The sequence below is a fragment of the Chamaea fasciata genome, unplaced genomic scaffold (assembly GCF_029207755.1).
Source record: "Chamaea fasciata isolate MVZ Bird 193981 ecotype frontalis unplaced genomic scaffold, bChaFas1.0.hap1 SCAF_7, whole genome shotgun sequence".
NCBI lineage: Eukaryota > Metazoa > Chordata > Aves > Passeriformes > Sylviidae > Chamaea > Chamaea fasciata.
Window position 1 is genome coordinate 11124158 of NW_027094092.1, and position 142765 is coordinate 11266922.

General features: G+C 42.1%; 3 protein-coding genes and 1 long non-coding RNA gene across 5 annotated transcripts in view; all 4 read left to right on the forward strand.

Moving 5' to 3' along the window:
- Positions 1-13981: 13981 nt before the first annotated feature.
- Positions 13982-25243, forward strand: TMEM41B (transmembrane protein 41B). Its single transcript, XM_066187552.1, has 7 exons — positions 13982-14231; positions 15994-16111; positions 17111-17239; positions 18850-18943; positions 19777-19881; positions 21682-21820; positions 22282-25243. Exons 1-7 carry the CDS (start codon positions 14141-14143, stop codon positions 22449-22451), a joined length of 846 nt encoding a protein of 281 aa, XP_066043649.1. The 5' UTR covers positions 13982-14140; the 3' UTR covers positions 22452-25243.
- A 5696-nt stretch (positions 25244-30939) lies between these two features.
- Positions 30940-92598, forward strand: DENND5A (DENN domain containing 5A). Of its 2 annotated transcripts, XM_066187554.1 has the most exons (24): positions 30960-31149; positions 49388-49459; positions 50062-50171; positions 50661-51321; positions 57896-58083; positions 66271-66588; positions 67918-68133; positions 69041-69275; positions 69708-69858; positions 70455-70548; positions 73556-73687; positions 75211-75363; positions 76174-76278; positions 78517-78601; positions 80007-80091; positions 81071-81199; positions 83279-83400; positions 85222-85367; positions 85922-86040; positions 87194-87375; positions 88179-88261; positions 89465-89588; positions 90419-90587; positions 90808-92598. In XM_066187554.1, the coding sequence occupies exons 1-24, from the start codon at positions 31044-31046 to the stop codon at positions 90989-90991; spliced, it is 3969 nt and encodes a 1322-aa protein (XP_066043651.1). In that variant the 5' UTR covers positions 30960-31043; the 3' UTR covers positions 90992-92598. The 2 variants fall into 2 exon arrangements, with proteins under 2 accessions (XP_066043650.1, XP_066043651.1); XM_066187553.1 differs by lacking the exon at positions 76174-76278 and having other exon boundaries at positions 30940-31149.
- A 7769-nt stretch (positions 92599-100367) lies between these two features.
- On the forward strand, positions 100368-137419 carry SCUBE2 (signal peptide, CUB domain and EGF like domain containing 2). Its single transcript, XM_066186796.1, has 23 exons — positions 100368-100382; positions 100839-100857; positions 101339-101461; positions 101893-102018; positions 104855-104989; positions 110152-110277; positions 110580-110696; positions 111560-111649; positions 112726-112842; positions 113832-113954; positions 115504-115620; positions 117840-117962; positions 118443-118559; positions 119145-119231; positions 119917-120021; positions 120940-121095; positions 121409-121612; positions 129012-129179; positions 130386-130547; positions 131267-131464; positions 132053-132205; positions 133236-133315; positions 133964-137419. Exons 1-23 carry the CDS (start codon positions 100368-100370, stop codon positions 134114-134116), a joined length of 2814 nt encoding a protein of 937 aa, XP_066042893.1. The 3' UTR covers positions 134117-137419.
- Positions 137420-139035: 1616 nt separating this feature from the next.
- Positions 139036-142765, forward strand: part of LOC136292186 (uncharacterized) — a 7216-nt gene continuing 3486 nt past the window's right edge. The window contains exon 1 of the long non-coding RNA XR_010721848.1: positions 139036-139186. This is a non-coding gene — a long non-coding RNA (uncharacterized lncRNA). The remainder of the gene's footprint in view (positions 139187-142765) is intronic.

Consider the following 142765-nt stretch of genomic DNA (forward strand, 5'->3'; position numbering starts at 1 on the left):
ACATTGGAAAGAAGTGTGTCTTTTAGCCAGATAAGCCTCATCAAATTCTTGGACTCAGAAGAGAAAACAAAAAGTGTACGTGCTTCAGGGATTAGCTGCTCAGAACTGTTCTCCGTTGTGCAGGAATTCTTACAGACAACCTCAGGCTGCTATGGGAGAATGGAGCCTCTCGAATTATCTCAGAAAGGGCAATGTGCTATTGCACAGGCCTCAAACATTGGATGCAAATCGGTCTCGATTACTCCTGAAGATAAACATTCTCTCCTAGACTTCTGCCTTGGTGTTTGCAGTCATGTGTACTTTCCCTGGAAAGCTGGAACAATAACAAAGACAATGTTTGTCAGCTTTAATAAAATAATGTGCTCCTTGGAGCTGACTGTGGAGCACTGCTTAGCCTGTGTGCCTTTTTGGGGTACCATTCTCTCTACTGTCAGTTAAAAGCCAGAAATCATATATAAAGACAGCACAGCTATCAAAGATCACCACGTTTGGGTGCATTTACCAGATGTTGCTAAATCTGTGCATAAATTTTTATGTCATCTATGTATTAAAAAAAAAAAAACTAAACCAAACAAAAACCCAAAGACAGTAACTGATAAATGCTGCTATCAGCTGTTCTGTGCTGGAACAGATTTGACAGCAGCCAAATTAACTCCAGCTATGCAGAGCGTATTCCTGCATCAACAGCATTCCAAATGTCAACCCAGGAAATGGAAAAAGAAACCAAAAAACACTTGCCCATGAAGGTACTTAACCAGTCCTACAGATTCAAAGGGACTTTGGACAGGAATGAGTGGATGAATCACCAGCACCCAAAGTTATCATGGAACTACTTTTGCTAAATCAAAGATGGCAATAGGAAGAAAAAGGTATGCACAGAAATGCTGTGATGATACGGAAAGTTTGGAAAGAACTATTTATATTAATCTTAAAAAAAAAAAAAAAGATGAAATGGGATTGAAATATGAAACTACAAATTGAAACATGCTAGTCAACATATTTTGGTGTAAAATCATAAAACAATGGTGATTGTTTGAGGAGTTCTCTGGTTTGGCTGGGGAAATGGTACAAAATAAGTACCTTTCTTTGCTTTAAAATATCATAGCAGGCTATGACCCTGAGCACACACTGAAGGGATTGAGGACTGGCTAAATTATGATTCTCAGTTAAAAGGTGATAAGTGAAGAGTGATTATTTAAGGGGCCAATTTCTACTGGATTTCTACTGGTACCACTAGCAGTCTGTATTTGATACTTTAGGCAGTTTTGAAATAAATGCGAAAACCACTGCAGATCGTTGTGAGAATGACATAAGATTAGCAAAACAATTCTGTGTGGATGGGACAAGAGCATAACTTGAAAAAGAGACAGAAATGGAACTTTAACACAGCCAAACGAGAAGTTACACGTAGAAGAACAGAAAATGAAAGATTGGAAGGATCATCATGGGCATGCAGGTTGGCCTGAGCTCCCAGCAGGATGTTGGGGCAAAACCACAATCTTCTGAGTTGAAAACAGATGTTTGAAGAGGGGGAGTGGGGAAGTGGTTTGTCCCTCCCTCTGGTGGGGAGAGACGGATATTCTGCTGCCCGAGAATAACACCAGCATTTCTGGTTTTTAGGTATTTACAAATTGCAATGCATGAAACAACTCCAAAAGTTGTTTGAGATGAAGAGTTTATTCTCCTCATCTGTATGAGACCCACTTAGAATGTCCAGTTAGGTTTAAGACAAAAGTTGTGAGGAGTCTTGGTTGCTGTTTGTCACTACAATTGTGCTGAGATGAGACAGAAATTTAGCAGGCAGAGTAAGGGTAGTTCCTTGCAGAGTCCCTGATCTGGGGCTGGCTCTAGCCAAGGGAGCAGGATGTCATTGCATGCCCAGCTCGTGGTTTCACAGCTCCCTTTAATCCCCTCTAGTCAGCTGGGAGTTGGCTTTGCCCCTAAGGAGAGCTTTGCTGAAATGTCTGCAGAATTTTGTTCAGTGAGGAATGCACTACGCTCCTTTATGCAGCCATGAGCTCAATAGTTACTTCACCCCACCAAAAACCCCAGGAGCCATCCCCACCCCCTCCAGCCAGATGGCAAGGCTGGAGCAGATGCTAAACCCCATATCCAAACAGGTTTCCCAGGGGACAGATGCTGAAAACAAGATTTAGCCATTATCTGGTTGAAGTCTCTGGAAGCGGAACAGCAGGAGTAGCAACGCTGAGATGGAGCAGCAAAGAAACAGTCACTGTAATAGAGCCAGGGATATTAAGGTCCTGAGTAAATGTCAAGGAGATAGATCTTTCTTAGAGCTTTAGATGATTGGTTTAATAAAAAAAATACAAACACCCCAACAAACAAACAAAACCAGGAAATACAAAAATCCCTGATGTATGATTCTTCTGAGATCAGAAAAACAGGATATCTTGTTAATAAACATCTCTTCAATGGTGCAGGAGTCTCTCATCAATTCTTACTTTTATCAGTTAACTCTGGACAGCAAGGTGAGGAAAAAGAGAAAGATTAGGAAGATAATAGTGAGTACTGAACATCTCTTTAGTGAATAAAGTTATAAGAGAAACAAATGTCTTAACAGGTGAAACTAGAGGGTCACTGAAAAAAATTCCCAGTGGCACTAATTGGTACTTTTTTTCTCCAAGTGAGACTGGGTACAGTTCTGGAAGATATGTTTGAGTGAAAACACAAGCCGTACTGTACTTCAGTCAAACCAACAAGATTAGGGCTTTAATAAGAAACATGTGCATAAAACTTGAACAGGATGTTGGACTAGATAATGTGATGATGAACTGCACAATGCTTTGGGGTTTGCTGTTTGCTGTCAGGTTAGATCTATCTGCTCCTGAAGGTTCGGTTTGCACTGTGTGGAAGTCCAGCTAATCCAGCCCACAACTGCTTCAGGCCCTGAGTGCCAGACAGAGAAGCAAGAATGTCTGTAACCTACGGCAGTTTCACCTCCTCCTCCTCCTCCTCCTCCCCCTCCTCCTTCTCCTCCTCCTCCCTCTTGCTCTGTTTTCCACCCTGTATATTTATATTTCATGGTCCTGAGGGAAAATGCCACTTACAGAGCTGCAGAATTGGTGGCACCCTGGAGAGATAAGAAGCAGACAGCAACTGGTACTCGTGGCATTAAGATGACACTCACAGTTCATGCTTTTTTTCACACTTTTGATACAGTTGCACAGGCACAGAAGTTAAAAAGGCATCAGTGGAACTGGTTATACTATTGTGAAAGGAAGAAAAAATGTGCTGAGGATCACAGAGTTACAGTGTGACCTCAGAATAATGCCTGTGATCATGGTGTCCTCCAAGAATATCTCGTTATATGCTTTATGGGAGTTGATTTAATTTGTTTTTGTAAGGAAAGAAGTATGCTCTTTCCTTACTGTTCCATAAATAGGACCCCAAGCTTATTTATTTTTTATGATTGTTCCTCAGATGGACAGCTGTGAATCTAATGTAATGTTGACTTTACATTTTGAGGAAGCAAATGTAAGGAATATTTTAGTATAAGGGGTGTATATCTATGAATTAGTGTTCAAGCGGATGCTGATTTTTGAAACACAAGCTTTCTAATGCAGTTTTTACAGCCAAGATGCAACAATAAACTGGAATTATTCAGAAAGAATTGTGAAAATACTCAAGCTGTGGAAGAGGCAAAAATTTCCAGAACTTCTGAAGAGTAAAAAAGAATATTGAAGCTATAACTTTAACTGTATAATTAAATATGTGTGCAAGCCTTATGCAAGCTATATGTACATTTATCAAGCTATAATATTTCATTCTATTTAATAAGACAGAGAGTTCTGTTTAGAATAATTCTAGTCTTTATAATCTTATTCTGTTTCCATTTAGATTGATTCAATAATGAGTACAGTAGAACAGGACCAGGATTTTATTATATTAAAAATTCACTCAGAATAAATTGTCAGCACTTAGGGAGAGCTTTTTATATGCAAGGAACTACAAGCACACATTAAGAATTTCAGTAATCTAGTAACACAGCATTCAGTTTGTGAACTCCTGCCAGTCATACAACTCCAGGCAGTCCCCTCCAGGACACACCTGTGTTTCAGAAGTGTGCCAGCGTGGCTCCTCAGGAGCCAGTGAAGCATTTCAGATCAGTAAAAACGATTGCCCTCTCGTGATGACCACAGCCTTAACTGTACATTTGGGATTTATTATAGATTTGTTATAAGAAAGAAAACACATTTTGGTTGTGCTGGTATGCTACGTTATTCTTTCTTCTTACTTTTCCATCTTTTCCCATCTGCCTTTCCCTCTGTCCTTTCTAAACTTGAGGAGACAAAGTAAAGTACTCAGAGAGTATAGTTTCTGGATTTCTGCATAACACAGGGGGAGCAGGTAGATAAAAAGGGAGTCTTTTATGCAAGAAAAATATAAAACCACTTTGGTTGCTTTGCAGAATATACAGCTGAGGTAATCACAACTGTGTTAGCAGAAGAGGTGAAGAATTGGAGCTACAGAGCCAAGTGTGTTTCTTGGGTCTGCAAAGAGAGGAGACTGTCTGAGGCAGGGTGAATTCTCTGTCTGCTCAAGAGGAAGCTCAGTAAAGGCAGGCATCAAAGATAGACCCAGGGGCACACAAGGAAGTGCTCACAGCTCACTGGGAGAAAAGCTGAAATGAGATACAGAGTCTGTGAGCAGCAAATAAGCCAGCAAATTTACATAAAAGTACTAAAAGAAACATGCTTTCCTGTTTGATTCCTGATTCACTGAGTGAATGATGGCTTTTGATACATTTTTTAAAATAAATAACATTTCATAAAACTACCTTAATTTTTCATGAAATTACTTTGCTATTAGAAATATTTCTATAAGTCTTAGCTGGTTGTGTCAAAGGAGTCAAAAATAACAAAATTAGGGCTGACAAACATGGAGATATCCTAGATAAAGCAAAGATAAATAACAGAATTTGAGTGTATTAAATACATTTTTATAAAATGAAATTAACTTAATTTTCTTTTACTTGTATTATCAGATTAGCACTTTTATTGGGACACTCAGTTTTTCTTCCTTGCAAAGCTTTATGATTCAGTATTGCTGTCCAAAAGGGCTTAGTATGTTTTCCATTTGTTATATTGTTTTAAACACCAATATTTCCTAATGTAACAAAAGCAGTCATAACTCTGGAATGTTCAAAGGTAGAATTTTTGCTGACCTGTGTGTAAATTGCTAAAGAAATACAGATATGAAAACAAGTGATGAAATTGATGATACTCCAATTCAGCTGTGCACGTCTGTGTTTCCTGGTGAGAGTGGGTACACCACTAATTGTTTATGTAGAGCAAGGTGCAACAGCAGGAGTAGCTGCTCACAAATCCACACTCCTGTGGCTTCCAGGCTCTTGGTAGCCAACAGCTGGATTAAAATTCCAGTACCTGCAGCAGCACGGCAAGGCAGGAAACACGAGAAACGTATTGCCAGTGCCCATGTCTTTATCCGAACAAGACTCTGTGTCTTTTCCAGGTGTTTTGTGAAGTAACAAGGTGAAAAATACTTGTCCCTCATTTCACCTTTGGAACGCACATGAACAATGCAAGCAGAACAACAGCATGTTCTCAGGACAGCAAGGAGCTGTGTCAGCTTCCTCTGCTCACTCCTCCGTAATCCTTGGCCCCTGCTGGCCAGCATCCTGCTGTTCCACTCCTGGCCTTTCCTGAGCTGAAAGGATTCCTCACTTCAGAATGTGAAATGAATTTTCATTTATGTTTCTACCAGGTTGACAAGGTAAAATAATTAATTGCTGTAGCTAAATCAAGGTTAGAGTTTATTAAAGCATTTGGATGATATTGTAGTGTCAGTACAGGAAGTAATTCCCCACAAAAAAGCAAACATGCTGGTTCAGCTACAGAAAGGATTTCTACAGAATAATGGCACACCAGCTCCTTGTGGTTATTATAACCCCACTTACTAGTCTTCCTGTGGATTCCTTTTATTTTCTCCATGTTAGTCTTGCTCATTCAGAAATGATTATGCCATATTAGTTAATAATGTCTTACTCAAGCATCTGGCACTTCTTTTCTGCAGTCACTGGTTTTAGCCAATTTTGCTGCAGGGAAAAGGCCAAAGATCTGATCCTGTGGTTTATCCATAGGCAAAAGGGACCTGCTATTTCATGCAGTGGAAAAAAAGCACATTTCTTTATTGATATTTGTAGATCTGGATTTCTGCATTCAGCCAAGGTATCCGGCAGGAAACTTGTCTAGGACTGGGTGCATAATGTTCAAAATTGAACTGAAGAAGTTTCCTCCACAGAACTGCCTTTGGTGAAAAGAGTCGATTCTTGTCAGACTGACCCATTTAATCTCTAATCCTGATTAACAACTGACTTTGTGATGCTCATTTATTATGATAGTAAGTGCTATCAGTCATATTATAGCTTTATCATTTAATTTAATAATTTCCCATAGGAATACACATACAGCAAATCATTTCTCAGAACGCTGGCAGCTTTTCTAAAATGCTTCAATTAAATCACGTTTTGACCCTTCTGATACTGCTCTGAATTTTAATTATTTTCCATTGCAGACTACTGGCTTAATGATGACCTGAATATATTTCTTAAAAACTATGGGTGTGGCTGCATAGAGCAAGGGTTTGTTCCTTGTTACCTGGTTATTGGCCCACTCTTTATGGTTGTTTTCTGCAAGCACTTAGCGGCCAGATCAGGACAAACTCTGAGCCCTCTCAGAGCAGACACTTTGTACCTCACAGAAAAAGCAATCCAGATGAAAATAAGGCATGACATTTGCAAATATTATGATTAGACTATGCATTCTTAAGTTGTCAATTGTGAAACACATTGTAACAGGAAAAAAACTTCTTCCCTTCTGGTTTCAAATGCAATTCATGCAATTTATCTGAAAGTTGTGGGGTGTCCTTCAGAAATATGGGAAATATTTAGAATTTCTAAACTTTTTCTCTGGAAGTTTTGCTTTTTTTTTAAAGTAATGCTGAATTTTCCTACTTTTCGTTTTTCCTTATTCTGCTTTCTTCTACAGCCTGTTTCACACTCCCATATTACCTGAACACAGTTCCCCATCTTCCTTTCCCCATCAGAACTGTCGTGCTACATTTTCTTCCTCAATCAAGTGTCTATCATGTCACTTTTTTCCCAAATATTTGTTGATCTGCACTTCCTAAGATCCTAATTTTTTTCCTCTCTTACTTCTTAAAGACAGAACAAATTTTCAGTCAAAAGCAAGGATCCTCTTCAGCAACAAAAACAACTGTGTTTGTGAGCACAAGCAGTGAACGGCTTGGATTAGCCAACTACTATAATTTCGGGTTCATTGATGATAAGAAGAGACTGAGAAGTATCATGAAAAGCAGCAGCACTTCAAACTGTCAGTTTTGGAAGAAGGTTGATTAAACCAGTACCCCTGACATTTTCTCATCCAGCTTCTTTCTTTAACATTAGAGGACAGAGTTAAGGCCTCAAATCAGGGCAAATTAAAATAAAAGGAAGCTTACTTTATCACACTCCAACCTGCTTAGCCTACTTACAAACAAAAATGAAAAAAAACCCCAAAAAAACCAAAACCAAAAACAAACAAAAAAACCCAAACAAAAAGCAGAAAGGAAATGCCAATAGACAGTTGCAATGATATTTTTAAGAACCTCGCAGCAAGGGGAGATCATTCAGGTCCTGATGAGTTCCAGCAGGAGGTTCCACTTGAGCCTTTTTGAGGACAGCAGAAAAAGCAGCTTAAAAAAAAACTTGATAACACTCTGCAGCATTTATTTCTGTCATTACTCCAGCAGACCAGATATTGCCAAACCTACACACCCCAGCATGTGTTCAACACTGGGAGGTGGCCTGAAGCTGATTCTCCAGACCAACAATCTTTACTTTAACTGAGCTGAAACCTCAGCTCCACATTTGTAGAAGGAGAATCTGTAATGGCATCTAAAGAAAAATCAAAATGGGTCTTTGATCAGATTAAAGGCAATGTTTTTATCAGCAGGGAATAACTCATATTTGGAAACCTTTGCCCTCCAGACAGATATGTTCAGCTACATCACTCTTAGAAGGAATCCTTGAAGAAACATATTTCATTTAGCAGGAATATTTAAATTTTCATCTATGTTAGTATAAACTCAGCTTCAGACAGGGTATAAATCTGATCATAACATTTAATCCTACCCTAGCATTATATATGAATCACGACTAATGGGTGTATCTTGGGATGAGGGCCTGTGCATTCTCTACACAGAAATTTATGACTGTGATCATTATCACAAGCAATAAACACCAGCTTATAAATACCTCAGCTGCAGAGCAGAGCTGCATGGCTGAAGACTTGTGCAGCTGCTTTTGAGTCAAGCGAGGATTCTCCCTGCAGCTCCACATCCCACTCTCCTCTGCTGCTGCCTCCCTCTTGGCCTCCCCCGATCACGCTCTGTTCTGCTCTGCTCTGTGTGGGCTCTGCTGTGCTCCACAGGTACCCCCAAGAGCTTTGAAGGAGACTCTGAGCTAGAATAAGGTGCTAGGAATATTTTCTTGCTTTGGAAATATTTTTGCTTCCCTTGCTACCTATCTTAAAGAGTTGACATTGTCTGAGTTCTTCTACGTATTTGCTGCCTGAGCCCGTTCCCAGAACTCAGATGCTGTAGGTTGGACTAAAACCTGGGATGAGGTGATTGACAGGGAGGTGGATCGGTTCATCCCTCCTCCTGTTACAAACACTAAGTTGGTTACTGCTGCCAGGAGGGCACCTGAGGTGCTTTGTACTGTGATGAGAACTGCCTCTTTTATTGGTATTTTTAATAAGAGGTTTGACTTCTTAGACAAAGTGCTTTCCAAGGCTGGGAAAAAAAACCCAGAATTAGAAATAAGGTCTCTGAAGGTTGGAACTACATTTAAGGAACCTTACAGAGCTTTCATATTCCTCAGTTGGGGTGGCATAAGTTTATTATAGGGTATGTTTCACTCTTGATATGCAGGAAGACAAAATAACCTTTAATTCCTGGGTACTGCATTCAAATAGAGGATATGAGCAGACTGACCAGAAAAGTTTCGTTCCCCATTTCATGTACTCCACTGACACATGCAATAGGAAAGGGAAAAAAAAATCTGGCTATTAAAGGGGATTTATTAACTATTAATTAAGAAAAGAGGTGCATCGGAATTGAAAATCTGGCTCTCATTTTTACCACTTGGAATAGAAACATCATAGCTATCTGTTTCACTGTGTTCCTAAGTAATTAAGGAGTAATGAAAATAGGTGCACACCATTAAAAATCTGCACTTTGTACATTAATCTGTGTGCAGTGTATTGTCTGCACATATGTGAAGTATGCAGCCAAAATGTACATAAAATGGACCACAGGAGTTAAGAAACATACCTTCCATTAAAAAAAACAGGAGAGAGGCAAATCTGAATACTTATGATCCCTGAGCTCAGATTCAAGTAATTTTAATTCTTACAAGTTCTGCTCTCACTTGCTGTTTAGTAATCTTTTCAGCTTTTGTCCTTGAGCACTGACTTTTATAAATAAAAGCTTTCATTAACTCTCCTTTGGGCTCCAAGAAATTTTTAATCCTTCATTCACACAAACAGCTACAAATAGGTGCTCATTTCTATTTATCTCACTTGTTGGTGACATTTTTCTGTTAATTTTGATCAGTGCATTCGCATTCTACCCCAAGTTGTCTCCAGTGCAGCTGGTTATTCTCCAGTTACATCCTCAGACTCCTCACCGCAACTGATGAAAGTATGAGTTCAGTAAAACACACAAGCCCCATTCCAAGCACACAGGTTTATTTGGTTTAAATTAGAATTTAGATAGAATGGCATTAAATGTTCGAGGTTTAATTTCCTACCATATTTATACAAAATAAAAATGTTCAAACAATGCAGTTTGCTTTGTGGTGGTCAAAAATAAGACAGTAATACGGGGGAAAAAAAGGGTTCCGAATCTGTACTTCTCAAGAAATTATATGTATGATTTATTTGTTGATTAATGTTTCTGGTTTTTATCATTTCCAGCTAGAAGCTCCCAGGAGCAGGATCACTCTCAGTCTCTCATCCTCCTTCCTCTTGCTGACAATTAGCGTGACTCAGTCCACAAAGCATCAGCAGCGTCAGTGACTCAGCCATGTGACAGCGGCTAGATCAGTCCATCGAGGAGTGATTTAGAAAAGAGGCAAACACAAGTTTCCGTGCTGAGGGAAGACAACCCTTTCAACCTGACAAAAATAAAGCATTTCATTCAGCTACCCACGGAAGGAAGTGACTTCATGGAGCTGATCACTTAGCTGCTGCCCTGATGAATGTCAACCTATTTCATTACTTTCCAGCAGGTCAGAAAATCATTTTTCTTTTCGGTTCACAGATAATTTGAAAGAACTCATACTCTGAGTTTAAGATGTATTTTCCAAAAACCATTTAATATAAAGCTTTTGGCCCATTCTAGTCTCTAAGTACAGAGAGAGAGAGAGAGTGCTGCTCCCACTGGTAAAGTCACTGAGCAAATTCCAGCTGGAGACTGGAGTCCTTCTCTCATTTCTCTGCTGGACAAAGCATTCTGCAGCATGTGTTCCCTGTAAGGCGGGGCTTAGAAAGACACTCCCAAGACAGGGCAGGTTTTGTGTTGTTTCTTAAGTTATGCATTATATATAGGGGATGCTTTACACTTTAAGAGAATAAATCTATTTTCAGTCTGGAGCGATGGTTCCCAGTGTGCTGTGGATTAAAGCTGTTCCTGGCAGTGCTGATCTCAACGATGCGTCAAAAATTTCCTTGATACTCACGGAGTTCCAGCTACCAAAACTCTTCATCCCCTGAACACATACAGGATGTGGCCTACAGCAGTATTTTTAATTCTTTGCCTTCTTTCCAGTAAATAAATCTAAGTTAATCTTCCAAACAGAGTTTCTGAATTATTTTATTTACAGAGTGAGCCCTAAAGGACATTTCCCAGATGTGTCCTTTTTTTTCCCTGAGAGTATGCAGAGGTTCTGCTGTCGTTTGTTAGGTGTGGACATCTTTGCAGGGGACTATTCAAATTACCAGCAGATACTAAACACCACTGACAATTTCAAAATTTAGTGAACAACAGACAACATATTCATACCAGCAGTAGCCCCCCAGCAAGGGGAACCAAGAAGAATGATGGACAGTTTAAAAGTCTGATGATAATCCAGTCTAACGAATATAATTTGTGCAGTACATATCAACTGCAGAGTGATCTATCTAATGAATCCTTAAATTTCACTCTGGCAGCTATTCAGAGAGCTGGAGCTCCTTAACAGGGAGGTGATTAGAGTTATCTTCTCTATTTTTAATGAGACACATACTAACACTTACTGAACTTACTGCAGAATCAGCATCCTGGGAATCATCTGCAGGCCATGTGTTTTCTACTAAATGGAAGGGGAAGCACGGAGCGAATCTGTATTGTTGAAATTGCTTCTTGGGCATTTTACAGTGGTGTCTTGGACAGGGGAACTGCAGAGAATTCAACAAGAATCAGAAGTTGCTTGGCCTGTGTGTTTCACCTGCATTTACACAGAGGGACTACATCATACAGGGCAGGTCGATTAGAAATCGGACATCCCCTGCCCAGCACCTTGGCTCTGAGTAGCTACTGAACAACAGCCACACCAAACTGGGATTCATACCCCACCAAACGAACAATCCACCTCACCAAAATGAGAGATGGCCCTTGCAGCATTTACTACCTACAGTTTAAAATTGTGGTACTTATTTTCTTTACACCTTTCAGTCTGCATCTTTCCTCTTGTGTTTCAGGATGACTTGGTAAAGATTTCTCTGCATAAAGAGAGAATCCATTTGATGCTTTGTCAGAAGTCAGTCAGAGAGGGAAGAAGTCCCAGTGTTTGAATCTTTTTACCCAGAGTTTCAGAAGTAATGACCAAACATGCTGTGCATTTACAATAGGGGGGAAGGTGCCATTTTCTACAATGTCAGCAATTCCCATCTTGCTAGTATGTACAATTCTCTAGTGAAAGGGTTTGAAAAAACAAAGGACTCCCTCATCTGGCATCAATGCCCGGAGCAGCAAGTTCATAGACCTAACTGGCTTCTCAGGGCACTAAATTCCTGAATTATCAATTGCAAATATTAAAAGAGGTAATTACACGATTCAATGAAATAATTTTAAATAATTTGATTCTAAAAGAAATAAATTCTGAGTAAATTATAGGTTCATGTGAAATCTGCTCATGATTTGAAGCTTTATGTGGAATCTGACCACAATTTATAGCTTGTATTATTTCCTGCCACTGGATTTGGCAGGTGCTGTTCTTGTGGAATTGCATATTAGACTATTTAGATCTTAAATGAATCATCAACTTCCTGTAGACACTTGCACTGTAACACCAACGAGTTTTGCACACGTAGCAATAAAGCTACGCTCTTAAGAGCTCTGCTGTGTGCTGACCTACATCTTCCCCATGGCTTTGGAAAGATCTGTGATCTCGGGAAATACAACTTGTATAAATACCACTGCTATGAAACAACTGATCTGCTGCATCCTGTATGAGCAATTTAAGAGCTGTTTAGTCATGATATAAAGGTGGAGTAATCAGACAAACGAGTCTGAAGTTATATCTGAGTATCCAGCTCTCCCAGGAGAGCTTCCTTTCTAGAGGACCCTGAGGAAAGGTTGGAGATGTATAAGCAGACACAGCAGGGAAAGAGACAAGGGGGAACCACGGCAGCTCTATCGGCCAACCCGTCTGCCCGGAGTCTTATGCAATGTGTGCTGTCCGCAGGGTTCCAGTGTTCTCCCTGGAGAACTGTCCCTGTAACACTCTGTGCTGCCCGGGCACTTGGAAGGTTCAGGGACCTCCTGCTGCCAGAAGATTGCAGAGGAAAAGGTGCTTCGAGGTCACGCTCGGCATGAACGCCACGGAACCTGCAAACGCTGGGACATGCCCCTCCGGCTTTTCTGCGGGATTTCAAATGTTCTTACTGACAGGAACCGACGTGAGGAAAATCCCGGGGCTCATAGAGGAGTTCTCCTTCCCGGCAAACAACCTTTCTTTTCGAACGAGAGGAATAAACACAATTAGGTTCCCCTTTTCCTGGAAGCCCGTCACCGTTCCAGCGCCAGAGGCGCCGAGGGGCTCCCGCCTCCCGCTCGCTGAGGGGAGATCCCGCTCCCTTGGCTGATGTAAAGCCATTCCCGACGGGTTTGTCCCGCTGCCCTGTGTGGCACGATCGGCCCTGGAGTGTGTCCAGAGAAGGGAAATGAAGCTGGGGAAGGGTCTGGAGCACAAGTCCTGTGGGGAGCGGCTGAGGGAGCTGGGGGTGTTCAGCCTGGAGAAAAGGAGGCTCAGGAGGGACCTTATCGCTCTGCTATTCCCGGAAAGGAGGCAGTAGGCGGGGAGGGTTGGGTTCTTCTCCCGGGCAACCAGCGACAGGACAAGAGGACACAGACTATAGGACTTCCCCTTGTGTGCCAGGGGAGGTTCAGGTAGGACATAAGGAGGAATTTCTTCACAGAAAAGGTGATTAGACACTGGAACGGACTGCGCACGGACGTGGTGGAGTAACCGTCCCTGGAGGTGTTCGAACGATTGGACGTGGCATTCAGGGCCATGGTCTAGTTGACACGGCGGTGTCCGCTCATAGGTTGGACTCGATGATCTCAGAGGCCTTTCCCAACTTAACTGATCCTGTGATTTAGGTGATTTATGTGATTCGGGTGATTTCTCCGCAGCAGGGGCCGAGGAGTCGGGCTGGGACACTGCCGCCCCGCACCGTATTTACCCCTAGTGAGCGCATCCCCGTTACCGTATATACCCACACGGGCACACCCAAAAGCCTGCGTTACCGTATTTACCGCCACTAACCCGCCGTCCCATTTCAAGGACGTGGAGCCCAACACGTGCTCCCGCACACCACAGCAAAGCCATAATGGCCCGAGAAAAGCGCATGCGCCGTGCGGCGCCGGGGGCGGGAGCGCGGCCGCGACCCGGTGGGGTGAGGAGAGGAGGAGCGGCCGGTCCCGCCTCCTCCTTCTCCTCCTCCTGCCCGCGGCTCCCGGTGCTGCTGGTCCCGCCTCCTGCTCCCCGCGCCTCCCGGTGCCAACGAGGCCTGCCCCGGCCCTGACTCGCCGGGCCCCGGGGCGTCGCGGAGCCATGGCGCAGCGAAGGGTGGCGGAGCGCGGGCCTTGCCAAACGGCGGCGGCGGCGGCGGAGAGCGCCAGGCACCAGCGGCAGCTTCTGGAAGGTGCCGGGGGCTCGGGGCGGCGGGAGCGGGGGTGACCTCGCCATGGCATCGGACGGTGCCCGAGCGGCTGTCGGTGGCTCTCGTTGCCTCGGGCACCGGCCCCGTCCCCGTCCCGCGCGGGCTCTGGGGCGGCCGGGCCGGGCCCCTCACGGTGCGTGTGGGGTGAGGCGGCTCCCGGCCCGCGGGGGCCGAAATGGGGCACCGACCCCTTTCTCTTTTCCACTGCATGAGGGAACACGCGCGGTTTCGTGTCTGTGTGCGTGTTATTCCACTACTGGCACGCCTGAAGTATAGAAAGTGGAAGTGGCAGGAAGCGCAGTGGGCTGTGGGTTTTTTTGGCCCTGTAAGTTGCTTATTCGTTTATTTATCCGTGGTTTATTTTGCTCCTTGGAGAAGGTGTTGTCAGAATAACCACGGTTACAGCGCAGTGGAACAGACTGCCGAGAGAGGGTGCGGAGGGTCCTTCCCTGGCGATACTCCGGAGCCGTGTGGATGCAGTCCTGTTCCATGAGCTCTGGGATGACCCTGCCTGAGTTGGGAGGTTGGACCGCATGACCACTGTGGTCCCTTCCAGCCTCACCGTCCTGTGATTCTGTGGCTGTAACTGCTTTGTGGATGCTGCCTTTGGCCTCGGCTGACCCAGTGCACACCTGTGGGGTCGCGCTGACCTTAAGCCTAAAAAACCTTAAAGCCGATAAAATTGCCAGCTGGCCCGGCCGGCTCCGTGGGTTTCGTCATCCGGTCGCTGCATTTCACAATAGTGAGGTGTCAGCGTGACCGATTGAGTGCTGTGTGTTGGCACTGTAGTTGTGCCAGCGGCATCTGCGAGAGGGAAAACACAGCCTGGGCTCTTGGTGTGTTCTTCAGGTGACCCTGGGTGTGAAGGTGGGTGAGCCTCAAGTGCCTGAGAGAGTGGTTTAGTACATGCACACACACACACACCCCGGCGTGGATGCAGAGAGTACTTAGTGTTCATTTCAGTTTTAAACTCTTAATGTGTGCAGCTGCGTTTGCGTTAATCAGTGTATTGCACGGATGTGGTAATTTTGATAAAACTCTAAAATACAGAAAAGGCCTAAAAGGTCATTTTGTCACTTACTGTGCTCCCGTTGCTTCCACTACACAAGGATTTAAAGGCTAATAAACACTTACATATATATCCACAGGAGTGTAAAATATGTATAATTCTCAAGGCTAGAGGCTGGGATCTTTATATCACAGGCTAGTGTGTGTGTGTTTATGTTGGTGTCCTCCTAACGAGCATGTCTCACCTAACTGGCTGTGTCTGGTTGTCTTTCATTAGAGAGGGAAAAAACCCCAAAATGTGTTAATGAGCAGGTTTTAAAGTCATGTTGTACATCCTGGATATTTAACTTCAAGTTTAATCTCTAGTTAATTAGACTGGCAGAAGATTTCTGGCAAAAAGGAAAACATATGTATGGCTTACGTTGTTTAGCTTTGTACTTTCTCTTTAAAAATGTGTTTATTAATGGAGGCTTAAATTATCATGGATTATAGAAGGTGGCTTCTGTGGGATGTTTGCCACCGTAAAAACTTCAAAGCTGTTTGAAAGCTCTCAGGGAATGTGAGCAATGTGTGGTATTGAAAGCATTGGTAGGAAGATGTCCACAGAGAGTTTACTTTAATATTCCCTTAAAGGATAAGTTTGAAATCTGTTGTTAGTTGTGAGAGATTGTTTATTCTTGTTTTGTCTTGCTGGTGCTGGGATTTTTTTCTGACTTTGTTTCATGTTTAATTTCAGGGAAAGCTCTTGCAGAAGGTGGATCGGCTCGGACATCACTTCTTATTTTAGTGTCCATCTTCTTATCAGCTGCTTTCCTTATGTTCCTGGTATATAAAAATTTCCCACAACTTAGTGAGTAAGTATGTTATGAAAGCTTAATTTATCAATTTATTTGCTTTTCAGTATCAGATTGTAGAGGAGCCTGCATGGGGATATGACATAAACTTAGAGAATTGTTCTTGATCTAAGGTTTCTGTTGCCCAGTGGAGATCTCGTGTTTTGAGGTGTTACCCCTGGGCACATCATCAGTGGTAACTCTGTTCTTAACCACCTTCAGCTGAGAGCCAGAGTGTGTTTGCTTCAGGCTGAGTTCACTTGAAACTTCCTTGTGCCTTGGTAAAACTGGAGGCTGTCAACAGAAGGGGAAATCCTTCTTCCTTCCTAGCTAAACTTTGCCTTCTCTTTTTCTCCTTCTTGTTGCACCCAGTACTTGTGTTGGGATGGCAGGCAGGCTGGCAGGTGGGACCTTGCTTGTCTGGCAGCTTTCTTTTTCACTTTTAGTAGTTAATTTTCTTAATTTTCTGTCTGATGAACTTGCTCGACAAGGTCGGTTTGCAATGGGCTGATACAGCGGAAGCAAAGACACTCCAGTGTGCTGCCCAGGGCTGCACCAGAGTAAGGTGTGACATGAGATTTTGCCCTTGGAGCTTTATTTGTTTGTGAGGTGAAGTTCTGTCACTCCTGCTGCACTTCAGCTGTTGTGACCCCAGCACTGAGGCAGCTGAAGTTGGTTTTGGCTGCTCTCACTTGCCAAGGTTTGGTTTGCGCAATATTTCTTTTTGATCAGTACTTGGTATGAAAAAAAAAAGAAAAAAACTAGAAAAGAAGCACATCGTTGTGCTAAAAAAAAAAAGCTTGCAAATATCTAAAATTGGGGATTTTCTAATATAAACCACACTGTAAATACTAGGTGTTCATCTGAGAGCATTATTACAACAATAATCATGGTTTGTTTGCTGAAGCTATAATTTGATGATGTAGTGTATCTAATTATCTCTGTATTCAGTAAGTAATTGTACTATACTGTTTGATTATATTTCCATCATTCTTGCTTTTTTTTTTTTTCCCTCTCTAGAGAAGAACGAGAATGTATAAAGGTTCCTAGAGATATGGATGATGCAAAGGCCTTGGGAAAAGTCTTGTCCAAATACAAGGACACATTTTACGTTCAAGTGTTAGTGGCTTATTTTGCCACATATGTTTTGTATCCTTTTTCTGATATAAAGGGCAGTTTGGATGTAGTCATGCTTCTCTGAGAAGATGAATGAAAAACACAGATTTGTAAGTTCTTGGTCATGGGTGAAGTTTAACATACCTAGGAGTGTCTACAAAGAGACAAAAATATTTTAAAATCTTGGAGATTTAAAAACATTTCTCTGTATATTAGGCTTGGTGTCATTTTAGTGTTATGATAACTTTTAAAATAAAGAAAATTTTGAGGTAGAAATTACTGTTCTAAAGAAAACTGAGACTACTGCACTGCTCTTCCTTAAAGGCATTCAAAGTTTCACATAAGGGTAATTTATAGAATATTTAGCAGTATTTCTCAAGGAAAGTATTTTGAGCCATCTTTCATCTCTGCTCTACCCAAATTCACAAAACCAAATCTCTGTTTTCTTTTAGAGGAACAAATTTCTGAAGTACTTTCTGTCCAGGGAGACGCAAAGGCTACTTATGTTCTGTGTTGACTTCTTTTTCCTGAGTGCTGAATATTTTAATTAATCATTAAACACACTCTTTAACTGGAACACTTAACTAAAGGTTAATAACTTTAAAGCTGTAGAAGAGGTTGGTTTCACAGTTTTCATGCAGGAGGCTTTTGTAACTCAGGAGAGTCAGCACTGAACATACCATTGGAATTTATCCTTCAGCTCATTCTTTCAAAGTATTCCACAAAAGGGATTTCGTATTTCCCAAATTATAGATCCAGGAAGAGAATTAAAATGTTATTTTATATATTAACAAGAAGTAGAATAAAATGGTTCTTTATTGAGCTGCTCTAGCAGTTCTAGCTGTGATGACCTTTACTGTCTCAGCAGCAGACTGTGATCAGTTTCCAGGCATGGTACAGTTACCTCTGAACCTTGACATCACTTAGCAAAAGCTCTACTGGCTGTAATGCACTCAGGAAGATTAGTGGGGTTTTCTAATATTGCAGTCAATTCAGTCAGTTCAACTTGAATAAAATAGTGTGCAGGGTTTTTTTACTTGGTAACTTTTCTTTCCAAAGTGGGCAATGCGTCATAGTCTCAAAGTATACCTAGCAAGCCTTAAGTCCAACAACCTGCTTGATTATGCTGCAGAAACCTAATTTTTGCCTTTTAAAAAAATTCTGACTGAAGTTAGCGATCAGCTATTGTACAAGCCTATTTGTAGGGAAGTAGTAGCTGCCTTCATACATTTCAGTCTTCCATGAAACTTGTGCTTAGGGGCTCAGACAGGCCTGTGAACATTCCAGAGAGAATATCTGAAATTGCACATCACTGGTCAACAGTGTCAAATCACAGGTGTGTGTTTCCTGGAAGTCACAATAAATCCTCTGTGGCATTTGTAGCATGGATAAAGAGAAAAACGTTGTCAGCTTTTATTACTGAGTGACTTATTGCTTGCATGTGTAGTGGTGGATCCACATCTCGTTGCTCTGTGCTTGAGCTTCTTGTGCTACTCCACAAATAGTTTTTTTGAAGTAAGGATCTTGAGAGGCCCTGCCTACTTATGCTTTTTCAAATTGTAAAATGTATCTTGACTCCTTATAAAATTAAGAAGAGTGTAGCTTTTTAGAAATGTGTTTTTCCTTAACTAAGATGCATCCAGCTTGCAAACATTTGCTATTCCTGGGTCTATATTTCTCAGTATCCTGTCAGGGTTTCTTTATCCCTTTCCACTGGCCTTATTTCTTGTTTGTTTGGTAAGTATGGGAAGTAGTGAGGGCAGATATTTCTTTCTGTCCATCTGGAATACAACCAAGCATCTGAACAGCTTCCTGTTGGAAACGATCAGTCTGAAACTAACATACACTTCAGTTTCTGATGAACTGTTGAGTTCTTACTCAGCTCTGCTGAAAGAATGGCATTACCCACAAAATTCACTGTAGCATTGGGTGATGATCCAAAACACTGAGCTGTTTTTCCAGGTTTTCTTAGTAATGAAGATATTAGACTGTGAATCAGCCAGAGTTTCCTTTACTCTAAAATTGTTTAGCCTCTGCCAGAACCCAGTTGTAATTTCACAACACAATTACTGTGGTTTTATTATCACTCTGCAAAATATATCTGTTTTTTTAACTGGCTTAAATATGCAGGAAGCTTAGCTTAAGATTTGAAGTGTATGTTATCAACAAGCTTTAAAATATGTCATGGGCACAAGATGCCATCATAATGAGCCTTAGTATTGAGAAGATGGTTCAGTTTTCATGTTTGAATTTCTTAAATGGCATTGTGCCTCTTATTTGCAAAGCTTTCACTGTTCAAAGTCTTAAGACTGCAGAAGCACTCAATATTAACTGATAAGTAATCAATGTTGTCTGCCTTTGAGTGTTGAGATTGATCTAAATGCCTTGGAAGTAAGCTGTCTTGGGTCAACAGCATTCTTAGGGAGTGTGTACATACTGCTGGAGGAGAGCCCTATTGGAGGGCTGCATAGAAACCTGCTCTAGCCAGGCAGTGTAGTTAATAAGGACACAAGGCTGACATTAATTAGAGTTCCTGCTCATTTGTTGTCTGTTTGTTTTTTTTTTTTCAGTGCTCAGGACTTGGAGCTTCATTTTGCTACATGCTGTCATACCTAGTGGGACGTCCCGTTGTGTACAGATATTTAACAGAAAAAGCAGTGAAATGGTCAGAACAGGTAAGGTTTCTAGAGGTGCTGGAACTTATGGTACAAAATGTGTCATGGAATAGCATGGAAAAGTAGGAGGTCTTGTGCTCATGTATCCAGTTACACAGGAGGGATTCTGGAAGTATTCCTGATTTTATGGTGTTTCCCGTGAGAAAGTTGTTCTTATCTAGGAAGTGTTTGCAACTGATCACTCGCCTGGTTTATTTAGTGTCAATAGGAAACCTCTGCAGCTTCAGGTAATTTCAAGTAATTTCTCTCTAAGCATTAGCACTAACGAAAGCTGGGTTTGTATTTTTGTGTTGGAGGAACCTGTAGCTGTCTGTCTGATTGAAAAACCTTATTTTGAACATATTATTGTAGTTGGAGCATTTAGAAACATTTTCTTACAGTATCTGGTAACACCGGTTTCAGCAAGTCTTGATTGTGAGACAAACATAAAGGTTTTGCAGCACAGAAATACAGTGTGAGTTGTACTTGACCTTATGTGTCTTTCTTTGATACTCTGAAACATTTGAAAAAGTATTTATTTTTTGCAAGTATGAAGCACATGTACTCTGTTCAAGTTTTTTTGTATCACGTAAAAATGCTTTAAACTTGCTCCTCATTAGATTAGATATGGAGCTGTGTCTGGCACAATTGACCTTGTTAGATTATAGAATACCATTTTGACTCTTGACCCAAGTAAATCTTAGTGTTGCAGTATAATCTTGAGGCTACTCTGAGTAGCAAATGGTTGTTATTGCCATTAGTAGAACTGAACATGTGATTTAAAATTGCATGTGCAGCTCTTATCTCACTGTTTCCAGGTTAATTGGACTCTATCGTGCTTATCATGCTTGCATATTGAGGTTAAGGCATTTTATATGCAGCATTAATCAATATTTAAATATTGTCCTTCACTAAGGTTTAAAAAACCCATGGTGCCCCTGATTTTGATGTTACAATAAAATCTAAATTTGGCTAAAGATGAAAACCAGGGTTGTGACTGGGGTGAGCTGCCATGTGAGATTTCAGGGGGAATTGCAATAAGACCAAGTTTGCTTTCAGCTGTTGGAGACTTAAGCTTAGTGCAGGTCTGCCAGGAGAGGCCAGAATTGTGGATGCTTGGCTGTCCTTGCAGCTTGGCTGGAGGTTACCCTTGTGTGAAAGGGCTGCTGTGCTACAGACAGGCTGGAAGGAGAAGAGGCTTTGTTGTGGCATTGGTGTGAGGAGCTGGGCTAGAGCTGAGAACATAATTAAGGTGTGAGTGAAGTTGGAGCAGTTGTTGCTGCTGGGTGAATGTTAATACTCGGCACTGTAACCGCCGGGGACACAGGCTTCGGAACTGTGCTGGGAGCAGCCACCTCATGAAGTTCAGAGCCCTGAGCTGGCTGAGTTCCCAAGTGAGGAATGTAGCTGTTTCAAGCTTGATCACAAGTTAGGTCAGAATGGGTTGAAGAACAAACTTCATTGCCAGTTGCTGTAAAAGCTTTGGGGATGGGATGACAGGCTGGCTGTGGTGACTGGGCTGTGGCTCTGCCTGTGACTGCTTTGCTGCTTGAGCTGGCTGAGTCAGTCAGACACATCACCACTGCTCTGCCACACTGAATCAGCTATTCCCAGGCTGATCTCAGTGCTAGTTAACAGGTGATTGACTGGGCCACTCTTCCCCACGTCACACATTTTTAACTGATTTTTATGTTTGTAACAGGTAAGTGTCTATAAAAGATAGGGGAAAAAATCTCTTTAAAACTTTATGGTTGTGTTTTTTCAAGGCAGGGATTTTTTTTTTTAACCAAATTTTTGTTTGTTTTGTTTTTGTTTTGGCAGGTTGAACGCCATAGAGAACATCTCATTAACTACATAATATTTTTGAGAATAACACCTTTCCTCCCCAACTGGTTTATCAATATCACATCTCCTGTAATCAATGTGCCATTGAAAGTGTTCTTCATTGGCACTTTCCTAGGTAAGAATTGTGGCTGGTGAGCCCCAGTTTGGGGTGGCCAGAAGAAGGGGTATACACTACAGCTTTTTTAATTGGCTTATTTTTGCACAATACTTTTTAATCTGATTAGGAAACAATCCAGTATTTTTCCTTTAGGAACTTTATGAAAAAGTTCATTATATTTCCTTGATGAAAAAAGAATTTGTAAAGAGAGATCTTGAAATCTGCAGAGTCTAAAGAGCAGAGATTATTTGCTTAGTCTCCTGTATTTGAATTTGCATTAAAAACATAAAGAATGGCTTAAACCCAGATCTTTGGATAAAAGACTTTTTATCTTTGAATTCTGTATTTACGCCTTTTTTTAAAAAAAAGTACAAGACAACAAAATCTCAACATTCTGGTATTAAAATTTGGATGACTAATTTTTAAGGTTTTTTTTTTTTACCCTAACAAGTTACTTTTTCATCCTTTCCTTGCTCCAGGTGTAGCACCACCGTCTTTTGTAGCCATTAAGGCAGGAACAACGCTGTACCAGCTTACAACAGCAGGGGAAGCTGTTTCCTGGAACTCTGTTTTTGTTCTCATGATTCTAGCCATCCTCTCCATCCTACCAGCTCTCTTCCAGAAGAAACTGAAGCAGAAGTTTGAATAAGGATCAAACTGGACCAGAATTTCCCATACTTCATCTCAGGATCAGCACTTCTGATATTTGTATATTTGCTTTTCTATTGGATCTTAAGCAGTTAAAGGGGAGGCTTGTGATTGATAAGAATGTCTTTAAATGAACACATGGCCTTAAACGGAAGGAAATGTGTTCAGAAATGTACTGCATATAGTTTTGTAACCAAACTCCAGTGTTTTACTTTGGGAGGGGGTGTGTGTGTGGCCCTCAGGATGAGGGAAGTGAGAGCACAGATGTAACATTTTGCTCTAGTTACATGTAGAGCAAAAACTGTGATGTAGACACAAACTACAGGTGATGCTTTCTAACACTTGCAGGAGAAACCCCTGAATTATTCAGTCCAACTTTGTAACATTCTCTGTAGGCTTGCATGTGATCTGGGTCTGAGTGCATTTCTCACTAACAATATTTCCCTTCTTTTTTGCCTTGGGAAGTTTCAAAATAATATAACGGTGCTCACTCGGAAACAAAGGTTCTTTGCAGTACTTCAACTACAATGTTATTCTCATCCTTGTTTACTTCTATTTATTAGTGCTGTATTTATGGAATTAAATACTTGAACCTACATCTGCTTTACTTACTGGATTAACAAAGGCAAAGTGTCGCATCATTCCTTCTTGGTCCCTGTAAAGTTTTATTCTGGGAGTGGAAATAGGAAGGGAGGGAGCAGCTTAGAATTCTTATCTTGGCTAGCTGATGATTTTTAAGTTCTAATTTTCATTTATTTAAATGTTAATTATTTTGCCAATATTTCACTTGCACAGATTTATCCTGCCAACTTAAGAAAGTGATGGTATGATTATATAAAACTTGCAGTTCTCAAGTGATTTAAAAATGCTTAAGCAGTGTAATATTACCATTTCTCAAGCAATATGTAAAGAGTGTAAAATTTCTCCTTGCGGCTTGATTAGCTAAAAGAAATGTCAGGTACACAAACTGGTGCAGTTCCTATCAAACAGCTGATCCCAAATAATGTTCAGAGCACCACGGACCAGCAGGCTCTTGTGTGGGTGTGTATAAAAATGGGGGCTCCATTGTCTGCCAGGGCAGTGATTGGCAATGGGCAACCAGCCATGGCTCACCTTCAGTAGCAGTCTATGTCTGTTCTCAGTAAGGTACAAGACACCTCCCCCTGTGCTTCCAGCTGTGCCGTTTGTTGTGTTGTCAGTGGAACCCCCTCAAACAAAACCCTGCTCAGTGAGGAACTGGGGAGCACGTTGGTGTTTTATCCAATGAAACCAGTGCTGCTCACGTGGTTTAAGCTGATGCCCCTGCAGTGTCTGGCTGAACAGGGACTCGGCACTTGTGCTCCAGTTTTCCAGGGTTTATTAGTCTGTGTCCTCGTGTTAACTCAGGATCATATCACAGACCTTTGAGAGATAAGAGAACAGTCCATGAATGTGATAATGTAAAAGGTACTGACCGGTACCTTTAAAGGGTTTATTCATTTTTGTAACATAATGTTAATTGACTGCTTTGTTTCATCACAGTATTACTTGTAAATATATAGTAAATATTATTGATACACCATTTGTCTTTTATTTAAATCCAGGCTGCACAGTAAATGATATTTTTTACATAAGTATATAAAGGAATTTATATCAGTTCTGTTTGCAAGTTTATTTTAAGATCATTCAGCTTCAGCAATTCTTCCGTTATTTCGAATTTACTCTAAAAGTGTACTTTGGCATTTAAAACTAAACAGTGATTACTTTTATTGCTGCCATTCTAATCTCCTGGGCTCCTCCATCCAGGGGATTTATTCCATAGTAAACTTGGATGTGAGTTGAGCTATGTGAGCAAGTGTCCCCCAGACTACTCAGTGTGAAGTTGCTGTAGATTTACAGCCTACTTTTCTGCAGAGTTAACTTTTCATGCAGATAAACTCTCAGAATAAATTACCTACTACTTACTTTCCAAAGGCTTTTCTCAAAATTTGTCTCAATTCCTGGTCAGTAACAGAAGCTGTTGTACAATCCCTCCCATGCTGTGTGAAGCCAATGTTTTGGTGGAATCTTGTCACTAAAGAAGGAGCTGAACTCTTTCAATCTAAGGTGACTCGTGCTATCGCTTGACATTTCACTGAGTTCTGTTTCACTATGGAGACGGGATCAGGCTTTGTTACTGAAAACCTGTTGTGTTTCAGCCACATCACAGCAACTAAAAGCCTTAAGACCTTAAAAAGTTTCAAAATAGGGTTCTTTACTTTTTCAAAACCTTAGCATTTTTTTTCTAACCCATCCCTTCTGTGTTTATCTTCAGCTGCCAGCAGCCTGAGGTGCTTTCCCATCCTGTGAGAACTTCTGAGTGTTGTGCAGGGTAAGGCAGGCCTTGTGGAAAGCAAAAAAAGCACTGTGCTGTGGGGTACTGTATTAGCCTACCCTTTCCTTTAGGGAATCCAGCAGGTGATCCAAGAGATAGCCATAACATTCTGACAGAAAAACAGTGGCTACCTTGAAACAAACCAGGACATCTGAAAGATGTAGCTTTGTTTTTTTAATTGCAAGGGATTTTGAGCTGTTGGGTGACCTGTTATCTTTTGGAATTTTTTTTGTGATACCTGCATGACATCATTACTAAGTGTCTCTTGCCATTTGATAATAAAGCTGTTATATAAAATCTGAAACACTGTATTTTTTGAGTATAATGAAGCATTCTAAACTTCCCATTAAGCCTAATTTTTTATTAACCTGTTTAAAAGGGGTGAGTTCTTAAATGGTATTTTTAGTCATTGATTAAAAATTAAAACTGAGCTGATTACATCTGTAGATGAGATTAATTCTGTTTCTACCTTTATTTCTAAATAAGTAGGTAAATTTGATTCCTTTTCTCTCTGAAATTAATTTTTTACATACAGCAGTAATTTTGAAAAGCTTGTTTGGTTTGCACTGGAAGGCAGCTGGGCCTAACTTCTGTCTCTTCAAATACATCTGTTTGCATAAAGTGCCTCTTTTTGCATTAACCCCTTATGGAAGATCCCTGTGCCAAAGTTATTTCAGCTTCATTCACCTTCCGTTAATATTCTATCAAGGCCAGTTTATGAAATGCTTTTTTTGCCTTGTATAGCAAACTTGCTGAAAGAGTAAGACAGAGGAAGTAAAAGTCAAAAATGAGAAGCTTTTGTCACTGAATGATGCTGTTTTGCAAAGTCCAAACATGTTCTTTGTTTTTAGGCTGCTGAAGACTTCTGTGTGTTTCTCAGAATTTCTGTCATATGTAGTTTCCTTCTGTCACAGTGTGGGGTTTGGGAAGCCTATAGTTTAGTATGGCAGTGCTAAGAGGGAAATGGAAAAGGGTTTTGACAGGAAACCAGAGCAACTTTTAGAAATTTCCATCAAAGAGAAGTAAACACTCCAGCTATTTTTATAACCAATTGATGTCTTGCAATGACAGACATTTATAACTCTCAGCTGGTGGCTTTATAGCTCCAAAAGCTTCAGCTTTTGTCACCCAAACTGAAAGAAGTTACAGCCTTTTAGTACTGGCAATTAATATAAATAATGGTATAATGTATTTACTACCATACCATGACTCCCAGTTCTTACAAATGCTCCACCTAGTGTGATAATTCCCATTTCCTTGTTTTATAGTACACAAGGAAGAATCTGGGTGCGGATTACAAGAGCTCAGTTCGTGACTGGTGTATATGTGAGCAGCCTCATAAAGGCTCCTTTCTGTAGATAGTCTTCCAAACACAGAGGATTCTGCTCCTGTGCAGCTGGGGGACTTCAGGGGTCTCCTCATAGTCTTAAAAGGTTTGTAGGCCCTCAAGAGGGCTGGGAATGCTTCAGTGGGAAATGGCTTTTAAAATTCTCCCTCAGACTTGAGATCTAGTGTTACACTCGTAACTCCTGGTTTTTCTTTTACAACCTAGACTTGAGGAGTTGTATCTAAAACCTGGAATTTGCAGTGTTTACTGTACTTGGAAGAATTCCATGTCATGGAGAAGTATTCTGAGCAGATCACTAAATCATTCTATGTTTGACTCTTTGCTGTGTTAAACTGATTTCTCATGACTGTGAGAATGATAAACTCCAAGTCAACCCTGAACTTGTGCAGGATTTGCTTCTCCAGCTGAATCCCTCTAAGTCTATGGGGCCTGATGGGATTCATCCAAGAGTACTCAGAATTGGCTGGTGTCAGCATGAGACCTTTCTCAATGATTTTTGAATCTTGGGAATCTGGAGAAGTCCCAGTCTACTGGAAGCTGGCAAATATCGTCCCAGTTTTCAAGAAGGGCAGGAAGGATGACCATTCAAGCTACAGGCCTGTGAGTCTGTTCAATGCCTGATAAAATAATGGAGAGGATTCAGTAAAGCTTTTGATACCGTCTCTCACAGTATCCCTCTGGACAAAACGCCCAGCACTCAGCTGGGTAAACACATCATGTGACAGATACAAAGGGCTGTACTCAATGGTGTGACATCACTGGTGGGTCCTGTCACTAATGGGGTTCTGCAGGGTTCCATCCTCAGCTCCATTCTCTTCAGCATCTTCATTAATGGCCTGGATGCAGGACTGCAAGGAATGCTAAGTAAGGACTGGAAGGAGCACTAATAAGTTTGCTGACTATGCTAAATTGGGTGGAGCTGTAGATTCCCTCGAGGCCAGATGCCCTGCAGAGAGACCATGACAAGGACTGGGCAATCACCAACCATACAAAGTTTAATAAAGACAAGTGCTGGATTCTGCACCTTCATATGGAGCAACTCTGGATGTACAGACAGACTGGGGAGTGAGATGCTGGAGAGCAGCACTGTGGAAAGGGACCTGGGGGTCCTAGTTGTTGATAAATTAAGAATCGGTCCATGGTGTGGGCTCCTGAAGCTGGGGAGAAGAGGGACAGTGCTGCAAGGGAGTTTAGGAAATATTCTACACCCTGAAGTGTCAGTTCTGCTCTGAGCTGTACCCTGACGTGTGAGGATCTGTGCGTTAGGTGATCTGATGTGCCGGCTCTATTCCACAAGTCTGTTGTGGAGGTGTCACACCCAATACATGGTCAGTAAGTTGCAGCCAGATTCAAGTGTCTGGCTTTGCAGACTGGAGAGAATTGTTTAATGGTAAGAGTCACTGATTGGATTTTTGTTTTCTTAAAGAATCCAGGGTAAATATCTTAATCAGAGTCATTAGGAGACACCACATAAAATAAACACCCTGACAACTGGAGCAATTTGTTTGTGCTTTGAGCTTTATTACTTTTCAAAGCTTAGCTCATCTTGGGAAACAGCTGCCCTGAAAAAAAAAATACCCCATTTCAGACTTCTTCAATTCTCTGAGCAATGTTGAATGGAACTCTAATTTGCTGTTGTGTTTTCCTATGGCTTAGTAAATAAACTCTTCCAATAATCATGACTGGGATGGCTGGCAAAGTAAATCTGAATTAGGTAGTATGAGGAACACTCAAGATATCTTTACATCAAGTTCTGTTCTTCACTATTTTAAAGGCTTCATTCTGTTTGACTTAAGGTTTGATCTTGAAAATACAAGTCTTTGCCATAGAAAACAGCAGCTGAATCAACATTGATAGTCTTGCCAAAGACAATGAATTTTTAAAGTCTCTTCATATTTACGAATAGGTCTTTATGATTCTCCAGCTAAAGAATCCTGCTTTCCACAGAATTCACAATTCCACAGATTTTCTCAACATCATAAAGAATACTTTCAAGAATTCGTAATGTTGTCTAGAGTGTTGTTGTTTTACTCAAGGCCATTGAAGCCATTTGCAAAGTTTCCTGACAGAATTGCCATATTTTGGGTGTTTCCTGTGGTGGGAACATTGGTCAAGACAACTGACAGATTAAAGCTGACAGATTAAGCCTTTGAAGTAGATGTCACAGATGTTCTTTGTGGTCACTAGGCAAGAGTATTCCAGAAATGAAATAATTAGGGAGGAAAAAGATATAGTGGAAAATAGTCATTGACAAAATGGGAGGAGAAAGCTCCAACTTTTCAGGTACATCTGCTGGAGGCACAGATTTGAGAGGGACTATGCTGTAAGTTGTCTTGGAAGGCAGAGAATTTATCTGACAAAATAGGAAAGAGCTTTCCACAGCAAAAATGTGGGTTAACATTTTGTTGGTTCTGGTTCACGCAGTTCCACCTATCTTGTCCCTTTCTGGTAGCAATTCAAAGCAAATCTGAGTTTCTCAGTCTGAAATTCTTTAAAAATATATTCCTTGTTCCTTACCCTCTTGCATAGCAAGGCATGTGTGCACTTAAATATCGCTCCTCAACAGTATCTCTGGTAAACCTCTGTTTACTTACTGACCTATCTAACTTTATTAACTGATTAGTTACAAAATACATGGTTATTTCTGGAACAGTTAAGGGACAAGAACAACTTTTTATTTCTTTGTTTTGCTCTTTATTTGACAAAACCCCCCTGCCAGTATCTGTGCTGTTTCCCCAGACTTTCTTGCAAGTGTCAGAAGAGACCCTCAGGCTACGGCTTTTGTCGTAAGGGTTAAACTACAGTTCAGGCTTGCTCAAAAGAGGTTCACCATGTGCTGAATACATTGTCCTCTGCCATACTGAAAGCAGATTGAGAAGACAAATGTGCAAAAAATGGCTAGAGAACACAGCAGAGTAAGAGCAACCAGATTTAGCTATTTCTGTTCTCTGTTGTGTCTTCCACACACCACCAGGCAGGCTCAACACAATCTAACTGTGCTTTTTGTAAAGTAAACTTGAGCCCTTCACTCTAATATTGCTCCTACCCTGCTATCTTGAATGAAGTCTCTCCCTCAAGTTAAACAGTGCTTTAAAACTGACCTCTCAGTCAAATCTAAGCAATGCTTTCATTCACTGATAACCCATTCTCTGGCCCATGCAGTCCTAATCAAGTGAACACTGATAGCACCAGTGCTATCCTAACAGTTTTTCCTGGTTCCCAGAAGGATGTCCAGCTGTCCACAACTCACTGGGCACAGCAGCCTAAGAGTTTAGTTGTTGTACTGCCCAAGGCTGTAAACCATTGGCAGTGAAATATTCTTACTTGTGCTGTTGTTTCTAGTTCCTACAGAAAACTTGGTCTTTTTGGCAATGGAAACTCAAATAGGTGAGGTTTCCTATATTTGGCAGCGTTTTGAGTTAGATCGGTGTCTGATCAATTCAGTATTACAGATGCAACCTTAACTACTTACTTGGCTGGTCCTGGATAATAATGATTGAAGACTGCAAAGTTTTAATTTCTCCTCTTATAAGCCCTACAAGATATGGATGGATTCTGATGTAAATGCCACAAATAGAGAACTGAGAGAGGAGAGGAAGGGGAACTGCTTATGTGCCTAATTTTAGGCTAGCAAGACCATCCCAGGTGCCTCCAGGCCAAAAGAAAAAAGCACACCCAAGGCAGAACATGGCCTCGTGCCACTTGCTCCTCAGCAGCTCTGTTTGGGTCATCCTTCCCCATCCTTCTCCTTTCCACACTGAGCCAGAGGGGGCAGTGGATTTCACCCTGTGCAAGCCCAACTGTTAACAGAGATGTGTGTGATGTTAATCCAAACAGGAAAAAAACCCCAACCTTTGAGCCAAACCATCTCTAAAGTATTTCCCAGCCCACACAGCCGCTTCACAAAGCTGTGGAGTCGCGACAGGCACCGGGGCTGCGGGGACGGGAAGAAGACGAAGGTGACAGGAGGACGCGGGCCTAGAGGCGCTCTCAGAGCCCCGCCAGGCTGACCCGTGTCCTGAGCGAGCAGCCCCGGCAGCGCCTTCCCGGCCCTGACTGCGCCTGGGTCTGGGATCCTCAGTACGAGGGACACGGATCACCTGCAGTGCGTCCAGCAGAGGCTAAAAAATTGAGTTATCTCTCCTCTGAAGAGAAGCTGAGGGAACTGGGCCTGGAAACAACAGGTTGGACTCCATCTCAGAGGTCTTTTCCAACCTAATTCATTCTGTGATTCTGTTCAGCCTCGAGAAGAGAGGACTGGGAGAGGACATCATCAATGTCTGCAAATATTTAAGGTGGAGGTGACAAACGATGGACCATGCTCTGCTCGGTGGTGCCAAGCAAAGGGACAAGAGGCAACGGGAATAGACAGAAGTTCCACCTCACTGTGAGGAAGAACCTCTTCACTGCGCCGTGAGGGAGCACTGAACAGGCTGCCCAGAGAGGCTGTGCGGTCTTCCTCACCGGAGATATTCAAGAACGGTCAGGACAGAATCCTGTGCCATGTGCTCTGGAATGACCCTGCTTGAGCAGGGAGCTCGGACCAGACGGCCCCGTCCCCCGATTCTGTGCCTGCGGAGGGAGCAGAGCCCTTCCCGCGGCCCCCCCGGGGCACGGCGGTGACCGCCCGCCATGGCCGCCCCCTCAGGCAGCCGCGGCCCGGCCAGCAGCAGCATGACGTCACCCCCGCGCGCAGGGCGCAGGCGCGGCGTTGCGGCGCGCGGCCGGGCCGCCCCCCCCGAGAGCGGCGGGGGCCGTTCCCAGAATGCCGCGCGGCGCCGCCCGCCCCGTGCCGCCATGGAGGCGGCGGGCGCAGCCGGAGATCCCGGCCCCGCTGCCGGCGCCGCCCGGCCCCGCTCCCGCTGAGCCCTGCGCGCCCCTCGCCCTGCAGCATGAGCGGCGGCGGCGGCGGCTCCTCGGCACCCGGCCGCTTCGCCGACTACTTCGTCATCTGCGGGCTGGACACCGAGACCGGGCTGGAGCCGGACGAGCTCTCCGGTGAGTGGCCGGCGGTGCTGGGCGCGGGGGCGGCGGGTCCGGCCGCGCTGCCTCCCCGCGCCGCCGCCTCCCCGCTCCCTGCCCCGGGCGATGCCCTGCGACCCCGTGCCCCGCCGGAGCCCCGGGCATGCGGGTACGCCCGGCTGGGCACGGAGCGGGACCGGTACAAGTGACCGAAGTGCACAAAAGCCCGGCAAAGTCGCGCCGTGAGACGGGCCGGGCAGAGCGCGGGGTGTGCGGCGGCATCGCTTCGGATGGGCTCAGCCTCAGCCGCGATGTCCTGCGCTCTCTTCGGTTCGCTGCGTGTAGCAACTTTAGTCAGACGTTTGAGACACACGGGCGCTGTTAAGGAGTCTGGTTTGGGAGAGACTGCGAAGACCATTCGCGTGTTCAGTGTTACCTTTTTTTTCTGTAGCGCACGTTAAGAATTCACTTGCAGCAGCGTCCGAAAAGGAATCGGATTAGGAAGTGATTACTCTGCTGTTAGGTGAGAATGTTCACACGAGATACATAACTAGACCATATCAATCTTGACCACACCACTGTGTCAAACCAACGTTTTTAAGGTTAAAAATCAGTTCTGTGTTTTAGCAGCACCTCGCCTCAGCTTTAGTCTCATTGTATTGGCCTCACTTAAATCAGAGTGTTGCTTAGCATCTCTCACTGTTCAGAAAGATGAAGGAATGTGGTGGTGAAAACCTGACCTAACATCAGCACTGATTTCGTGTACTTGAGCTCTGAACTTGACCAGTAATACATTTTCTCGCCCCCGACCTTGGTTTTTTAAGTCAGTTTGCTTTTATAAGGTGTTGTGTGTTTTTTTACATCACTGCATTTAAGCTGGCCCTCACTAAATAAACTCTTGTTCCTTGTAGAGTGAAATTTGTGTTATTAGAACTGACTTCTTGCATTGAACTCTTCTAAACTCTGACTATTACAGAAACTGGGTTTTTTTTACGTTTAATGACTTCAAACAAAATTTCTCATCTGTCCCTCATGCGGAGCAGTACTTTACCGTAAGAGAATTCATGTTTGTCTAATGTTGAAGTGGCTGTAGGCTACAGTTTGAGACTTGAGGAGTGAGTACAGCATTAACAGTCAGCTCTGTAATGGCACTGCAAATTAGAGTATCAGTTTGATTTAAGAAATCTAAGAGAACAAAATGCAATGCAGTTTCATTGAGGGATATCAGAGGGTTTTTAAATTAAATGACGAATGAAGTTTATAGATCAAAAACAAATAACAAGATGTTAATTTTGTGATTAATTTACTGTAAACCTATTTGTGTAATGTGGTGTGAGGTGCACTCAGTAATGCTCCCTGTTCTTGATAGGCACATGAATAATTCTCACATAATTCAATTTGAAACCAGCAGTGCATTACTTCGGGCTAGCTATCTAATAGTAAACTGGAAGGTATCACTGCCTTTTTAAAAATATTCTGTCAGAGTGTGCAGGTCTGAAAGCTGGAGCATGATGTTCTTTCTGTATTTGCTTTCCTGGTCAAGGACTGCATCAATAGTATGTAAAAGTGTAGTGTGTGATATATCCTGCTATCTGCTGTTCCACCATCGTTCTGGAATGGTGTTACTTGTGACAAGGTTGGGAGGAAGAAGAGGTTTTAGTATTTATGGGGGAGACAGAATTTTACGTGATTTGAGAAGAGATTTTAAAAGAAGGTGGGGGCAAATTCCGATAATGTCACAGCATAAGGGCTAGGTGGAATTCGGGTGCGTTTTCTCGAGTTTGTTGTGTTATTAATAATGCATGATAGTGTGACTGATAATGCTTTCAAACCGTGTCTTAGGTTATAGCCTCCTCCAGCGTCCACTGATAAAAATGGAGAGGGCCTCTGTTGATTTCAGTGGCTTTTGGATAAAGCTTGGAAACACTTTGTACTTCCTGGAAGCCTTTCTTATTTGAATGAAAGGATCATTGTGCGCTTTTTTTTAACCCCCCCTCCCTCCGATTTCTGCGCTGCAAAATAGCTTCTGAATCCTCGTACTGTTGAAACAATTGGCTTCATAAGTGCCCATTGTTGGGAGCCGGGGGCGCGGGGCCGGGACGCTCCCGCTGGAGCCGGGCACGGCGGGTCCCTCCGGGGCTCTCCTGCGTCAGCGCTGCCGGAGCCGGCCGGGCATGATGTCATCGCTGCCCTCCGCCGCAGGGAGCCGGCCGCCGCTGCCGCCGGGGCTGCTCCGGGCACGCTGTGTCCTCGGCGGTCCACCGAGCCCTGCCTTTCAGGTGTTCGGCATCGATATCGGCGGTACGGCGTTTTCCGCAGGCTCGGGAGTGAGGCGTCAGCGCAGGAATTGGTGCCTGCTCTGGTTACTTTGTTTGAAGAGGCACCTCTTGATGGCGTTTTCCCTTTGTATGTTGGAAGCTTGCTGAATAGCACAGCTGTAATGCTTTCTCCTGAAAAAGTTGGCTGGCTGATGGAAGAGGCACAGGATATGTATACATGTTTGCCTTCTTTTAATGCAGCGAGAAACCCTTGTAGTTAGCATGGCTTAAGGAGTCTCTATTGCTAGGGCGTTTTTATCCCTAAGTTCAGTTCTGGGCATCCTTTCTTATTAATTGTGTTCCCACCATGTGACCCCTTAAAGGACAGGGAAAATATTTGCCAGGTGGTAGTAAAACAAAACAAAACCCCCAACACTGGGAGAAGCTTAAGCTTTAGTGTCAGCTGCTAAGCTGGATGAGAGGGGAACTGCGGTGCGCTTCCATGTTTCCAGATGGTGTCCATACGCCAGAAGTGATGACAGAAATTTTTCATTATGCTGCTGGAGTCTGTCACAGGTAAATTTCCTTCACAGAAGGGTTGAGGTTGGAAGGGACCTTGGAGAGTTATCAGGTCCAATCCTGCTGCTGAAGCAGGGCCAGTCTAGGGCCAGTTACCCAGGACAATATCCAGGTGATTTTAGGTGCCACTAAAATTGGAGACTCCACAACCTTCCTGTGCAACCTGTGCCAGTGCTCAGTTACCCTCACAGTGAAAAGCTGTGTCCTGATGTTTGGATTTTGCATTTTGGTTTGTGCTTGTTACCTCTGGTCCTGGCACTGGTTCCAGCACGTCTCCCATCATCTTTGCACTTTCTTTTAGATATTTATATACCTTGGTAAGATTCTCCCCTGAACTTTTCTGTTCTGCAGGCTGAACAGTCCCAGCTCTCTCAGCCTTTCCTCCTGTCCCTTATTCAGGATTGTGGCCCCTTGCTGCACTCTCTCCACCATGTCCATGTCTGCCCTGTGCTGAGGAGCACAGAACTGGGCACAGCACATCCAGGGCTGGATCACCCCCTCAGCCTGCTGGCAGTTTTTTTGTCTAATGCACCCCAGGGTACCACTGGCCTCCTTTGGAGCAAGGGCACCTTGCTGGCTCTTGGTCGTCGTGGTGACCACCTGGAAATTATGAAATACATTGTCAAAAATCTACTGTATGTAATATAATGTATTGTAATGCTGTAATGTTATGACAGGATTTCTTAATTTAGATTGTATGACTGTGCCCTGGCAAGGTAATGAGAATGGAGTTGAGGCTCATCTTTCAGCTGGAGTCTTTTATCCGTTAATCAGATGTGATCTGAATGATGGTGGGAAACCTTGCACTATATGGAACTGCTGGGATTTTAGCGGAAAAGAGCATGGCACAAAAGGATTTCGTTTTCTTTTTGTCTTCTGTGATGTGTTAAGTTTTTAGCAATCACTTGTCAACAGTGTTTGTTTATTATGGAGTGGCAAAGCAAAGCATCAACTTGCCATTGCCTTACACTTATGTGAGATTGTAGTCTTGGGGTTGCTTTTACAAAATACAGAACTCAGATCCAAATATCTGAACCCATGTTCTAATTAAAGTCTTCTGTTGAATGTAGCTTGGTAGTCTTGAATGTCATATTGTAAACATGATAATAGTTATTTCAGAAACAGCAATGTTACAAAGGAGAAATAGTGTAAAAAAAAAAAAGGCCTATGATCTGTGAAGAAAAGATTGATGATTTAATAATAGGATTGGTTTTTAAAAAACGAAAAGAGTAAGACCAATGACTAGTCTGTCACCTGTACTTTTTTCCTGCCTTTCTTCCCAGTTTGAACTTTTTTTTTTTAAGGTTTGGTCCGAAAATTACTTTATTCTATAGGTAGACTTGTGTTCCTTTGCTCAAGACCTTATCACAGTGCTTTGAGTTGTTCCCCTGATCACGAGCTTCATCCTTAGAGGAGAGTGAAAATACTGTTAGATGAAGCCCATTTGTCTGGGAAGTATCTTTCCTATAGAGACTCTTCATGAGCCTTAGCAGAGTTCATATTAGATCTGCTTTCACTCTCTTACATGATGATGTGATACAATTTTAATGATTCTTCCTCTGTCATACCTTTTTTTTTTTGCATTTTCTTTTTAATGCTGTTGAGGCAAGATCTCTGCGCATGCAGATTGAGTAGCATGACATGACTGGTTATGAGTAAGGCATCTCTGTGTTGCCACAGGAGCCACTTGATTACTGCTGGTGTGTGAAAAGAAAATGATACCTGGTGTATAGTATTCACCTAGCTCCACTCAAAGTTATTCTGACAGTCTCGTATTAGAGAAAGTGTTTCTCCTCACCAGGAAAACAGAAACGTTGTCTCACCTCATATCTCTGTTTGTAATTGAAGTGTCATTATTCTTCAATTTTGTTTGCCTCAAATTTAAAATGACAGCTTATCTTCATGCATTGTTAGGGGTTGTTTTAATGGAACTCTGTATCGATATAAACTTTTAAAAAAGTGTGTGTATGATGTCATGAGTGAAGGCATTGGCTACATATATATAAGCCAATAAATTGCTTAGTGTTTTGGAATTAGTGCAGTAGTTCCATTCTGGTAGTCCATGAAGTAAGGCTGTTATCGACGCCTGTGTTCATTTCCAAGTTCAACACACTTAAATACTTGCGGGCTTTTGTTTTGCTGCAAAGGTATTTGTAAGGGGTAGCTAAAGGGAAATAGGAGGAAGAAGAAAAACAAACTTAATTTAAATCAACAGGTATAATTTTTTCATTGACATTTGACCTGTTTTGTAGTTTCATCTGTTAGGCATTTTAATCTCAGAATTAAGACATTTGGGGTTGGAGCCAGCTATGATTTTTGCAGTGGAACCCCTCTACAGTACTGTTTTTGCCTTGGGTAAACAGCTCCTGAGTAAATTCCTCTGTCTTTGCTGTGCTAGTGGTAGTACCAACACTTGCTGCAGAAGTGAATTGCATTGGTGGGAACTACTGCTTGATTTTACCAAAGGCTGAATTGTTCTGTGATTGTGGGGTTTTGTTTTTGGTGGTCTTTTTCCCCCCTTCTTCCTCTCTTTGTCCATGTGGATGTTATCCATGCAAGCTTCCCACAGTTCCCAACGGTGTGCCTCTTCCCTTGGGGATTCGTTCCGAGGCTGAAAAGGAGCTTTTGCAGTTCCTTTGTTTCTCTGCGATTGCTGACAAGGTGTTCAGTCCGCGGGAGGCCCCTGCAGTGGTACCGGGGCTCACAGCACACCTTGTTACACCCAGGTCACTGTGGACAGGCAGCGGATAGCAACGACTTTTGGCTGGGCTTACACGGGCACATGTGAAACGTTTTAATCCAGATAATAGCTCATTCCACTCTTCCCTACCCCCTCTATCTTTTCCCAAGAAGCTGGAGCTGTTTGCCATGTTTGAGTGCCAGAAAGGTCTTTTGTCTCTTTGGGAACTGAGGCAGACGTGCTGGGGTAGCTGATATGTAGAATAAAGAATGGCAGAGCTGATGTAAGGGGGAAGCAGCTGTACTTTGCTGAACTACATTTGAAGCCACAGTTTATTGGTGATGTTTCTGTAATGCCAATCTTGTCATCATCGTATTCGTATTTTAGGTCAATTGAGCTTTATGTGTGCTCTATGGACTAATCCCCTCAAAACCCACAAAACTCTTCAGTCTTCCGCCCTTCTGTATTCAGTTATAAATTTGGTTTTCTTGGAAGGCTCTTTCGCAACGTGTGGGGAAGGAGAAAGGTTACAAGTTCTTGATTTGAGAATAAATTTAAGGTGCTAAAACTGTGTCTGAAGAACTGAAGTTTGCAAATCTCTTTTTTAGACCTTTTAAAAAAGCCATAGGAATTTCAAGTTACTAAGGCAGGGCATACAAAGATGGGCTGATTTGGGATGATTTTTTTTTGTCATTAGGGTTTTTTTGTTGGTGTTAGTTTGGTTTTTTTCCTGTTGTTTTTGGGAATTTTTGCAAGAGAGAGGCTACGCAATGAGCTCCTGAGTGGATTGTATGGAAAGCACTGCCATTTGCAAATAATAACTTTTTCCCCCAGTTCTTCAAATTTTAGATTCTGAGGCTACAAAACACCACAACTGTTTTTTATCTACCTTTTGACTTAGGGAAGTCCTCCTTGAGTGTTCTTGGTAATGACTTCTCATCCGTATCTTTTGAATTCCCACTAACCTGAGGGGCTCATGTAGCAGAAATGATGCACATAAAGTGACAGTGTCAGAAGCAATTACTTACTGATGCACGCTGTGCAGTAATTACTCTCTCAATTTCTTGACAACCATTTCAAATTTGTGGTTTGCAGTCAAGTTTGCAGCGAACTGGAATGCTGTCCCTGTGAGGCTTAAAAATTATTGCACAGAGAAATTATCAAGCATTCCAGCACAAACTGGTGAATGATGTAGAATTTACTTGGAGTGTTTCTGCTCAAGGCATGTTTCTTAGTCTTTCCAGGAAAATGCTACTCCACTTATGACTTGATGGGCAGGAGCCCATTGGTTTCCAACTGTCCTGTAGAAATGTTTAACGTATGTGGGTTTTGATTAGGGTTTTTTTTGGTTTTTTTTTACTGGCTGTATTGTCAACCACAATCAGGTACAACGTGTACATCTGTACTGAGTCATTTGCATGTGGATACTGAAGCATTTTGAGAAAGAAACTTTATCTCATTTCATGGGTAAGTGATCTTGAGACAAATAACAAGGCAGGCAGAAGGAACCTTTTCAGAGAAAGCAACATGTCAGTATCTGAGTGAGCAAAAAAGGTTGGTTTTACAGAAACAGATACTCTTTCACATAGCTTCAGGTGAGTTTGGAAAAGGGTTTTTTTGCAGTACAGGCATAAACTTTTAAGAGCTCTTCTACAATTTGTATATATTACTTGTTATTCCTCCTTAACTCACTACTTTCAGCAAGCTCCCTTGCCAGTTGTTGTTTCCTAATTTTGGCCCCCAAGCCCAGCAATGTACTACTGAGCTGCCGTTAAAGTTGCATTGGGGAAAAGATAAGTCCCTTAAGTCAACAAGGTTGGTGCCACCATAAGGTTGTCATGTCCCTTTCTGTCTCTTTTATGTGTGGTTTCTGGGAAATGTCAAGTAAACTCTCTTTTGAAATTGAAATGTGAAGTAACTGCTTCAAAAGTTTTGCTGAAGACTGGTAAAATTTCTGTTAACCACTATCTTGGTCGTTTCTCAGAATTCTTTTGGCAGGGATTTTATGGCAGTGCAGACCAATCCAACTGTAAGGTGTTGTGGTCTCTCTTTCCTGTCCTTACTGAGGTCTTTGTTCATGACCTTGACCACAGTGGTGATGCACAGTTGTTCTACTCAGATTTTCCAGTTGAAAACAGGAGGGTTTCATTAGCCAAAGATGAATCTTGCCTTGTGGACCAGAAAGGTAAGCTTGATAGGCTTATGTGTAAAAGGGAGAGAGCTTAGGAGGCATGGGTGGTGAGATGATAAGGAAGGATACAGCCAGAGCAGAGATAAGCCTTGGAGTTTGTCATATCTATTAGCTGTCAGCACATCTGATTTATTTTCTGTCGTTAGAAATCTCTCCTAACAAGCAACTTGACTTTCTTACAGGATATATTTTGTTTTATTGGGAAGGGGAGCAGTCCTTATTCGGGCAGGTTACTGCAAAACACTGTTTTCAAAGGTTAGATAGTAAAGTGAAGCATGCTGACCAGGACTGGTAATCTGAAATGACTGTATAGCTGATCTTTCTGTATTTTTCTGACCTCTGTATGTTATTGAAACCTGCTGAAAGACTTCATGTATTCTTTAAACAATGTTTTTCCTTTTCAATGCAAAACCTCGGTGATATCCGGGAAATACTTGGTTGAAGGACTGGACAAGTGCTTCAGTAAGATTTGAGCCTTATGCTTTTACACAGATGTGTTTCCATCAGTCCTCAGAGCCAGAGGGCTATGGGTGCACAAAAAGTGGGGACATGTACCTGGATGAGATGTGTAACTGTGAAAGGAGACCATGGTTGTTGGGAAGAGTTGTTTGGAATGGTCTGTGCTCAGGCTTTCCTGATGAGTCCCGCTGGATCTGCCACTCTTAGGGGGGCATGAGGAGAACAGCTGGTTTCTGTATTAAATATGCTTAAAATATGCTTGTCTCCACTTCTGTTATATATTTCTAGTACATGTGAAAGAGTTGTGTTCTATTCTGATGGTAAGCCACCCCTTTCCTTTCTCAGTGTCTTCAGTTGCACATATTCCAGATGTATTGTGTAATGGAAATAGTGTGTCCCTCCTGACCCCCATGGCTGAGACCACGCCTTTCATTGTAATTCTGAGGCCTGCTTCTGTTGTTTCGTTGGAAACAGACCTAAATATCTTTCTGTAAGTCTTTTTGCTTGGGCTGGAACAGAAAAGTGGTTTAGTAAAACAATTCTGGTTTTAAGACCATTTCATTGAAAATTTCTGCTAGACAGTCTTGATTAAAATACACTGTATTTTATATTGTCCATCTGTCTTCCTGTATTACATGTAAAGGAGTACAAAAAGGAAAACTATAGGAAAGAAAAATGTTTAGGATGCTTTAAAGATGCAAGCTGAGGATTTTTTCTTGTTTATTTTTTAAAAGCTGCTTTAGATTCTTGATGGTTTCTTCTGCCACTACCGTGACCTGTCACTTCCTCGTCCCACCTCTTCCCGCCTTCCTTGAAACAGTACCAGAACAATAAAAACAAAAGCTTTTGGTTTCCTGACCTTACAATCACAGAATGCAGATGGCCTCAGCTGTTTTTTCTGTGGTGCTTTAAATTCATTGTTGCAGTCTTTGAAACGATTTCCAAGTGTGTGTGGCAGTATGTTTTGTTATCAACTAGATGAATGCTGAAACTTAAAGGATGAATGGGGATTTATTAACTCCTAGATTTTCGTTTGCCATGAAGGGCTTGGAAAAATTTACCTATCAGAGAAATAAGCGATTAATTGTATTGGGCAGAGTTTACACTGAATATCCAGTTAGCAAAACGACCTTTTTAAAAAATTTATTTAATTTCACAGTGAGTTTCTTTGTGTTACAAAATTTGAAACATTACTATTCTTGAATTTTGGAAAGCAAAAGAAAATGGGAAAAAAAACCCTGGGATTTTACAGTCAACAGATTAGGGTTAACTCTCTTTTGTCTCTCTCACCTTTTTAAAGTCTGCAGTAGGAGGAAGTTTATTATCAGTTGAATGTTCAAAGGAGCATGTTCTCCTTGGATCGGGATAAGGGATTGTTACAAGCAACTATGGGTTCCCTAGATGACAAAGAGGGAAAAACCCAAACCAGAGGCTTTTATGACTGATTATTTTCTTTGTCTTTTCCCTGCTTCCTCTAAAGCAAGTCCTTCAGCTTTCCCAGAGGAAGGATGGCACTCCATCCACACACATTGCACTTGCCCTTGAGATCCTTACCTCGTGTGTTTGTATCTCATATTCACACCTTTGTTTTAGAAAGGCAGGCAGTGAAGTTGCTTTGCCTTCAAGGTTTTCTGTCAGGGAATGTGATACAGTAATTTTATAATGAAGGTTTTAGAGGAAGTCCCAGCTGTGAAAATCAGATGTGGTTGATCTGTTACAAATCCAGTGGGATGATGGCTGCTACAGACAGAGCCTGAAACACCTGATTTCCAGTTGCTTCAACAGCGGTGCTGCAGTAAAGTGAAAGTGACTCTGAAGGTTTTTCTTGTGAATAATTTAATTTAACCTGCTTTAAAAAGTGTTCAAGTCCCAATTCCACTACCAAATTAAGTGGTCTAACCACCACTTCAGCTTGTGCTTTGCCAGGTGGTCTTGCCAGTGGGGGAAGGGGGATAGGGAGTGTGGGACAGAGAGTTTGTGTTTCAGGATAAAAGGGAAGAATTCTTCTTTGTGTATATCCAAGCAAGAGGTTTGCTGGAGAAGGGAGTTCTCTCTAATGAGAAATACGTGCAGCTCTGTTTAAGGAGGAGGAACTGGAAGGAAGGAAGCAAGTCATAATCTGAAAGCATTTGTCTATTGATGGAGTGGCTCTTTGCTTACAGATTTGGCAGCTGCAGCTTTTCTTGAATCATGGTTTTTATTCCAAGAATTCTTTTATAATGAATTTCTTACCTTACTTTGCCAGACTTTGAATGTTTATTTCCTGCATTGTAGAGAGGTGCTTTTTTTTTCTCCAGTTATATATGGTTTAATATTTGTTAAAGAAGGAATCAGAGATTTTTTCTGTTTTAAAAGTAAACCGTGGCTAATTTTTACTGTATTAATAGCTCTCTGTATTGAAAGGATTTTTCTTTAATATAATAATAGGGTGTCCTGAAAAACCAGAAGGCTTGGTCTAGGACTTCTTTTTTGTTTTTGTTTCTTGTATGTTTTTTAAGGCTAGATTGAATCAACATATTGCCATCTCATTTCATATCTATTATGGTTCAGGCTATATAATTTAATTGCTTGTTTGATTATCCCAGTTTTCTCTTAAGTCTTGAAAATAGAATGCCATTTTTGTTGGCCAGTTAAAATAGGGCAAGTCTTATTTTTAACCAAACTCTTTTACCTTTATTTTTAAGAAGCTGATTGTTGGCTTGGCTGTCTTTCCACCTCTTCCTGCACCTTAAGCACCTGTATTTGCTTTCACAATTTAATCAGGCCAGCTGCTGGCCGTCTCTCAGTCTGACTAATCAAGAAATCCTCAAATCTCTCAGTGCACATAGCATGTCTTTCCCCCAGTACTTCCCTCTCCCCAAATTGCCTTTATTTACTCCATACTTTCATCTTTTCTAGAGTGTGGATTCCAGAGGTGTGTGCACACTATCTCTTGTGCCAGTCAACTGTTTTTATTTAGACTTGGACCATGAATTTTGGAGCTGAAGTAGTTTTATGTTTGATAAACGTAATTATTTACTGTAGTATCTGTAGCCTTATTTTGTGTACTGAGCATGTTTGCTGGCTGAACTGGGAATCCTACTGCTGTTTATGACATGGCTAGTTTTGGATTAACCTTATTCTAGGTGTTACTTGTATCTTTGGAACTAAGGCAAATTGTACCTTGGGAAACTTTTTTTCTTTCTTTGTGTTAGACAATTTGACAGGCATGGTTTTGCACTTAAAAAGTTCTCACCCAAAACCCAAGAATGAGAAAGGACAGTTTGAAAATAATCTATGATGGCCATTTTCACTAAAGTATGGCTTTGTGCTATATAGCAATTTTCAATTTGAGGCAGAGTAGAATTAGGCTGTTCTGTGAATGGTGTTTGTAGTTCAGGTGCTGTTCAAATCCCCTCGTTGTCTGACTTTAGCCTTGCAGCCCTCAGTAGTGAAAACCTCTGCTCTTTGGCTGTCGTGGTCAGCTCAATCTCCGGTCCCCCACCCTGCACGAGTTGGGAGGGTTCCCACCATTGTCAGGTTCCTTGAACTGTGGTGCAGAAAGTGCAGAGGTCGAGGGTATGGTTGTGGGGTTCTGTAGGGTCTTCTCAATGCTAAATCCATTTTCCCTGGATTCTCTGTGCTGAGCAGTCCAGGAAAGCTGCCCTGAGTGTATGGCTCATCGTTTCTGTTGCTGGTAAAAATCCTCATTGTTCTTATTCATTTGTTAATTACAGCAATATGACTGTTTCATGTTGAAGCTGTTTTATATTTAGTTCAAGACATTCATTTTAGTGACAGCAGAAATTGATACAGAGCCTCTGTATGCTAAAAGATTCCAGTAAGTGTCTTTATGTGGAAAATATAAAGTTAATGTTTTAATTGTATGCTATCTAAGAATTTTTTATTTGAAGATGTCATGTATACAATAAACGTACACCAAGACAGAATGAATTGAATTAATAGCAGGCTGTAGCACAGGAATTTAAAGAAAGAAGCTGCCTGGCAGGGTGGAAGCAGCAAACCACTTAATCAGAACCAGTCAAGCTTTCTGGATCTTTGTTCTGTAATTATTTTGAGCACATGAGCGGACTCGATGAACAAATGAAGGTGGCAGTGTTAATGGTGGCTTAAAATCAGTCTGGCACCACTGTTTAGTTTGTTTATGGGACACTTCTTCTGGTAACTAGGGTAACCTCTTCTGACTTACTATTGTCATAGAGGGAAAATTGAGCTGGTCTACATCTGAGATAGCTGCTCAGAGACATTTTTCTAGCTGGGATGCAGGGAGAGGATTTTGTACGGTTCTTAGTCTTGCATAATTTTTAGAGTTGCAGCACTGCAGTCAGTTTCTAAATATTAAAGACAAATAGTAAATTGACAGCATGTTCAAAAGACCATGATTCAGTTTAAAAAAGGTTTTGTTTGTAAAGTATCCTTGACTTTTTTTTTTAAAACAAGTTTTCCCTTTCTAATTAAGGACAACGTAAGCCACTGTTCTGTTATGTAAATGGAAACTTCATGGCAGTGTGGGATTTACAGAGAATAATGATTGAGATATTGAAGACAAAAAAAAATCCAGGGTTAAAAACATTCTTCCAAAGAAGCAAACTAGTCAGCAGGGAAATTTGTATTGTTAGAATCATGTACAAGTGTTCTTGGAAATTTGCATTAGAAATTTGCAAACAGTGCATGTGGAAACATGTTACGTCTCTGCAAGGTCATAAGTAGGTGAATCTGCAAGTTGTATAACCTAACCATTTTTCTTATTACTGTATTGGAAAGACCCCCTTTTTTTCCCCTTTCCTCTCCTGAAGAGGAATACAGAAGGCAGTGAATCATATTTTTCTCTGGGTAAATCAGGAAAGAGCTAAAATTAGACCTTCAGAGTTCATTCTCTTTATTTCCCCTCAAAGCTGAGGAAAGCTTGGTAGACGGCATTTGCAGATTTCGAAGTCAACGTTTTAATTTTAGTTTCTGGACCTTTTTTTCCCTCTCGTTATAATCTTAAAGAAAAGTAATACCCATTGATATGGATTGCTTCATGCTGATAGTTGCAAAGCAGTGCTGTCCTGCATGGGTTGGAAACTCTGTGAGTTTGTAAGTCCTAATTCTCATCCAGTCCAAGTCTCCGTGGTGATGTGGCTTACGTTCAGTGTTGGGTGACTCAGGAAGGGGCTGATAAAATTAGGTGTACTTGTTAGCTCAGCGTAGGATACTTGCAGTGCATGCATTAGCTGTTCTAATGTGCTGGTAATTACGAAATCCAAATTACAGATGTGTAGGCCAGCATGATTTCAGATGGTGTAAATGAAGTTAGAACTAAAAGCCCATCGTGGTTCCATAGATTGCAGATAGTGTTAGGTGGCTGTTAGAGCAGCGGTGTGAGCTCCCACACAGCTGTGAGAAGGGGCTGGTTTGAGCTGGATCTTCCAGATAAATGTAATATGTTTCAACTCTCTGGTCATCCTGAGCAGGTTTGTAGTCTGCTTTATGCACACAATTCAGTCCATCAGGCTCGGTTTGCTGAAAAAATGTGAGAGGGAGGCATTGGAGAATTCCCTGCCTCTAATGTGAGATTTAATGTGATTGGTGCCAAGTGTCCCCCGCTGTGGTCTGAGACTGCTCCCAGCTGAGCTCTGCCTGCCCAGGAGGAGCCAGGCCAAGTCTGCAGTCATGGACATCCCTCAGCCAAGGAGACTTCCTCAGAGGTTATGTCTAGCTGGTGACTTCCTTTCTGATAAGCAAGCTGACTCTAATAATTTAAGTCTTTTATGCATGTCTTCTTAAATTACACGGTGGTGTGGCTTAGCCCCACCCCACAGAGCCTCTCGCTCCCCTCCTGTGGAATGGGTGAGAGAACCAGAAGTGTTAAAGTGGGATAACTCACAGGTTGGGATAAAAACAGCTTAATAGGTAAAGCAAAGCAGAGCAGGAATTAATTCACCGCCGCCCATGGGCAGGCAGGTGCTCAGCCAGCTCCAGGCCAGCAGGGATCTATCGTGTTTAATGGGGAGGGTTGATAAAGCGTGAAAAATGGGAGAGGAAGCAAAAGGCATTACCAGAGCCAGGTGATGGTCGCTGGTGTTGAAAAATCTATTACCTGGCATGGCAGGAGCCAGCAGGTAGCAAGCTGGGCCTCAGGAGGAGGGCTGGCTTCAGGAGTTGGCAGGTATTAAAACTCTAGTTCCTGTTTTCTTCAGCTCACCAGTTTCACAACCTCTGTCTGCGGTTTACTTTTTGCTTCTCTCCTGTTTTGGGGAATCACCATGGGCTAATTAAGCTGTTTGTGTGGCTGAACTGGATTAGTGAAATGTTAATCTTTGTTAACCCTTTCTGTATTCTCTTTTTGTTTATTTTCAATCCAAATTGTTTCACTGATCCTATTTTGAGTGGGATGCCACAGGGAGTGTTTTGTTTCCAATGACAAAGAAATTCTGAGATGCTCTGTTTCACTGTCATTCCCCTGCTGGGTCCAGTGCCAGGGCTGCACTAAACTGGTGCTTGTGGATTTGTACTGTGCCTGGTGAAATTACATTTCTCTGTGCTTTCATGATATTATTTACATTGCAAAATGCAGTGGGATTCTTACTGTTTTGAAGGTTTGATGTTGACCTGAAACTTCCTGAAGTATTGCTGGTGTTTACGGATTTCATATGTCGTTTCCTGACAAATAATCTTATAGTTGTCGCTGTTTGATCATTGATTCTGATTTAAATCCAAGGTAGTTGCAGCTTTGCAGTCTGTGGGACAGTTTGCATCTTGATTTTTGTAGAGCTTTTCCCCTGGTGCAACACCAGAGTGGTAAATGTGTATGTGAGAAACACCAATGGTGTTTGAAAGACCTCTTTAGTCTTCAGCAGGCAATACCGTGTTCCATTAAAAAACCCCACAGTTTCCCTTTTGCATGGAATTTGTATAAAGGAAGAAATTATTTATAGATAAATAATTTCAAAAGACGTCCCTACTGTAACTTGGATGAGGAAATACTTTCTAGCCATTGCTTCTGCTAGGAAAGCCTGATATGAGGATAGCAGTCCTTCGATAGTTAAGTGTGGGGTCTTGCCCTCTATCTAAACTTATGGGATACATCTTATTTTTATCAGTTTATCTCCTCTTAAGCCTTCATTTTCTCAGTTGTAGAATACATCTGCCCATTTCTGCTGGTGGGTTGGTCTCTTGCATTTGCTAAAATTGCTCTTCACTTTTTTATCAAAACCATTTCAGTTATTCCTGAAGTAATCAACTCACTGAGGGAAGCAGAGATTAGCTCAGTTGGTTAGAGCGTGGTTGTGGCTTCATCCCTGTGTGGCCATTTACTTAACAGTTGGACTCAATGATCCTTGTGGGTCCTTTCCAACTCAGAATATCCTTTTAATTCTATGACTGTAGTTCACACAAAGACAGATCTCAAAACCTTGAGTTATTTTTGCTGCTGAAGATGTGCTGCAGTTGGTGTTTTGCTGTAGCAGGGTGTCTGTGTTTGAGGCTGATTGTAAATTTAGAAATTTAGGGTTAATTACTTTTTGCTTCTGGATGTGAGTAAATATTGTTTGTGGATTTTCCCCCTCCCCACTGATGATGGCTGTCTAGTGGCAATCACTAGAGAGGAGAGAAGTGGGAGCCCAGGCAATGGAAGTACTGGTGCTCAGGTTCCCATTACTTGTATAGTGGCAAGAAACCAGGGTGTCCCGTGTCCTGGAGTTGCACAGATCACCTGGGCTGAACTTTTCCAACGTTGGTGAGCTGTCCCTTGACCTTCCCTGCCTTGTTCCAATCAGTATCTTTGGAAGCCAGCGTGCCCCAGTCTGAAGGTCCAGCAGTTTGTGGTATTCCAAGCATGAAGGCTCTCCCAAAAGAGCTGTCTGGAGATGGGAGACTGCTGCTGTGGAAAGGAAAAGGAGCATCCTGCTGAGCTGGCAGCCAGCATTCCAGCAGGGCAGTGTGGAGAGCAGTGGAGAGAGGGGTGCTACCAGGGTGCTCTGGCAGCAGCCGTGTCTGTGCAACAGCTGAGTGCCCCCATGGATGGCAGCAAGGCCTGGGAGAGTTGCCTTATATTTGTCAGAATCAGGACTCAGTGGTTTCCAGAAATCAATTTTAGTCCTTTCATTAAATTGCAGACAGACTCCAGCTCTAAAAAATTTAAGAGTGTCTTGGAGAGAATGGCTCTTGGGAGGAGATGGTGCAAGGCTTCTTTAAATAGGTAAACATCCATTCAGTGTTAGGGTTTGGGGTTTTTTTTAATCATAAGGGAACAGCAGCATCGTGTATTTTACAATGTTAATAATCTTAATGAAAAAGTCTTCAAGTCACAGATTTTTCTTTTTAATTTCAAAACGTACAGCCTTGCACCTAGGTGAACTCGATGATTGTGCTGTGTGGTTTCCAAGTTCAGGAGAAAATTTGGCCTTCATGTATTTTCTCTCCTCTATGTATGTGGAAGATAAAAAAAAACAGCCAAGGAGCAAAACAGCTTAGTACATGTCTGAGGTTTTTCCTCAATTATCTAAAAGTTGACATTACATCATCTGCACAGATGTAAATATAGAAAATAGTAGGTGTGTTAAATCTCCTGACATACTTCTAAAAGCTTTTTACAGAGGACTGACTTCACTTGAGTACATGTTTGTGTCAGTAGAGATGTGGCATTATGTCCATTTTTCTTTCCGGGAGATTGAAAGTTTCATTAAATGCTGGTTTTCATCTTTTATGGTTGTTTTAGCTGCAGAAATACTGTTATCTTCTCTGTCTTTGGCTCTACTCTTTCACAAGATGGTAATATTTCAGTGAAGTTGTGTCCTGGTTTTTCCTAACTATTCCTCTATATATATATATTTCAGATTTTCCCAAATACACATTTTTTTCTTTCTGAACAATTATATTGTTGAATAATAGTGTTGATCAGATTAATAAATAAGGTATCTGTGTGGTTTTGTATGCAAATTAGCTGAGCCGTTGCTTTTTCAGACAAATAATAAAAGCAATGGCTCCTTCAATTTCAGTGCTAAACTCCAGAGAATCAGCAAAATAGATGTGAATGTTTTTTGGTATTGTGAGACCTGTCCTAGGTCCTGATTCAGGGTAAGTTCCCTGAGATAATATTTATGACTTAGTTAAAGAAAATCCACAATTACCAGGCTTCTCAGCAGTCAAAGGACAAATGTTAAGCATTCTCTGGAAGTTCTGTTTGGTTTGGTGTAATGTGTTTGTTGGGTTCTGTATTGTGCAGAGACAGCGCTGTAACCATCTCCGTCTGTAGTGGAAGTGTTGTGCCAAATAAAGATTCTGACTTGGCTTTGAAATTGAACTTTAAATATTACTCTAAAAGTACGAAACAAACCCAACCAATTCTGAAATCAATTTCTATTGCCATATAATTGCTGCATGTAAGAAAACAAGAGAGGAGTTGGAGTGTGTTTTTCTTTTGCAGGTGTTGCTGAAATAGTTCAGTTTATTTAAAGCATATGATTTCATGCAATTGTGCCTGATTGTTAGTGCAGCTGTCAACAGCTGCATGCTCATTTAGCTAATTGCATTCTAGTAATATAGCTAAGCTTATTTTAAGATATGCAGTTGTACGTTTTTGTTTTTTTAAGGCAACTGCTCACATTCAGAATATTTACTGCAGGAAGTTCTGTGCTATCACAATGAACTGTCATTTGCTCTAGAGGAAATTTAAGAGCTTCTATACGAGATTTCCAGCCAGTCTGGTGTATGGATAGCACCTGTGGAAAGCTGGAACATCCCACTTTAATTCATACAGTTCTAAAGGCCTTGGAACGGTCTTGTCCTTGGGGTCAGTTTCATCATCTGCTCTTTGGGAGTGTTTTGTAGTTAACGTGAAACTTTAATTTCACAAGCAACATACTTCTATTGCATCAGTATTCTGGTTGTGTGAACAGGAACAGTGAGCTTCTCTTACATACTGGTGGTTTCCTTCCAGAAAAATGGATGTAAAATGAGAAATTTGTATGAGTTGTATATGTGTAAAAAGCACATTAGGAGAGAAGACAGTCATGCATGCTAATTCTGGATATTTGTATGGTTTTTGCTGGTATGTGTTAGCGACGTGATTGCAGTCAACAGTATGAAATGTATAATGCAGTGTTGTTTTTATTTGTTATATAGCTTTATGCCAGTATATACAGGCCTCTAAAACCCGAGATGGTGGCAGCCGTTTCATTTCAAGTGCAACAGAAGGTAAAGGAAAAAGTGTGGGGAAAAAAAAAAGCACTTTGTTCATCTGATACTCTTATCTTCATGGACATTTATGTGGGTCTTGATCTTCTAACCTTCTAGACTCTTCCTTCACAGCTAACTTCTTGCAATAGATGGTGGTTATATTTTTTCCTGAGTCTCCAAAACAAAATTAGGAGGTCTCATGATGTCACTTGTATATCTATCTAAAAGTTGCATCATCTTTGCGTTTTGTCTATTTGTGCTTTTCTTCAGTAACAACACTGCACCGAAACTGAAGCTTTAGCTATGTTTTAATGAGAATCTGAAATATCTGAAGAGTGGCTTAGAGAATTGCTGTCATGACCACAATTTCAAGATTGCCACACTTAAGGAAAAGCACAGATACTTAACGACACAGAAGTGTTACAAAGCTAATCCTTGCTAATACCTGCAGTCTGACTATATGCTAACAAACTGTCTTGCATTTTCTGTTTCTCTTAAAAGGAGCGTGCTCTTAATTCACTTATCCTCGCATCTACCTGCTGATGTCCTGCTTTTTTGGCCTTGTTTGTGCTTAAAAGGGGAATGAAGTATTTACTTCTGTATTTTTCTTCCATGTGCAGGGGAAAACTTTGAACAGACTCCGTTAAGACGCACATTTAAATCCAAAGTTCTTGCTCGCTATCCTGAGAATGTTGAATGGAACCCTTTTGATCAGGATGCAGTGGGAATGGTCAGTATCACTTAATAGCTTTTGGGGTTTTTTTTGTTGCATTCTAGAGAATTAGCAGAGTAATAAATTAGTCTGCAATTAATGAATCTTTTTTTGTGCATGATTTTTCCATTTAATAGAATGTGGTGTATCTTAATTTAGATAAAATATAGTCGTTTTCTCAGTCAGGTTTCTGGTCTTGGTGACCAGAAAAATACTTTCCTTTATGTGGGTTTGAATTTTATTATTTTACTCATGTCAAGGCTGGTAACAAAATGATTGTGAGTTTCAATAGAAATTGCATGCAGCCCTTTTGATACATTCTTTTTGTTTTTCTGATTTAGACCCATATCACTGTATTGTGCAGAAATGTAACACTTAATAGAATTTAAAGTGAAATGCACTGGCAGTCTGTGGATTCTAAATCCCATTTTCGCCAATGCTTCTGCAGGCAAGGGGAGAGAAAAACCTTTTTTAATGGATACTATCTCCCCTTCCCCTTTTCTGTAGCTGTGTATGCCTAAAGGGCTTGCTTTCAAGACACAAGCAGATTCCAGAGAACCTCAGTTCCACTCTTTTATTATTACTCGTGAAGATGGCTCGCGGACATTTGGATTTTCTCTCACATTTTTTGAGGAAGTCACTAGCAAACAGATCTGCAGTGCAATGCAGACGTTGTATCATATGCACAATGCTGAATATGACATTCTTCATACTCCACCCACCAATGACAAGGAGAGCTGCAGCAGCACTGGGGACTGCAATGGCACCTCTGTCTCAAAGCTACAGCGATTTAACTCCTATGACATCAGCAGAGACACACTCTATGTCTCAAAGTGCATTTGTCTGATTACTCCCATGTCCTTCATGAAAGCTTGTAAGAAAGTTCTGGAACAACTTCACCAAGCAGTGACTTCACCTCAGCCACCGCCGCTACCTTTAGAAAGCTACATCTACAACATTCTCTATGAGGTTCCTCTTCCTCCAGCAGGAAGGTCATTGAAATTTTCAGGTGTTTATGGACCAATTATCTGCCAGAGGCCAAGCACCAGTGAACTACCATTGTTTGATTTTCCAGTTAAAGAAGTTTTTGAACTGCTTGGAGTAGAAAATGTGGTTCAGCTCTTTACCTGTGCCCTTCTGGAGTTTCAGATACTGCTTTATTCACAGCGTGAGTACTTGGGTTTTGTTTTCTTATCTTGTAGTTGTACTGGCACAAGGTCTTATTGTGTCTTGAATTCTAAAAACACCACAAACAACAGAATAGCTGGATTAAAGTGACATGAGCATGCTGTTGCAGTCTGGCTGATCTGTGTGCAGGTCTTAAGGTAAAGAAAAGTACTGGAGTTTTAAGGAGAGTGTTGCATTGGCTCCTGCTGTTAGACACCTAAACTTAAAACTGGCTTTTCACATCATCTCCTCTATTCATGGTTTGGCTGACCCTTTTATTGTTGGCTCTGGACCTGTGCTACTGGATAGAGCAGTTTGCCTTCTTCCATGTTCCTGTCTAGCTGCTCAGCTGAGTTCCCTGCTATCTCTGCAGAACTAGCCCTGTATTTTGAAAGGATACACAGTTACATATACATCTGGTTCTGAAGAAGAGTTAATCATACGAATACGATTTTCTCTTTGAGTACCCAAGGTCACATTTCAGTTGTTACTTTGAAAGATAAGTACCTGAAAAAAGTTTTGACTGCACTCAAATCCCTTATCTTCCTTAAGGCCTTGAAACGGTAATAGCTGAAGCCACGTAGCTAAAGCTTGCTCTGAAGAGGATAGGCAGCAACTGAGCTGAAATAGCATGTTTATCAATTAGTGAGTAGTGTGGGAGTGCTGTCTATTTTATGTGTTGAAATTTGTGGATATTGGCCTTCTTACTCCACATCCTGTTGCTCTAACACAGAGTGTGGGAAATTATGCCAGAAGAAAATTTCTGTGCTTTTTTTTTTTTTCCCCCCCAAGCTGAGTAGCATTAGTCCAGGCTCACCCATTCAGGTTTGAACCAACAGCCTGCATTTTGAACACTACTTTGTAGTAATGGTTAGGAAGCCTCAAAGACCCCATGACAAAACCAGGGCTAGTCCATAGTGTTATTGAAATTTGTTTTCACTGTTTATTTCCCTTGAGCTGTCACTGGAACAGTAGAACACAAATGGTGACTATTTACAAAATATAACCTACATTTATCAGCAACCTTCTCCAAGCATGAAATACAGATTTTGTGTAAAGTGTGATAAGATCTGTGCATAGACTAAAGCCAAGGATGGATTTGTGTGTACAGTCAGGGTGATTAAAAGTCTGTAATGGCAGCAGGGTGTTGCATCACAGTTATGTCATTGTATAGACACTGTGAACTGCAGGAGAAGAACTGCACAGTAATTCAGGTGCAGTCAAAAAACTTATTGAACTCTGTAGTGATTACTCTCTTGGATTTGAAAAAACAAGTTGCTCTGCTTATTGTTCATAGCAAATCTAGGAATACTTGCTAGCAGACAAGCTTCTTTTGTGGTTTCCCCTGAAATGGATTAGGCATTTATGTGTTTGGATTTCGGTAGAGTTTCTGTGGATACCTGTGTCCCAGCAGTGGAGGATTCAAACATCAGCACTCCTATCTGAAGAAGGGTGTGGTTGTGTTGGCCTGTAGAGGTGTCTGAAATTCCTGTGGTGGGTTGGAAACTCCACTGAAAAGCCACGTGTGCATCACCACGTGGGAACAGTGCTCCTGGAGCTCTTTCCAGGCCATCACCTTGTGAGTGCTCTTTTGCTCCCGGCTGGAGCTCAGCTCACTTCTGGGCTAGTTTACTGTATTCTGGCTTCTCTTTCCAAGCCCTTTTAATAGGTTCAGCTTTCTGTCTTGGGCCCTTTCCAGATGTCTGATCAGTGGCTAATTAAAGAAGCTTAAAACAGCCCTGGAGCAGTTGAGTTTGTTGTTTGCAGGCAGAGACGTTTGGAGTTCAGAGGGATGAGGGATCAGTTAGGACAGTTTCTGTCCACCGTTTCCCTGCCTCACCGCAAGCTTTGGCCGAGTTGGGCTGTGTTGTACATTATGGAGGTGTCTTGTCCCTCTGTCAAGTACTTACCTTAGTTTTTGGCTGACAAGTCTTCTTTCAGTAGAAAAAGAATTTTAGTTATTTGTTTGCTGGCTTTTGATCCTTAAGTTTGGTGAACTGGCTGCAGCAGTGCCTTCTCAGTAGTAGTAGCCGATTTTTTTTTTTTTTTTTTTTGAAACCTAGCGTCTCTTAAGGACTTTCTGAGGGATTTAATCCTTGTGGGTTTTTTTTTTGTTTAGTTTTTGTTTGTTTGCTTCTGTTGTTCTTTTCTATTGGAATATGCTCCTAATATATTCCACTCTTTCTTCAGTATGGTTGAGTAACATCTCAACCATACTCATTTTTTGCAGTTTGTGAAACAGGAAATATTGAATGGAGATACAGGTGATGGTGCACTCAGTTCTAAGTAGAATCAGAAATTGCTTTACTTTTGTAAAGGTTTTTTCATGTTCTTGCATGCACACCAGTGTGAGGTCTAGGTTGTCCTTCAGAATGTAAATACTGAGTTTTTTAATGTCCTTTGAGTTTGTTAAATCTCTTGGTGCTCCAACCCATGACAGCCGAGGTGACTGAGATAATTTCTTGTTCTTTTAGGTTAGATGAGATTATGATACTCATTGGGTGGATTTAGATTGGTGGATTTAGATTTAGAGCAGTACGTGTCAGGATCAGTAGCTTTGTAAGATTTACTTGAAAAAATACCCCAACAACAAACACACCCAAAATAATGAGAGACCACCAAAATCAAAACCAAACCCTGAACCTCTTGGAGGTCTGGTGGAACTAGATGATCTTGAGGGCCCTTCCGACTCTAACCTTTTCATGATTATATGTTTCTGTGATTTTGTTGCCAAGTGCAATCCTTTTTGAAGCAAATTATTTTAGTGTTTTAAGTTTCAGTCAGTCCTTGGAGTAGGAGTAACTTCACTTGGCAGTGAAAGTGTTTTGGTTTAAGATTCCTTTGACATGTTTCTGACTTGATGGTTCTGGAAATTCTTCTTTTGTCCCACTATGTTGGCACAGCCTTGTGTATTTTGGATCACTGTAAGCCAAGTGTAGGGAATGAATGCCTCAATTTGATTGTCCTGTTGAGAGGCCTGTCTACCATTTGGAAAAATGTCAGAGGCCTGTAAGAAAGGGAAGGATTTGAGAATACTGCTAGTGCTGAGGAACTCTGGAAAGTCAGTGGTGCTGGAGGCCTGTGGGAAGTGCCCTTGCCAGATATTCTGTGCGAGGTGGTTTGCATTCCTGCAATTTATATTGCTCTTGTAACTGTGAAATAGACTTACTCCTTATCTCAGAGAGCACCTAGAGCTCTTCTGAAAAGTGTGTACCCAGTTAAGACAGCTGTGAAATAGGCTTGGAGGTGATTTTTCTAAACAGCTGAAAACAAAGAAAAGGAGAAATGTAATGCACTGCTGCCACAGACTGTGATCTAGGACAGTTTTATTTTCTGGGTTGCAGCTGTCTGCTGCCATTTTACAGTATAAATAGGGGGTATTTTTTTTTTCTGCTTTTCCTTTGAATCACTCCTCCCCACCTTCGTTTCACTTGTTTAAAATCATGTTCATTCTGGAGATTTAAAGTATTAGTTTAATGGCTTTGCAGTATTACTCCTGTGCTGCCTGACTCAGATCTCTTACATAGGACACTTTCTTGTTATGCCTCCTGAGATTTAGGAACCTTGCTGCTTGAATCCCACTGTCAGAACAGGAGACACTTCACCCCACTGCTTCTACTGACCACAGCTGGTCCTTACTGCAGTTACAGGGTTTTTTGAAGTGACTTGTGAGTTACTTGAAAAATACAACAGAATTTCATTGTGATCCGTGAAGTAGGAAGATTAAAAGGAAAAAAATGTTCCAAAATGTGATCGTATGGTTGTTTTAAATTTGGCTGAGTCAGAGGATTTCTGTTGGCACTTGACAGACTTCTCTCTGGTAGAATGTAAAAATGGGGAGGTGGAGTTATGGTTCTTAGAGCTGCCGGGTTCTTCCCTTTTTCTTTTTCCAGGCACTGGACCTCTCAATGTCTTTTTTTTTTTTTTTTTTTTTAATCTTCTACACATAAATACTACTGTGTTAACTTCTATACACACTTAAGGAGATAATGTATTTTATTTATAGCAGTTGGTTAGAATAACAAATAATGCTTTTTCTGTGTTCTTAAGTGACCATATTAAAAAAGTAGTGGATTTTCTTTTCCTTGCACAGTGATCAGTTAAGCACTTTCCCATCTAACAGTGCCCTTGTCATAAGTCATTATTTCCCTTCCAGTGCTTGTGTACAATACAATGCCAAAGGATCATGTCACTGACATCAGAACAAACACATTCTGATTTCAAGGACAAGAGCAACAGCACTGCTGAAACACTTCTTTGCTCTTTTAGTCTTTCTGTTGTTGTTATTTTTAAATCTTCAGTAATCCTTTGGTATGAGAACTGTGCTGCTTGCTTCTTTAAACCCAAAAATCCCTCCATACCCTCTCTAAGTAGGTATAACTTAGGAAAACATAGGAGTTATTTTGGTTTATATTTTCATGCTTTTTATCTTTATCCTTGCCTTTTGCCAATAGCAGAATACAGCCACTGTTACTTGCAGGCTGCAACTGGGCAGGCCAGATCTTTGGGAATAGCTTATCCATGTGGATATCCAGGATCAGAGAGCTCCTTTTGCAGATAGCTCCATGGCAGGAGGTGGATGCCCAGTGGGTAGAAATTCTGAACTATTGATGTTACTTTCTAATTAATTTGAAAGGCTGATACTAAAGTTAGCTTAATGACAGAGGGAAAAGTTATATTTAAATTATCCAGCAGGATCAGACAGGGGGTTTTGTGTAGTAGGAAAACACCGTTTCTATTTTAAGACTTGCTCTTCCAGACAAACAAGCGGAATACAAACCAGCCTGAATGTTTGTGTATCTATGGCTACATTTAAAGTTCCTTTTAAAACTGAAGAAAATAGGATATGGAATAGAATCTTCTTCTTCCCAAAGCTTATCATTAATTCATCACTTCTTTGCAGTCAGGCTGTGATTAAAGCTGCAAACCCATTCGTAGATGTGTAGGCAGAAGCTGGTGTCCAGGCAGAATAGGGGAGTGTTGCTGATGATGCTCATTGGTGTTTCAGTCCAAATAAACTTTTGGCAAAAACTTGAAACTGTTTAAGCTGTTCTGATCTGTTTTGGTTGAAGGATCCTTCATAGTAGGTCTACTGTGAGGCAGTGACAGGTAGGACCACGCAATAACCTTTTCCAGCAGCACAGCTTGATGGGAAAATTAAAAATCAAAAGCCTAAGTTTCAGAATTATGGTTAATGTTAGCAAAACCTGTGCTGAGTTCTTCTTGGGTTGTGGGGCTCTTTGTAGACCCCAAAGTCTTCAACTTTGTCTCCAGACAGAATTAATCATGAATGCCAGGAACTGAATTTCTTGGCCTTTTTTTTGCTGCTGTCTGAAGTCTTGAGTGGAGGCTGGCTAAAAGACAGAATCAAAGCCATCAACTTGGGAAGTTCACAGTTAAGCTTAATTTTTCTCCAGGGTGTTTAGAACAAATGCTGTTCTTGCAGTTTTCATCTGCCCTCTGTGACAGTGTGCAACAGCTTCAGAATCCTCAGCACCTGAGCCTGCTCATTCAAGTGTCTTTTTCAGTTTCATGGTGTCTGTAGCTCTGTAAAAGAAGACATGCATGACCCACACCCTCATACACACATATGGAGGTTACTGACTTTCCCTTGTGTTCCCTCCCCTTTCCTGGCTGGAATGGGATGATGTTGGAGTATCTTGAAAAAACTTCCTATGTCTCCAGTTTGTGCTATATTTATAGCCTGACAGGAGGTAGGAATTGCCCTAGTTGTGTGAGTGTTTTATACCCTTTCCAGCCTGGCAGCTGGAAAGCAGTTGGGATATTTCAGCAGCTGTATTGGAGCACACATCTGGTGCTGCCTCCCCCTTTATGGGATTTCAAAAACCCTTAGAGATGACTCTGTAGTTACAGATGAGGAGGGTGCAGTGTTTGCCTAGCAGTGTGAACTGCTCTAGCCACCAGTGCTAAATAAAAACGTCTCTTAGTGTGTTACACAGGTACATTTAACATGCTCCTAAGTTCTAGGAGGACATGAGTTGTTTTTACATTGAGCTGAGGCTTTGGTTGTACATTGCAAAGGGTAAACAAAGCTGATCCTTTTCATTTTCTGCATAGTTATTTCAGTCACACTGTTGGATTGGCTGCTACACAGCATGTTTTATAGGCATTTAAACACTCTTTTTAAAAATGTTTATCTGAGAGATACCAGCTGCCTTGGGTTTCATCCAAGGCTTCCATAGAAAGCCCTGAGCACAGAGAAAAGAAATTATTTCTGATGTATTTCTTAGCTGATTACAATATTGCTTTCTGTATTCAAACTGGTGTTCCTGGTGACCCTGCTATAGGTAGCAGAAAGTGACTTAGCATGCATTAAGGCTCAGTTTGCTCATTTCCATATGACTTGTAGAATGACCTACTTTGGGTTGAGCTCTCTTTGTTATTTCAGCAAAATGTGCTGGGTGTGCAGGTCTGGGTTTTCATTATGATGCCACTCAGCTAGTACTGGGTTTTGTGGTTTCTGTTTTCAAGCAACTACTCATTTCTTTAATTTAAATTCATTTACTTAAAAGTATTTGTGGAAAAAAAAAATTAATTTTCTTGATCTTTTTCAGATTATCAGAGGCTGATGACAGTGGCAGAGACCATCACAGCACTAATGTTTCCATTTCAGTGGCAGCATGTGTATGTTCCTATCCTTCCAGCATCCCTCCTTCATTTTCTAGATGCTCCTGTCCCTTACCTCATGGGCTTGCACTCTAATGGACTGGATGATAGGTCTAAGCTGGAACTTCCTCAAGAGGTGAGAGGAGCTTGTCTTGATTGATTAAATATTGTCCATGACTATAAGGGAAGTGAGAAATGATCCAAAACACAAGTGCCAACTGAAACAGCCATTGTCAAGTTCTTGCTGGCTCTGATTTGGGATAGGTCTTGGTTTCTTGGAGATGCTGACGAAAGTCTGGTGAAATAAATAAAGCCTTGCTTTTGAAATTGTATGCTCTGATAGTATTCAACTGTAATTTTATGGGAACTGATGTATTGGGACATACAGAAAGATCATTTTTGTGCTGGAAAAATGAGCACAAAAAATCGTAATGCCAGGAAGTGCAAGGAAGTGCAGTGTGAATTCCCTAGGTGGCCAAAAGGTTGTGGTGGTGAGTGAGCAGAGCTTGACTGGCATCAGCATTGTGCTGGTTTGTGGCTGTGTGGGCCCAGGCTGGGTTTCCCTGCTCTGGATTTCTCTCTTGGGGTTGGCTTGCATGGGCCCAGCCTGGCAGGTGTCTGCACAAAACCATTTCAGATTTTCTCCTGGAGTGCCTGCTTCAGTCTGCAGCAGTGTCAGCGTGTACCTGAGCAAACTTCTGCTTGTTGGGGTAGTGCTGAGGAGCCCTGGGAGGAGCAGCCCCTCTGTAAAGGAGAAGGAAATGGTCTGTAAAGGTTCTGCAACTCATCCATGGCCTGGGACTACTTTCAGACTGCTTGGAAGTTTTCCTTATGTATTTTATCCCCCTGTTCACTTCACAAACACTCCTTATAGGGATGTGCCAGGAGAGTTGAAGAGCTGGTTGTGAGGATCAAGGCACTACCCAAAGCAGCAGAGGAAATATCTGGCCCCTGCTTACTTGTAGGTGTAACTTCTATGGGGAGGAACTGTGTAAATCATGGGAAACACCCTACTTACAGGCCCTGGTAGGATTCTCTGCCTTTTTCTCTGACTGTGGGTTTTCTTCTACTACCATTTGCATTTCTGGGACAGCAGAAGCGTGGCAGGCACAGGGTTTTGTGGTGGTGGTGGTTTTTGTTTTCGTTATCAGGCAGTGCTGCAGCATAGCTTGACACAAAAAACCCTTCCTTTTTGAAAAAGCTGTGTGAAATTAAAGACAAGATATTTTTGTGAACCTCCAGTCTGGTCTCCATGCCAACATTGCTCTTTTTCTCAAATCCATATGCTGGTAGTTTTCATTTGTTTTTCCTGGCAAGTTCAAAGTAAAACTTTTTTTTTTTTTAACTTTTTTTTTCTATGAAAACTAAAATGTTTAATCTCTAGATTTCTTTGTCTCGCTCTTTTTGTATTTTCCACTGGTATAATTGATAACAGAATATTGTATGTTCTTGCCATGAAAACAACAGTCTATTGCTTTGGTTTACTATTTTTTCAGAATTTTGGCTGTACTGACAGGCCTAATTAATATGATTAGCAGACTTTTTAGAGAGAATAGCTGATGAAATAAAATACATGTGTGGATATGCATGTTAATATGCACCGTGGATGTTTTCACTGTTGCCACAAGCTTCTAAAAGACTGTCTTCCTTTTGTAAAGAACTTCCTCATTTTAAAATCACTGTAATACTTCCACCTAAATAAACATATTTTAATTCCAAATATACATTTTAGTTATTTAAATGGTAAATAGGTTTTGGAAGAGATTTATCATGTTATTTTGGATGTTTAAAGTAAGGCAGTGGATTTATTTTTAGATGTTTGAAATGAAATCCAAGTACTATTAAAAAGTAATCTGACACCTCAATTTACATATTATTTTACAGGTAGCCTTTTATGTGAAGGTGGAGGAGTAGGTTTTTGATAGAATCTTACAGAGATGAGAATTGTCTTGCAGGGGAGGACAGACAAGACAGAAAGCAGCAGCAACAAGCCCGTGTGGTGGAATTTGCTGCAAGACTTCATTGTCCTTCTGAAGTTTCAGCTTCTCTCTTTCTTATTTGAAGAGTGAGCTCTTAAAACTTTGTTCACAATGAGTTTGACCTAGCCTGAGAAATCCCCTTGGTAGTCACTGCTGGGTCAGGTTTCATGCGAGCTGTTGAAGTCCTTTGCATTGCAGGCTGGAGATGTAGCCATGGCATAGAAATGGACTGGAGACTCCATTCTCTTAGTAAATAACTAAAAGGTTATCCTCTACCAATAGATTTGTTTATTCAAAGGGTTAAGTAGACTGGGAAGAACAGGAGCTCACTATTGTTGAGGTTTTCATTGTAGGGAGTTTGCGTAAAAAAAATCCAGCTAATCAAAAGAGGAACCCAAACACCCCCCCCCCCCCCCCGTAGAACAGCAAACAAAAACTGCCCAGGAACGTGAATAATGTATTGTTGTAGAACAGTAGAAGGGGGTTGTAGAAATGTAGAAGAGGGCATATGGATTCGATTATTTGTACTTCAATAAAGACAAATCTATTATCAGTATCAGAGGGGTTATTGATATTTAACATTGTTTATCTCTAAAGTTTGGAATGTTTATCAACCTTTATGAACTCATCAGGGTTATATGATGAACTCCTCTAGGCTCCTGATATCAGAATTTTCCTCACTTATCACAGAGGGTATACCAAGAGCTGTTCTGTGTTGTAATTTATTCTGAGTTCTGCAAAAAAATTTTTTCCTTTGTCTTGAAACTGCCTAAGCTGCATCTCTGTTCCTAATCTATTTACATGGATGTGTGGGACAGCTGCTGTTAAAGAAAGCAATATCTGATTTAGGCAGGGGCCAAAGAGGTGAACTTTGAGAGAAAAATCTAGTTAGTGCTTCTCAGTTGAAGGTCATTGTGGAAGAAAATACTATTGCTGTCTAGCACAGGACAGATACCTCAGTGTCACCGTAGACTTCTTCATTGTGGTTTTGTAATAAAATTTTAAAAAGACTAATTTGTTTTGCTCAAAGTGTTTTAGACTAATAATGTGACAATACTGTCTGTTCCAACGCAGTTAGGTTTGGTTTGGTGTAAGTCTTGCACACGTGCCATAAGGCTTGCTTTGGTGGCATCCTCCCATATTTGGGTCACATCTGGTGTTTCCAGGGGATGCTTTACCACATGAGCATGGAAATCCAGCTGTATCCTAGAAGTTAATGCTTGTGGCAGATGATTATTAAAATCTTCAACAAAAAAGTTGTGTTAGGACAAAATTCAATTTTAGGTTATCTCTTGGGTACATAAGAACAGGCCCTGATGGGGAATTCATTGAAGACCAGCAATGACCCGTAGACCTGACTCTCTGTAGCCCAGTAAAACTAGGAAATGCTGAGGTTTAGTGTGGAGTTGAGTTTCTCGTGCATGTCAGCAGCAGAGTGCTCGTTCTCACAGGTGCTGCTGCTTTTCTGAGGGCTCTGTGTGTGCATGAGCATCCTTGTGGTTTCCCTGGCAGCTGCGCCAGGGGCTGGTGAGGAACCAGAAGAGAAGGGGAGGTCATGGGAGAAGCTGTGCTAGAGTAAGGTGCTGCAGATGTCAAAGGGGAAGGGAAGAACATGTTGCTGCTTCAAGTGTTGCTGGCAAAAGTGTGCTTTGTTTATCAGTGACACTGATCAATAAAAGTGGTTTTAGCAGCTTACTCAGAGATCACAAACCTAGCAAGTACTGAAGTAAGATGGGGTTTTTTGATGTGTCTTTGCGTTTCCTTCTAAAGAAACTACTGCAGTGCTATAGAAATACATTTTTAACAAGCAAGTTAATCCAGAGCATTTCATGCAGCAGGATTTGCGTGTGTATCTCTAATTTAGGAGAATGGTAGAAATTGAAATTATTTTCAGTGGAAATAAGCAGTGCTGAGTTTCCAGCACTGGTGAAATCAAACAAAGTAGTGTCTCATTAAAAGCCTGTTTTTAATCAAGTGGTCCCAAGGGTCTTAGGCAATAGCTTTTCGTGTTAGAAGAGTTGAAAGACTTTAAAACATAAAATGCATTTTCTCTGCTAGTATAAGACAGATTATATATATTTTCAGTGTTTTTATTTCAACCATTAAAAGGATGTGATTCAGTGCTAAACCTGAAGAAATTCCGTGGGTTTTTATTTTTGTATGTTGTTTCAGAAGATAAGAAAGATCTCCTGAAAAGCCTTTTTTCCTTCTGATGCTAACGCATCAGACCAAGGTAATTATTTAAAGATAATCACTGCTTTGTATGCATTCTCAGGCTATCTGCTGGAGATTGGATCCTTGATAATACTGCAAATTTATTGACAAACCTCAGTTTTATATTTTCTTGTACTCCAGTGTGAACAGCCACCCGAGGAGTTTCTGAAGGCTGCAATGGCTTTGAGCTGTAAATTTTTCTCAGTCCCAAATTTTGGGTTGCCATGAAGGACAGCAGTGCTGAGAATAAGTGCAGAAGGTCCCATTTGCTTACAGGAGTGGCACAGGAGCATCCTTCAGAATTTAGGACCACTGTAGACACACTTGCCACAAGTCAGCCATGGGTGTATAAAGTTGCACATCCGTGTTCTCTGTGTGGAGTGGGTGGCTATTTGCAAGGTTGGGGCCAAATGCACAAAGGTGATACAGGCTGTAGATGGATGGGGTTTAGTCTTTCAGTGCTGTATTCAAGCAGAACCTAAATCGTTTCCTTCTGTGCTTTGGAGCAGAGCTGAAAGGAAGGATATGAGCTTGATGCAGGCCCTGCTAGGTCTGTGTGGGGCTTTGGCCCTTATTGTACTTGAGGTCAAACAAAAGAATTGCAATTGTCTTCTGGTTTTGGAATGGATGGGTGTACTCCAGAGCCCACTGAGCCCATGGAAAGTGGTGCTGTTGGCTTCAGGGAACCAGGCACTGGCACCAGATACGTGAACAGTGATTTGCTTAGATTCACATTTCTAAGGTTTGTAAGACTTTCACCTGGACACCCTGTTACTTGGAATGATAAAGGTTTATGGGAAGGACAGGTTTTTAAATTAGGATGTGACATCCTTGTTCCTTAGTGTAGTGTCTCAGGAGAACCTTTTATTGTAGATGATGTCATGTGTCCTCTCTTGTGACAGTCTGCTATTGAAGTGAAGTGGTGTGTAACTGTTTTGGGGTTTTCTTGTGATCAGTGAGCAACAAATAAAAGAATATGACTGTTCTAGAGACCTGAAATACCAACTAACTAACTTAAAGATGCTCTTTCAATTATATCTCTACTTACACATGTTGTCAAGTGTCTATCATTTTAGTTTTGTGTGTGTAAAATAATGAACAGTGTATCCATGTAGAGAGCTGTCAGCTATTCACAGCCCACTCAACTGTGCTGCCTCCAGAGACAAAATAACTAAACCCTTGTGGCCAAAGAACTCCTTTCTTTTTCTGTTTTGTGTACTTGCCCAGTTCTTAGCATGCAAAATGCTTTGAATGACCATGATTTTATAAATAAGTGCCTTGTGATTTTTCTTAGTTTTTAAGGAGGGGACCCCTCTATCCTTACTGGTGTTCCATTCTGTTGGATCTATAGTGTAGCAGCATAGTGAAATTTACTGCTCTGGTCTCTGTTGCTGATTTACTTCAGATTTCATTTTTTTACAGAAAAATACTGGTTTGGTACCTCTTGAAGGGCTTGTGCATTGAGATGTTTTTGCCATTCCTGTTCCCTGAGGATCATAGCCTTTTCAGAAGTGTGTATGCAATTCCTGAGGATGACCTCAGCTTCCCTGTGTTCAGAGAGGCTAAAGTCACCTATGGAATCTTTGCATATGATGCTCTGGGTAGTCCTCTGTCTTACGTGTTATTAACCAAGCACTGGATAACTAGAGTGTCCCTGAAAATATTCTTTGCACTCTATTTAGAGTATTGCTGCACACTGACTTCTTAAAAAATGCTTCCATATAGGCCAGTTTCTGGAAAATGTAATTACATGTTGCACGATAAGCAGTCATTATAAGAAGCTCAGAATATTTAAACTGTGTGTATTGCTCTTAGAGAGGAACCCTGCAGAAGGGAAAATCACATATTGGAAGAATTAACCAGGTGTTAACGCAGATAATATAAGCAATTTCAGCAAGCATTGAATTTGGCTTTTTCTTCCATTGGCAAGGAGTTTAATTTCAGTGTGAAGATTAGAATTTCTACATTGGTAAAGGTAATGTTTGATTTCTTTTTGGGCAAGTGCTTTGTGGATACAACCAACCTTATTTACCAAGAGTGATGCCTTCTGCAGAATCTGATCCAAAAAGGAAAGGAAGTTGAATGGCATCAATTAAAGGAAGTTGTAAAAGGAACTAATACAATTAAACTGTTTGAAGAGTTTCTTATTGAGTCTGTCTTGCCATTTTGCAGACTGCTTGAGGCAAATTCAATGCTTTTTGTTTCTCCCTCAACACCGATTGGTAGGCACTGTGCCTGGTTTCAAAGCTTTATTTCTCTCCTGTCTTGAAGTGCTTACAGTGTTTCTGACAAATACCAGCTGACTTGACTTCTGATCGTCAGGAAACCATGGGTGTAGTGGGAGCCTTGAAGCTCCTGAATTCAGATCCCTGCCTCAGATGCTGCCTTGGAGCACTGCTGATATATTAGGGAAATTTCAGCAATCACACTTGCCCTGAATAAAAACTTTTTCTGAGGTGCACTAGAAACTGTTTGAGAATCAATATGTTAATTCTCCTTATTGACCTTGGATTCTTTTGCAGCACCTAATTCAATTTGTGATTTCATTTCCAGTAAAGGATCTATACAAGAGATATTAAACTGTTTCATATGCATTGCTTTGAGCGTTAGAAATCAATCTCCATATTAAAATGTTAGAACATTAGGAAATAGAGAACTGGAATTATACTTACCTTTGTAACTATGGGTATTATTGTAGCAGGGCATGAATTGAACTAGTTCACTGTAAGCTAGTGCAATATTTCCAGTGGAATTCTGCTTTAAGAGTTCTTTTTTCAGTTTAAATGTTAAAGCTCAATAAGATATTTGTGTTTTAAGGAGAGTTGACACTCTCTGTTCTATAGAAACCTGTCACAAGTACTAAATGTATATTTTCATAACAGTTTACTTAAAGGACCAGGTCTCGTCAGGCACAGCTTATTTTGGTCTACCTATGGTCATTCCACATGAGGTTGATATCTTCTAATTATTTCTTTCCAATTAAATTGTGGTGGTGCTTCCATCCTTCTGCACTTACTGAATTATAGGGAGTAACTGGAGATATGTCAGATCTCATAGACCTGAAAATTGTTTTTGCTGCCAGATTCAGGTGAGACCTGAATTCAGGTGTGGCTCCTAGAATAATGCAGTGCAGTTAGGTTGGAAGTACCCCATAATCTGAGTGAAAGGATTTTGTATAGTGAAGGTTAAGCAGAATAGTGAGAGTCCATGTTAATTCTGCAGTGAAGAGAAACTGAAATGTTTCTACAGAAGAGCGAAGTTACTTCTCTGTTCTCAACTTTGCAGGCAGATTTCACACATGACTGGGGTTTTTACTGTGATGTGTGTAGTTATGTAATGTCTTGAAACCATTTGATTTTGCAATGCAGAAGCCAAAAGGGGAACCTTCCTCCTTGCCAAATAAAGAGTGAGGTAAACCTTGAAAGGTGCAGAGCTGCTTTTGATCTTGCTGTGGAAGCCACATAGGTGGTTTTTCTTTTCTTTTATTTTTCCCCCCGCCCCCAACCTTGGTCTTTTTTGGTGGTAAATGAGTTGGAGACTGGAACTGAAAAACAGAATGGAAACTAGTTCATTTCATTTTCCCCTTGGAAACAAACTTGCTCATTCAAAAAATTGCCTTAGTTGTCAGGCAATTGGCTTTTGTTGTTTACGAAAAAAGAGAAGATAACTTCATTGCACTTCTGCAGTATCAGCACACCTTTTAGATTGATATTTGCTAAATCTTTTTGATAAATGCACTGATAATCTGAACAACAGGCAGTCACCTGCTTACATATAAATATGTATAAAATAGAATTGCTTATATCCCATAGTTAAAATTTAGCTGTACATATATGAAAAAAATCACACATCTGTACCTAATTTATGTTATAATATATTTTTTACATAGTAAATGTCTGTAAAATTAGTTTTCTTTCTCAGTTACATCCTTAAAAGACCTGGAAATTTAAGTCTTGTGTTGTTTTCTTCAAAGCCAACCAACCAGTTCAATTACGCTTGGGGCGACTCTGTTTTACGAAATAACCGAACAAATGCAAATGTATTTGAATCTCTAAATTAGCACAAATCCCAAAGATAAATAATGGGCTTAGTGATGTTGTAATGGTGTCCTGTTCTAAATTAAATCCCAGGCTAACCTGTGCTTTGTGGATGTAGACAACCATTTCATCGAGCTGCCAGAAGACCTACCCCAGTTTCCAAATAAGCTTGAGTTCATTCAGGAAATTTCAGAGATACTGATGGCTTTTGGAATTCCACCTGAGGGAAACCTGCACTGCAGTGAAAGTGCCTCCAAGATGAAGAGCCTCAGAGCATGTGACCTGGTTTCTGATAAAAGAAATGGGAACATAGCAGGATCACCTCTGAATTCCTATGAGCTGCTAAAGGAAAATGAGACTATTGCAAGACTCCAAGCACTTGTTAAAAGAACAGGTGTGAGTCTAGAAAAGGTAAGATATGAAATAAGCTGCACTCTCTCTGGTCCTGCAGTGGCAGATGGTCTGAAGTCATGGTCCAAAGATGCTGTATGTCTGTCTTCACTAGAAGGATTTCTCTGGAATATACCTGGAGAGACAAGAACACGGTTAGGGGAAGTGCCTTGTAATGTTTCTTAGTTTTTAAGGAAGGGACCCCTTTATCCTTACTGGTATTCCATTCTGTTGGATAATGTGTTTAAAAATAGCACTTCGCCTTGTTTATTCTTGAAGATTTATTCTAAATTGGCACCACTTTTTAAAGAATTAAGTGGCTAAAATTGATATCTAGATAATCCTGAAGTTTGCATCCAGTCTTAGTTTCTGTGGATGTCTTTTTCATTCTGTGTAGAATATATATAATTTTGCATATATGTAATATATTTACCATAGGGTTACTGTGATGCTTTCTTCTGGTTAATGTTGTAGAGTTCATGAGTGTCTGATTCCCAGCAAGTGGACATGCACAGCTCATGGTGATCCTGATTGGATTTTCTGAGTGATTAGAATTGTGAAACAAAAAATAAATGGTGGCCCTTTGTGCATAAAATATACTGCCTGGAAGAAAATATACTACCTGGAAGGCCACTGGGGGTTTTTTGAGCTTTTGTGGAATAAACTGTCTGTTCTGTGGAACAGACTGTCAGTGTTGGTCATTTTTTCCCCCTATGAATTGAAGATCTCAATTTTACTGTTTTTTTCATAATTTTTAGCCCACATCTTAACTGAAAATGCATTTTCTTTTCTTAAAGATTACTCTGAGGTGTTTAGTGGGGAATTGTGATTTACACTGGTAAGGGCTTAGACTACAGGGAATTGGCTACTAGACAGGCACAGCTTCTTGTTACTGCGCATTTCTGTCTTCATTTGAAAGCCGGTATGTGTTTAACAATTCTAAGCCTGGAGTTGTTTGACACCAGATACAGATTTGCCTAATATACAATTTTTTAGGGTAGTAAGAACCTCTAAAAAGCCTTTGTAGGTGATTGAAGGATAAAACAAAGTAAATTAAGTCTGTGGCATACATGGGCGTGTATATGGTTGCTATTTAACCTTTTAAAATTTAAAACTTTTTCAGTGCAAACAGTACTGAAGTAAGTTTTGGTTTATTTTGAAAAATCTTCTAGGCTAAGGTTTCTGTCTAGACTTTTTTTGGTTTTGCTCTTTTATTGCAGTGGTTGAAGCAGTTTTATTGAAATGTTGACTTGAAGAGTTAGCAGCTGAATGGCAGATTAAAGTCTTGCATGCCTGGAATACCTGACAAAGCATCAATACAAATTATTTGTGTTTGCCTTACTTTTTCAGCTGGAGGTGAGAGAGGAGACCAGTAGCAAAAAGGATCTTAAAATTCAGTGTGATGATGAAGAATTCAAGATTTACCAGCTGAACATTCAGATTCGGGAGGTTTTTGCCAACCGCTTCACACAAATGTTTGCAGATTATGAAGTGTTTGTCATTCAGCCCAGTCAGGACAAGGAATCCTGGTTTACAAACAGAGAACAGATGCAAAACTTTGATAAAGTAAGTTTTAATAGAAAGGTACGTCAATGTCAGAGGTAGAACAGTATTCAAACCTATGGCTTTGTGTGTTGGGCCGTCAAATGGAAAACTGTACTGTGAAAATGGTAATTTCTTCCTTAAATTTCAGTGTTCCCCAGAAAAGTCACATCTTAGATATGTGGAAAAATATATACAAGTACAGACTTGGAGAGCTAAAGATAGTATTTTAAGGATACTATAGAAAAATGCAGCTTGCTCTAGAAAAATAGCTTAGAAAGCCTCACTTTGGGGCTAACTTCCACATTAAAGTTAGATATTACTAGTGGAAAGTGTTTGATTTTTAACCAGAGGAATTGCCAAATATGTTAATGTATTAAGTCATGACCTCAAATAATGCGTATGTACTTGTGTACCAAATGTATTCCTAACTCTTTGTAGAGAAACATAAGACCCAGATCTTCAAATTTTTGCAGTGTCTTCTTTGCTGGAGATATTTGTTAGCAGGAGAATTCACATGAGTGAAGATTGTTGCAGCACTTTCTGCTAAAACACTCATCTGATTCCCACCAAGTTGTATGAAAAGATTCCCATGGGTTTCACAAGCTGTGGGCCCAGCCAGAAGTACCAAATCTGCACACCTGCAGTACTGATGGTGTGGTTTGCTGGGATCCTGTTGAAGTTTTTAGAAGATTAAGGAGATGCTAAAATCAGTTTACCAATTATTGTGCTGTACAGTAGGTGATTGTCCTGATGCTGAAAATTTCATATAGACTGCTTGTTTTGGGGATAGAGTTGATGTGTGTTATAAAACCAGGCTTGAAGTGGCACCAAAGCACTCTCATACATCCTTGATCAGAAAAATTGGTGCTTCTGGTGGATATATCTCTCTGCAGACTCCCAAACACTCTTATCTCTTCTTGTCTCTTAGGCTTCTTTCTTGTCTGACCAGCCTGAACCTTACTTGCCTTTCCTCTCAAGATTCCTGGAGACCCAAATGTTTGCATCTTTTATTGACAATAAGATTATGTGCCATGATGAAGACGACAAAGACCCTATTTTGAGAGTTTTTGATTCTAGGGTGGATAAAATCAGGCTGCTGAATGTCAGGACACCGACCCTGCGCACATCTATGTATCAAAAGTGCACAACCATTGATGAGGCTGGTAAGGGCCATGAAGCACTTGCTTGACAGTTACTGCAACTGGTCAGTGCTGTTTGTTGTAGACATTAGATTAAGTAAGGATTCATGCTTTGAAACCTCAAAAAAATAGACAAAATAGCAGAGATGTAAAGCTTACATGGGAGACTAAATGTTTTATGTGATGTTGAGATGTGAGATGAAATTAATGTAAAGTAGAACTCAGATGTTTTCCTGCATGCTTTGTGTGTCAAAGATGTCTGAGCTTAAGAAGATGAACATTTTTCTCCTTTTGGTGGCATTCTTTGATGTCTGAAACACTCTTGTACTAATGTCCCTGTTGAAATCAGTAAGCAACTTCCACCTCTTTGACATCTGCTTTTAATTGAAGATATGTGATTACAGATACATGTCTGATTATAACACCTTAAAAAAATAAACTTTCTTAATATTTCAGAGAAATCTATTGAATTAAGGCTGGCAAAAATAGATCACACTGCAGTTCACCCACACTTGCTGGACATGAAAATTGGACAAGGGAAATACGAGCTTGGATTTTTTCCTAAGCTTCAGTCTGATGTTTTATCCACTGGCCCAGCAAGCAACAAGTGAGTAAGCTAAGGCAACAGGTGCTGAGTCTTGGCAAGATCTGTAGAATGGCACTAAAGCAGAGATCTTAGAAAGCAAAGTCAGTTTTGGGTTTGGTTTCTTCAAGTGGAAGCAGATCAGATGATGTAGGGTGGGATTTTTGCTATGTCTGGTTTTTTTCTTTTTTAAATCTGGACTTCTTAAAGCAATTTTACTGAAGAAAGCCCTCTTATGTTTGAGATGATAGTCTGTGTACTTTGAGTTACTTACAGTTATTGTCAATATAAAAGCAGATCCCTTTATTTGATCTCAAGTAGGAGCTAGCAAATATTTTAGGATATTTTCTTATAAAAATCTTGAAGGAGGAGGCGGAAGGCTTAAATTGTCCCTGGAATTGTGAGGAGAAAAAAAAAAGAAAAATACAAAGCAAGTGTATGTGATCTAATATTCTACAATATTTTGGTTGCCCAATATTCCAGAGATTTTGTATGTGTTTGCAGCTGCCCTTTGACTGATGTAATTGATGTCAGCATGTTCAGTATAGAATAAGCTGGAAATTGCCTCTGCCCCTCCTCTGACTCCTGACATTTGGCTGATGTTTTTCCCTCATGTTCAGGTGGACAAAGAGGAACGCTCCTGCTCAGTGGAGGCGGAAGGACAGACAGAAGCAACACACGGAGCACCTGCGTCTGGACAATGACCAGAGAGAGGTGAAAATTGCTCAGCTCTAGAGATCTGATTTTTTCTTTCCTAATGGCCTGAAAAACGCTCTGCAACCTTCATGAAATGTCTAGACAGTTACTTGCAGCTCATGTCTGCTCTCCCTTAAGTGTATTTGATACAAATGAAGTAGCAGACCAAAAATACTTAATTTTCTTATTATAAAAGTTATGTCATTTTTGCACTCTCTCAGGACAAAATTATTTCATCGCACATATAGGAGAGTTCTCTGAAAATATTATCACATTACTTCAAGTTGTTCTGGTTTCTTTTCTTTTAAAGGGGATGAGTGAGAGGAGGGTAATTAATAGTTTTCAGCCATCTATTTCCCATCTCTAAATAACTTAGTTATCCTGTACTTCTTTTGTGTATTTGATGGAGGAAAGATAGCCACCTCTAGAAAGGGATTATTTCATCCTAAAATCAGGAGCATTGCCTTTTGGAGTTGCCTAAGTGTCTCCTGTAGGCCATAATAAAAGACTTAAAGTGACAAAGGGAGAGACAACCTCATTGCCAAGGTGAGAATGTGAAGCCCACCCATACTGTCGCGTTTGTGTCTGCCTGTTTTTACACAGCAGTCGGATGCTGATTTGCCCACCTTCTGAACCGATGAACATCTCTCACCACTGCTCCTACAGCTGACACAGTTTTTCTTTGTGGTGAAGTGGTTTTGAAAGATCTGGGTGAAGTGAACTAATTACAGTACAGTTTCTGATTCATATGGTACAGGCTGCAAACTGTTACACCAGGTGTTGATTTATGGGTCATTCCAAGAATAGTCTGGCTCAAAATATTAGAGGTTTTTTGTTTGTTTACTAATGCCAGAGTTTTGCTTTTGTTTTTGTGTTGTTCATTGAAAACAATATTCTCTTGCCTTGTTAATATCCTTAGAAAAGCCTAATTTTGAATTTTAAAGGAGTAGTAGCCTTGTGTCTGTTAGGATAGTGTTGTGAAACTCGAAGTGTGTTTGTTCAGTTCATCCTTTTATGGTAGTGATGGATTTAATTGCCTTCCTAGTGTACTCATTTCTGGAATTTATTTACTGGTTTGTTAAAGTTTTGTTGAATTATAGTGTCATCTCTGTCATCCATAACCATGTAACAGAAAAATGTCTGCCTAATAAAAAACCTCTACGAGTAATTTCTGGCTTTGACATGTTCCATATGCTCAGATAACTCTAAAGTGCTTTTTACTGAGATGTAACAGAAATGAATAGAAGCTGATTTCTAACCTCATTACTGTGCTAAACAACACAATTGTTAAAACATGTAAACTTCTGAGCTAATTACAAAGGCAAAAATCTACCTCTGGTCTCTGGGGTGTTTTATTTATTTTGTTTTTTAACTGATTCCTCACAAGTTCATTTCCTATAGGAGTTATTCTGTCTCAAAAGACAAATAATATCTGAGGAGTAAATATTTTGAAGTACATACTCAGCTGAGGGTACCAAGTGCCAGTGGTAATGGTGCTGTTATTTTAGGGGTTTATGCTGTACCTCTTTGATGACATAATGGTGATTGAAGATTGACCCCTTCTCAGGGTGAACCTCAGACTTCCACAGTAAATTTGAGAGTGGGGAGGGAGCTCTCCTGAGGTGAACACTGGAGGTCAGGCTGAGCAGGAGGTGTCAAACTGCAGTGTTGGGAGTTTGAAACAAATTGAAGCTTTGTGGCGGCCAACAAAAATCTGTGCAATTGAGACTTTTTACTTGTAAACATTTGTGCCCAGTGGAGGGCAGAGTTTACACCAATCCACTGATTTAACACCATCTTTTCTTTTTTCCTTTCAGATTCATTACTTTCGAGTTTATTTTTATGTTGAATTCTTGGGAGTTCTGCGTTGTATTATGTCTTCACTTCTCCTTTTCTGTTTTGCATGCTTGCTTTTATTGCTTCATATGTGCTTACCACTTTCACTTTACGTCTGCTTGGCTTTTTGCTACCAACTTATCCTGCCAGCACCTGGACTTTGCCATGTCAGAGCTTCAGTTGCAGTTATGTTTAGACTGGGACCAGCATGATTGGCCCTTCATGCCCTCTATAAAATCTGTGTCAGAGCATTATCTGGTATGTCTAATGCACAATATGACTGTAGTCATAGTTCTGGATAAAGATGCATAATTAAATGTTTATATCATAGCTCTTTAGTGCAAGGCCAGTGGAGAAGGTGAGGTTGTTTTCCCTCTTTGTTGTGTTTGACAGATCTATTCACTGACATTTCAGTTGGTCATTGTTTCCATGTAAGTTAGAGAGGTTTCCTGTTAATTTGATATATGTACTAATCCTGGGTATTCCATCAGTGCCTGTACAGGACTTTCTTTCTATCACTAATTCTCAGTTAGCTGTGCCCCAACCAACCTGTGATCACCTGGCTTCCAAAATATTTGTCATATCACTCTTGTCTCTGGGGTGAGAACAATGGCAACTCCTTGATGGCAGTAATAGAAGCAGAAGAGCTCTTTCGAGTAGAGTGGGTTCAGGAAATGATTTTCCTCAAAAATGCAGCTGGTTCACAGCTGAGAGATGTTGCTATCATTTACATTTTGCAGCTGCTTCCTGAAAGAGCAAAGTTTTCTTGCAGCCCCCGTGTAGACCAGTCTGCCACTTGAATAGTCTTGGTTTGGGTGGTTTTTGCAAATTTTCATTTAAATGAAAAAATTAAAAAGACAGTTGGTAGTGGTGCAGGGAGTAATTGAATCTCTATGCATCTGAATATCCTTGGCAGCTTGTGTTGTGTTTTTGTAATTCAGCAATGTGTGTTCTAATACTGTATAGACAATATAAATGGGGATTTGACCTCTGGTGAAATTGCAGTTTAAGTGTCTCAGCCCTAAATAATGCTGGATATAAAATGGGGCCTTTTCTGAAAAGAGGACCTGATCCTTTCCTCCTCACTCCAGAGGTGTGGGTTATAAAGATAAGTTCACCTTTTTCTCTCGGCCAAGTAATCTCACTTGCACTTTTGTCTGTGTTTGTCCGTTTTTCTCCCCCAATCCAGAAATACATCCAAGAAGCCAGGAATCTGGGCAGCACCATCCGGCAGCCCAAACTCTCTAACCTCTCTCCATCAGTAATTGCACAAACAAACTGGAAGTTTGTAGAAGGCTTGTTGAAGGAATGCCGAAATAAGGTAATATAGAGGATAATTCTGCTCTCCTGCACCTTTCTGGACCATTTTGTATCCAGTATGTTTGAACCCCCCCTCCCCACTTTCTTGCCATCTGTTTCTGCTTTATTCCTATGAGGATTTTTGCGTGGTGGTGAGAAATTAATGAAGAGATAATGTATTCAGAAAATCTGCAAGGAGCAGAGACTTTATCAAGCAGATTTATGATAGAGATGGAATATTCTGAAGGGTCTTTACCATCCCGCTGCCCAAGTCTATTATAGCACATTTCAGTTAGAACTAATGAGGCAGTACTCTTTCAACAAGAGTGAATAATCCAAAAGAGAGGCTTGTGGTGAAAATACAGAAGCTTTTCTCATAACTGCATTTCTGAAGTGTAAGGTTTTAAGCACTTAACAAAGAAATTTGGCATTAATTTGTAGACATGCTTCACCAGTATATAGTTGACAACATATTATTAATCTGAAGTAAATGTAAATGTTTATAAAAATACAGCAAAGAGAATAATTATGAAATAGACACATTCTTTCCTAAAGTCAGGGGACTTAATTAGTATAGAAATTAAATACAACTTTTCAAAAAACTCTATTTAATATGTGCATCTACTTCTGGCTTCACTTAATGGACCTGTCTAAATAATTCCCATCCCTTAATAGAGGCGCAATAGATAGTGAAAATTTTTGAAGATAGACTTGGCTCTATGACAGTGAGAAATGGCCAGAGGGAGTGAGGGGGAGAAGCAGCTAGGGGCTAACTTGGACTTCTTAATCTTCACCAAGACTGTGCAGAGGTGCTTAAGGGAGTATTCCTCATTTGAAAGTGAGTCTAGAATAGGAACAAAGAGGAAAAAAATGTGTAAGAGACAAGCAGAACTGATTCCCTCACCATTTTTACCTCCAGTTGGCTGTATGTTGAATGTATTGTGACTGGAAAACTGTACTTCAAGAACTGGTGAAAGCGTTGTTGGCCAGTATGAAATTGTGTACAGTTTAGGAGAATGTGGCTCGTGGGGAAGCTCAAGAGGTGCACTCTAGAATGGGTTTGGTTTAATCCAAATGCCCTTCTGGCAGAACAGCATCTCCCAGGAATGACCTACCTGTGCTACTTGGAAACACTTGGACTCATTCACCTACCCTGGGGAGGGACAAAGTGTCCACCTTGGGGAGTGCATCCAGTACCCACCAGGCTTCAAGACTACCCAAAATCTGTGTTCTGTGGCCTTGCTGCTGAGCATCCAGCTTGTTAATGTGTGACCAGCTGTTCCCTTTGTTGGAGTTACTCTGTAGAGGATGATTTGCCCATTGGCGTACCCTTTTTTAGAAAGCAGATCAGCACTGGTGCTGTCCTGGCTTGAAAACCAGGGATAAAAGAAGGGCAGTTCTGCACTAATGCCAGAAATACATATATACAGCCAGTTATTCTGTCAAAACTTTGTTATCATGTGCTTCCTTATTGGTCATTTTAAAATTGTAAGTAGTCTTGGAAATTTCTGGGAGAGACTTACCTCTCTTTTGCCTTGTCCTAAGACTAAGAGGATGTTGGTTGAGAAAATGGGTCGAGAAGCTGTGGAGCTTGGTCATGGTGAAGTGAATATCACAGGAGTGGAAGAGAACACCCTGATAGCCAGTCTGTGTGACCTCTTGGAAAGAATATGGAGCCATGGTCTGCAAGTCAAACAGGTGAGGAATAAATATTCCTGTACATTGCAGAACACACTTTCCTAAAGTTGTGTGATGCTTTTCCTCTCTCTGCTTTCAGAGAACACCTTTAGTGTGTATGTAGATGTGTTAAAATAATTCTGTGTCCCCCAGTCTTTTTAATGTCAATTCTTACCCCCGTCTGTCTTCATGTTTTGGGATCTTTGCAAGTGTACCTGTAGATGTGTTCCACAGGTGACTTCTTCGAAGACTCTCTATTTAACCTAGGGTTTTTGTTTGGTTTGGTGAGTTTTGGTAGTTTTTTTAAAATAGGATGGTAAAAAAACCCCTACTGCTGTATTCTTAATATTTTTGTAAATGAAGTTGCATAGGCTACAAGGCAGCATATCCTAAAGATGCTCTCAGTGGGATGGGGTAATTGTTTTCCTGAAGGATAATTTAGTACTTCAGAGTAACAGTCTTGCTGTTTTGGTTCTTCCTGAGTGATATAGGCGTACTTAAATTATGGTTACAAGATCACTAGCTAGAGGTGTTGGGGTTTTGTATGAAATTAATAATTGTTTGCTCATCTTGGGACAAGATGGAGTTTGGAGGGCCTTTACCACCTTTACTCCTCCCTTGTACAAAGGAGTAGCATGGGCGGAGAAGATTGTAACTTCTTTTTTTTTTGAATGAATGTATGTTCATAATCCAGACAACTGTAATCCGGTATCTCTGTTCCCAGCACCCAAACACCAGTTTTTAACTCTGCTCTCCTTCAAACAATACAACAGTTTTCTATGTGAAGATTTATCATGTGATTCTCTCCCTTCCCTCTTGTATATCACTTAGGATAGAAGCTGTACTGCTTTCGTCTTAGAAGACAGAGCATCAGTATACTCTGCTTCAACCCAGATTTGGGCCTTTCAGACCACCAGACGGCCAACCCTTCATAAGGTTAATGCTTTGGATTGATTGCAGATGTTGGCAAACAGTGCTGAATGGTGGAAGAAATAGTGTGGTGGAATAGAATAGAGGCCTGATGGAGGAAGTGCAGTATATCTCATAGTATGATCCAGACTTTAAAAAAATAAAAAAGTAAAAAAGCACCACCAGTTCTCTGTGTGCTCTGGCCTTTATGAAATATGCAAAAGCCTGCTGTTTCATACATCGATTTTATTTTATTTTTCAATAATGAGCCAAGGAAGACTCTTCTTTCTCAACTGACCATAGTAATGAGGATGGCTTGCCCTCCACCAATCCCTGCTTTTACCTCTTCCCTGCTGATGAACCCCAGTAGTCCTACATTAGCTGCCTACTGATTTTTCCATCTGCAAAGGGAATCCATGCCTTCCGTTGTCCCGAGCAACGCAGGGGAGTTGTGTGATGTAGGATCTAATGACTGAAGTAGTCTGGACTTTCAGAAGGCCTTGGTTATTCCCTTGCCCATTCTCTATCCCACTGCTTTCCTTAGGCTGTCTTCCTTCCCCTTATAGATCCAGCTTGCATCATCATTGCTGTTTGGTGAAGTTAAAGGAGAGGTCCTCGGTGCTGAAGGAGCGGGCAGACACTGCATGAGTTCTCACATTCATCATGGTTGTTGACATCGATTTGCTGCAGGATCCTTTGTTGCTGCTTTCTGTGATCTGCTGCAGTTCTCCCTGCCATGGCAGCTGGTTGCTGAACACTAGACTGTGTGTGCATGTGTGTGTTTATTGGGAGAAAACACAGTTTTGGATGTAACTCTTTGCTGGGTGATATTTTCATGCTCTTTTTTATCTGTTTATAATAAGACTTGCAGTTTTGGCTTTCCATGTTGGATCTGTCAGGTACACACATGACATAATGGATTTTTTGTATCCTCACCACTGAGTGCATATTTTTAATAGATTTCTGTCAGCACAGATGTTACAGACACTGTAGGATTTATTCGTCTGGAGGTATACCACTTCTGGAATAATCCCTCTTGGTCAATAGTTCTTTCTGTCAACTGTAGGGAGCTATAGGATGGAAATGGTTAGAGATTTTAAAATATAGCTTAAAAGCAATTAAAGATGAACCATCATTACTGCACTTCTGGGAAGGCACTGAGATAATTTTAGACTAAATTGATAGTGCAGAATAGACAACTATTGTTTTACAGTCGTGGTTTCTTTCTGCACAAAGCTGTAAATAAAAATATGGCCTTATAATATGACAACTTTTCTGAAATGTAGATTTGCTAGATCCTTACTGGTATTTCAGGTTAATACAGTAATTTGGGAAGACAAGTATTACTAATTACCTGTAAGTAATTCCAGTTGATGTGCTGGAGAGCCTCTGTTTGCTTAGTGCTGCCTTTCTGCAGGTTTGCAAACTTTGGATTTATTATGTGAACTATTTTATGATGAATCCGAGAATCTTTGTGGTTTCCCAGTGAAAGATTTTCTCACTCTCTGCTTTAAACCACCAAGGATTTAAGAAAGCAACATAATGAGCAAGGTGCATCTTTTAGCATCATTTGATGGATTTATCTTGGCCTGAATATTACATCCCAAATTCTAACTTTTAAGTTGGTTTTACAGTGTGTAGAACTGGGGTATTTTTGCTGATATGCTTTCACTGTCCTGCTTATATTTTGGGATATCTTACTGTGTTTGTGATTATCCAGGTGCTTTGTCTGATGAAATTGAGGGGAATCCTTAGAGATTCTAAAAAATGGGGCTGCATTTATCCATAACCCTGAATTACCCTGAGGGGAGCAGGACTTGACCTGGGTGTTTCTTGCTCAGGCTGGCTCTGTCTCTCTTGTCATTTCACTGTTGGAGAGGCAGGCAGGGAGAGACCCACAGGACACAGGTCACAGCCTCAGATTTAAAACTCCACGTGCACACAACATTTTACAAGTGTTTGAATGTTTTCCTGTCATGGTAATGAACTAAGAGGGGAGAAGTTCCATTGACTTTTTCCTGTTACCAGAATCATTAGATCCCAGTAGTTTGACTCTTGCTTTTCCTTCTCATCCTCTTTACAGCTCCCAAGTGCCTCCAACTTGTGTCTTATTTTTGGTTTTTACCATTGAGTTTATAGGGAGAAACATCTTTTAAGCAAGTTTTTGTCATGGCTGATCCTTTCAGTGATGTTTTAAACTTTTTTTTTTTTTTTTTTTAAATTCAGCTGGTAGTGATTTCTTTAACTAATATTTTTTAATTTTAGGGAAAGTCTGCTTTGTGGTCTCATTTGTTACATTACCTAGAAAACAGACAAAGAAGAACCACATCAGGCAGCTTCAGTACCTCAGGTAAGATTGGCATCTGCTGGAAGAAGATGATTAAAAGCTGTGAGTAAGAGCTGCCTGCAGATTTACACCGTGCAGAGTTTTTTTTTTTCCCCCTTGGAAATACCCTTCACTCAATATAACTGCATCAAGTGTTACGTCTGCTACAGGTTTAATATGGATCTGGTGTGTTGTCTCAATATATTTTATGAAAAATAAGCTGGTTTGTATTGAGCCCACCTGTTTGGGTCTGGGATCTGACTGACATGGTAGTCAGAAACCAGAAATAGCTTAAGCTTCGGAGATAGGCTTTAAAATGGATTGCTCTGGTACATCACCCTCCATGTGACACACAGGCCCTGCATGACTGGCAGAGCAAATGATCTTATGGGTGGGGGTGGAAAACAACTATAAGCACCTAAGATTGTGCTGTACACCCTGAGATTTTACATTATGGCTTGAAAAACCGCTGAACAGAGGGCTTATTGTTTAAAAGAAAAACTTAAACTGAAGAAACATATTTTAATTTTTGTTGCATCAAGTGTTGCAGTAGAAGCAATATTGCACACAAGATCCACTGAAAATGTGTTTCTAGGATTATTAATGTAATTTTTAAACATTACTTCCTGTGTGAGGTGGGGGCATAGGATATAAATTTGGAGAGAACAATAGGTTTGGGGGAGGCAGTGGGTGCTTTGTATTTTTTATTTAAAGCTGCTGTAAGCAAAGATTTGAGCATTAGTAATGTGCACAAGATCCCGTAAGCAATCAAAACCATAGATTTGGAAGTTTTAGGGTCTCCTGAATGTCCCTTAGTTCATCGTGGTTTTTCTGGTAAATCAGAATAAGTCACAACCAATTCTATGCTTTCTAACTTGGGATTGAGGGCAGGGACAGTATTCAACATAGAGTTGAGTACACTCATTCTGGAGTGGAATTTGAAAGATAAGAGTAATAATATTGCTTGAAAAGCCCCAAGTGGGGTATTTAAAAAGTAGTGGTGCTACAGGAGTGTGCAAGGTAATAGCTCAGTAAGCGCAGGATGTGTGGTGTACTGAGTACAACATATTTAACACTTTTCTGGTGTCAACAGTGCCAGTCAGTGTTCCTACACAGCAGGAAAACAGGGTAGTCTTTAGAAAATAATGCTTGATTACTATATGTCTTAAGCCATTTGATGTCATACCAATTTCTGCTGATCCTAAGCTCAGCAGTGTGTTGGTGGTCAGTGTGTGCTGATCTGTAGAGCTATCTGTGTAGCATATTAGATTTTCCTGTCATTTGGAGTGGAAATACACCACAGTACCTTCACAGAGTCACCAGTAATACAAGAGTGCAAACTGGTGTTAATTCACCTTCTATTTTATATTGATTTTATAATCTTTAGATGGATTTCTGCTAACAGGAAATTGTTTTCTTCTGAATCTAGGAATACTTCTCGATTCGGAAAGACGAAAATCGGATACAAGTCCAGCAATGTCACCTCTCAGAATCTCTCTCATCCAGGATATGAGGTGAGTTTGAATTGTTAAACAACCCAGAACCCCTCTGAGATTTGCACACTTGTTTCTGTGTCTACTGTGCACCATCCAGAAAAGCCTGTGTTTCATGCAGCAGGAGGGAGCTGTGGGGAAGTTGAACTATTTTAGAGTAGATAGATCAGCATTTTCGTTGACCTTTACAGAAACAGGTTCCATACTGGCAGGTTTTATATTGTCAGAGCTATTAACCTATGGAAATACCATGACAGAGTTTTCGTATTTTTAACGTTTTGTGTACTGGTTTATTTCCACAGAGGTGTGGGTGTAGTGTTTGTGTTTTCCCAGTCATTGCTGAGTTGGTTGCATAGTTCCGAGACCACTTTTGCTTCCCAGGGAAGAATGCAGTTTAGAGAACTTGTTTGATCTAAAGGATGGATTTATCTAGCATTCAGTACTGTTGTGTGAATAAAACTACAACTTCTGTCCAATGCCTTCTTTTCAGTACACTGAAAAGCAATATGCATGACTTCTGAAGCAACCTTGAGAGGAATTTTCTTTTCCTTCTTTTTCCTTACAGCATCTGTTTTTTTTCAGTAGGCAGGAGTGAATTGAGGATTTGCTTGCCTTATTAAAATAGACCATTTGTATCTTGTGTGGAAGTAAAGCTTCTACTGAGCATGCAAAGACAGTATTTAATTTTCCAAAGCATTCAGCCATAAATATTGCAGCGGTAAGGTCCAGAATGAGTCCTTAAATCATGTGAGACAATGGGCCTGGTTTAGAATTTTGTAAATAGGGCACTGCATTGCAGATATTTCTTTTTCAGGCTCTTATTCTCTTTGAGCTAAATTGCAGGGATTTTTTTTATTGTGCTGAGTATTAAGGTGATTATGTTTCTTTTTCCTATAATTTACGTGATATTTTGTGCTCTTTGGAAAACTTCAGCCAAGCTTGGTTCAAAAGAACTGTCATGCTTTGACAATACCAAGCATTTCTTTTTGTTTTTTTCCAGGCATATCCAGAACATAAGTGAAATCAAAACAGATGTTGGTAAGGCCAGAGCCTGGGTTCGCCTCTCTATGGAAAAGAAGTTGCTTTCTAGGCATCTGAAACAGTTGCTTTCAGATCATGAACTCACAAAGTAAGATGGTTTATCTTGGGCAAAGCTTTTTATAAAAACTAAAATATATATAATTGTTTGGTTTTAAAAATCCAGGTGTGCCTATTTTTGCATCTGCTTAGCAGTGTGCAGAAGGCGTGGAACAAATTGTCTCTCAGAGTGTGTGAGCTGTTTGGGAATTAGGATTCAATGCTGGGGTCCTTCATATGCATTTTGACATTTATTGCCTGCTTTACAACATAAGGTGAATTGCTTTCATGTTAGTCACATACAGTGTTTACTGTGTGGAAATCAAAGTCATAGTAATTGTCATTAATTTTAATTGAAGACTTCTTTCTGGAGGCAGCTTAACCTCTGCTGTCTGCCCTTCCTTTCCTCTCCTTCCACTATCTTCCAAGGAATTTCTGCCCCAATCCCCCAGAACCCCAACAGCTAATTATTTGAGATTTGCCTTTTCTTGTATTATGTTGGACTTTTTGATGAAGCTGTGGCCTTCAGTGAATAAGGAAAAGCTGAAGGATGGAGTTAGGACAGCTAATAAATCTACCTGTATCTCCAAATAAAGGTTAAGCCTCTCCAGTGAAGTCAGCAGTTCAGATCAGGTTGAATTTAGCAGTGCTTGTCCTATGCAGAGCAAGTGCTGTGAGAGGACTTTCCACACATCACCACACTCCATGTACCACCACAAAAGAGAAGGAAAAAAATCTAGCTGTTCTAGGTGATATGGTTTGAAAGTGTGCCCCACTTGTTTTTGGACGAAGCAGTGCTAAGTTCAGTGAGGTACTAAAAGTAATGGTGCAACTTCTGCCATTTTACAGTTAACAAGATTGTGTGTTGCTCTGTTTTGAAGCAGCTGTTAGATATTTTAATTATCCCATTCTCTTTATTCAGCATTTGTTGACAAATGTAAGGAAAATGTAACATGTTTGGTTTCTTTCTAGCCTGCAAAGGGGCAGGGAGAAATCTCACGGCTTCACCGTCCTGAGACCTTTATGTGCCCGGGGAGACAGAGAAACCTTACCCTTTGAAGAGACAGGACAGCACATACCCTGACAGGCTGTCAAACATTTGATTCAGATTGTGCAAATGAAACACAGACATGGGCACCTGTGAGACTTTTGTGGCTTGCCACTCTTGTGGCTACAGGCAGGTTAGGTAAATTTAAGGCTCAGTCTCTTGATTTTCATGGAACATTTCCTGTCAGTCTCTAGTGTTAGGTTTGTTATGTAAGTGAGAATATGCCTGTATGTTGATTATCATGGATTTGTTTTGCAAGTTTCTGTCTTGTGACTTGCTGACTTCTTTGTAAATTGATACCTGAAATTGCAGGGAGTTGTCAGGATGCTCTCCTAGGCAGGAACAACCTATCCACAGCTGTGGATATTTCTAATACCTAATTCCTGCGTCCTTGAGGGTTTAGATATTCCTGCAGCATTAGTTGGATTTTGATGTATTTTGGCATTCTCTTTTAAGATTATTCCCAACACTTGTGTTACATATTGGTTGCCACCTTTGCATGCCTATCATTTTGGTTGTGCCAGGAGCTGTATACTGTCAACACTGAAACTTTTCCCTGGATTAATGTGCAGGTTGTTGTAGGCCCTGGGTGATCACCTGTAGCCAAATACAAGCAGATACCCTCAGTTTTTGCCTTATGTCCTTTGAGAACAGTCTTCTGTCATACATCATGTGCTGGAGAGCTCTCCCATGGCACCCTCTGCTCAGAAGTAACTTAGGAGAACTCTCTTTACTTCAGTTCTCTCATTTTACATGGTCAAAAGGAGTCAGAATTTTTTTTGAGGAGTGCCAAATTCCTTTTTCGGTCTTAGGGTGTTTTTGGGTGGGCGAGGTCCCTTAGACCAAACGTTACATTTGAGGGGGGGAAGATAATGAGAATTGGACTGATTCACTTTGGAGATGTCAGCCTTGCAGAGAGTCAGTGTATCTTGGCTCACTGAAAACTCTTGACTCTCCCAGTGTCACTTCTCATTTGGAATTGCTTGCCCATTATTCGTAGCGTACCTAATAAATTTGCACAGTAGAAACGTTTCACTGAAAGCATCTTGTTACTGTGACAGATTATGTGTTTTGCTTTGTCAGAAAACTCTACAAGCGTTACGCATTCCTCCGCTGCGATGATGAGAAAGAACAATTCTTGTATCATCTCCTGTCATTCAATGCTGTTGATTACTTTTGCTTTACCAATGTTTTCACAACGATCTGTAAGTATTTGCTTTCCCTGCAGCTCTTATTTCCAGATTTGGTTGAATCCTTGTCCAAAATTCTAAACAGCTCTGAGCAACGTGCCTTAATTTTATTGTTCTGCTTTTTTTTACCCTGGGATCCATCTGTGTGTTCTGTATTGCTGTTTCCATGGTCTTCTCTGCTGGGCAAGAGTTTGTTTCTTTGTCACTTTTGTTTCTAGCTTAGTAAAATACTTAGCTCTAATAAATTTAGTTGGGAGTGAGTTCTCAGCTGAAATTTTTGTGATGGGCTTGTTTGCATGATCCTAAATAAGCGCAGTATGGGTTGTTCACTATCAAGGTAAGAATATTAATGCATGCTGGGAATGAAAAGAAAACAAACCTTTCCTACTTTGTGCTCAGGCTGGTTTGCTGCGTGCCTGTGTCTGGGTTTGGGGTAACATTGAAATGCCTATTGAGGGCTGCATCAGAACTTTTCAACATATTTTTTTCTTTCTTCTAGTTGTTAAAAAGATACCCTGGAGAAATTTGTGAGCTATTGATGCTTAACTGTGTTACAGAGTTCTCAAAGGTCTGTGTGTCTGCTGCCACAGGACCTCACTGGGAAGGCAAAATAAGGAAAGACTTTAGCAAGGCTTATGAAATTGGGGTGGGATATGTGAAAGGACTACCCTTGATGGTGTGTTGTGATTCATACTTGTGTGTATGAAAGACAAAGCAAACAGACATCCAAGCAAATAGCTTTTGGTCTTGAGGGCAAGTTCTGGATAATGTGAAAATCGGGTCTGCTGGATGTAGTTAAATTGTCACTTACTTTAGGGCTATCAGCACAGAAAATAAAAAGGGAAGCATTTTAATTCATCCCTAAATGCTGTGAGCATTGGGCTTTTAAGAAAATCCAACCACCAAATGCTTTCTTGAGGGCATTGACAGCTGAGGAGATGCTGAGGGAGAAATGCATTAAATGCCTCAGCTGAAAAGCCCTGACTGTAATCTGCTTATGCACTGTGAAAGAAGGGCAGAAAGCCAAGAAATACAGTGACCATTCAGAGAATTGGATTTTATTATAAAAGGTTGACTGTGCAGGAGATGCTGGGTAGTGGAAGAGTATGTGCCTTGAGAGTCAGAGGAGGGACTGCAGTGCAGGTGATACTGCATGGAATTACTCACAGGTAAACCAGGGGCCCAGAAAGCATTCAAGCATACGTGTGGTGCTATTTAGAAGGGAAAAAAATTGCTTGTTCTTTTAAGAAATTGATAAGTCCTAAAGTTAGCATAACTAAGAGTGACATGGCACAGAGAAATTTGCAGCGTTATGCTGTATTTTCACTGGATTTGTTCAGCCGTAGTAGTACACGCTGCTGCCATCCATGGCTGTAAAGAAAGGCTGCAGTTAGTACCTGCATGGGACCTGGGGGGAGTTGTGCAGTGTGCTGAGCTGCAGTGCAGTCCTGGATACAGGAATATCATGTCTTTACTTCCTTGTCACTAAGCTGAGGATAAGTAACCATCTTTGTGCCATGTTGTGAGGTTGGTAAATAAAAAGGGATTACACTCATAAGAAGGCATTATTCCATCCAAATTTCTTTCTTCCCTTGACACTGTTCTGCTGTCAGCTCTGCTTCTTAGTGGCTGCTGTGTATATGTACACTTCCCTATTGTCAGTCAGTGCTTAGTGTGCGAGTGTCAGCACGATTAAATAGGATCTCTGATGTTCTTTTAACGTTTCGTGGTACTGCAGTGCTGTTTTATGACTTATCTTTTGCCCCTCTCTTGACTAAAGAGGTTATATAATTATCCTTCTTCATTTCTGAAGTGCTCTTTCTTTTGTGTTTGCAGTGATACCGTACCATATATTGATTGTTCCCAGCAAGAAACTCGGTGGCTCAATGTTCACAGCCAATCCTTGGATCTGTATTTCGGGAGAACTGGGTGAAACAGGAGTCCTGCAGATTCCCAGGAATATATTAGAAATGACTTTTGAGGTTTGTGTTACCTGATACAGAACCGGATTTGGATGTTGTGTTTGTTCAGTTTTAAATTCTCCCCTTGCTGTACCACCTTGCCATACATTTCCTGTCTTTGTGGTTAGTCACAGATTGTGCCTGTGCACAGCACATTTAACCTATATTTAATAACATGCAGAGCAAAGTGACTGACAATTTCTTAGTGCAAGGGGTAGACGAGACTGTCTTTATGTTACAACTGTGGGAGGTGTCATATCCTTTTCTGTTGGAAAACAAAGAAGTAATTCTGCTCTGATTCTTGCATGTGTGTTGTGTGCATTGAGTAAAACTGAATTGAAAAATCTAGTTCAGCTGATGTGCTCTGTGCAGATCAAAATAGTATTTAACAAAACAAACAAACAAACAAAAACAAGTAAAGCAGCCTACCACTAAAAAGCCCAGAACCAACCATGCAGTCAGAAACAGGAATCACATTTCTGAGTTTCTGTCTGAGCACTTTCCCTAATAGTTTACTCCCCCACTATGCTGCTTTCTTTCAGTTTCCTCTGACAAACTCTTTGTTTAATTTGCAGTGCCAGAACCTCGGAAAACTGACCACAGTGCAAATAGGACATGATAATTCAGGGCTGTATGCCAAGTGGCTTGTGGAATATGTTATGGTCAGAAATGAAATAACAGGGCATACTTACAAGTAAGTATCATCCTGACATTTCATGTGGGGTAACTAGAATTTCTGCAGGGAGCTGGCACTGTAGGGCTTGTTTGATTAGAAAGGTCTGATCTCCTGGGGCTCTGTGTCCACAGTTGCCTCGACCTGAAGGCACAGAAAGATCGTTCGGCTTCTGGCATTAAACAAATCGTGGTTCTTATGAATTCAAACAGGGTTTGCAGTTTGCACATGCTCGTGTCTCGTGTCACACTGTTGGTGGAGAGGATGAGTTGACTGTTGTGCAGCTTAGAAATAATCTGCCTTGAGCCCAAGGAAGAAACAGCAAGTCAGAGCTTGCTGCTCACCAAATATAGGTGGTATTTTAAATTAGGACTGGGTACTCCAGGTGTCACAGAGACACCTTTGGACATAAGCTGGAGCACAAGGCCTTATGGGTGTTAGAAACCTGTGTTTAGATGGGGAAAGTAAAGGAACCAAATTTGCAGTGAGACTTAAATTTATTTGTGTTAGACACAGCATAGTTTGGTGCCCTGTCCTTTGTTTAGAGAAACTGTCAGGCTCATGTTGATGTCAAATTGGCGGGTAAGTCCACTCAGCACTCCATGCCAGTTCATTTGTAATTAAATGAAGAGGAAAGATTCTATTTTTGGATCCTCTTCAGTTTTCCAATTCAGCTGATTAAACTGCCATCAACAGTGGTTCAGAGAAGGTGATAATGAGCAAATGAGCATGTGTGCTTTCTAGTGTGATTTAATACCCCAGTTCAGTAGAAGTACTGGTGTTCTGGCATTTAAGCGTATGTATGGGTTGTGGGGTTGTTTTGCAGCTGGCCTACTAGGTAGTGTATTCAGTGTATTTCTTCACCCATCTATGGTGTGTATTTTACCTATTTTTCCTCAAATCATGTGCTACATATGGGACTCAAGCAAAATCTGCTTTGTGATCATCTACTGCAACACCCAGCACAAACTTGGAACTGGGAAGCTGTTTTACTTTTGCTGCCTGTGCTGGCAAAAGCCAAAGTCAAGACTTTTTTATTTGTTGCCAGATGAATGAAGTCTTTCTAATAACTGTTCTAGCAGGATTTGGGCTTTAGGCAACTGCAAAGTTGGAAGTCTTTGGCATGGAATTGAATCTGGATTGATCCACGTATTTATCTCCTTGATGCTCTTAGGTTTCCCTGCGGAAGGTGGCTTGGGAAGGGAATGGATGATGGCAGCTTAGAGAGGATCCTGGTGGGAGAGCTGCTGACTTCCCACACGGAGGCTGATGAGCGGCAATGCCGAACCCCTCCCCTGCAGCAGTCTCCAAGCATGATCAGGAGATTTGTCACAATCTCACCAAACAATAAGCCAAGTGAGTGCTGGGGGTTTTCTTGTCTTATCCTCTTCTGCATCATCACCTGAGGGCTTGCAAACACTGGAGTTTGGAGAGGACCTGTGAAACTCAGCCCAGTGTCCTGCTTGAACTCCAACTAACTTCCAAATTCCAATCCTGGGCATCCTGTTCTGTCTGTTTAAGTTTTGATATCTAAAAGGATGGCAGGTGTGTCTGTGCTCCTGGTCCAGTGATGTTTTTTGTATTGTCCTTTTACCTGTGGAATGAATACTATGGAGGAAGGTAGAAATTTGCTGCCTTTTCTCTGTCTCCCCTTCATGGATGAAGAATCTTGCTAGTGGTTTCTATTAATGGACTTCTCTTTGTTTGCTGTTGAGGTCAGTGTTCTGTGATTGTCTTATTCCTGATAAATCAGATGGTTCCTTTGTTCCCAACCATGCTTGGGTTTGCAGCAAAACTACCGCAGGAATTATTTCCAGGATGCCCAGCTTTGTTAGTCCTAAACAAAGCACAGCTCCTTTTCTTAGCTTTGGGTCCTGGTCTGAAAATTCACATGGTATGTAAAAACCCTTTTCACTGTTGGTGTTTTGAAACACCACAGTGTTAACTTCAATACAAAACCAAACCATCTCCATTCCTACCTCCTCAACAATAAAAAAAAGTAGAGTTGGGTTTCCATTACCCACAGCTCAGCAGTGTTTCCCTAACAGAATGAGTTATATTGGTTCATGCTCCTCTGCTGTGCTTTGTGCTGTGCTGTAACCCTCACACACAGGTACAATTTCTGAAGCTGTAACTGGATATATTTTTGTGTTTTGCAGAGTTAAATACTGGTCAGATACAAGAAGCTATTGGTGAAGCTGTTAACGGTATTGTCAAGCATTTCCACAAGCCAGAAAAGGAGGTGAGGGGTTATTGTCTGTGTAATGGTACTGCTGTCCTAAAACTGATTAGTAAACATGAGAGAATGTATAGCAGAAATAACTAAACTGAGTGAACAGCCGTGTGCTTGAGAATGGTACAGAGGATGCAGCTTGAGAATGCAGCACAGAGATGGTACAGCCTCATTTGAGGTATTTACCTCTGTTTTGCTGCTAACTGGAGCATTCTGTTAAATGTTAACACTCTGGTATTGCAAATTTTGTTACTAGTCAGATTCTACCAAGGAGTCTACCCACAGACTGTCAAGAACACTGCCTCCTGTTTGTTCTGAATTAACTGACATTTTACATCTGCATTGAGTCCTAAGTAGATTTTTAACGTCTGTTTTGCATTATCTTTGCTGCTTAAAATGTGAAAACCCATGGACCATTTGGAAAAAAAGGAAAGAAAAAAAGGCCACCCTGAACACACCCACATCCCCTGAGCAAGTGAAGCAGAAATGCTCTTAAAGACTCTTTCATTACACATGTAATCAGCTGTCAGAGCAGTGACTTTCTGAAGCAAACCTTCAGGTAGCATGCCCCTGTCAAATTATCACAGTCCAGCCCTTGTGAGCCAGACAAGTGTAGAGCAGTGCTCTGTATGGATGGCTCTTGACAGGAATTTTTACAGATAGGTCTTCCCATTCCTACAGCACCTCTCTTCTAAATTCACTATGGCATGACAAGTTCATATCCAGTGTAATTCTAGTCAATGATCACATTGATAATAATCTCAAGTGCAAGGTAAAATTTGCCATCATGTGCTGAAGAAGGACTTCATTTTTTACTGAGCATTAAATGTATTTGTTGATAAGCAGAGGTACCTATTACACTGGATCTGTGATCTCTATTACTTAAAAAAAGAGGACAATATTTTCCTAATTTCCTGTAGTGATCATTATTATAGGTAAAACCTGCTCATTATCTCAGGCTGTTTGAGGCTTTGTTTGATGATGATGATGATGAGGCCCTGACAACGCTTTTCTCAGCCTCATTCTTAGGGAAGTCAATCCACTTTTGAATGCTCAGGCCTTGTGAGAATTGGCCCATCCTGTCTGGGGTCACTGTTTGACAGCAGGTTTAAACTTCAGGCATCTGTTTATTTAAAAACTTAATGGGACACTTGTGTCCCAGAGTCCCAAAGGGAGGTGATGAGTGTGTGTGCTTTCTGTGTGTGCTGGCAGAGAGGCAGCCTGACCCTGCTGCTGTGCGGAGAAAGCGGGCTTGTTTCAGCTCTCGAGCAAGTGTTCCAGCATGGATTTAAATCACCGAGACTCTTCAAGAACGTCTTCATTTGGGATTTTTTAGGTAAGTGAGAGGATGACATCCCAGAGCCTGTTTGTATCTTTGAAGTACACCCAACTGTGTTCCTTGTCACTGCTGTTGTGTCACAGCTGGTGTGAAGAGCAGACTTCTTGGAGGCCCCTCAGCAGCTGAATTGCCATGAGAGCTCCTACCTGCTTTTGCTGTCATGAGAGAGAGCCTCTGTCTACTGCCAAAGCTGACTCTGTACTCAATGCAGTAACTGGGCTTTGTCCTTCTAGCAGTAACAGTGTAAGACAAACTTTCTTACTGAGGAAGAGGTACATAATTAGGGTGGTGAATTGACATAGGGTAACCTTGTTCTTAACTGAGCACAGTGAAAACTAGAGATCACACTTGTAAGAGGTTGAGTTGTCTTTCAGAGCACAACAGATGGATCTAGTGCTGTTGTTTTGTAGTGGACATTGTAATAAAGGGGTTATAAACATGCATTTTTCACACAATGGTCTAGGTCCCTTGACACAAAGCTAAAGAAATCAACTGAGTTCACAAACACGTTTTAAAAAAGGAATTATTTTTAATAATGTATTTATATTTTGAGTAGGTACTTCAGCACTGCTGTTCCCCTCATAGGATCATTTTACTACAGTCAGATTCAGTAGATAGGTGAACCTCTTTAGCATTGTTCAGAGGGAAGGCAGTGGAATCCCAGTTTTATACAGGGGGAGCACAGGACTGAATCAAACAGAAAAAATCAGTGCCTTAAAGTAATGATTCAGGAGATTCATGAATGAGCTTTGTTCCTAGGCTTTTCAATTTTAAGTCTCTCCTAAGTGCACTGATGAAACTTCATTGTCTCTCACCATTCTTTTAAGAAAAAGCACAAACATACTATGAGACCCTTGAGCAGAACGAGATGGTCCCAGAAGAGAACTGGCAGACAAGGGCCAGGAATTTCTGTCGCTTTATCACTGCTATAAACAACACCCCTAGGAACATTGGGAAGGATGGCAAGTTTCAGATGCTGGTGTGTCTTGGAGCCAGGTATAAAGAAATTTTTTTATTGTTGTTGTTGTTATTGATATTTTAATGAAATGAAAAATGTTGCACACGGGACAGTTACTCCCATTTCCCTGTCTCTTGAAGATACGTGGGGAACATGGTAGGTCTGCTTAAAAGCAAAGAATAAAAATCATGTCTTTGCAGATGTGAAATTAACTTGGCTTTATTTTTATTCCCAAACTGCCCGCTGGCATCTTGTCAGAGACCACCTTTTGCACCACTGGATCGCCCTGCTTGCAGACTGCCCCATTACAGCCCAGATGTATGAGGACATAGCCCTGATTAAGGATCACACGCTGGTGAATTCTTTGATTCGGGTGCTGCAGACCTTGCAGGAGTTCAACATCACCCTGGAGGCATCTCTTGTCAAAGGAATTGACATCTGACCTCCTGTCCCACAGGAAAAACTGTCTTTGCAAACACAAAAAAAGCAACAAGGAGTGAATCTTGTTAGTATGCAAAAGTTCTGTCTTGCCAGTACATTGTATCGTGAACTTGTTCATGGCCCAAAAATGCAACTTTGACTTTTCTTGAAGGAAACTCCAGAAACAGTACAGGCAAATGGATAGAAGCTGTAAACTCAATGTAAAAAAGAGGATTTTGGTATAAATCTATTTTAGAGTTTATTTGCTGATTTGCTTTTTACACACTTTCATGTGAAAGAGATAGAGATGAGTATTGTGCAGCTTATTTTAAAGCTGCAGTATTTCCTTGCCATAGAAAATGTGCAGTGAGCCTTTCAGCATTCTGTGAACTTGCCTTCAGATATGCTGTATGTCATAGACCCCAGTGTATACACTCCATTTCTGCTGAGAAGGTCATTCTATAGTTTTTAAACTAATATTTTATATATTAACATTATTACCAATGTTTGATTTTTAAAGTGTTGGGTCGTGTTCTGGTGCAAGGGAACTACAGACCTGATCTGTGCTTTTTTTAATAGCTCCAAAGCACTGATTTGTCAACAATTATTTTTTTCCTTTATTTTTGCTGTCAGTATTATTTTTAGTGAAATCCAGGAGACTGAACCGTGAAATGTCCAGAGATCAAAGTAATATTTTTCATATTGGTACGTAATTGCACAGAAGAAGAAATTAAGTCTGTTTTTTAACTGATGTTTTTATTTATTTAACCTATCATTGTGTTTTGTAAGTTTGTCTTTTAAAAAAAAATCTTCTATGATACAACTGGCTATATTATGTTACAATTCAGAATTTACAGTGTAGCCCACTTAAATGAAAAACCTGGAATAATTGTTCATAACACAAGAACATTTCCACTTAAACCAGCCTTTTGAAGCTTGGTATATGGTTGCTGCTGGTAATTCTCTTAACTGCTAATAAAGAGGGACACGAATTCCCCAGATGCCAGATGACTAAATAAAGATCTTTATGCCTCATCTGAAATAATAACAGTAGACCCTTACTAACAAGTATAAGGATTTCTTAATGTTTCTGAAAAGACAGTGGTATTAAGGTTTTTTCTTTTCCTTTTGAGTGCATATGTCTTGGATCCTGTTGTCACAGTCTGCTTCATTTGAGATGCTTTTGTTTTTAGCAAAGAAGGTTTAGTCCATTTCTACTATGAAACACAAACATTTTGAAAGCTTAATTTATTGGAGATCTGGAACTTGGCAGAGGCCTGAAGGCATCTCTGCTCATTTGAATCCTGTGATAAAAATCTCTTTGAAATGAATATGTGACTTAAGAACAGGCTGATTTATCAGCACCACAAATTACTGTACAGAAGTTCAGGGCTGTGTATTTAAGAGGTCTCCACTGTATAAACTTATCTCAGTATCCTCTCTCTTTGGAGAAGCAGAATCCAAGTTTTTTGGTTCATACAATGTTGTAGCACTTTTACCTACAGCTTAGTCACATCTTGTGATAGTTTTATTTCCGTAATTTATGACTATAGCACATGTATTAAATTTTTGACTATTTTTACTTTTGTCCTATTTATTTCATTATTAAACAGAGAAGTTCCTTTGTCACTACTTATCAGAGCAAGATTCTTCTTTGATTTCACAGTAGCATTAGGAAGATGTGAGGGCAATGTCTGAGCCACTCCTCACATGGGGTGGGTGTGAATTCTTTCACAGCTTACAGGAGCATTTCACAGGAGCATTCTCTGTGTGTGCAGGTTTGGTTTGGTTGGTGATTTTTAAATTTTTCTTCCTGCTTTGGAAGGGTAAAAATAAAAAACAGTTGGTACTGCATTCTAAGAGTTTCGTGTATTCGGCTTGATGTTGGGATAGTCCTTATATACCTGCCCTAAATTGTTTATGCATTAATGATAGCACAAAGAAAAAATTTGTTGTTTTTCATCTGTCTTGAAAATGACTTTACTAGGCTTGTATATTTCACAAGGAATATTAAGTAAGAAAGGAAAGTTCCATATATTGACCTTAACAGAAGAGTTGATCCTGCTAAAACCATATATATCTCATAGTATTAAGGATGGATTAATTTTATCTTGCATGAGGTAATTACCCTGAACTAAGGTTCTTTTTTTTTAATCTTTAATTTTTTTTCTTCCTTACACAAGTTTACCTAGTGAGACATGGTACCATTGGCTGAATGGCTTTTCTAGTGTGGGTTGTTTTGCCCTCATTAGGTCAGAGATAGCTGGGATGGGCAGAGGCTGGTATTTGGTGTTTGCCAAGAGTGGGCTCCTTGGCTGGTTCGTGGAGATGGTGCTGTCCATCAGTGAGAACACCCTGAGTGCTGGCTGTCCTGTGCAAAAGGAAGACAGAGATCATCTTCCAGCTCCTAAGTTACTTTATTCTCACAGGAAAAACCAGTTTGAGATAGACCTTCCTCCTGCTCTCACAGGAGCCCTGTATTTAATCGTGTTAGGGTTCAAAGCACTTTCTGCTGTGGACTTCCAAGTCTGGAGGGATTTGCTCGACTGATGGAGCAGTAGAAGGTTCTGAGATGCAGCAGCAATAAAGCTGGTTTTGTTGGCTCCATAGGCAACCAAGGAAGAGCAAGATATTAAATCTAGCCTGTGCCAGGATTTTGGGAAGAGATTTGGCTGGCATGCGTAAGAACAGCCCAGTCTGTAGGAGCAGCCACAATCCCTGGACATTCTGCCATGTCCACCACAAACCCAGCCACTCCTCTCACGGCTGTTCCTAGCAGCCGTCCCACAGGATAAGGTTAGGATCCAGCATTTGCTCTTGCCATGCCATTCTGCTGAACTTTATAGGAACAAACAGTATAGTCAGCACCTTTTTTATCCAGAGCTTTGTAAAATCCTTCTCCCTTTGTTTGGAGTAATGCAATTTTAACTTTTTTTCCTGTTACTTTTCCAAAATAAGGGGGCAGGTTTGGTAGGTACAGTTGGTGTGGCTGTGCCGTTCTGTTGTTTGGTGGGGATTTTTTGGTAACAGTTAATGAGAAAAGATAATCTTTTTAACAACACACATTCATTCTGGAGAGAGAAACGCAGTGATAAAAAAATAAGCAGTTCATCATGCAGTAAATACATAGTGCTAAACTGGCCAAACATTTACAGGCTCATACTGATTTGAGAGGGAAAAATAGGCTATCACCTGTCAGTCATTTAGGCTTCTTTGGTTAATGCTACAATGATACTTTATACAAAAAGAAAATGCAAATTAATAAAGACTTGGTCTAAATGTAATTAAATACTATGATGATAAGTTTATACAAAAAAAAAAAAAAAAAAAAAAAGAAGAAGAAGAAAAAAAGCCTTTATCTACCGTAAACTTTAACCACCTGATATTCTGTAGCTGAAAACATATTCATGAACTGGAGAATATTCTTCAACTTTTTCCATTACAAAGAGTATTTTTCAAACTGTTCAAATGGAACTTACTAGCTGGAAGATCCATACTTTTTATGTGTTTTAAATTCATGAATATGTTAAGATTTCTGCAGTGAAACTATTCAGAGTTAACTTTTTCTGTATATTGTCAAATGAATTTTGTCGGTAGTGAAAAGACTATAGGATACTTGAAAATACTTGAAGAAATTGTACATGTACTTCACATCTTTGTAGCTCTTTATTTTATACCTAGAGATTGGCTGTTAAACTAAGATAAAGCATCAATACCTTATAAACTATATATTTTACTACATGGGGAAATCACTGGCTTGTTTTTTTTAAGGGCCGTGTTGAAGTTTACATTATAATGACAAAACCAGGTACTGTTTTCCTTTTTTAATTTTTCCTGTGACATTTCAATCCATTGGACATTAAATGTGAATTGGATATACAAAGCAGTTTTACAGGTGTAGCTCATTTGCTGAATTGCAATAAAATTTGTCTTCTAACATGAAAAAATAGCATTAATGTGCTATTTTCATAAAGCCTGTTACAGTTTGGCTGATCATCTGGCTCATTGCCTGGCTGCAGGTCTGTGGGACATTTTAGTGCCTCGTTTCAGGAGACCTTTGTTGTAGAGTTTTGTTGCCTGATCTGTTCAACTACAACTCCTTCCTCCCAGCTCGAAGGTAGCCTTCCCCCAGGCCATCCTTGTCAGTCAGACTGCCAGCAGTGGGAGAGATGCCTGCTCAGGAATCAGGGAATGGGGAGAAGGGGAAGGCAAAGGGACCAACACAGACCTTGGAAGGTGCCTCTGAGCACACACACCCGGATGTGCTGCCATTCCCTCTGTTTCAAACTGTGTGAGGTGATCACTGAGTGTTCTATACCACCAGGGAATACAGAAGGGAAGGAGTTGGATCATTAATTTGGAGGTATCTCTGTTGCTTCACCTCTCACACCCCCCTGCTCTGTGGTGGAGGCTTTTTTTAAGCAAAGCGAAATAACGAGAGTTAATATCCCTCTTGGGGGAACCACATCCATCTTCCTGAGCTGGGGCTGATCCTGCACTGCCAACACCTGATGGTGTCACCCTGTGGGCTCCCTGGGGACATGCCAGAGGGTGAACTTGACCTGAGCCATGCCCTGGTGAGGTGGTGCTCTGGCCTCGTCCTTGGACAGGTTTGGGGTGCAGTCATGGGGTTGGTACCTGCTGTGGGCGTGCTGAGCCCGTGGGAGACACCAAACCTGCCTCAGGAGCTGGGGTCATCTCTGCTCCCTGGGCTTGGCATGGACCTGCTGCTCCTGATTCCCCTGCAGGGCACTGGGATGGACGTGGGGCTGGCCTGGATGGAGCTGAGGTAAGTGCAGCTTCGGAGTTATGTTCACCTCAGCACAGGTGGCCTCAGGTTGTTCAGATTTCCTCCAAGGAAAAGGAGCACAAAGAGCAGGGCCTTGGTGAGCAAAGTGTGTTATGCAACTGCTGGGTGCACGGGCAGGGACTGTTTCTGACTGCTCCAGTCTAGAAATGTTACCATTTGTTGTAGCAATGACTTGGAAAGTTCTCACAAGAAAATACAAATGCCTAAAAGTTATTTCACATGACAAAATGTCTCCTCTTTCCCCCTATTAACTCAGAAATGTGTGTGTTTTAATATGCCATGCTGTATTCAGTTCTGCAATAAGCAGGAACTGTTCTTCATTTCAGTGACCATGGCATGGTAAGATTCAGATCCTACAACATTTAAAATGTCACTGGTAAATCTGATGTCTGTTTTGGGAAAATTTTTCTACAAGTGGCATAAAAGGACTTAGACAAGGCATATAAATTGCACGAGAGGGTTTCTAATGCCACTTGTGACCAGAGAATCCACAACTTTCCTCTGTCTCAGATGAGTCCTGTGCAGGTCCTGCTGATGTGTTACTTTTACACAGAATTCGACAACCTATTTGGTAACTTGGACACTGAAGATGGCAAGTGCAAAAATTTGAGCGATACATTTCAAAGAAAAGCAATTACTCAAAACTCAGTGCACATCTGGGTATATGCAAGGCTTGAAACTACAGCTCTGAGACATTTTGTGTGTGCTTTGGAACAATTAAATATTTGAAAGTATTTCCTCACTTGTCAGCATCTTACTTTCTTTTTACCATTGTGGCATCTTCCAGCCCCCCCAGTTGTTTTCAGCTGCTGTCACAGGCACTCATTTTGCTCGCTCAGTCATGCTAAATTTTGGGTCAATATGATGCAGTGTTGCTCAGGCCAGCAGAGTTGCTAATTCTCATTAAAGTGCAGATGAAATTGCAGTCTAGATGTCTTCAAATAATGTTTGGTCATCATTAAATAATGAAATTTAACAAGTATTACGAAGTACAAAGCAGTTTTTAACCCAGATTTTCAGACAAAAGTATTCATCTCTACTCAGAGCATCAGGTGTACGATTTCTGAAGCAGATTTTGCATCCAGCTGCTCTGTGGCAGCTTAGTCTTAATCTCTCAATGTGAGGCAACTGCATGTGATAATGAAAATGGAGAGCAGAGGGGAATTTGGGGGTCTTACCACTATGGAAGTAGCTATTTTCCAGTAGCTATTTTTTGTCCCTGAAACTTCATTACTTGGTTTTATTTTAAATTGCTCCAAAAAATCCTGGAACATTCCTATTTGGTATGGTTGTTTTCCTTTCCTCATACTTAACTTAGTGCTGAAGTTGAATCTTAAGACTAGCTTCTCTCTCTCAGTAAAGGTCTTCGTGCCCAGAGTCACTGTCACTGTGACTGTAGTTGAATAGAAATAGTTAAAAATGCTGCAGAAAGGCATCTGAGTTGAGGTCTGAGCTTGTCTGGTTTGTGTCTTTAAAGAGATACTTTAATGGCAGTTCTTCATCATAAACAAATGTGTGTTATATGTGAAATAATAGCCAGGATCCTTCACAAGACACTTAGAGATTTATGTATAAGAAATGGCTTCATTAGCTGAGATAAATTTGATATTGTTCTGTTTGTTTTCAAAGCTGCAGTGAGATCTTTTGATCTAACTCAGGCATTCCCAAATATTTATGTCTCACTTTAATTTTTAGTTTACAGAAGTAAGAAAAATGCTTTGTTTTACGGTGCCTCAGAAAGCTTTAGATATTTTGGTTACACGACTCTTTTCAGTGTCTCTTACTGGTTTTTCTGCTACACTCTTCATATGTGTTCTTTATGTTTTTTGCAAATGTTGTGATGAAAGTTTATTAAATTAATACTGGTCAATTTCATTGAGGGAACTTGACTGGACAGTGCCTGAAATACATCCCATCCTTTTTGTAAGGTGGCTTGAAGTCATGTGCCTGGATGGGAGATGGCTTCTCTCGAGAGTCCATATGGGAGAGTTGTGTGTGGAGACACCTCGAGCGATACCCTCGGATGAGAGATGTGCAGGTGTGCCAATTCCCACCCCAAGTATGATGGTTTATTCATGAGATCATGGAAACTGTTGAGAAACCCCCTTCATTATTCATTTATTGCTTTCTGTTGGGGAGGAGGGGTTTGGGGTATGGTGCAGGGCTGGAGAATCCTTGGAGTGTTTAATGAGCAGCTTTATGTATTTATAGATGAGATTGACTAAGACTTGAAACCGTCCAGGAGACACAAAAGGTTGTTTCTCATTGGATTTAAAAAGAGAATAACTTTGATCATTTCAAAAGCAATGAAGCCTGATGCTCCAGTGAGAAAGGAGAGCGGTAATTTATAGCTGCCATTAAGGAAACAAAGACAAAGACTGAGGGAAAGTTTCATTCTGAAGATTTACTAATGTGTATAAACCGCCCTTGCAACTAGGAACAGCTCGGTATTTCTCACAGAACAAAACAAAAGAGAAAGGGCAGTGAAATGGGGATGGGAGGGAGGGGTGGAAAAGAATACTGCCTGCTTTTGCTCGCAGCCAGAAAGGTCAGACATTATTTAGGAAATTATAATTTCAGTGAATAATGTATGAGCCATTTTTACCTGCCAAAGGAGTGACAGCTGTGAGAAATCCCTGGCTGGGAATGGAGGTGGGACGTGGCCGGGTTGGGGGTGGGGTGATGCGTGGGTTTTGGCATGGCCTTCAGCCGGGGATTCACGCTCTGCAGTGGGGTGTAATTACACGGTAAACACGTCAATATTATATTCTTGAACGAACGCAAATGCGGCTGGAGCGCGTCGCGTGTGTTGGGGCTGCGACAGGCTCCGTGCCCGGGCTTGTCTCTGCGCCGGGCGATGCTCTCCGGGCCGCGGGGAGTCCCGGCTCCGGCACCGCTGCCGGGGGCACCCGCGGCCGCGTGTGAGGTATTCCCGCTCCTGCGGGCGGCAGCGGCTCCGCGGGACACCTGTGTTTGGAGCGCCGCAGGTGTGCGGGCGCCGGGGCGGCCGCCGGGGCTTCCACGGGCGTGGATGGGGCGGTTCGCGTGCCGGGAGCGCCCACCGCGCCCCGGGCGGCGGGGCAGGGCCGGGCAGGGCCGGGCAGGGCAGGGGAGGGGGAGGCCCGCCCAGCCCTCGCCGCCCCGCGCCCGCTGTCAGTGCGAGGCGGGCCGGGCGCCCCAGACACTCCCTCCGCCGCCGCCTCCTCCCGCCCGGCGGCGGCAGCGGCAGCAGCGCCATCGATGGGGTCCGGCGGCCGCCGCGGCGCGACGGGGGCGCGGGCGCTGCCGCTGCTGCTCCTGCTGCTGCCCGCGCCGGGCGGCCCCGCCGCGCTGCCCCTGCCCGGTGAGTGCCCCCGATCCTTTCCCCTGCCCGGTGGGTGCCCCCGGTCCCTGCCCGCTGGGTGCTGCCCGCTCGCCGCAGCCCCGGACAGCGGCTGCCCCCGGGGGCGCCGGGCGGTCCCGGCTCTCCCCCTCAGGCCGGCGGCGAGGGGAAGGGGCTCGGGGCCGGTGCCGGTGGGAGGTGCGGCCGCGGCGGGGCCGTGCCCGGTCGCTGCTGGCGGGGCGCTCGGGCTCCGCGGGTGCTGCCGATGCCGCTTTCCCGGCGGCTCCCGCTGCCCTGGGAGCGGGGAGAGCCCCGGGCCGGGGCACCTGGGGAAGCGGGGTGTGAACGGCGTGTGCTGAGGGTGAAGCTGCCTTCACTCCCCGCGGGACAAGCCCAGGGGTTCTCCCGCCGCCTCCTCCTGCCAAGTTGAAGGCTGCGATGTTTGCTCACAATCTCGTTCCTCCAGGGTCTCTCTTCTGCTCAGGATCCTGTCACTGCAAGGGGAAATCTCGCTCTCTGTGCCTACGGATTTTTCCTATCCCTCTTTTCCACGCCTTTGCATGCATTAGTGATGCGGCTTCTTGTTGCGGTTCTTTACCGCACGCCGCACATCACAGAGGGGCGGTGTAAAAACAACCCAGCGGAGCTGCCGTGCTGCTGCCGCTGGCACGAGATCTGGCTGATGTCTCTGTGTCCTGGCTTAGGGGGAAGCCCCCTCCTTGCTGTGGTTTCTCTGGGACCCCTCTTGGCGGGGCAGGTGTGTGCCCCTGGCTCGGGCAGGGCAGGGGAGAGCTGGCGGTGCCGAGGGCACGCAGCCAGCACGTGTGGCTGATGATCCCTGTCTGTTCTTCCCTGCCCATCCCTTCTTTCTGCCCCACCTACCTGAGTCCCACTAGCTGAAGACCCCTCAGCTATTGCCTGCACCCTTCCTTGCGTGACTTGTTCCTTCTATTCACTGCCTCCCCTATTTTTAAATGGCTTGCCTTCTCAGCTTTGAGAAGGAGGAGATTCCGCTGCTCTTCCCAGCTGTTTGCCACCTTCTCCTTCTTTTCTGGTGGCAGTGTCTGGGGAGCCCATCGCTGCTGCTGGAGCCGTGTGCACCTGAGAGCCAGGAAGGCACTGCTGCTCTAACACTGGCTCTTTGCCTTGTTTCCCGCTGCCAAACCCTTTTAGGAGTTAAAACCAAGTGAACACTTTCTACAGTTGGCAGCTACTGCAGTACCTACAGGCATATTTTGTGATTGGGGGAAAAAAAAAAAAAGCAGGATGAATGGTATAATTGTAAATGGGAGAAGTGCTGGCTGAAATTTCCATTTGGAAAGTGATCCCCACCATAAAAAGTGACTGACTATTGAAGTAGTCACTTTCTGCTGATACTCATGCACTACTTCTTGTTTTAGGAGGCACTTTTTGTACCTGCCTGGGGTGCTGCTTCTACAATTCTTCCTTTCAGCCAGTTGCTGGAAATCTTGTTTGCGTGCTTCAGTTTTCTTCTGCTGTATGAAAAACTTGTGCTGATGTCTTCTGCTACCTGTAACTTTTCTTCCTCTTCTGTCTACACTTCTTCATCTCCAGGACTTCTTCCTGTTGGTGTTTCCCTTTCTCTTCATTTCCTCTTCTCTGAAGTTTCCACCTGGATGTTTTGCTTCAGTTTGCTGTGCTTTGAGATGGCTGGCCAGGTGAATTGGCAATGCTGCTCCCCAGATACTATTCTTGTATTTAAAAAAATATTTTAAGATTATACATCTGTTCAATGGTAAGTCAGTCTTTTAACTTGTTAGTGGTGACTTTGAAAGTACATTTCAATCAACTCCCCTTGTTGTTTTAGAAGTCATTTGGCTTCCTGCAGGTGATGCATGGATGTGATCAAGAACTCTTTTGATGACTGTCTTTTGTTAATCAGAAGGGTTAACAATCTCTGAGGAATCTCTGTGAAACTATCAATGAATTTCACAGAACATCTAACCCTTAGGAGATTGCTTTGGATGCATTTATGAACGTGCACAAACACTTACCACGGTCTTATCTGAATTGCATACAAATAGGTAGAATATGACACAAATTGAAATGCAGATGCTGTGTCTGCGTGTTTCTGTCCTGACACACAGAACCCCACAATGTTCTTGTGGGCACCCAGAGAGGTGCTCAGCCTTGTCATCTCCTCAGGGATGTGTTCAGGAGACATGCTCTGTTCTCCCCCTGCTGACATCCCTCCTGAGCCTGCTGTCTTTTCACAGATGTGGACGAGTGTGCCCTGGAGCTGGACGACTGCCACCCAGATGCTATTTGTCAAAACACCCCCAAGCTGTACAAGTGCATGTGCAAAGTGGGTTACACTGGCGAAGGGAAGAAATGTGAAGGTAAAGGGACCAGAGCACTGTGTTCTGTCTGTGTCAGCATGGAGGAGCATTTCTAAGAAAACAGAGCCACTAAAAATAACAAAGGATGATTTTTAAAACAAAATAGTGATGGTTTCGTCGCCTGATTTACTTCTTGTTTACAAAATCAAAGGCAAACCTTGCATGGATTTTCACCTGTTCATTCACTCAGCCTGATACTGAGTTTGTTGTTTAACCAGCAGCCTTAAAAAATATAAGGTAAAGCTGCAAGGGGGTTTCAGGGTGTTTTCTCAGTCATCAGAAACATTCAGCAAGAAATGCATTAAATACAGTGTATTTGCAAGACAATGATGATTTTGGACAGCAGTTGCTGCTCACATTTAGGCAGTCACATCTCTGTCTATAACACTCAGGCAAGCATCCATCATATTGACTTTTGCTTTATTCCTTAGACATTGATGAATGTGACAACGACTTCAATGGGGGCTGTGTCCACGAGTGTTTCAACATTCCAGGAAATTACCGCTGCACTTGCTACGATGGCTTCATGCTGGCTCACGATGGCCACAACTGCCTGGGTGAGGAGTGTGCTCATGGGCAGTGTGAGTGTGGATGGGAACACAGCATCCGTGGGGAACACATGGCAATCAGTCAGTTCATAGAGAGAATGCTGCTTGTGAGGCTAAGGATTTTCAGGTACTGAGGTACCATTCCAGAGTGGCTCTTTCTCCACTCTGTAAACGAGGATAACTGTGCTGTATTTCTGTGGAGTGCTTTGGGTCTAAGTGTGCCAAATGTCACCTATTATCGTGCTGAATGAGTTTATATAAAGGAACATGTGCTATCTTTGTCCTCTCTGTTCCAGAGTTAGCTCAGGATCAGTTGTCAGGTGTATTTTCAGGCTTAGGGATCTTCTCTCTCAAATAAAACTGTAGTGTGGGGGCTTCTCACTCTGAGTACTCGTAAAAGGAGAGGATGATTTGGAGTGTGCAGTAGCTGTGTTTGATGGAGGACACTGAAGAACAGAGGGACTAACCCTCGAGCTGGTGAAGCTGTCCTGCTTTCTGGACCCCAGCTGGGCACCCTGTGTGGCTCAGCCCTGTGCTACCTGTGCCATTTGCTTTTTCAGAGGTGGCTCAGTTTTTCTCCACTGCTGCACTCCATGCGGATGTGCCCGGACACACCTCCTTACCCAGGGCAGTCAGAGGGAACCTTGCTCTCTCTGCATAACTGAAGTTAGTTTGGATGGGTATTTCCCACTGGTGTGTGGGGTCAGACCATCCCTAGGCTGTGTCTTCTGTTGGGACAAATGAGAAAACTCTGGAGCGTTCAGTGGGATTGTGTTGGGTTTTACCTGCTGGGAACCTGTTGTATGCCCAGCTTTCTACAGTGTAAGTGGAGGAGAGGGTGAACTCACCAGGTTCCAAATATTTAAATAAAGTAAGGAGGGAAACAAAATATCTGCAGATACTTTAAAATAACAGAACATCCATCTTATTCTTGCATTTGTATAAACACAGAGAGGAGTTCAGTTGAGGTTACCATGAAGGGCTGGATGTGAAGGAGCACACTGCCTCTGACAGTGGCACCAAAAGGCATGTGTGTATTCTCTTTGTACCCAGGGCATACTTCAGCTGAGTTGTTTGTGACCAGTGACATAACTTAGACCAAAACCTGCCACCTGCTATGTCACTGGGAAACTGCTCAGTATTGCATGGCAGACCTATAAAATAAAATAAAACAAAATGTCATTGACGTACAATGAGGTTTTTACCACTGATGTGCCAATTTTGAGTTGTGATGTAAACCTTAAATAAATATTTTGGCATGCAGCAAATTGGATCACATCTTCTCTTAATCTGTTTATTTACTTTGTTCACGCCAGGGTTGCCCTCCTCTCACCCTTATTTTTGAAGATCTCGGCTGTGTGCCTGGGTTTAAGCCAAATAGACAATTACTTGTTGGAGAGAGATGATTTTTTTTGAAAGCTTTCCAAGGTCTGTAAGACAGAAACATCTGCTGGAGTTCAAATCTGTAGCACTAAAGACTCGTGGTGGCTGTTTATTCATGATTGTTTGCACATTCACATCACTGTAGAAGTCTAAAATACTCAGCTTCTTTGTGATGGAGATATGTCAGCCGCTCTTTTTCTGCAGCAGGTCACATTCTTTTGCATCCAATTGGATTACTCACTGCCTTCAGTGGACATTAAATCTGTTGTAATACTATGTTATGCTTCTTACTAAAAGCCCTTCTTTCTCCTTTTTTTTAAAAAAAGACAGCTGTTTTCTGCCAGAAATGCTACAATGTTAAATCAAAAACATTGTAGTATTAGCCAGGAACAATGAACAGAACAGGGAGCAAACATGATGTTACAGATGAATTTGCAAATGAGACCAGTCCTTTGCCTCAACAAGGTTTTTTCCTTGTTCTTAAGGGACTTAAAGGACTTGTCCTTGATTTTTCCTTTTGTCTTTAAGGCACCGAGGGTTTTTTAGTTACCGTTAAAATTTCTGACAATTAGGCTAGAAAAAGTATGTGACAGTCGTGGTTAGAAACGACCTGTGCTTATTAAGGGGTAAAATCCCAAAGAATTGGTGTTTGGGATGGGCATCCTGTCGTTCAGAGGCTTAGCTAAAGTTTTTCTCCTCTTTGGGTATCTTGCAAGCAGAACCCTTCTGCGTTCTCTGGTGTTGTTGAGACTCTGAATGTTGCAAAATCAAGCTTAAAACTGCTTCCAGAACTTCTGCTCTTGTCCTTGACCGCAGTCAGTCGACACAGCAGCAGCCCTGATGATGAGTGATGATGTCCTAGACTTGAGGGAGGAGGATGATAAACTGAACCAAGCACCAGAACAGATGGGGTGTGTGAATTCTAGATAGGGTGAAAGTAAGGAGCAGGGGATAGATTTTTAGCTGAATTTATTTTGAGGTTTGAATTTTTCTTGTTCCACCTTTGCTTCAGGATGTGGATCTTTCTGGGAAAACACCTTTTATAGCTTGGATGGGTTTGGAACCAAAGAGTCATTGTCCCATTGAGCCAGATGGAGCTGAGCTGGATGTGCCAGAGCTGTGGAGTGGAGCTGCACTGAGGGGCAGGGAATGTTCCCCTGGCTGGTGGGGTCCTGATCTGGCTCTGCTGAGGCTGCTCTGCCTTAGCTGTAACCATCAACTCTGCTGGGTTGGGTTGGCCAGCACTTCTTGGGAGCCCTGTGGCTGCTCAGGCAGACTGCAGACATGGGAGGAGCAGCAGCAGAAATGCAGTTTCCTAAGGGTGACAGCACAACGGCAACCACAGAGAAGCTTGGGGTGTCTCGGCTGCCTGGGTGGTTCCAACCCGAGCTGATATCTGTCTGTACCGTGGATTGGTGTGAGCACTGAGCTGATCTCTGTCTTTTCCCCCTCTCTCCCTCAGACACAGACGAGTGCATGTTCAACAACGGGGGCTGCCAGCACGTTTGTGTCAACACGGTGGGGAGCTACGAGTGCCGCTGCAAGGAGGGATTCTTCCTCAGTGACAACCAGCACACCTGCATCCACCGCTCCGAAGGTACCGCCCCCGCCCCCGGGCAGTGGCGTCTGGCCGAGGCGACAACCCTAAACCACCCTCGGAAGTGTTTTTAGGTTGATGTGAAGGGTCTTGAAGTCCTCACTGCTTTCAAAAGGAGCGGTGTGTCAGGATCTTCTAAGTGGCTTTGAAGACGCTGCATCCCTTCCTCCTCTTTGATCCCAAGTGCGTGTCTGCCGTGTTGAGCTTGTTAAAGGCTGTGTTGCTGTGCTGCCGGTGTCCTTGGTGCTCTGTTTGTGCAGCTAAACTGTGTCCTAATCCAAGGAATGGCAAAAAATGGAAGTTCTGGGCGTTTTCACTGGCTTAATTACAGGGCAATACCTGCACTACCTTCAGATACCTTTTAGATTCCCCGTACAGTGTTTAGGTTTCAGCCAGGAGATTTATTGTTTGTCAGCCCCAAAGGTATTCAAATCTCATGCTTTGTTTTGAGTGAAACCTTTGTGAAGCGACCTTTGAGAGATCAGAGTCTTGGATATCTAATTAGACATCAGATGGAACAAAATTATTTTGGATGCCCTTAGGGAATGCTTTAAAGTGGTTGCTCAGATCAGGGAGTTGTCCATTGAACTGTACAGCGAAAATCTTAGTATGAAGGACTCAAAGCTGCAAGGCTTTCTTTAATCTATGGCTTATTGTTGGCATAACTATAAGAGGAATCTGAGCATGAATAAACAAATCTCACTTTAAAAATCCCCAAAGTGAAGACATCAACGTTTCTAGACATATATGGCCATCCACAGATGAGGGTGCTGAGGTGGCTGTCATCTGACAGGGCTGAATTGATCTTTTGTTTGGATTGAGAATTTGTGTTCTCAGCTCCTCTGGCCCTGGGCTTGGTCCCTCGGGTAATTCCTCAGGCCACGGCTCAGGTTGCCACTGCAGGGGCTGGGCCAGGAGTGGGGACAGGCAGGAGGACAGCAGTGGTGGGACAAAGCGTAGCAGGGATGTGACTTCGTGTGCATCCATGGAGGAGATCTCTAAGGACAGAAATTTGTTGCTTGAACTTCTTGTCTCATCTGATGCCAAGAGAGGAAAACTTCCAACTCTTTTTTCTTACTTGGTACCTTCTACTCTCTTGAACTGACAGCAGCAGCATTCCCTTTCATTAATATTTGCTTCCTTATTTGTATGTTTGGAATTCTGTCTCTTTTCTTAAAGATGCATTTAGTTTCTCTTAACTTTTTTTTTCCTCAAAAAGGCCCTTTTTTCAAAATACCAAACATCCACTAAACATAGGTATTTTTCTTTGAAAATGAAAAAAAACCAGGACAAAAGATGGATTTTTTTTCCATAAAAACCATCTACTAAAATAAGTCTTTATCAAAACCAGTCTTAAGAAAAATTGTCAGTACACTGGTTTGCCTGATATGTTTTTTTTCTTCTTAGTAAAACACTGAAGTGTTTGTTTTGCTTTCTTTAAAAGTAATTTTTTTAGGTTTTCATGCTGAGACTGTTTTCCTTCCACCCCCCTCCCCTCCACTTCATTACTGTAAAGTGCTGCTTGGGATTCCCCACCTTTTTTTTTAACCTTTTCTTTCCTTTTTTTTTTTTTTTTTTCCTTGGGTAGGCATTTCTGTTGTAAGCCAAATCTCACTTCTTTATCTTTCCCCTCACTTTGTTCTCTGCTTTTCTGCTCGTTTCTGGGACTTCTGTTCTTTGCCTTGTGGATGCATTGCTCAGCGTTTGTACTTTATTGGTTCTGAGACCTCACAGCATTGATCAAAGCAGATTTTGGCTCCTACTGCCTAGCCCGTCTATTCAGTTTTACTTCTTGTCTGTAAAATGAGGGAATATTTCCCTCCCTGTTTCCCAGCCCGGTTAAAATTCTTCATATATTAATGCCTGAGAGACCTTCCCTGTGGTCTGCAATATTGGTCTTTAAATACACAGAAGCAGAGTGAACTGGAGTTTAAACCACAGGAACTGAAAGTGTCCTGGGAAGTTGTGTACAATCCTATTTTTTTTTTTTTTTTCCTTTTTAGCTTGCTGGGATGAGCTGCTCTTCATCTGCGTGGGAGAATTACCTTGGGAGGGTGTTAAAGTGGCTGGCAAGGCAACCTTGCATGTGCACCTTGATTGTGGGTTCAACTTGCTCCGTGTTAGGGAAAACAAAAACTTGAAGGAAAACAGAGTTTTTTGTGATTAAATACGTAGTGCGTCCTTGTGGCTGCTACTGCTCTGGATGGCAATTCTTGCTGCTCTCCCTTGTGGTATTTCACAGTCATAGCTCTCTGCTTGTTGGGCTGCGCTGGTGGGAATGAAGGGGATCTGTAGGATGAAAGGATCTACATCTGTTGGATGTAGGATCCACACTTTGGATCACTGTGTGGACTCCTACACGTGGCATCATCTCAGCTGGTGCTCTTGGAGCCTGGACTGCAGAGAACAGGGATAACCAGAGAGCTCTTATGGAAAGGTGCCTTTACACAAATTGTAGAAAGCATGATGAAAGACTAAAGCATTCCTGGGGTGTCCTGTCCTGGCTGTGCTGATGCTCCTCACTGTTTTTCTGTCCTCTCAGAATGTCTGGTAGCTCTTTGTACCATTGTATCCTCCCTCTCTGTCCTACAGAATGACTGCTGAACGTGCCCTGAATGGAGCCTTAATGCTCTGAGCAGACTGGGAATGTTGTCCTGACACCTTCTGTAAAAAAAAAATTACAGCCAGATCATACATGTAAGAGATTAATTTAGCATGACCTGATAAGGAAATACCGTGCTGGCTTTTTTTGCCTGCGTTTTGTCAGTGACAGGAGTGCCCAGATCTCAGGTTTGCTGGGTAGCTTCGAGAGAGTCCAGTCATCAGAAAGGTCTCACCTGGCTCAGGATCTGCTCAGCCAAGTAGGCACTGGATTCACCTCTCTTGGCTGAGTGGGACAATCCAGTGGGACATCTATACATCCATCCCAAGATATTTGTGAGCCAGTAGGGCAGGGTGTCCTACAAGAGAAATTGTGTGTCTAGGAAGCGTGTGAGGAGATTTGACCAAAAGTTGCTCGGGGTTTGTTTCTGGACCACAGTCTGCCATTGCAACAGCACTGGGACAACGTGACCTGGGAGATTTTGTGTCCACCAAGGAGTTTGCAGCCACACTGCATTTATGGCTGTACAGACATGTCATTAATACAGCCTTGTAAAATGAGGCTGAGAGAGATCTACCAGCTTTGGAAACAAATAGCAGTCCCAAAGTAAGTGCTGGAATGTGTGGAGGTGGGTGTCTTCTATGAAACTGTTTTTGGGTCAGCTAGATTTTGGTGGGTTTGGTGGAGTACCTTGGTACACAATGGATACTTGGTTATTAAAATGCATCCTGGTGTGGAAAGCGCAGTTTTAGCTTTCTGTGGAGACCTGATTGAATTCTGCTCGCTCAGAATGGAGCAATCCCAAATGGAGCATATAAACCATTTGTTTGGTATCAGTGAACTTTACCAAAGTACCTGCTTTAACAGCTTCCCCTTTGGTAGCTAAATAGAGACAAAAGAATAACTTTGTTAAAAGAAACTAAGCTGCTAATTCTCTTAATGCTCTCTAACCCCTCCAAGCTAACAGACCAAACCATCCTGCATGCTTAAGACCAGAACTTTCACAAAAACACCAGTGCTAATGAGGCTAATTTGTGGCCTGTAGGTTGTCTCCTTCCTTGGCTGACACAATAATGGGTGACAGCTTTCCTGTGGGCTCCTTGGGCTGTGTCTGTGTGCTGCAGGATTTGAAGTCTCATTGTCTTGTTGGACTTGTGGAGAATCCTCACTGTGGGAAAGGAATCAAAAAGCCAGTAGAGCAGAATAATCTGGGCTCTGCAACGTCCATTCTTTTGTTGCTTAAAGCTGTCTTAATAGAGAAAGGGTCCTGTGGCTGCTGCTCCAGGGGGTGAGAATAGCAGTGTGGAACAAGGACCTAATTGAAGTGGAGTGGAATAATGGTGACGAGGCAACTTCTGCCTCACAATGCAAGTGGGCTTGTTTCACTTAGTAATAAGGCTGAAAAAAGGGGCTGTGCAAGTTTAAAAAATATATAGGGTGTGGGATTGATCACACAATCCCCTTTCTGCAGCATGGTCACCCCTTTCCTTCTGCTCCTGATTGTGAGTCTGCTCAGCTCCAGGGAAGTTCAGAGGGGTGGTGTGGGATGACCCCCTGCAGCCAAAGTATGTTCCACCTGGTCTTCATAAATGGAATGCTCTCACTGAGAAGAAAGAGCACTTTGGTGTAACTTGTCCTTTTAAAGCCAAATGTGCCAAGGCAGAGTATTTTGTGACAAGGGTGTGCTCTCTGTACACCCAAGGAGAGCATTCAGATGTCTTCTCTTTCCTGCTTTTGTAGCACTGTAGAGGACTCAATCAAAAATCTGTGGTATTCCATTAAAAGAAAACCTATTTGTCTAATTTGGTCTAATGATCCCATTGGGTAACTCAGTCAGCTGCTGGGTTTTTTTGTGTTGTGTGTGTACGGACTGTACCCACCTTGTGCCAATGGCAAAGACACTGATTGCACTGAACCATGGAGCAAGGGGAAGGAAGCTTTTGCAATAATTTTAGGAACTCTTCCTCCCTGTTTAATTGACTTTATATTTTTGCAAAGGCCAGGAAAGACATTCTGGCACTTGAGTGCTGTGCATGAACTGGCAGAGGTAAAAATGACAGAATGTTTTAGGAGGTGTAGCAAAAGAAATCCAGTCATTAGTGTCACACTGGGTCTTCATTTGGTTAAAGCAGGCACTGGCACTAAATTCTGTCTAGCTGGAAAAGTGTATAGAAATACAGAACACTGTGGTAATATGCAGTGAGGTTATCTTGGGTGGTATGTACTGATATCAGAAAAAAATTGAAAACAAAATGGTTTAAAACAAAAAGAATTGGGTAAGAATGCAGGTGCTGTACAAATCTGTGGATGTTGCTCTTTGACCTTGCAGTCAAAGAACTCGGGCACAGAAAAAGTCACGAAAGGAGAAACCTTGGGGCCCTTGACTTTACAGAACTGGACTTGTTGCCTTTCCTCTCTGTAAACTGAAGCCTCTTGTCCCAGCCTTGCAGAGTCTTCCCAGAGCTGGAGGCTTAGTCTGTGTATGTATTGAACTGACTCTGTTGCCTGCACACAGAGCTGCTGAGGATGCTGATGCTCTTGTTCCTTTCCTTTTTTACAGAAGGCATGAGCTGCATGAACAAAGACCATGGCTGTGCCCACATCTGCAGAGAAACACCCAAAGGAGGAGTTGCCTGTGAATGCCGACCAGGATTTGAGCTGTCCAAGAACCAGAGGAGCTGCATTTGTAGGCAACATTCTGAAAATGCTTATGGTTTCCCAAAGTGAACAGTGTTCTGTTTGCAGTGAAATGGGACTTGGCATGCTTTAGCTAACGTGGCAGTGGAACTGCACACTGTCCTTCCGTGGTGAATTCACCATCTCTGGATGTGTTTAAGAAAAGACTAGATGTGGCACTTGGTGCCATGGTTTAATTGAGGTTAGGGTTGGGTTGGACTTGATGATCTCTGAGGTCTCTTCTGACCTAATGATTCTGATTCTGAAAGGTGCTGGAAGTACTTGTGAGGGTGACATGTGTTTCCTTCCTAGTGACATGTAACCACGGGAATGGGGGCTGCCAGCACACGTGTGATGATGCTGACAATGGGCCTGTCTGTGGATGTCACCCCAAGTACACCATGCACGTGGATGGAAAAACCTGCCTGGGTCAGTGTGCACTGGAGGGGAGTAGTTTTCTGTGGGTGGCCAACTCGAGGGTGGTGTGGTGGTGCTGTGTGTGCATGAGTAATGCCCCTCATAACCATATGGCTAGAAAATGTCAAGGAGTTCAGAATTAAGGAACCTGATAGTGAGTGTGTGAGTTGGTTGGGTCCAGGCAAGTTATGCTTCCCTATTCAAGTAGCTACCTAACACTACTGCAACCTGTAATTATCACTGGTTCCCCTGAAACACAAGGCCTGTCACTAACCAAAGAAGACTTCCTTCCCTCTAGGATATTTTAGGTTCAGTTTCTTCAGTAGTGTGAGCCAGACAGCGTAAGCAAGGAGTATGCCTGTAAAAACTGGGACTCTGAAATCAATTAATGTATAATTTTGGCAAGGCAGTTATCCAGTAAAGAAAGCACTTCAGATTTATAAAATCTTCCAGTCTCCGGAAGGGTTTGTTGTGTGTTGATTGAAATCAAATGCTCAGGCATAACTGGCTGTAATCAGCCCACAATACATGATGACAGGGACTCCTAGCAGAACAGTTCAGTTAGTTCTTTCATCTTGCTGCTGTTTACTACATCTGTAGCACATCTTTTGGTTTGTTAAGGATACTGAAGCAAACATGACTTGTAAGGAAGACACAAAAGCAAGATATTCTCATGGTTTTGACTGTAGGATCTTCATGGTTTTTATTGTTACTTGCTCTTTAAAAAGAATTTCTTTCTGCCTGGTCAGTTCTGACTATCTCTGATCCAGTGTGTGATCCAGCTGTTTGTGTGTGTGTGTGTGTGTGTGTTGGATATCAGATGTGGGTTCTGGTCAGGGCGCCTTTACTCACTTGCTTTTTCCTGTTCCTTACAGAGAGGGAAGAAGCTGCTGTTGAAGTTTCTGAGGGAAACACCACAGCAGCAGCTGATGTGGACAAGAGAGTGAAGCGACGGCTGCTTATGGGTAAAAGTGCTCATCCAAAATAATTCTGCTGCTTGTTGAAACCTTTTAGATTGAAGAATTAGTGTGGGGCTTTCTAGATTTTTTATGGTAATCTTCAGCTCTGGGTTGAATTCTGCCTGAGATGTTCCACTCTCTCTTAAGGAAATAGTGTTATTCCCTAATGTTGAGTCATCTAAATGAATAGCCCTGTTTTCAAAAAGAATGACAGGGGAAGAAAGAAGATGCACCCTGTCTCCCCTTGGAGGTTGGATACAGCCTGCCAGTAGTGCATGTGAGATGAGAGACTGGGAGGAAATAAACCAGTAAAGTCTCAAAACTTGACAATAACTAGCATATGCTTGATGCTGCAGAAAACAAGGATACAGAGCTAGAAAGTAAATTTCAAAAGGCAGACATTAAAAAATGTTCCTTGCAGCTCTCTCAATCAATACATGCAATGTAAAATTGTATTTATCCAGTCAGTGCAAAGTTGTTAGACTGACTGAGGTGGTTAGACTGATGACAAGAGGATGAATGCCAAAGAGTGAGTTATTTCTGGTTGGTTGGATGTGAAGAACAGTCTTTTAGGAGTGTTCACTAGAAAGGTTTGGTGAAATTCAGACATAGTTTGCATAGGGGGGAATTAGAGGAACAAACTTTGGTTGAGATGGCACCTGGGAGCACAGGCAGTATGGGAAGATGAGTCAGGAGGGATTTAAGGAAACTCATTTAGCAGTGCTGAGTGTAACCAGGTGTCTCATTGGTGGGAAGTGTCAGAGGATCTGCCAGGATTCAGTGTGGGCTTAAGGAAACTGACTGACAGTAACAGATTCATCATCAAGGAGTGGGGATTTGTGTTTAAGACACAAATGGAATACCCAGAATACAGTATTTTGGTTTGTAGATTTTCCACAAAATCCTGGAAATAGCCGAAGCAGGGACTTTGCCAACACGTGTATTTAGCAGTTGCTCGTGTGTTCTGGGCTAAATGTTTGAATAGCAGCATGCTTGGGACTGTGTCTTGTACTGCATGATGTTTCCTGGTACCATTATGATTTCCCTGAGGAAATTTCCCTGAGCTCTGTCTCGTTGGCCAGAAACGTGCGCGGTGAACAACGGTGGCTGCGACCGCACCTGCAAGGACACGTCCACCGGAGTCCACTGCAGCTGCCCCGTTGGATTCACGCTCCAGTTTGATGGCAAGACATGCAAAGGTGGGATTTATGCTCCTGGACACATGTGCCAACACCTGCTAGGTGTTACCAGGTCCTGTAAGATGATCATCTCCAAAGGGAGTGTGCAGAGGAAAAGCCGGTGTATGCGATCTGACCGAAGGGGGTAGAGGCTGGGGTTTCCTTCACATCAGGTGTACCATGTGCAGAGAATCTCCTCTTCTCTCCCCCCCTGCTCTCCACTTCCACCTCCTGTGCCTCATTTTTCAGAGGTCAGGTTTGGGAGAGCTAAAAGAGCTCTATGGTGAGGCAGAGGTCAGTACTGGCAGGGGCCAGCGGGTGTGTGGGTGCTCACAGGTATCCAGTCCGCAGCCAGCTGGGCATTAGAGCAGTGGGTAAGTAAATATCAGTGTGTAAACAGGATGTGTTTTATAAATATACACTGCTCCAAGCAGCTCTAATGAGGGCTCTGGCGAGCAGCAAAGGCACGGTTAGGTTGTACATTATATTGCTTTTCCAGTAATTGGATGTTAAGACTGTTCTGCTAAGCAAAAATGATGAAATCCCCAGGCCTGAGCCAATTAATACTAGATAAAGGCCTCATTCTAATGTTGCCATGAAAAGGATGGGGTAGCTCAGGAAGCCTCTGTCTGAGATTTCTGCAGGGCTTACAGAAAGGAAATGGAGAAAATATTTAAAATACTAAAACCTCTTGGAGAGCCTCGGAGTCAAAGTGCTTCCAAACAGAACTTTGGGAATGGTCTTTTATGAATGCATTACCCAAATGCATCTGACAGTAATACATTAAATGAGAGCAAATAACTCTGTCCTGGGGCTGAATGGGCTGGATCATTCTTAAGAGTTGGATCTGGTCTTCCTTACAATTTGCTGTAGTCTCACTAGATTTTGTTTCTGGGCTCCTCCAACCGACTGGGCATGACTGTTTTCTGAATCTGGCGGTGGGAGTAGGTTGAGTGCTGAAGCACTGTGTTTATTTGCTGAATCCCTTTTTTTGTTTTGTTTTGTTACAGATATTGATGAATGCCAGTCCAATAATGGAGGCTGTGATCATTTCTGTAAAAACACTGTTGGCAGTTTTGATTGCAGCTGCAGAAAAGGATTTAAATTATTAACAGATGAGAAGTCCTGTCAAGGTATGTGCACTGGAGAGACAATGGTACAACACAAGTAGGACAAATCAGTGTGACTTGGACATCTACTACAATGATGAAGTGATAATGGACTCCAGAATAATTTCCATTCCTCAGTTTGGATCTTTTTCTTCTGAAACAGCTGTTGAGTTAATACAGTTGGCTTGATGCTATTGTAGGAGATAAGTTAAATGGCACAGTGAGCTATTATCTGGAAGGGACAGAGACAGCATCATATTAAAGAGCTCTCCAAGCGGTTAATGCTTCCCCCTGCCTTAATGATCTTAAAATAATTTACAGGGCAAATTAGGCAATGTCTCTCTCTCCATCTTAATGACTGATTCACCATTGCAGTGAAAGTATTTCTTCTTAATAGGATATTTAGTTTCATGAGCTCATTTTATTAAAGGAAAAAGATATAATGTGATCTATGAAATTATCGGTCTGTAGACAGACTGGAATCTCTGTTCCCTAAAACATCATGGAGCATTTGCATTTGAGGATGATTTTTTTCACATGGATTTCTCCTGTGAGACCTACAAAACATATTTACTTTGCTGTATAGTGGTTTGTACATATAGATATAGCAATCCTATTTAAGCTGCTTAAATGCACAAAAAATGTGATGATCAAAATGGTCTGTGGTTGTGGAAAAGCGAATGGATGAAACAATGTCTATTCAGTCAGCCAAATGGTGAATTATGGGATTTCCTAGGCAACCAGCTGACATTAAAGGTGAATTTCAGAAAACCGAACTGACCAAGGGAAAATAATTTTCACCTAGGTTTTTTGGTATATTCTTATCCTTTATAAATAGGCAAAGAAGGACAACTAGTTATATGGGAAAAAAACTTACTGTATAAAAATCTGATTTTCAAGATAGTTTGGGGCTTTATTTTGAGGAAATCTGTTTATGAATGTATCTTAAAGACTTGCATCTCCCTTTTTCCCCTGCCGCTTCTGTTGCTTTCCCTAGACTGTTTCAAAAGTGCTATCATGCTGCATGCCAAAGGCCAAGGAAAAAGACTGATGAAAAGTGCTAGCAAAGTTGATGTGAACATTTTTCGTCTTGCCTGGCATGTAAAATGTACTAGCACAGAAATTTTAGGTACTTTTGATGGTATAATGAATGTTCATTCTCAGAGAACACTGTGATTTTCAGCAGGCTTAAATCAGGCACTGTATATTCATAGAGATTCATTTAGGGAGGGAAAAACAAAGGCAATACTTTTCTTTGTAGACTTCATTTCTATGTAGAGTAATCCGAGAGAAATAAGAGTTTTGCCAGCAGTTTTCTTCCCCCATAGAAGAGAAATAATTTGATTTAAACATAATGGTAAAAATGTAACAGCAGTTTTCGGTCTTGCCAAGGAAAAGCTTGTTTGGCAAACTAAGCGCTCTTTTAAAAAACTGTTATTTCATTATGTTACATTATGTGCTTCGAAAGAATCTGCTTAGCTCACATAAATCTGCACATCCCTGCAGTCGCTGAGCTCTGCTGGCTCCTCAGGGCTCCCTGAGAGGTTCTGATGGCTGCCTTTAAACCTTGCAGACATCGACGAGTGCTCCTTCGAGCGGGCGTGCGACCACACGTGTGTCAACCACCCCGGCACCTTCGAGTGCACCTGTCACAGGGGGTACGCCCTGTATGGCTTCACACACTGTGCAGGTGAGTGGCAGACACAGCACAGACCCTGGGACACAGAGGGGCTCCCACAGACCTGCTCTGAGACACAGAAGAAGTAGGAGCTGGTCCTGTTTATTCCTGTCTTTGCTCAGGCAATTTTGCCTTTATGCCTTTGTGCGTGCAAAAGGGACCTGTAAGTGTCAGGACAAACTGTTTTGTGCTTGGATCTGAAGTCCATAATTCAATGCAATTTTCACATGCAGAAGTCATTGGCTTCAGTGGGGTGGGACCTGAAGAACAGGGAGCTCTGAATGACTCTGAAAATTACAGTTCTGCAGGTTGCTGTTGTGCACATGTCAGGTCCTCCTCTGATGTAGGTTGGAATTTAGCTGATGTAGTACCACTTTACACTGGCCAAGATTAATACTCTTAAATTGTTATGTCTTTCCTACAAGAACAGTTCAAGGAAAGAGAAAGTTGTTCATCGCACCTCAACGTGTGACAAATTCCCAGAATTAACATGAGGAAACATGAATAACTGGGGCACTAAATCGAACTTGTTTTATATAAGCTTTAGACAAGACCTTAATGACTCCAAAGTTTACTGCATTCTGAGTAAGACATGTTTATTTCTGAGGCAGAATGAGCACAGTTGGAGATAACGGTTCAGAAATCTCTGTGTGCCTGTCTATTCTACCCTCTGCCTCTAGAAATTCTGCAAATAAGATTACAGGGCTACAACACCACTGTGAACATGGGAATTTATCTGGATAAGGAATAACACTGTCATGTGCTCTACTCAGTAAAAGATGACTTCTGATTAATTCCTCTGCATTAATTCAATTCCTTTTGGCTACCAGTGAGGAAAAGGAACTATAATTTGGCTGTTGGCTGCTAATTGGCCTTTTCTTGTCATACCTCTGTGCAGAAGATGTTAATCCTCATGCCACAGTAAGTCCCTCATGGACTGGCAATCACAGGCTGGTCAGGGCTGATGGAATACTGGGAATACCCCTTATGACCTCTGTGGAAGAAGTCAGTACGTGTTGGAGACAAGAGGTTGGCATCCTAAGAAAAGGACAATGACAACCAAAGATTTGGGCTGATCTTGTGGTATTTTAGACAGCAGTACCAGCTTAAGGTGTTGCCTTCTTTCGCCATTATTCCTCTGGTGCTCATTCCTACCCCTGCTGTCTCAGTTCTGTTTAAAGCATATTTCTCCCCAAATCAGACTGGCTTTGTAATGTGTTTCACAGTGTTTTCTAACAAAGTTTTACTTAGAGGGTATCTAGTCTGGGGGCAGCAGTGACAAGAACTTGTTAGCATCGAGGTAAGTGTATGCGGAAGTAGGTACTCTCAGAGGCACAAACTTTATGGGACATTCAACAGGATTCTTGATGGCAGTTTTCTCGGTTTATGCCATAAATCTATGGGAGAGAAGTGAAGCCCTCCTCAGGGTGGATCTGAGCAGCCAAGACAGAGACCTTTGCATTTCCCTTTGTTGAAATTCATGAGATTCCTATTGACCCATTTCTCCGGGCAGTCAAGGTCCCTCTGAATAGTGGCACAACCATCTGGTGCATCAGCCACTCCTCCCAGTTTTGTCTCATCTGTGACCTTGCTGCGGGTGAACTCTTGTCCCACCATCCAGGTTTAATGAAGAGGATAAATGGTGTTGGCCCCAGTGCTGACCCCTGGGACACAGCACTGCTGGGTGCTGCATCTTGCATCGGCATGCAAGCTTGCACCAGAGGCAGCATGTGCTCTGTTGTCAATAATTTCTCCTCCGATTGGCATTTATTGGGCGGGACCAGGCTCCAAAATTGGATAATGGGCCAAAAGAGGAGGGGGACACAGTGGTGGTGTTTGCCCACAGAGCCAAAGTGCTCCACAGTAGCTTTGGAGGATTGGTAAGTATGAATCCTGCCCATGTTCTCTGTCTTTAATCCCAATTAGAAATATTAATTAACCAGACACAGTGCAATACAGATTTGACTTGAATCTGCTTTTATTAATTTTTTATCGTATTGCTGAGGCTGGATATTATTTAATAACGAACCACCAGTATTCGGTCTGCTTTGACATTTATCAAAGGATTTCCATGAAGAGAAACTATTTCAAGGTGAGTGTCCAGGTAGCATTATGAAATCTTTTCAAAACCCTACTGAGCAGTATTTGTGTCCGCATTTACCTAGTGGAGTTAGAATGCATAGCTTTGGGAAGAGCATCTTTTTAAAAGTACCTTTACTTTTCCTCTGTAGATATTAATGAATGTAGCATCAACAATGGTGGTTGCCAGCAGCTGTGTGTGAACACACTGGGAGATTATGAATGCCTGTGTCACTCTAACTACAAGCTACACTGGAATAAAAAGGACTGTGTTGGTAAGGTGTCTAATGGATGCATTTCTACTCCTGATGTGTCTGACAGGCCATATGGTTACAGTCAAATTTGATGGTCTGTCCAGTTAAGTGGTATGAGTCATTGTTCCTGGTATTCTGCTTTAATTTTTAGCAAGGCATGATGGTAGTGATGTTGAAACTCATAAAAACAAACAGAAAACCAACCCCAAAAACAGGAGATACTTTGAGGGATTTTGATGCTTTCTTTCCTGTGCTTTTATCTAGCTGGTTCTCCTATTTCTTTTTGTTCCTCTGCATGAGAAGGTTTGCTTATGATAAAGGAAATTACATTTGTGGTATGGTCTTCCAGTGATTTTATTTGGCTTTAATTTTCTGTCTATGCAGCATATTAATTGCATGGCTGCTCTCAGGTACTGGCTACAAAAGCAGCTGCACACTGATTTATTGGTAGGGTGAAGGTAGATGTTTTAATTCTGTGAGTGTTTGTTTTATCCTATTTAGAGACAAAAGATCCCTTGTCTGATAGTGTGTCACACAAGGTATTGCTGCACTGCCTTAAGAGTGGTGGGAGTGATAGATGCTTCCTGAGCTGCTCTCCGGATGTCCAGGTGCTCTCTGGTAAGTCACAGCTAAGAAAGCTGAGTACATGGTTCTGTACAGAGTGGAGGGGTGGCCAACCTCCTAACTCTCAAGAAAGCCTCAAGAAGCGGTCAATAAAACAGAGATCTTCCCTCTTTCACTGCAGATAATGAAGGGCTATATCCCTGACAGTGTCCAGGAAAGCCCTCTTTCCTTGTCTTTTGTCACCACTCTACCCTCAGATTCCCTTCTCACAGCCAGTCTCTTTTTGAGCTGGGCAGGACAGGGAAGAATTCTCTGTGCTCTCTGGGCCATTCCTTAATTGGCCCTGAGAGGCTCTGGTGAATGGGGCAAAAGCATTCCAGCCCTGCGTGGGGTCTGAGATTTTGCCCACACAGCCCCTCCATCCCACGGGACACGGCCGCAGACTCATGGGGCTGATGCTCTTTCTCCTCCTGAATCCTTTGAATGGCTTAGGAAGACACAAGCTCTAATGTGGAGTATTTTATGAACAACACTGTGTGTCGATGCCAATCAACAAATTTAAAATGTGTTTTACGCTACAGGAGTCCTCAGTGTGTGCACTGTGCCTGTGTCCTTACTGTCTGTCTGTCTGTCTGTTAGGAACACAGGATGCCTACACCCTCACCTGTGGCAAGTCCTCTCAGCTTAAGAAAAAGCAGCAAAATGCAAATGCTTCCAGCTGGCTGGGTAATCACCACGTTTACTTTACATAGTTTGATTGATTTATTTTCATTGATAACTGTGAAGCAAAGGTATTTCTGTAGGCTTTTTTTCCCCCCTTATAATCTCTTTTTTTATTCCTCTTCCTCATGATTGTAGTTCATTATTGCTGCAGAAAATTCCCCTTATGCTGCTTCATCAGCATCATTCAAACTGAGACTTAAAAATGAAGAAAAAGATCAGTAGTGAAATAAACACTTAGACCAGGAATTGTGTCTCCTTTTAGTCATCTAAACCTGGAGAGTGTTGGCAACATACTATGTGTTTAGGTTGAGCTGTTGGACAGTAAAGTTTAGAAAACATTTACAGCCATAGACATAAACTACTTTCTGAAATCATTTGGAGTATCTAATTTGATTTCAGCTCACCCTTATTTGATTCACCCAGTAGTAGATCTGGTCTTCATCTCCCTTCTCTCTCTCTCTCTCTCTCTCTCTTTTTTTTTTTTCCCCTCTAATAAAATGTACTACACTTCATTCTAATTCCAGTTGTGAACCAGCTTCACAGCAGGAGGTTCTCCTTAGGTTTTCTGAGATGATCACTTCATATCAGCATGTTTTTTTGTTGTCATCATTATGGTGTGACATTAGGGTTATATAAATTTTCAGCTCCTTTTTTTAAAAATAACGTGTTTCATTGTTTCTTCCTGAAGATGCTTCAGCCATCAAGATAAGCGTAACCTTTAAATTAAATGAAGGAAAATGTAGTTTGAGAAAGACTGAGATGTTTCAAGAGGGTCTGGAGCAGATGATACCAGGTATGAACATAAAAATGCAGGTGAGCAGGTTAGAGCCATAGCTCAGGGGTTAAGTGCTTTCCAGATACGAAGTATACCACAAGCAAAGCATAGAGGACTGAAACCTTTCTCTTCTTCACTGACTTCTGACCTTCACTGCCTCCTGCTTGCCCATGACTTCAGATCTCAGGATTTCCTTGTGGCATCCTCACAGCCTTGCTAGGAAAGCCTTATCTTTCTTGTTGTTTGTAATACTGCTAATAAATTCTCAGTAAAATCAACTATTCTTTTTGTTATTTTGATTCCTTCCTTTTTTTCCTCTTTTTATCTTTCTCTTCTTTCCTTTCTCACCTGCTCCTTACTGTCTGATGCCTCATTGAATAATCTCCTGACCTTTTATGCTGACTCTATTGTCCAAGGGTTATTCCTCTTTTCTCTTGTCTTCCTTTCATACTTCAGCAGCCCCATATGGACGCAGTGAGGTCAGCTCTTCCATCTGTTCCAAAGCAGAAAGAATAGCCTGGGAATTTACAAAGTCAGCAGAAAATGAGGAGGAGTACTTAAAAAAAAAAAAAAAGAAAAAAAATGGGGAAAGGATCATTAAACAATATGATGAATCAGTGTGTCTGATTGTTTGCCCTTAGCAGAGTAACACTGAGAAACTGTGCTGAATGCTCAGTGACAAGTTATGTACTCCAGAACCAGAGCTTATTCTGGGTGTTTCCTTTATCTTACCCTTATTTCCTCATTGAAGCCATGAGAATGGTCATGGTTCTGTGTGAGGGTGCACCAGGTGAGAGACTGGCCAAAGTGTTTTCTTGCTGGCGCATGGAGGGGATGGTTTGCTCCTCTTTAACTCTTCACGATGACATGAGCACTGGTGAATGTCCAATAACCGAGCTGGCCAAGCTTTTGCTTCCTTTGATTTTGTTCATACAGAGAGACAAAATTCAGTAATGGAGAGCTTCCACTATGTAAACCTAACATGCAGCTCTGGCAAGAAGGTTCATGGAGCCCTCAGTAGACTGACAGCGACTAGAGAGATTTTTATCACTGCGGACTTTGAGCTTGAAACGAGCCGGAAGGAGGTGACAGGTTGGTTGGAAAATAATTCCAGGTGCGGTTTGAAGCTTCTTGCAGCTTGCTCCTTAATTTCTGTATTTTTCACTTCTGTCTGTATGCAAAATGACGATAAAAAAGTATCTCCTGTTTTGAAAATTAATTTTACCGCTTCAGAAAGAGTGAGAGATGGGGATAGCCCCAAAGATCAAAGAGCTGCCCAGTGTATTTGTCCTTGAGGATTTCTTGTTCCCAGGAGTTGCTTTCTCAGTGATTTGAGCTGGTTGGTGTTTCAAACTGGGTGGGATTTTGTGCACTCAGAGCAGCTTTCACCCCTGGTGCCTTTCAGACACGTGTGACGTGCGCTGTGCCCGGAAGAAGACGGAGAAGCGGTTCCGTAAAACCATCCGGACCTTGCGGAAGACAGTCAGCAGGGACCAGTTCCGCATCCGCCTCTCTGGCACGGAGCACGAGGTGGCCAGAAAGGCTCCCAAGCCACCGGAAACACAGCAGTCCTGTGGTGGGGGACAGCTGCACCCAGGGGGCAGATGTGGTGAGTTAGGAGGGAACTGGGAAGGAAGCTCCTCATCTGTGCTTGGCTCAGGCCTGGTGAGCTCGGAGGGATCGTGGTTCACTCCTGCAGCAGAGAGGAGGGCTGTGTGTGCTGTTAGTGCTGCTGAAATTCCCTCTGTGAATTTATTGTTGGCAATTGATGTGTTACAGAGTAGAACAAGGGCTCACTGCACTGCACTGCAGCTGAGGTACAGCCTGCAATACACCCAAAGGCGGAAATCCTGGGAATAACATCAGGCATCAATGGCCTTGACATCACCAATGTTGCTTTAAAAACTACATTATTATTCAGTGTAATGCTTTGTTTCTGAGCTTGTCCACATCTCACCTCTCCCTGGTGCCAAGGAAAAGGTTGCTCAGAATTTCATACAGTCACATTCACTTTGCTTACTAAGCTCAGAGTCCTAGAGAATCTTCATGATGGAGTTATAAATTCATGGACAGTTTATAGGCCATCACTGAGAAAAGCCTTAATTATCATGGCACTGGAGGGCACCACCACAATGCAGGGCATAGTAAATGCTTCCAAAGCACAAAAGTTAAGGAGAGGGGTCAGATGTTACATCTTAAGAGAGGCCTAACAACCATGACGGCTAATTCAGGCTGCATGGGGTAGGCAGCCTGTAGGTGGATTGTGAATCAGCCAGCCAGCAAGCCTTTAAAATTATTGTCACATTGAGTTAGTATGTCTTCCAGCAGCAGCATTTGGCCTAAGAATAGATTTTCCAATCCAGTTTTGCTAACACTAAAAAAAACTTGGATTCGTGGGGCAGAAAAATTGTTTAAAATATCTGTGCTAGCAAGCAGGGAATTACTCAGGAAATCTCGGAAAAAGCTGTAAGAGGTTTTTTTTTTCTCCTTGGAACATTGCAATAAATCTGAAAAATTTTGGAAAGTTCACCAAGATGAGTTTACAGGGATATTTTCAAGTTATTTTGTTGGATGCCAGAGGAAGGCTTTGAAAAAATCTTCTCAGATTGTTCCAATTGTACAGAGCACAGGATGACTCTGAAGATATTTGTGATTTCATCTGGAAAAAAACAGCTGATGAGTAAGCTAAAAATACTGCAGGTGGAGAAGGTCATGTGATTACAATTAGAAATTGAAACAGCAAAGAAACACGATTTTTTTTAGGTAGCTGCAGAACCAGTTTAATGCCACAAACGAGAAGCATACCTGGCATTTCTGTGCTAGAAAGGAAGGGAGGAGAGAGGATGGGGGCTTTTGGGGAATGCCTGCCTGGGAAGTTCTTTGGTGTGGTGACCACAAAGAGCCTGCCCATGGTTAAAACAGAGTCACTGAGCATATGAAGGCAGGTTTGAAAAACAATTTGTAGAAGTCAGGCCTCCTCTGTTACTGAATTGGTGCCACAGTTTGTTCTGGACACCCTAACAGGTGCAGCTGTGAGCAGTGGAATGACCCTTGGTGTCTCATGTCTTGTGGTTTGATTTGCCTAACAAGGTGCAATCACTAAATGAACCTTCCTTTCTTCAGCTGAGTTATTCAGACCATCTCCTTGTGTAGATTTGCTGTGACCAAACAGGAGGTGGAACTCGCACCACGGTTTTTCACTTACATGGATGTTAAGTTCCTCTCCTTGCACTTGTTCCCTGCTTATTTTCCTTAAATGTATAGAAAATTAGTACCTTTGAAACCTCTCTGCATCACTTGTCAGGCTGCTGGGAGCTGGGCAGACAGCTCACTATTGCTGAGAAGACATGAGAGTACACAGAGGCAGCGTTGTTAGGAACGCCTCATTTCCTTAGAAAAAGCTGATTGTCCCAGGCTGAATCGTTAAGGTAAGACTGGGGGCTGGTGCTGCTGCTTGGACTGCCAGTCAGAAGGAGCTAAGAAACAGGCTGGGGAGAGGAGAATAGGCTGGGAACAGTGTGGAGAAAGGCAAGAAGCTAGTTCGGGGATCTGCGTGGGAGAGGGTGTTTTGTTTTTTGTTCCTTTGTTTTGATCTGATTGTTTTGCAGAACTGCTTGGGAACTTCTGGACAGGATTAAGGGTCTGCTTACCCAGACATGCTAGAGGTTCTGGGGAGAAAGTGTCTGCACAGCAAGAGACACTGGTCAGCAGATGGATTCAGTACAGGTGCTGGATGTGGGCTCTGGAGAGCAAAGGAATTTTGTTCAGTCTGTCCAGAGTGAGGGAATGAAGCAAGTCAAAAGGACTTACAAGTCTTCTTTGATGCAGTTACTGAGAGAAATGCAGGTTTTAGTTTATTGCTTTCAAATACTTGGAGTATGACTAGGTTAGATACAGTTTTGTTTATTCATGGTCTTGCGCTGGTCGTCTTCCTGTGATAGAATCCTCCTGGCACAGCACTGCCTGAAACATTATTTATATTTGAGCAGAGGGAAAGTCCAACTCCTGCTCTGACAACTTTTGTGCTGGGTAACTGACCTGCAATTGCAGCAGCAGGATAAATTTCATTTCGTTTCACACTTCTGGCGAGGTAGTTCTGTCTCTGACTTTTTCTGTCTTAACTCCTATGGTCTTGAGTGGGGCACAGTGCAGAAGAAAGGCTTTAGAAAGGCACCAGGAATAAATTACATGTGCTTTCCAGGGCATTCTATCATTATTCCTATGCTGGATGCTTGCATTTGTCTACCCGTTGTTCTTTAAACAGCTATTGTTGGTTAAAGGGAATTCGCTGCTGATTCCAAGGGATAGTGTGCTTTATTTCAATTTTGCTGTTTATTATACAGTTCTGTTTGGGATTTTCTGATGCTTTAGGGGCTTAAATGTTGCATTTTTCTACCTTGTTATGTGGGAGTTCTGTATCTATGGTGAGCCCATTCAGCACTGGCTCATGTTGGTTAATCCCATGAAGTTCTGAGTGTGGCTTCCAAGGAACAGCCAGTGATATGTCCATAATCATGGATATCACATGAAATGCATATAGAAAAATGGAGCTTTCATCAACCTTCCCAGAGAACCAGATTTTCTTAGCAGAAGTATGATTTTCCTGTGTTGAAGTAGATCTTAAGGTAACAAACATCCATTTTGGCATGTCAGTGCATCAAGACTGGGTGTGAACCCTCTGAGAGGAGATTTCTCTTGGGGAGAATGCAGTTTCACTCATTAGCCTGACTACAAGTGCTCCTTCTCCAGTATGAGCTCGACTTCAGGGAGATTTAACAGCCAAAGACCAACTGTTTAAATACTACCAGTCCCTTTTCAGAAAGTGCTTTACCAGAAGCCTCAGTGTTGAAAGAAAATAAGTACAAACAACAAGCAATTAAGCTGCTCTTCCACTGCTTAAAACTGTGTCATTCCTTGATCACATCCCATGGCATCCAAAGTACACTTTGTCTGTTCCATTTGGTGGAGTTTTGTTTGGTTTTGGTGGGTTTTTTTTGTGTTGGACACACCAATACTTTCAGAAGTGGAAGGAGGCACTGAGAATTACCATTTCCTGAAATGGACGCAAAAAAAGGACATGACAGCACATCCTTGCTCCACAGTAGTTGCAAGTGGCTTCCCCCAAAGAGCTGTCACTCCAGAGAGCAGCAGGCATGAGCAGCGCTGGCACTGCTCTGATGTAAGTGATGAGCAGCTTCATCTTGTGTGGGAGGTGTCAGTGCATTTTGTTGCTCAGCATTCAGCAGCTTTGTCCCCTCAGCTGAGAGGGTGCAAATAAGATAATAACGTTTGATGAACCGTGTTCTCAAAGGTTTGTGTGTGGTATGATACTGGCCTTATAAAAGTATGAGAGAGCTATCTAAAGGCAAAAGCAAAGTGCTGCCTTCCTGTGCAGTTGTCATAATTAATAGTTGTGTTGCACAACTGTTGTTTTGTTTTGGGTTTTTTAATAATTTTGTGAAAATCCAAGACGAAGAAATGAATTATCAAATGGGGGGAAAGGGTGCTATTTCTTCTGCTAACCTGCTTGCCCTGAAAATCATAGATTCCAGACATAAATCCTTAGAATGTGTAACCATCTCATGTGACCTAAATGCGTGACCCGCTAAAACACAATAACTTGAAGGATGCCGCTTCAGAATCAATTTGCATCACTTGTTGGTGGTTTTCCTTATAAAGTCAAGGCATCATTCTTAAGAAAATGGTGAATTGGTGGATCATGACCTCCTTTATGAGGTTCACCTTCTCAGCCCCTGAGATACTGCAGTGTTTGTCTATAGGAGCAAATGCTCAAAGGCTAATGTGTTGAAAAGAGGGGAAGAGCCTTTAAATGTCTTTGTAACTGTTAATCCTGGTGCCCTGTGGGCCCCTCTCTTCCCCCCCACCCCCCTTTTCTTCTTGTTTTTGCATCAGAAAAGCTTTCACATTTTTTCCCCCTTTAAAACAGCTGCATGAGACTCAAGACCAGGTTTTTAATGGGTATTGAAGATAAACAAAGACAGTAGCTGCAGAAATGAAGTCTACTGGAGGCAATTGGTTCTTTTGTTCATTTGGAGAAAAACAATCAAGTTTCTGAAAAAAAGAGCAAAGCCAGCCACTGGAATTGTGATTTAATGTCATTATTTGCAAATCTTCAGATCTGGTTTTGACTGGGTATTTCCCACATGTCAGGTGGCAACGTGTGGTCTCTAGTTTTGAAAAATGAAGCTCATAAACTTCTGTATTGTTTTCTTTAAGCAAATATCTGGAAAAGTTTAACATCGTAGAGGTATTTCTTGTGGATTTTTGGTTTTTATTAAATTTGTTGGGTTTTTTTTTGGTTGTTTTTTAAGAGAAGGTTCATCGTAATTTTATTCACAGTCCTACAGAGTTCTGTGGGATGATTTCTGCGCCCCTATTATTAATGTTACTATAATTGAATCTAACACTAAATCTATTTGTTATGCTAAGTTGGGCCCCTGTGAATGCTGTGAGCTTCCAAACAGGTTTTCCTCACTGCCCCAGCTCTGTGCTCCAGTGGGCCTGGATGAGTGGCCTGTTTGAAACTTTTCCAGGTGGAAGATGAGGAGGAACTGGGAGCAGTTTACAGGGAATGAGTTTATGGATCGAACTGTCTGGACCCTTGTATCACTGTGAAAAGCTTGATTTGATGTAGTCATGTGAAGAAACAGATATATTCATGACTTTGAGGCATTAAAACTTGGACATGGCATGGAGTAATTCTAATATTTGCATTCAGTATTAAGTACTTGCTAGACTGCAAACAGCAAAATCTGTATGTGGGTGTACTGACCTCTTTTCTCAAGTGCACATAGGGTCAATCAAAGCCTGATGCGTTTGATGTGTCTCAGAAGTCAGAGCTTTTTTCAGCTGGTTTTGAACACCCTGTTAAGTGGTGCATGGTGGTAGCTAGACAGCCTTTTTTTTCTTTCTGTTGTTGCCACCTCTTAGGAAAATCAGAAGGAAATACTTGACTCAAATGGTTCGCATTTAATGGAGAAGTTTTCCTTTGGCCCACATTGAGCATTTTTTAAAGTTTATTTCGTCAATGCAAATTTTCAAATATTAGGCACTTTGCTAAATAACCCAGGAAGATTTGGATTAACTCAGCTGTATTCCACAGGGAGCCCCACAATTTTCACATGTGGTTTCAAGGCAAGTAAGATGCAGATGGTAAAGTTGTCAAGAGAGATCTGGTGGGATAAGTTCTCAAATGCAACATTTCCACGTAAATTGTGGGTTTGATTCCTGCCCGGGGCAGGTTTCCTTTGAGCTCTGATAGATGTCCTACTGTTCTGCTGGACTCAGAGCAAGTTTAGGAAACCTGAAGTACAGTTTTAAGACTTTTTAAGACTGGAATTTTATTGTCAGTGTTTCTGTTCAAAACACAGAACAGAGACTCCCCTTCTCCCAAATGCAAAAAAACCCCAAACCCCTAACCCCCCCAAACTTGATGTGTGATTAAAATGAATGGAAAAGGACAAGCTAAGGGGAGAGAGCAGAGAGCAGGCATTTTCTAGCAAGGCCACACAGAGCATTGATTTCCCACAGAGCCACAGAGTTGTATGAGGGAAGGAGATTTGCTCAGGTCTTTCCATTTCTGCTAGGTTTGTGAAGTCAGTAGGCACTTCTCAGAATCACCTTTCCTAACCCTGAATTGTCTTTCTTTGTCGTCGAATTGTAAATAGTGCTCTTTCCTTACCTTATTAGGAGTGCTGCAATGAAAGCCTGAATTCATTCATGTTTGTGGAAGTGCACAAATTGTACAGAGATGAGTGTTCTGTAGGAATGTTTATAAAATGGAGAAAGGCTTGAAAAGTGTGGGAGCAAATGAATGTGTGTCCTTATGAGGGCAGAAGTGATGTGTGGTGGAAAAAGTTAGAAGCAGGAGCTAAGACTTCCTCACAAGCTTTCATTGATAAGCTACAGAGCATTGCTTAACCTGCTGCATTTTATTTTTAAGCTAAGGAGGAACACTCAACTATTCCTCTCAGTGTATCAGCCATAAACAAAACTCTTCATCATTGATCATGACCGGTAGTTAATGCCCTGCTTGTTGTTAGTCGTATATCCTGAAATGAAGCCAAGGCCAATTTAACTTCCTAACAAAACAGCTATTCACTGAGTGATTTATTGGAGCCATAAACTAAAACTAACAGTTTATTATCGTAACAGGTCTTAAAAGGACAGAATTTTTCAGCACAGCTGAACAACTGCAACAGTGTTTTGTGCCTTTCCAGAGCAGGATAATTATCAAATACCGGCACTGAAGCCAGTTCTTTTGTGAAAAGTTTGAAAACCAGAACTTTTCAAAGATACTCATGAATATTGCTGGGCTTGCTGGATAGTACTGAGGTGTGTGATTAAGTAACATCAGTTACATTGGGTTAGTGCTGTCTGTGCACCACACAGAATGCAGCAGTCTTGTGCACAGATAATCATTACCCAAGATCCAGTGTCAGAAAAATGGCAAGAATATTTCTGCTTTGAAAGTCTTTGCGGCATAATGTTTAGTTTACTGAATATGCACAATTACTTGTTGCACTTGAGGTTTTCACACAATCCAGTAATGCTAATGGTCATGAAATAGGAATATTCAATGATATTAAGATTAAAGTACTTACAGAAACCTGGAAGTACATTTTTGGCATCTTAGGTTCAATACTGAATTATTTCATTTGGGAGGAGTTCAAGAGCTCTCTAGCTAGAATGAGGAGATAATCGCTACGTAATCCGTGCCCTGTACAGATGAACAGAGAGCACTGGACAGGCTGAGTCCAGTGGAATTTGCAACAGAGTGTGAAATGTGTTCCAACTCCCAGAAGAGCTCTGAAGGCTATCAGTGTCTGCTTTACAGTGCACATTGGAGGTATTAAGCTGTGGCTGTTGCCAGCATTCATTTCTGGAACCCTGGTTCCAGCTGCCCCAGTGAAGGCGAGCAGTTTGGCTGTGTGGATGTGGGCTCACTAACACACCTTCATCTATAGTTTGTGTTCTTCCTCTCCTAGATCAGTGCTCCCCTGGTGAATATTCTCCTGATGGCTTCAAGCCCTGTCTGCCATGTCCCCTTGGAACATACCAGCCTGAAGCTGGGAGAGTGTCCTGCTTTCCCTGTGGAGGAGGTCTGACAACAAGGCACAGTGGGGCATCCCTGTTTCAGGACTGTGAGACCAAAGGTGAGGCCAAGATTTGTCAGATGAACTGCATTGATCCGAGGCAAAAGAAAGTGCTGCTGCTCAAGTGGGGCATTCAGAGAAGGTTCTTTCTCCTTCTGAGGATCAGTCCTTCCAGGAATCTCATAGCTGTTTGGCCTGGCCTGGCTGAGACAAACTTCAGTAAAGCCTCAAATTCTTTCTGGAACTAAACACCAAAAGCATGGATAAAAGAAAATCACTTAAGTAAATCACTAGCGGACAAAGCCTTTAACAGAAAATCTACTGCTGCAGAGCAGAAATAAGGGATAGGAATGAGGTCCCGATGCAAACATTTGGTAGTGATTTAGATTAAGAGGTCTCTCTTGTTTCAGTTAAGATATGTTTATTGAGAATTACAACATATCATAAGAATTTAGCAGAATCATTGAAGAATTAATATTACTGGTAGTAGTGTGATATCTAATAGTTTCCTGCAGTGTGGAATCACTGAACCCACAAATACTGTTTTTTCATATTTAATTTTGTGAAAGTGAAGTACTAAAAAATGATGTTAAAACTCTGGATCAAGATAAGAGGAGCTGATTTCAGTTTTATTTAACATAAACAAAAACAAGTCTATAAATGAGGTTCAGTTTTCAAATTGGAGTGGGGATTAAAGGAATTCTTTCTATTAACTGGAATAAAGAGCTCAGGAATTTGCATGTGGAAGAGGCCACATGAGACGTGGAATCACAGATGCAAGAACTATTTGGAGCTTATCTGGAGCATTTGGATTGGGGCAGCATGTAGGGAAGGACTCCTGGCTGAGCTAGCTTCCAAAACTCAACAAGAATTATTTGGGAGTAAGCAGAGCTTAAAAGGAATAGAAAAAAAGGGACTGTGCAACCTAGAAAACTACATTTGATAGTAGATCTTTTCAACTTGCATAAAATAACCTGATAAACTGAAATTGTTTTGTTACCCTCATAATTTATTAATTTGGTTTTATTGGTGCTTTCTCACAGAATCACTCTACAGTGTTGCACTTGGGAGTTTTGAACTTGTACAAAATGACCTGATGAACTAAAATTTGCTTAATTACTTCATTTTGTTACCCCCACAGTTTACTAATATGATATAGGGCATTTCAGATTCTGAAATTACTCTAAGTCTTACGCAAATGTATAAAAGCATATTCTAGTATGCTACTGCCACTTTTTAAACCATGGTTATTCCATTACTGTCCAGTCCAGTGTTCTCCTGGCCATTTTTACAACACCACAACTCACCGATGTATTCGCTGTGCAATTGGGACATACCAGCCTGAGTTTGGACAAAATTACTGCATTTCCTGCCCTGGAAACACCACTACTGATTTTGATGGGTCAACAAACATAACACAGTGCAAGAGTAAGTACAGCAAGCTGGTTTTGATGCTCTCTTACTAATAAAAAGACTGAACCATTTATGTTCAGAGTGGCCCTAAGGGCAAAAGGTAGCTTTGCTCCAGGGAGCTGGAGAGAAGGCAGAGGTGTCACTCCTCCTTTGCTGCCTGCTTGCATCTCACCACACGTGGCTCACTGAGGTCTGTGAGAGACCATTTCTGCACAGTGGTTCCATCATCCTTGTCAAGGTAAGTGATGACTGTGTTTTGCCAGTTGGTGCTGGGCTGCTCGGGGTCTTGCTATTAAATCTTTTCTCTCTTGATTTGTGTCCTCAGCACACAGGTTTTTTCCCTCCTATTAAGAGGAATGGAAGCTGGCTCACAAAACCCAACAGCTCTAGTAACCATTCCTTCTTAATAACAACCTTTGAAAGAGTCAGTTACAAAGGGAGCCACTGTTCTGGATTTATGGTAGCTGTGGTGTGGGAAGCTGAGGGTAAATTAAAGAGAGAGAATGGAGGGCAGAGAGGTGACTGCTCCGAACCACCTCTGGAGTCCTCGCGTACACACAGACACATGTAAACACACCTACACGGGAATGTGAGAGACTGGCAAAGAGAACTGTACCTGCAGCAGATGCAAAAACGAAAATGTATGTCACCCCTGAGGATGAAGGTAACTGCAGGAGAGCTGTAGGGTGACCTCTCTTTGCCTTGTCCTGCATTTGTCCTTGTTCCTTTCCCAGACAGGCAGTGTGGAGGGGAACTGGGAGATTACACTGGATATATTGAATCACCCAACTATCCTGGGGACTACCCTGCAAACACCGAGTGCACCTGGAATATCAACCCACCGCCGAAGCGCCGCATCCTGATTGTGGTCCCGGAAATATTCCTGCCCATAGAAGACGAGTGTGGAGACTACCTGGTGATGAGAAAAAGCTGTGAGTCTGAAACACGCACTGAGGCATATCTCAGTGGGCAGCACAGGGTTTTCACAGGCATTGCTGTCTGTAGAAACTGAATCTAGCCTGCCTGGCCTCTGCTAAAGAGTAGAAATTTCTTTAAATGGTGACTGAAGAAGTCCTATTTGGCAACGCTGCCCCATAGTTTTCAGTGAAACAAGGGTACAAGGCCATGGTGTGTCAGTGAACTGAGAGAAATACTGTTAAGAAGGGGTAGGTGATTCAAGCTGACCAGTCAGGCACTATGCTAAGCAGCTCTAGCCTGGGTTAAGAAAGAGAAAATGCTTGCTAATCCTTACAGGTGCCTGATGTGTGGATAAACAACCTCAGTTTCCAGTATAGACACGTCCTTCAAACACTAGACTGTTATTTTAGGAAAAAGGAAAATATTCCCTCACCAAGAAGTCCCTCATTGATAGCCTGCCATCCACTGATGGCCTGCCACATCTTGAGGAGTTTTCTTAACACCGGCAAGCATTTTTCTCGTGGTAGTTCAACCTGTGTTCTAACTGCTCTTTAGCATGAAGCATTGTCACACAGCTGCCTATTGTGTGTTTGCTTTGAAAGCTTCTTCCAACTCGGTGACCACATATGAGACCTGCCAGACCTACGAGCGCCCCATAGCTTTCACTTCCAGGTCTAAGAAACTGTGGATCCAGTTCAAGTCGAATGAAGGAAACAGTGCCAAAGGATTCCAAGTTCCTTATGTAACCTATGATGGTGAGTGGGTGTGAGCAGCTGGGCTGGTGTGGGCTAGTGCAGCTGCAGCAGTGCAGAACTTCCCACCCTGAGCAGCAGGGCAGCCCAGCCCTCCCAGCAGTGTCACTAGGACCTACTTCATTTAAACCAGTAGCTGCTTCTTCTAAACCTCATTTAAGGAATTCTGCAGTGCACTGCATTCTTTTAAGTGCCACTGTGCCTTCCAAACAAAAAGCTGGGGTTCTGGGCTCTGGCCTGCAAATTACAGAGCTCAGAGATAGAATCTGAGTTTTATGCATTTCTGTGCCTTTCCAGTTTCTTCAGGTGGCCCCAGGCAGGAATTAGGTAGAGCACAAATGTCTGTGTTTTATTGTGTTCCTGCTGCCATTTGTGACCTAGAATCAGATAGCAAAATACCTATATTGGAAAGAATCTTGTGGGGAAAGATTTTCACCTCACTCTTGTCAGAATCACGAGGTGTGAAACTGGGGCTGAGCATTAGCACTTCAGCCTAAATGAACTGATATTTTATGTTCTGTTCACACTGGATTAATTGTGAGGGAGTCATCCCTGCTGTGGTCTGCAGAGTTTTATCAGCAGCAGATAAATAATTTTTCAGGGGAGACCTCACCTTTTGAAGAATTTCAAGTTATGATTGATTAGGGGGTTACTTTTAAAACCCCATCCTCTTACATAATTTTTTTACTGCTTTTTCCTGTAGAAAGAAGTCAGTAACAGGTTGTGGGTGTGTACAGATGGGTTCCTGCAGTTCAGCTGGTTTGAAGCAGGTTACTTGGTTACAGTATGCACTCCAATCTTGGGTGCTTTATGATTTCCTTTGCTTTTGACAGATTGATGCTGAGCAGCTCAGCAGAGTACACTGTTCTCATAATAAAAAGAAAAGTGTTTGGAATATTTTCTGGCTGTGCTAAAATGAGGGCCAAGTACTACTGGTCCTTCTGAGGGCAGGGCTTCCATGTGTAACCACGGGAGGTATTGAGTATGTAAGTGAAGTGAACCTGCAAATTACTCTCTTGTGCATTCCCCACAGAGGATTACCAAGAACTGATAGAAGACATTGTTCGTGATGGCAGACTTTATGCATCTGAAAATCATCAAGAAATACTTAAGGTACATTCCTTCAACTAAACATGTTGGTTTTGATTGGAGATGATATTATTTGGTGGGAGTGAGTTGGCTTCCTGTTCTGCATCAGGTCTGTTCCTTGGTGCACCAGGCATGTGCTGCGTCAGGAAAATGGAGCGAATCAGCAGATCCTGATTGTGGAGAGCAGTGGATGGGGGACCCTTTGCTCAGGGGGACTGAAGGTGGCTCAGAACTACTAGGGAAATTAATTTATTGGGAAAGCACTTGGACCCTTTGCTCCTTGTAGCCTGTAGATTAGCAAAGGCTTTTCCTCCCTGGGTGAAAGAAGTCTCTTTGTGGATTTCTCTGATCTTTAGGGGACTTCCATAGGCAAGTTGAGTGCACGCCTTTATTTTGTTGGATATCAGCTCAAGTGTGTGTTTGTTTTGTGGTTTGTTTGCTGTTCTTGGATGTATGAGGAGGGAATACATTCTAGAGCTGTTAATGTGGAACACTGGTGACTTCCCAGGAGCCTGAAAGTCAGCCTTGCTCTGCTACATTTCCAAGCCCCCGAAACACTTGACGAGTAAAACGCCCATAATCTTCTTTGAGTTAGACAGGCACGAAACTTTGGTAATACTGCCCATAACTCCTCTGTTCGAACTACTTTAAAATCTGCTTCCCTTTTCCCAGGACAAGAAGCTGATAAAAGCATTGTTTGACGTGCTGGCGCATCCACAGAACTACTTCAAGTACACAGCCCAAGAGTCAAGAGAGATGTTCCCAAGATCCTTCATTCGGCTGCTGCGCTCCAAAGTTTCCAGATTTTTGAGGCCTTACAAATAGTCGGCACTGTACTTAAAAGCTAAACCAGCCCTGGACATGCACAGAAGGGCTGTGGTAGGTGGGGCTGCTTTCTGTGTTTTTTACACACTGGCACAGACACTCCAGGGAAGCTCGCCAGCTCCGTTCTTGGCAGAGTTTGGCTTTCTCAGCTAATATAAATATTTTGGTGAACAGAGTTTTGATTCCTTTCCAGATAATACCTTTTGGGTACCAAAGGATACTTCATGGGACCCTGAATTGGAGACTGCCCATGATTTCTGTAACTGAATGGTACCAAGCAGAAGTTTGTAGAGCTCTGCCCCGTTGCTTCATCAGCACCTCTAAAAGCTAATGAGCACAGGCAGGCTAAGTAGTGTGGTTTGGGATGAACCCTGGGCTGCCATTAGTACATGTTACCTCAACAAAGCTGGGTTCATGTTTGGTCTCGCTGAAAGTGAGAACAGGATTGATGTCTCTCTTAACATTTGCTACGCAGGAAATTCAGAGCTAAGGCTGGCATAGTTTGAATTCAAAGCAGTGAGTCCAAGAGCTGCACAAGGCGCAGTTTTTCTCTGAACTACATGTGGCATAAAGCAAAGGGTTGAATATCAGCTTGAATGTTCAGGGTCTGGCTCACGCTGTGTCCATGCTGGTGACCTATTGGCTTACATGGAGTGATACCAGAATAAACTGGGCACCACAGCAATGGAAAACAGGCCCTGACCCACTGGACATTTCCATTCTGGGCTGTCTGCAACTGTTAGAACAGATCAGATTCTTTCCTAAATCCCAGTGCTGTCCCTGTGCATAGGCCTAGGACAGCAAAAGGCATCTTCCAAGTTGTGTAAAATCCTGTCCTCTGACCACCTGCAGGTGAACACAGAAGCCCTATTTTAAATGCAGCCTTTGCATAGATGATGCTCTTTACAACACTGTTTAAAGCTGAATAAGGTTCTTGTATGAGCCTTGGCTGTTACATTCTCTACCTTTTCTGAGCACTTTGCAGCGGCCTTGTTGAGCAGAGAAGAGCTGCTTTCCCTGTCTGGCTGAACAGAAGGAGAGGTACAATGATTCAACCAGTCTGTGGCCATGAAAGTTGTCTGTGGCAAATTGTTCCTCAGGATTCCCAGGCTTTGTGTCCTTCTCCCCAGGCTGTGTTTCTTATTGGAGACAAGGCTGTACTGAGAGGGCCTGTAGGGCCCTGTGTTGATCAAAATATTATCAGTGCTATTCTGTCCACACCTACATCTCCTCTGGCCATTCAATCCATCCTCTCAGACTACTGTACCTTGAGGACCTTCTGCCTTGAAAGGAGGGAGCCACAGTCCCATCCATTTGGAAATGGACTTACGACTTGTGTCTTTTGGTGACTGGCCACGCCAAGGGGTGTAGTAGGCACCCACTCCCTCTCTGTGCCATCTTAGAACAGTACCCACATTTCCCAGGGTGGCCAGGACAAATGCTCCCTTTCCCAGGGTGTGGAGTCAGACCAGCTGGGTTTCATTGCATTGGCATGTGGTATTTAACTGCTGTACGTGAATAATACCACGTCACCAGTGTGACAGGAAACCCTCACCTAGAGCTGGGCTCTGAGTCTCCTCCCTGCACTCTGGGGAGCAAATGGGTGCCCCTGACTCAGCCTTGCTGGGCTGCTGTGCCACGGTGCCTGCGGGGCAAGGACACATCTTGGCCATGGTGTGATGGGGAGGGACAATGGCTTTGGCCACAGCTGGGGAGCAGATCTTCTCAGGGTGGGGCCATGGGCTGCTGTGTCCCTCTTGCTGCTGGGGAGGAGTTGCCACGGCCTGGCCAGAGGTGGGAAATGATTTGTGCTGCTGCCAGGAGAGAGAGCTGTGGGCTCCAGCAGTGCTGGGGGATGGCTGTGGCAGGGCAGGGAGTGCCACCCCGGGAACAGGGCTGCCAGGCCTGCTGCAAGAGGAGCGAGGCACAGGGAGCGCTGGCAGAGCAGAGGGGAAGGAGCGCAGGTCCTTGTGTGCTCCTGGCGGCTGTGCTTCATCCTGAGCAGGGCCCTGCTGCCTCTGCGGAGAGAGAGGACAGGGTTATCTGGCAGCAGGGTGGCTGGGGAGGGGAATGGCTGAGGAATGCCAAAACAGGAGGAAGGGGGGTGCGAGGCTTTTCTGCATCCATGGTGAAGTGTGCTGTTGTGGAGAGAAGAGCCCAGGAAGGTATTTCCAGATAGTTTCCCTCTGGCTGCACAGCCCCTAGCCCCGCACTATTGGAGGCTTCCCATGCTAGATGCAGTGTGCCAGCGAGTCCCGGTGAGCCACCAGCCACCTCTGTGTGGCAGTGGAGCTCTCTGGAGTGGCCCAGGTGCTGCAGTCCTGCTCTGCTGGTGGGGCACTGTGGGGAGAGGGCCGTGGTGTGCCAGCCTCTGGGTCAAGCCCAGCACGGGGCCTTGCTGTGGGCTGCGTGCTCGCTGCCAAGGGAAAACAGGTCAGCTCTTGCTGTGCTCCCTGCCGGGGAGGCTGCAGATCTGAGCAGCTCTGTGTCGTGGTGCTGAGGGACACACATGTCAGTGGTGGGTTTCAGCCAGGGTTCAAGGAAGCCAAAGTTAAGAAGCATCCAGATGTTTCTAATGGGTGAAATTGGGCTGTGTTGCTCTGTGCACGAGTTACTGATGCGTGCTCTGGGTTTGTCACACTGCACCTCCTCTCCTAGTCCTGCTGTGGCAGCTCTGCACGGCTGCCTGGACTGACAGTGATCTCAGCTTTGCTTCCCTTGCCCCATGAGCACAGGCCGTTTTCATTGCTGGGAGGAGACGAGTGTGCACGGTGTGAGGCTGAGAAGAAAACCTGCCCTTTCTCAGAGAAGAATCCTCGCTGTTCCACAGCCCTGTTCATTTCCTACTTAAATAGCAAATGACTCAGAAGCACTTCTGTTACCCTTGATCGAACATTATGGATCAAAATTTCCCCTTTTACTGTAATTCCTGTGTGCACAGTAAAAAGTGAAGAGGGAATTTTTTGCCACCTTGAATGCTGGGAGAAGTGATAACTTACAGAATGTTGTAAACACTTGGCATTGTATCTTCATAGCGATGGTAGTGGCTCTGTAGAAATTTCAGTTTCTACTCTCTGTGTGGTTGTAGGCTGATGATGTGTTTTGGCAACAAATGATTCAAAAAGTGTTTAACCTTATAAAACAAGATTTAATTTTTGGAATAATAATTAGTGCTAACTGGATGACTCAGTGTCACCTACATGAGATAAGCATAAAGATCTTTTTGATGATTGTAAATTAATGTAAAATGTTTCAGACTGTTACTCTTGATAAGAGAAATAAACCAGTGAACTTTTAGCTGCATGAAGTTCTTGGGCAATATTTTTAGTTATCTTTCTGTGCTAAATAATATTTTTGACAAATTTAATGGTTGTTTAACAAGTTATTGCACATCAGATACACTTTATCCATCTGCTTCCCACAGCATTGTTTCATGTAATATATTACTAGCCTGCATCTATATGCATAAAGATACAATTCTTCACATATTTAGTGGTGCACATAATTCTGGCAAGTAAAATAGCAGAATTATCCTGGTATTAATTCTAAAAATTATTCTAAAAATGTCTCCTATATAATGAGCTGGAGTCAATTGGTCTGTTGTAACAAGCTACGTGATGACAGGATAAACAACTTAAAGTAACTCCAAAGTGTTTTATGACTTTGTAGACTCATCTGATTATTTTTCCTAAAAGACAAAACCAAAACAACCTACACAAACAACAACAACAAAAAAACAACCCCAAACCACATTGTTTAAAATGAAAAATAATTAAAAACCCCCCAAACCAAGGAAAACAAGGTGAAAGCCTATGTCATGACACAAGTTCCCAGCTTACTTTTAAGATTATACCACAGTGTTATTAAATTCACTGGCTTAATTTCTTAGAATTGAAGAGTAGAATTAGGTCCTAGGAAATTAAAAATAAGTCAATTTTTAATAGTTTTTCTGGGTTTTTTTATATTATGTTGAGATTGTTAGGTTTAGTCAGTCTATCACACTATAAAAGTAATCCCAATATCTTCTCCTTAATTTATTCAATTGCCTGTTTGACCCTTAGCTCCCTCTGATCACAGTGACAAGAACTGATCTGTATTTCATTGGATGTGTCCACCCCGGCTCATTTGGTGTGGTTTTGGAAGACACAACTGTGTCATTCAGCTGTTTGCTGTGGGAAGGTGACGCTGGTTTATGTGGCAAGGAGTAAATGACATACAGGAATATAAAGATCCTGGAAGAGTGTGGTGGCTACAGGCTGCTCACAGCCGAAAACTGTGTTATCCAAATACTCTCCCTGATTCTGTGAATGCTGCCAGTGCTGTATTGCAGTGATGGGCATGAGTGCTCAGATACCTCCTGGGTCAGGGAATGTCAATATGAGCTATCCTGGGAACTCCCGGAGCAGTGGGAGCTGAAATTTTGACTGGGAGCTTTGGGTGTTTACATAACAGAAATAATTAATAGGGGAATATGGCGGGCAAGACTTGAAGCTTATTTAAATCCAAGGAATCAGAGGAGATCTGGTGTGGGTAAGCAGGAAAGAACAGCATTATGATAATCCTTTGTAACAGAATGCAAGGATAGTGGTCCACAACTATTTCTGAATTAAACGAGCTTAAATACAAATGCTTTTTCTCTCATGCATATAGATGGCATCCTGTAAATGCAATAGATGTGGACTGCAAAACCTGTCACAACAAAAATGTAAACACTCTTCCACTCTTCCTTTGGATGCTGCTCCACTCAAACTGTTCTTGTGCAAGGCTGCTGCTGGAGGAGACAAACAAGCACTTCTTAAAGAACTTGAGCCAAACACGGGTTTGTTTCTGGGGATCCCTGGAACAAAGCCATCCCACAACACCTCTTGCTGCTGCCCGTTTAATTTGAACAAATCTTTTGCTCACAGGCAGATTTTCACTCTCACTTGTGGAAGTCTGCTTTCCACAACACATGTTCTGCTGGGAATGTAGAGAACACCCGGGAGCAGTGATGCAAATAGAGCACCTGCGGGGAAAACAGGAGCCAGAGAATTCAAGGGACGCATTGCTAAGTCACATTCCACTCAGCAGGTAAGTTCATCCAGTTTTTCTCCAAGTCAGAGCAAGTTATGTATAACATTCTCATTCTTCTCTTTAAACTACCTTATTAAAACACTTTAGGTGTTAAAAAAGAAAAGTATCCTTCTCTGTTTAAATATATGTATGTTAGTACAGCTTTTTTTGTGATTAAGCACATTTTGAAGAGTAAGTTTTTTGAACTCCATGAAGCAAAGCCTGTTTAACACACAGTGAGAAAAAACAGGTCAGAAAAGGAGACCTTGAAGTATTTTTTCCTTATTGGAGATGTCTATAAATATAAATTCATAAAGGAAATTCCCTCACACTATCTAGCTGCTAAACTTGATCTGATGCAATTGAAGCCTTCTTTTTGTTTTCCACTGGAAAGTTTATTCACTAGGCAATGACTTACACATCATGTGCCATGACATCTCCATTTTGTGACGATTCTGAGGATCAGGAAATCAAGGGATCGTAGTTTTAAGGAGAGAAAAAGCTACTTTAGAAGCTGAAATATTCTGAAGTAGTCACTCGAGATGCAATTTGTCGTTGCGTAGTTCTTAGTTCACGTGTTGCCTGTTACGCACACTGCAAACAGCCATGAAACACTTCTGTCCTGGACAAGTTTATGCCTGACTAGAGGAAGTCTCGTCCTCTGTGCCTCAGTTAAATGGAAGAGTGGCAGCTGTCACCTGTTGCAAAATGCCAGCTCACCTGGCTTCTGGAGGTGCTGCCCGGAGTAAAACCCAGCCACGGAAAGCAGCTAAGGGCAAGGGAGGTGATCATGATTTTTGTGAGGTTTAAAGTGGAAATTGAGGAAGCATTCCAGAGAAGTGAGAGCTCAGGGTCTCTGTGTCCAGTGGACAAGCCTGTATATGACCCAACTCTGCTCATGGATTTTGGGTGGCCCCAGTTTGCTGTTGCTGGTGTAGTGCTGGTGTGAGGGGCTGTGTGGAAAAGCTGAGACCAGTTATTGAAAACAGGACGACAGAAAAGTGCTCAGGGGGCCTGTCTGGCTTACATAGCACAACTATTGTGCCCTGGCTCCCGTAGGTGCTAATTCTCTCGGCAAACTTACAAAAATAAAACCCTGAAAAGGCTCATCCATGCTGAGAACAGCAACTTCATTCAGTGGGAGAAGGAAGCTTAGCTCTAGGAACTGAATGCTCAACACTGCAGGCATTGCTGTCTTCCCCGGGGCTGTCCAGAAAGCCCTGCAGCCAGTGCCTGTGGTGTGAGGGGGATGCAGCTGTGCTGGAATAAACACATCACAAATGCCTGTCCCAGCTCTGTGCAGGACACAAGTCTAAGGTGATCATTTGCTCTTGGAGTGGATGAAAAAGGCCTGCCTATCCCAGCAGGACATATTTCCTCCTGCAGGACTGGAAAAGTAAAATCCATAAAGAAGACAGTCTCGCTTAAGGATGCTCTGGAATAAATTCATGTGAGGTGCTAGAGCCTCATCCCTCCCTCAGTCACCTCTCAGGGTCTGTTCTTGCCAGGAATACCGGGAAGGGGCTCAAACAGGGAGATTTTTTGGGGTTTGGGGGGCTGAGGTAGTGAGGTCGTGGTGGTTGCGGGAAGCTGCTGTGCCGGGGCGGTGCTGTCCCCGCTCGGGGCTGTGCCCAGGCAGCAGGGAACCATCCGAGGGCTTCCCACGAGAGGGCAGCATGTGCCCCAGCAGAGACATCCCGCTGAAATCCCCGCTGGCAGGCAGCGAGGGGCTTTGGATGAGGCTTCTGCAGCAGGACCCCTAAACCAGGCAGACGGCTGGACCCGGGGCTTCGGGACCTCGGCAGCTCTAGGGCCCCGCCACTGCCTCTCAGCAGTTGTTTCGGAGTGATTTGTAAATCACTTGTATTTTGAGTTAATCTGCTTTTACAAAATGCAAATGTAGGACCTAGAGGGACTCGTGCTGCTGGGCCAGGTGTTGGTGACACTTCAGGTTGCAGTGGGAAGAGACCTGAACGGAGTTCTGACCATTGGTCAAGGCTGTTCCCCCGTCTCTTCCAAATTACTGGTGAGGAAATGTGTGGGTTGAAAGTTGTTGATTTCCAGGCAGAATAAACCTCAAAGGAAGCTGGAGGAAATGGGCCATGAATATGTGAGTTCAGTTGCTGTTATATACTTCGAGAACAGCGAGCAATTCTGGCACTCTGCCTGGCCCCATCACTCTGGTGACTCAGTTCTTACAGATGTCAATAATGGACTTCGAACATTTGTCTTTGAAAGTGAAATTGTGTGTGCAGTAGTCAGCTACTGATTTCCTACATCATTTGGTTGCTCAGCTTGATCACAGCTTGGCTCCTGTCAGTGGCTGGACAGATGACCCTGCAGTAAGTTGTACCCAAGGTAAGGCAGAAACACCTCGAAGTGCTGTGTGCCTCGTCGTTCCTGCTCTCCTGGGGCAGCTGCCTTCCTTTTGGGGCCTAGTGTGAGCTCCAGCGTCCTTCGGTTGCCCAGACTTGAAGGTGGAGGTGTTTAACCAACAGGGCAAACACAACCTCTGTGTTAGGAGAGCCACATTGAAGCCCTGTTGATGATTCTGTACGTGAGCAAATATTAGCCCTGGGTATTCAGTAACATTTCTGACTAAATCTTACCCGGCAGGAGCTGCTGCAGCACTGCAGGGGCTGTGGCAGGAGGCTACAACGGGTGCTCACTTCTGCTTGAGGCACTTGAGAGCCCTGGAGTCTTGACTCCATAAAATAAACATAAGGGCTCCACGGAGGTGAGAGATCCTGTGTTTGAATAACACTGCGGTGACCCTCGGTCTAATGCTGATGTAAATAATATTTTTATTTTAAATGGACACTGTAAATATCTTGGGTTCTGATTTGGATTTATCTCAAAGTTCCAAAATAAAGGTATTTTGATGCGTTCGATGAATTAAGGATTTGAGTGTTTCAAATGCCAAAATTTATATATCTTTAACTTATATAACTTACTTAACTTATATAACCTGAGTTCATTGAATATTAGTCTGTTGTGAAACCAGATCAATTTCAGACTTGATATACAAGACAAGCTACCCCTTTCCCTTCTCCTCTGAAGGAAAGGTGCAAAGCTGTCCTAGATCCAAGCTCCATAAGAAGGTGGAAATATTTGTCAAATGAAATCCTTCTGTGAATACTCCTTTAACTGGTAGTGGCAGAAAAGGTTCACAGTCAGTCTTTTAAAGAGCATAGTAAGAATGTTGTTCCTAGGTGAATCCCACCTTGGCATGAGTTGAAATAAGCACCTGTCCTTGGGGCTTTTGCAAAAGACCTGGGAAAATCCAGTTTTGCTCAGCTCACTTGCTTACTGCATCACTGGAGTTTGTTATTTTTGCCACAATCACCTGGTAAACTGGGTAAGCCACAGAGGAACCCTTCAAAAGGCAGTTCTGTTTCAGAGCTGACCTGAATCCATCCTGCTCCAGAGACAGAGTGATCTTACCTTTTTTTTTTTTTTTTTTTTTTTTTTTTTTTTTTTTTTTTTGGGCAAGGTTTTAAATTATGTTCTGAGATTTGTCTTCTCCAATGAGGTAAATTCCACAGAGTTTTTGAGGACTTCCCCCTCCCTCTCCCCAAGTACTGCTATTTAGGAATC

Coding starts and splice junctions, on each gene's coding strand:
- SCUBE2 (XM_066186796.1), top strand. Junction 101,462..101,892: donor CGAAGGGAAGAAATGTGAAG/GTAAAGGGACCA, acceptor TTTATTCCTTAG/ACATTGATGAATGTGACAAC. Junction 130,548..131,266: donor AAACATAACACAGTGCAAGA/GTAAGTACAGCA, acceptor TTCCTTTCCCAG/ACAGGCAGTGTGGAGGGGAA.
- TMEM41B (XM_066187552.1), top strand. CDS start 14,141: ATGGCGCAGCGAAGGGTGGCGGAGCGCGGGCCTTGCCAAACGGCGGCG. Junction 18,944..19,776: donor CCTTATTTCTTGTTTGTTTG/GTAAGTATGGGA, acceptor TTTTTTTTTCAG/TGCTCAGGACTTGGAGCTTC. Junction 21,821..22,281: donor CTTCATTGGCACTTTCCTAG/GTAAGAATTGTG, acceptor TCCTTGCTCCAG/GTGTAGCACCACCGTCTTTT.
- DENND5A (XM_066187554.1), top strand. CDS start 31,044: ATGAGCGGCGGCGGCGGCGGCTCCTCGGCACCCGGCCGCTTCGCCGAC. Junction 58,084..66,270: donor AGCTGGAACTTCCTCAAGAG/GTGAGAGGAGCT, acceptor ATTAAATCCCAG/GCTAACCTGTGCTTTGTGGA. Junction 89,589..90,418: donor CTTCATTTGGGATTTTTTAG/GTAAGTGAGAGG, acceptor CATTCTTTTAAG/AAAAAGCACAAACATACTAT.